Source organism: Hemitrygon akajei, chromosome 2, assembly GCF_048418815.1.
Source record: "Hemitrygon akajei chromosome 2, sHemAka1.3, whole genome shotgun sequence".
Lineage (NCBI taxonomy): Eukaryota > Metazoa > Chordata > Chondrichthyes > Myliobatiformes > Dasyatidae > Hemitrygon > Hemitrygon akajei.
Window position 1 is genome coordinate 73,650,157 of NC_133125.1, and position 121,257 is coordinate 73,771,413.

Here is a 121,257-nt window from a genome sequence, read left to right on the forward strand (position 1 = left end):
ATCCATGCCTTTTGTGAAGTGTTTGATTTGATAACGCAGGTGCAAAAACATTGGAAGATACAAAGGCTGCGGCATTTCCCCGAAACGTGTTCTGCTGAAATGTTATGGATTTTATGGAACCCAGTTCCATTTTGCATGCAGCCACGGTATTCGATCAACAAGGACGACCTCTGCTTTACTGACTTTGACCGTGTTTTACCGTGATGTACGGAGATCGATGACACTGCACTGAACCGGGGCGAATATCAACTGGATTCGTTCGACTGCAATTTGGCTCAAGTTGAACACAGTATTTGCTGCTTCCCTCAGATTGTATATTTATGTGTGGAGAAAAGTGTTACAAACACTATCTGCTCACTTTTGTCCTCACTATGATAGCTAATGCAAAGGCTCTTCTGTCCAGTGGATGACGTCATTTCCAGTAATTAGCGTACTCATTGAATATTAAACCCTGACTGGCCCAAGAATTGCTGCCAATCACCGATAAATTCTTCCACTTCTGAATCGTGCAAGTATTTGATTTTGTTCTTAGTAAATTTTACAACGATGCTCTCAATTTAATGGATAATTTCTGTACTTCTGCTTTTCACAGTGAACGTGCTGACGATTGTCATACTATCACGGGGAAAGTGCGGACTCTCTATAACAGTCACCCGCTATCTGTTGGCCATGTCAGCGGCAGACCTAGCGGTCGTTTCCCTGGACGTTATATTAATGAAAATTCCGAAGGCTTTTCCGGGTGTCTTTTCCTTCCTGTTTTACGTCCGCGTGTGTAGAACCCACGTCTTCTTATTGCAGGCCGCCACAGATTGCTCTGTTTGGTTCACGGTCGCCTTCACCTTTGATCGATTTGTGGCCATTTGCTCCCAGGATCTAAACGCTAAGTATTGGACTGGGAGAACGGCGGCTGTGGTTCTGAGCACAGTGACTGCACTGAGTTGTTTAAATAACGTTTTCTGGTTCTTCATGGTCCAAGATATATATACTTCCTCTAACGTAGCGTGGCCTTGCATGCGGAAATGGGAATTACTGGGGTCTCTCTACTGGACGGTAATCGATGTCGCTCGTTCTGTCTTTTCGACAGTGATCCCATTCCTCCTTGTTATCCTGCTCAATTCTTTCACCATCACAAACGTTTTACTGGCTAGCAGAGCACGCGGCAGGCTGCGGGCTTCCAGTAATGGTAAGAGTTCCAGAGAACCGGAGATGCAGAGCCGCAAAAAATCCCTCGTTTTATTACTGGTCGTATCGGGAAATGTCATCCTGTTATGGGCCTTGTATGTGGTAACAGCTATCTGGAACAGAATGGTTTATGTAGTGGGCCTCCGATATTGGTTGATGATGCCTTCATTTTTCAATGAACTGTGCTACATGCTGCAACTTCTGAGCTGCTGCACGAACACCGCTCTTTACGCCGTCAGCCAGACTAAGTTCAGGCAGCAGCTAAAGCAGGTGCTGAATTCTCCTCTCACTCTCATATGGAAACTGATTCGACACTGAGGGTCCACGTGATCAGCGTCCTGCTCTTCTACTTTCAAGAAGGAGGTCAGAATGTTGTCCATTGCTGATCCGTGTCGCTCCAGATTCTTCCTGGATGGACGGACACAACTCTCTGGTTTCAACACTTCCTGACACTCACGCTGCCCTGATACAGTCTGATCCGTTGTCATCTGCAACTTTGTTCATTTGATTTCAATACCTTCAGCAGTCTAGTTGGTTCAAGCAAGTGTAGCCTTTCCTTTCTGAGTCACAACTCGGAGCAGTAAAACTGATAAATAAATTCAACACTGTCTTCCTGCAAAGTAATATTAGACAAATGACTATCTCAAAATCACATAGTGAGAATAACGACAACAATGACAACTCATGAGAGTAACTAATTCCAGAATATTTTAGCTGTAAGGATGGAAAGTTCCTGGTCTCTGAAACACCTTATATGAGTGTAAGTTTCCATAGTCATTAACAACCTGAACATTATAGGGAATCTATTTTTAAAATAAGTTCAACATTGAAATACAGAGAGGCATCACTGACTCAAAGAGAACATTGCAATAACACATTTGAATCGGACGTTCCGGCACGATATCTCACCACCAAATATTAAAAGCAGCACCCGCAAGATGTTGGAGGAACTCAGCAGGTCAGATAGCATCCACGGAAGTGAAGAAATAACAGTTGGCGTTTCTGTCCAAGGTCCTTCTTAAGAATTGGAAAGGAAGGGTGAAGACGGCAGAATAGAAAAGCTGGTGGAGGGGAAGGAGAATAGCAAGAAGGTGATAGGTGAAGGCAACAGGACAGGGAAGGTCTGGAGAGGAAGGAATCGGATGGGACAGGAGAATGCACCATAGGAGAAAGGCAAGGAGGAGGGGACCACGAGGAGCTGATAGGCAAGTGAGAAGAGGCCAGTGTGGAGAATAGAACAAGAACAGCGAGGGAGCATTGTTACCGGGAGGAGACTCGATATTCACGCCATTAGGTTGGCGGCTTCCCAGACAGAATTAAGAAGTGTTGCACCTGAACCGTGCAGAAAGCGGAGAGTTGGTGGGTGGAGGAGAGGTAAACATAAGATTCTTGGTAGAATGGTGGAAATTGCAGTGTAGAATATGTTGCATGCGGGATGACATTGTGTAGTAGGTAAAGACAAGAGGAACTCTGGCGCTGTTAAGACAGCGGGAAGATTAGGTGAGTGTGGATAGGCCGACAATATTTTTAAAGTGATGCTACAAACAAACATATCACTCCCTCCCATCCCCGTCATTCCGCTTTCGGCAGCGATCTCTCCCTCCGTGATTCCCTTTGTCATTCCTCGCTCACGACTGATCTCCCTCATGGTCTTTTTCCCTGACAGTGGCCAGCCTACTACACCTGCCACTCACCTCCTCCTTCAGCAATATTCAGGTCCACCGACAATTCTTCAAGGTGAGGTAACACTTCACCAGATCTGTTGCAGAATACTCCAGATTGGCGAGGCCCGTGATAAACTGGGCTTCATTTTGTCGAGCACCTCCAACCTTGAAAAGCGGAGCTTTCTGGTGTCCAAACATTTGGATTCTGATTCCCAATCCCGACACGATATTTTCGGTCAATGGGTTATTCTTGTGCCACGGTGACGATAAACTCATGACGTAGGAGCAACAACTTGATCTCATGAATGTCGATTAGAAAAATCCCACCTCATTCCCTCTACTTCTATTCACCGTTCTGTACTCATGTTTATTCTCACCCTCCTATCACCTCACACGTCGTCCCCGTCCTGCTTCCGTTTTCCCTGTGTTCCTCTGTCTTCACGTATCAGATTCCTACCGCTCCAGCCCTTTATCTTTTATACCCACTTCGCTTCATCTGTCCGCTTTCCCCTGCCCACGTCATTTATTCTGGCGTCTCCCCTCTTACTTGCCAGACGTGAAGAAAGGTCTTGGGTAGAAGATGGAATAAATGTCAAATGTTTGTTCATGTCCATAGATGCTGACTGACCTGCTGAGTTCTTCCAGCTGTTTGTGTGTTGCTTTGGATTCCATCATGTCGCATTCCCGTGTCATTGGCCGCAGGTCATGTGTCTGGTCTTTAACACCTGGTCATTGGCTCTGGTCCAAGCAGCCTCCGTCTATTGTCCTCTTCCCATCAAGGGACAGTTGCTGACTCATGGCGCTTTGTTCTCAATCAGCAATGAGCTTGAATCACCTCAGGCATTCACAAGTCTGCATGTTATAGCCAACCAAAGAACACCTCACAAACAACTCCTTATTTGGAAATGACCTCCAGTCCAGCAAATTACCTGAAGTCTTTGTATCTTCTTTAAAACACTAATCAAGTCCAGCATGTCAAGCTCACAAAATGGAGAATCGAGTGTCTTCACAAAATGGCAGCCTCCATCCCCCAAGCACATGGCAAGAACAAAGACTGCTTCCACTGTCCTTGATTCATTTGAATTCACTGATTTGAAGATTGTCATTCTTTCTGGCCAACACTACCATTTACCATGTATGTCCTATTTGGATTATTCCTACCAAAAATGTAGCACTTCACACATCAGCATTAAACTCCATCTGCCATCGCTCAGCCCACTCTTCAAACTGGCCAAAATATCTCTGCAAACTTTGAAAACCTACTTCATTATCCACAACACCACCTACCTTAGTATCATCTACATACTTACTAATCTAATTTACTGCCCCATAATCCAGATCATTAATGTATATGCCAAACAACATTGGACCCAGTACAGATCCCTGAGGCACACCACTAGTCACTGGCCTCCAACCTGACAAACTGTTATCCACCACTACTCTCTGTCATCTCCCATCCAGCCAGTGTTGAATCCATTTTACTACTTCAATATTAATACCTAACGATTGAACTGTCCTAACTAACCTTCCGTGCACAACCTTGTCAAAGGCCTTACTGAAGTCCGTATAGACAACATCCACTGCTTTACCCTCGTCAACTTTCCTCGTAACCTCTTCAAAAAAATTCAATAAGATTTGTCAAACATGACCTCCCACGCACAAATCCATGTTGACTGTTCCTATTCAGACCCTGTCTATCCAGATGAATATATATACCATCTCTAAGAATGCTTTCCATTAATTTTGCCACCACTGACAGGCCTATAATTGCTAGGTTTACTCTTAGAACCCTTTTTAAACAATGGAACCACTTGATCAATATGCCAGTCCTCCGGCATCATACCCTTTTCTAATGACATTTGAAATATTTCTGTCAGAGCCCCTGCTATTTCCACATCAACCTCTCTCAAGGTCCTAGGGAATATCCTGTCAGAATCTGAAGATTTATCCACGTAAGTATTCCTTAAAAGCGCCAGTAGTTCCTTCTCTTTAATCGTCATAGTTTCCATAACTTCCCTACTTGTTTCCCTTACCTTACACAATTCAATATCCTTCTCCTTAGTGAATACCGAAGAAAAGAAATTGCTCAAAATCTCCCCCATCTCTTTCTGTTCCACACACAGCTGTCCACTCTGATTCTCTAAGAGATCAATTTTATCCCTCACCATCCTTTTGCTATTAATATAACCGCAGAAATCCTTCGGGTTTATTTTCATCTTACTTTCCAATGCAACCTCGTATCTTCTTTTAGCTTTTCTAATTTCTTTCTTAAGAGTCTTCTTATATTCTTTATATTCCTCGAGCACCTCATTTACTCTATGCTGCCTATATTTATTGTAGATATCTCTCTTTTTCTTGACCAAATTTCCAATATCCCTTGATGGCTCTCTCAAACTTTTAACCTTTCCTTTCAACCTAACAGGAACATAAAGTTTCTGTCCCCTCAAAGTTTCACCTTTAAATGACCGCCATGTCTCTATTACATCTTTCCCATAAAACAAATTGTTCCAATCCACTCTTTCCAAATCCTTTCGGATCTAATCAAAGTTAGCCTTTCTCCAATCAAAAATCTCAACCCTGGGTCCGGTCCTATCCTTCTCCATAATTATATTGAAACTAATGGCCCGAAGAGGCCATTGGACCCGAAGAGCTCCCCAACACATACCTCCATCATCTGACCTATTTATTTCCCTAACAGAAGATCCAACACTGCCCCTTCTCTAGTTAGTACCTCTATGCATTGCTGCAAAAAACTTTCCTGCACACATTTCACATACTCCAAACCATCCATCCCTTTTACAGTATGGGCTTCCCAGTCAATGGGTGGAAAATTAAAATCTCCCACAAGCACAACCCTGTGCTTACTACAAATATCTGCTATCTCAATGCAAATTAGCTCCTCCAATTCTCGCTCCCCGTTAGGTGGTCTAGAATACACCTCTATAAGTGTTACTACACCTTTCCCATTTCTGGATTCCACCCAAATAGTCTCCCTAGCCGAGCCCTCTAATCTATCCTGCCAGAGCACCGCTGTAATATTTTCTCTGACAAGCAACGCAACACCTCCACCTCTTGTCCCTCCGATTCCATCACACCTGAAGCAACGAAATCCAGGAATATTTAGTTGCCAATCACACCCCTCCTGCAACCATGTGTCACTAATAGCTACAACATCATATTTCCAGGTATCAATTCATGCTCTAAGCTTTTCCACCTTTCTTACAATGCTCCTAGCATTAAAATAAATGAACTGCTCTAAGCAAGCGTCATCATTCATCAGTCCACTGTCCATCTCACATTTTTAACATGAACCAACTGCAGAAGACTCTTGTTATATTAAAAAAAAACAAAGCTCAGGGAACACAGAATCTATTTTAAGATTTTTACCAGTTTTACTATTTTTACTTGATTTGAGGAACAGCGGGAAAGATGAAGAAAAAAAAACGTTCACTCATAGTGAATCAGAAATCCACAGTTACAGGACAGAGACGGCACACTTTCCCCTCGAGCAGAGGCTGACAAACACAAAATGAAACCCACACTCTCACACTGTAACAGAGACTGACAGACACAGAATAAAACCCACACCCTTGCACTGTAGCAGAGACTGGTATTTACGGAATGAATTCACTGAACCAGAGACTGACAACTACAGAATCTCACACTCTCAGTTTACACCAGGGGCTGATATAAACAAAACGAACCTCACACTCTCACGTTGCACCAGACCGCTGGGTATAGAATGAGCAAACCCTCTTCACACGGTACCCGTGACAAGCAGGTAGAGAATGAAACACACACTTTCATATTATCTCACTGAATGTCTGCCGTTTGTTGATTGTCTCTCCACTGCTGTCGTTCTCCACCACTAATCTGCATTTTATGTGAATTGCAGATCAACTCTCTCTTCATTTTCAGATTGAAACTTACTCTCTGTTCCCCGAACTCACTGTTTGTTTTCATTCATGCTGCTACCGTTGCATTCTTTTTGCAACATGGCCGTGCGACCACTTCAATGTCGTTTCTGTTTTTTTTTTCTCTCTCTCTTCTGTCCCTTCATCTATTTGCATAGTCTATCATAAAATATCTTGTTTAATGCCTTCGGTTTCGGGAGAGAAAGGTATGGTCAGGGACATCGGCAAAAAGCAAATAGTTTAATACCCGACCTGGGGAGAGATCGAGCGCGTGAGGGAGAGAAAGATAGAGGGAGAAAGAGAGAGAGAGAGATGCAGTAAGTGAGTGCGAGAGAGAGTGAGAGAGAAAGAGGGAGAGGAAGTGTGTGTGTGTTTGGCTGCCCTGCGTCTATTTCCACCAGGACACGGCGGTGATAGCCCCAAGTACACCGGATTTTATGATAAAGCCGGAGCTGAAGATATCTGTTCACAGAAATAATTCTATAAATTACAGTAAATATCATGACAGTATTTACATCAGAAACAAACGTGTTGATGGTTATGCTCGTAACCCACAGGGCAGTGAATGTCAGCTTTATCACCCATTATTTTCCTACAGCTAAACTCTATACTTGACAACACACGCCGAAATCTGCGCACATCACCAAATCGGAGTGCACACCAAAATCCATGTGCGCCCCAAACCCGCTGACAACTCCACATGCACACAAGATTATCACAAGACCAGTGTCATGTGAAACACTTCACAAAATAGCTGCTTCCACCTTCAAAAATTAGGAACAATGTTCAAAATCCTATGTAAATTTATTATTAAAATATCCTAAATCTATTCAACACCATCTAATACAACCCAACCAATTTCCATCTGATGCAACCCAATTCAGTCACAGATAATGTTCTGGGGGAACTGAGCAGCTCAGCCAGCATTTATAGATCAGTATAACGAGTCCAGTCTTCGACTTTTTAGGCCTTTTCCTCGATATCCGGCCCATATCCTTTCAGCCCGTCTTTATCTGTGTAAATTTCGAAGTGTATTTTAAATTTTGATATGTTACCTGCTTCCGCACCTCTTCAGTAAGATTGTTTCACATCTCCACCTGTTTCTGCCTGACCTGAGTAAGACGATACTTAGAATATTGTGTTCAGTTCCATATTAACATATTAACCAGGGCGTTATATTTATATTACGTTTAATGTCAAAACATGATTTTAACGAATGATGATTGCTTCTTAATTGTGTTGTATAAGTTATCAGATGGAGTTAAATTGCAGCCGGATCCCATGATGTGTTGAATTTCTGGATTTTGTTGGCAATTTCTTGTCATGTACCCCGTGACCGGGTTATAGAAACAGCAGCAGAAATGGAAAACACTTTGGAGTCTAGTATTGCTATAAACTAATAGTGTTCGTTAGTAAACTACACAATGCAGTAAAATAAATGCAAATATATTGAACAGGACAGCAATGGTGTGTGTGTGTGTGTGTGTGTGTGTGTGTGTGTGTGTGTGTGTGTGTGTGTGTGTGTGTGTGTGTGTGTGTGTGTGTGTGTGTGTGTGTGTGTGTGTGTGTGTGTGTGTGTGTGTGTGTGTAAGTAGGATCAAAACTAGGTTCTTTCAAACCTAGGGGTAACTGGGTACAGTCCTACGATAATGAAGAGAGTTCAGTTCAGTTCATGGCATTTAGTTCACTAACGTTGGAGAGAGAGAGAGAGAGAGAGAGAGAGAGAGAGAGAGAGAGAGAGAGAGAGAGAGAGAGAGAGAGAGAGGTGAGAGGTGAGCTGTTGCCGTCGCTCTTCCGGTTGTCTTCAGAAATCCTGTTGTGGTCACCGACTATGACCATAATGCGTACAACTGTATTTCAGTGGTACAATTATCACCCAGGCAAGGATAGGCACACAAATAATTCCCTACTGGTCGCACCTTTTCACACTGTGAGCCACTGATCGATTTCCCCGAATCGATCCTCCAAAACCCCAGCTTCCTGTTGGTGAAACAAAGCTCGTTCAGTGTCCGAAACTGCGTGTGTCTCCTGGTGTGTCTGTCTGTGTAACAGTTGATCTGCTTTTTATCTCCACATATAGGACACCAGCTGTCCATCAAACTGCTCCACCCACCGCTTTCTGCAGAAACTGTACAAGCAGGCAAGTGAACTTGTGAAAAGTAAACAATAAGCAGAGGAACCATAACATCAACCTTTCGAGCAGTTTCTCTCTCTCTCTCTCTCTCTCTCTCTCTCTCTCTCTCTCTCTCTCTCTCTCTCTCTCTCTCTCTCTCTCTCTCTCTCTCTCTCTCTCTCTCTGTCATTGCTCTAGACGCCTCCCCCCTCTCTCTTAATAGCAGCACAGTTCATATTTCTCTTCTGGACCCCTTTCCAAACTATGGTGACCCCTAACATTCTGCATTTATGATCTTTTACTTGTCTTTTTATTATATTGTTTGTGTTAACCACCTGGTACTCTGTTGCCACTAGGTTTCTGGGAAGAGTGCTCCCACTCTCAGCCAAGCGTTCCCCGATTCCATGTCGACAGCTAATCTGCACAGATCACGGTGATGTCTTTCCTGTCTTTCCCTTATTCTTCCATTGCTAAACATTTTCTTCTACAGTGGCGATTGTTGCACATTTCTGGGTTGTTCTTTTAGGTTTAGTGGTGCTTATCAAGCTTGCATATCCTCGCATGGATTGCGGCATCAAGCTTTCCTTGATGAAAATACATTCTCCGAAGTTTTATATGACTGTTTTTTATGTATCTGTTTTTCCTCTTCCTCCTTCCGTCCGAGGTAAAGTTAATCGAACTGCACTTGCGGGCACACAGTGTTGTCTAAAATTCATTTCCTACATTCTTCACATTTTCCAATTCGGTTTTGGACCTATATACCATGACAAATTAATAAATTAATATGGGATAGTGTTACGGACTCAGCAACAATAAAGATATGAGTGAGGCAGGGTTTTGATAACAAACAAAACGTTTATTAAACACTGAGAAACAAACCCCCCAAAAGTAAACAAATCACTCACGTAACTGGAAATCAGCTGCTGTGTGGAAGCTTAAACAGTTCTTAAAGCGATGTTGCAAAAACAGTTCTTCAAAGTAGTATTGCAAAAGTTCAAAATGCTTACAGTCTATTTAAGGGAGAGACATTTTAAGACGACTTAAATTCTCTTTCACGTCGTGTTGTTGCAGTTCCCAGTCGAACTACTTTTCCCACGAAGACTTTTACGAAGATGGACAAATGAAACGGCTTAAAGGCACTGACCTTTCCTTTACGAAACTGTTCCCAATCCTTTCTGCTATTCACAGGGACTAACACGGGCACAGTCAACGAATTCCTTCCGAATGAGGATCAAACAAGGTCGAACCTGTTTCACCGTCGAAATCGACTTTCCTCGATCTTTTAACTCCCGAACTCCAATCTTCACTCTCCACTGAATCTCAACTAGCAGTATTATAAAGAAACTGCTGGCAATGACCTTTTAAACTTTAGGCATTAAATAAAACTTCATTTTTCAACTAAACTGCGTCATAACATTAAATCACGCAGTGGAATGAAGGCGACATGGCAAATCCAGCCACGAACTGCCCCTCCTCACAGGGAGGGGTCCTCCTTTTATACCCTGTAAAAAAAAACCTGTCAGATGACCTCTACTGGTGGGGAAAATGACGTCACTCCACCATCACAAGACCATTACCTCAAGTCCAGTATAGCTTCAACACCTGTCACGTGGCAAGTACGTAACAATAGCGAAATTGCCTTTGGTATATTTTGTAATATTGAGCTTTGATTGGATCATTTTCCTCGCCATTTAAATTCTTTTGTAAGATTTCCCTTTTTCGCAGCAAAATCGATTTTTTTTATTTGCTTGTTGATATCCCAAATGTTAATATGTTTCATATTTATCCAAGGGTTGTATTGTAGCCTGATGCTCTACTTTGAATTCTATTAGATCTATTGCAATTTTCTTGATGTTTAATGTTCTGCGCCTAAGTAGTCGAAATGTCATGTCTTTTACTTTTTGAAAATAGTTCTGCAATTTGAATTAAATTATTTACATTGGCTGATGAAGTAACGTATAATTTCAAATCGTCCGTGTATAGCTGATGTATCACGATGTACTTTGTTGGTTTGTTTCTCCTTTGACAGTCTATAACTTGCAAAAACAACAATTCCACTGCATCCATAATCTGAAAGCAGCCGGCATATTGGAAGGAGCCAACGGTACCTTGATAAAAGCGCTAAACTGACAAATCACACAATTAAGTAAGACGGGGCTATTGCCTGCAGAAATTATCTACGGGAGCCCTATGAAGACCCCATGGGGACCCGCCCTTGTGCGCCGCTCCTCCCTGAAACCTTACCTGCTAACCTAGATATGTATACCTCCGGGGAGGAAATGGGAAAGTTCTTATGTAAGCTAACCAAAACTCTCCAAGCCTTGCATTCACAGGTACGACAGGCCTACCGAGAGGACGAAACTCAGTCTGGAGGTGACCACCCCATGATTGAGCTTGGAGATCTTTTCCTGATTAAATACTGGGATCGCAAGAAGTTGGAACCGAGGTAGAAAGGATCATACCAAGTGCTACTGACAACACACACGGCGGTGAAATTAGACGGGCAGCTCCGCTGGATACATCGCATGGACTGTAAACTTGCGGAGAAAGAAACCGATAAGGACTAAGCAGAGGAAGATGTATCGGTTTATATTGATTGTTGTTACGCTGAGGGCGGGGAGCTATTGCGGTATCAGGAGGCCCCCAAGTAAATACCTTTTTATCCCTGTGCCATTGCTATGGTAAGCAGGTCGTACGAGGGGCGTGTTGGGCATGTGCTGAAATCCCACCGCACGGTAAAACCATGATCCCTGTGTCAGTGGTCCTCCTCTCCTCGGATGAACAAACAACCCTTACCCGTTTCTCCGAAAATAGGAATGGGAATGCTGTGAATTGTACGGAAACCCATCAACGGAAAAACTGTTCTCCCTGTTGCTTTCATGGGTGTACCCTGATCCCCTCTCCAAGATCCATCCAAATTGTGGCCCGGGATTAGTATAGTTCCTCCTCCAAGACCGATCAATACCCGATGTTATTGTAATGCAAATTCCAGTGCCCCATACCGGTTAGGAAACAGCATTTGTACCCAGTACACAGATACCTACAATCCCCCGCGACCTGTCAATGGAACCCATTGGGTATGTGGAATTCGAACCTACCCATGGTTACCCCGGAGGAGCTGGATCCTAGAGGGATAGGAAGGATAGGAAATCGGAAGGAGAACAAAGGGTGGAGTGGGTGTTGTTATTTAGCATATCTGGTGCCCCATTTGGGAGTTATGGATCATCCCAAGCAACACCCACATTGGAATAGGCATCGAAGGGGTATAACGGAATCTGGGAGATTTTGGATGATCACCTTCCCCTCTTATGGGACAGCTAGACCTTCCAGGGAGGTAATTATCTTATCAGCAGCCCTAGAGGCGTTAGCCAATTATACGGCCGGGGCACTAACTGATACTCAAGCGCAGGTGATTGAAATATCCACCGAAATGATTGCAATCCGTACAAGAGTCCTACAGAACCGGATGATCCTGCCACTTTAATATATTTGGGGACTTCTGGGGGGTGGGGGTGGTTTTGCATTTCGGAAGTCTGATTGTAATAATTTTCTTTATTATCTGTAGTCTACGGTGCCTTTGGCCATATTTTGTATCATGTTGTAGAAGCGACAATCTGTTGTGAAAGGTTATCATGTAATGATAAAAAAAGAGGGAATAATGAGGTTTAAGTGTGTTGTGGAGGTAGGGAATGCTTCTTAGAAATTTGCACTTTGTCTGCATGAATTGTGTAATAACAGTCCCGCGTGACTGCCTGATTGATTTATACCCGCCCCGCGTGTCTACCGAATTGACAAAGATAGCTGACTCCTGCAAAACTCTCAAACCACAGAGAAGACCCTTCTGCTTGCACAGGTTCTGCAATGATTAACAATTCACTGTATGGTATAAAAGCCAATACTGTACTAACTAAGTTAGAAGTTCGGCACGAGCCAACAGTAGGGAGAGGAAATCTGTCCCGCTGGTATTTGGCTCTGACCTTCTCGCCGGCTGAGTTCGAAAAAATAAACTGGTGAAAAAGATAAAGTAAAGAACTGTTGTGGTGTGGTTGTTGGTCCAGCGAATTAGAGTTTACACTTACAGCTTCCCAAGCACTGCTCGGCACTCACAGCTACACTGTGGTGAGGATGGTCAGAAGCCTCGCGGTTTAGAAATGTGCCACCATCAGTTAAAGAGCTGTCGTCGCTGGAACCAGAGCATCACAGCTCGTCATTTCCCCAAAGTCACAGACTGCCAACCTGCCAGAAATTAATTAATCCCACTGCCTTTTCTGTGCTCATTCACCATGTCTCAGCTTTTACCTCACCAAAATCTCCAGCTCGGTGTATTGTCTGATACGGACCTTTGAGTAGGATGAAGACTGTTTCGGAGAGCTCTGACAGCGACGTGTATACCTATATTCAAGACAGATACGGGAGGATGTGTGTGAGAGATAGACAGAGAGAGAGGGAGGGAGAGAGAGAGAGAGAGAGAGAGAGAGAGAGAGAGAGAGAGAGAGAGAGAGAGAGAGAGAGCAAATATGATATAGTAAGAGGCTGGAGGGAGAGTGGCAGAGAGAAGAGAGGTAATATTAAGTGCGGAAGTGTGTGCATTAGACAGATAAAACAAAGCGTGAAACGGAGAGAGAGAAAGGGAAATATCAATAACTGTAGTGGAATAACTTGACTCTGTTATCTTGAGAGTAATGTCTTACTGCAGAGACGATGAGTGATCCGCGTTGCTTCTGTGTTGTCTGGCTGTACTAAGTGTGTGCTTGTCCAGAGCCTGTACATACCGAAGGATGACACGGGATATCGACATCCACAACAGCCAATGCTTGAGAAGAAAAGTATCTCATAATTTTAATGACTCCAACCGCAAGTGTTGCATCATCTAATGTATCATCTTGTGCATAGAGATGTTCATTATTTCAGCAGAAAACACGGGTTCAGCAACATCAACACGAGTGGATCCAGAATGTAGCTGAAGCCACCACCTACTTTGCCTACTGGGAGAACAGTTTCAGAAGCAGCTCGACATTCTGCAAAAAGCTTCCAAGTCAACATGAATCACATATGGAAATGTGAGAAGACATCTGCTAGATCGGTGGTTTGGTCACCATCGTACTTATGAGGTTACTCAGAGTTGCACCTAGATTGCTCATAAAGAAATGGCCCTCAGTGTGTGTTTCCATGAGACCATAAGACCACAAGGCAGAGAAGCAGAAATAGTCCATTTAGCCCATCTAATCTACTCCAACAATCCATCACATCTGATCCCGGATCCTACCGAACCCTATGCAACTATCTTCTCTCCATTACCTTTGATGACCTGTCGAATCAGAAAATTATCATTTCCTTCTTTAAATATTTTCACGTTCACGTTCTGTATTTGGCAGAGCATTCCACGGGTTCTCCACTCTATGGCGTAACAAAACCATCCTTACCTTTGTTTTAAAATGTTGCTTATCAAATTTGTGTCATGGTCCGGTCCGTGAAGTCCGCGTTCCATTCTTGGTCCGGTCAGTGGTCTCTGGACTCCTTGTCTTCCGGCTTTCCCTTGTTTCAGCTGGACTTAATCTTAGGCACCTGATGCTCGTCTTGCGGTTGGGAATAGAAGTGGCCCTGGGTTCGAGTGTGGGTGCTGGTTCGTCTCGTCAGTATCCTGTCCTTGCCTCCAAGGGGTAAGTCAGGCCGTCTTTGCCCTTACCCTGAGGCTGTACTGATCCCTTCCCTTCCCTACCCCTTCCTTCGGAATCCTTTGCCTGAAGCCTTGCCTGTTTCGCCGTCACGTTCTACCGCTGGAGCGAGACCAGAGCCTTGCTGTGTCAAGATACGAAACCGTCTATCATTGTTTGGAACTGTTTGCTTGTGTCCACGCCTTCGCTAGGTTGATCCGGCCGTTTGACGCTACCTGTGTTAGCAACCGTTTCGTCGTGTTCAGCATTCTCTGTATGAGTCCCAGCCCTACGTCCTGTTCCCTAGGAGAATTCCCAGCTCTGTGTTCTGTGTATGAGTCCCGGTCCTACGTCCTGTTCCCTAGGAGGGGTCCCGGCTCTGTGTTCCATGTTCCTGTCTCTCAAGTCCAAGGTTCCGTGTTTCCATGCTCTACACCGAGGCTACGAGCGTCCAGTTCTCGTCCAAGGTTCCGAGCGTCATGTCCTCGTCCAAGGCTCCGAGTTTCCTGTCTCCCAAGACCATGTCATGTCTTCGCCTAGTTCGGGAGTCCGAGTCCGAGTCAAGATTCAGGTTCTGGGTCCTTGCCCAGTGTCTGGCTTGGAGTCCAAGCCCAGTCTCCTAGCTCCCAGTTCCTTGTCCTGGTCCCGCTTTCCTAGCCAACGTCCAAGCCCTAGTCTGTGTCCTGTCCCGTCCCTAAACCCAGTCCAGTCCAGTTCCTAGTACTTCAGTGCCTGTGTCTTGCATTTGAGTCTGCTCCCAGCACTCCCTTTATGACAAATTGATGTTGGGCCCTGTCGTTCTGGAGACTCCTATCATATGAAACATCGTCTGCACATCCTCCTAAGCTCGTCCTTTCAACGTTCGGCAAACTCCAATTTGATCTACCCGCAATCTTTTAAATTACAGTGAGTGTAGGGACAGAGCTGCCGAACGCTCTCACATGTTAACCATCCGACCCGGAATCATTCTCGTGATCCTCCTCTGGACTCTCCCGAATGCAAACATATCATTTCTGAGACATGGGGCCTAAAACTGTTGACAATACCCCGTGCAGACTGACCAGTGTCCTATAAATCCTTAGCAATATCTCCTGTTTTGATGCTCTGTTCCCCTCAAAATGAATACCAACATTGCATTTGCCTTCTTTACCACAAACTCAAACTGTAACTTAACTTTACAGTATTTTTACGAGAGGATTCTTAAGACTCTTTGCACCACTAATGTTTGAATTTTCATCCCACTTTGATAACAGCCTGTACTTTTGTTCCTTTTACCAAAATGCATTTTCACACATTTCCCAACACTGTATTCCACCTGTCACTTTTGTTGCCCATTCTTCCATTCTGTAGAAGTCATTGGAACATAAAACCATAAGGCACAGGGATGGAAATCCTCCATTCAACACATTGGGCCCGCCTGCCTTTTTATCCTGGATGATCCCGGATCCGATTCAAACCCATCCACATGCCCTTACGTATTCCTTGATACCCCAATTTCCTTCTGCAATCTCATTGCTTCCTCAGCGCTTCCTACCTCTCCACGTATCTTCATACCATCTGTAAACGTTACAAAATTGGCATCAATTCCATTATCCAAAAAATTAACAAAAATATGAGAAGTAGTATCCTAATAATGACCCCATACATATTGGCAGCCAGTATTTTTTCCTGTAATGGCATGTGATTTTATCTTGTTAAACAGCTTCATGTATGGCACTATATCAAAACCCTTCTGAAAATCCATGTGAAGGACACCCACTGCCTCGCCTATGTCCATCCTGCTTTTTACGTCCTTGAACAACCAAAATAGATTTGACAGACAATATTTCTATTGACCGAAATCATACTGACTTTGACATATTTTATCATACTTCTCCAAACACCAAAAGCACCATCATTTATATTGGACAACAACATTTTCCCAACTACTGAGGTTACGCTAACTGTCCTATAATTTCCTTCTACTTTTGCCTTCCTCCCTTCTTAAAGAGTGCAGTGCTGTCTGTAATTTTTCACTCCTTCTGACATTCCAGGATCAAGTGAATCTTGAAAGACCTTAGTCAATGCCTCTACTTTCTCTTCGCCAACCTCTTTCAGAACTCTGGGTTGTAATCCATATAGTCCAAGTGACTTAACCATCTTAAGACCTTTCAGTTTGCCTGGGACCTTTTCCCTTCTCATAGCAAAGCAACTCGCTCAAGCTCCCTGAAACTCACGGAGCTCAGGCACACTGCGTGTGTTTTCCCAAACGAAATCTAATGGAAAGTGCTCTTTCGGTACTTCTACCATTTCTTTGTCCCTCATTACTATTTCACCAGCATCATTTTCCAGTGGTCCAACACCAACTCTCATCTCAGTTATACACTGGCCAGCTGGTGGTGCAACGGCATCAGCGCCGGACTCCGTAGCTAAGGTTCCCGATTTCAAATCCAAGTCGGGCCAACCCCCGAGCACGCTTTCCATCCGTGCCGGGTTGAGCGTTGAGCTACCCACTTGGCCTCATAAAAAAGATCTACGCGCCAGACAACAATGGCTGACTGTCTCGTGCGACACGATAAAAAATAAAGTTATACACATAAAAGACTTTCAATTCACCACTTTATTTTATTAGCCACTTATTTATTCTTATTTAATCTTTTAGCTTCATTTGTTTTTTTTTCGTTGCCTTATGTTGGATTTTAAAAACATCCCAATCAACCAATTCCCATCCAGAACACCTAACTTCCCTCTATATAAGTTATCCGTGCGGGATTTGTCTGGGATGGAACTCATATCCAGCGGCAGCAGTTCCTGGTAGTGACCACAGGTAAAATCCTCCCGTACATCAGCCCTTACTGCGGAACTGTGCGCTCGTTCAGAGTCACTGCGACAAAAGCTCCGGCGTCTATCTCACGCGAGATGGCGTCTTACGCTCAATATCCATTTCAAAAATTTTCAGGGCGACTCTCTAAGCAGAGTATGGTTTTGCCGAATTTTAAACCAGCCCCCTAAATTAATGAATCGGAAGTATACAGAGTGTCAAAGGAGAAACAACCCAACAACGTATATCGTGACACATCAGCTGTACACGGACGACTTGAAATTATGCATCAGCCAATGTAAATAAGTTAATTCAAATTGTAGAACTATTTTTGAAAGATAAAAGACATGACATTTCGACTACTTAGGCGCAGAACATTAAAATCAAGAAAGTTGCAATAGAGGTAATAAAATTCAGAGTAAAGCATGAGGGTACAATGCAACACTTGGATAAATATGAAACATATTAGCATTTGGGAAATCAACAAGCAAATAAGAAGAAAATATATCTACCGTGCTGCGAGAAAGGGAAATCTTACGACAGAATTTACATGAAGGCGAGGAAAATAATCCATCAAAGCTCAAAATTACAAAATATACCAAAGGCAATATTAACGTATTGCATTGGCATGGCATATAGGTCCAAAACTGAACTGGACAATGTGAAGAAAATAAGAACTGAAATGATAAATTTTAGACAACACTGTGTGCCTGCAAACGCAGTTCGATTAACTTTACCTCAGACGGAAGGAGGAAGAGTTATAACCGATATATTAAAAAAAAACTCAACGGTAATATAAAACTTCGGAGGAGATATTTTCATCAGGGAAAGCTGGATGCCGCAATCCATGCGAGGATATACAAGCTTGATAAGCGCCACTAAACCTAAAAGAACAACCCAGAAATGTGCAGCAATCGCCACTGTAGAAGAAAATTCTTAGCAGAGGAAAAATAAGGGAAAGACAGGAAAGACATCACCGTGATCTGTGCGGATTAGCTGTCGACACGGAATCGAAGAACGCTTGGCTGAGAATGGGAGCACTCTTCCCAGAAACCTTGTGGCAACAGAGTACCAGGTGGTTAACACAAACAATATAATAAAAAGACAAGTTGAAGATCATAAATGCAGAAATTGCCAAGAGAATCCAGAAATTCAACGCATCACATGATCCGGCTGCAATTTAACTTAATCTGATAACATATAGCACAATTAAGTGGCAATCATCAATCGTTAAAATCATGTTTTAACATTCAAAGTCATAGCAATAAAACACCCCGGTTAATATGTTAATATGGAACTTAACACAATATTCCAAGTATCGTCTCACTCGGGTCAGGCAGAAACTAGTGGAAGTGTGAAACAATCTTGTTGAAGAGGTGCAGAAGCAGGTAAAATACCAAACTTTAAAACGCACTTCAAAATTTACATAGATAAGGACGGGCTGAAAGGCGACGGGCCGAATATGGAGGAATAGGCCTAATGAGCCAAAGGGTGGACTCGTTATTCTGATCTATAAATGCTCCCTGAGCTGTTCAGTTCCCCCAGCACATTATCTGACAGTGAAATGGGTTGCATCAGATAGAACGGTTGGGTTGCATGAGATCCGAGTCCAGGTTCCGACTCCGAGCCCAGGAAGTCCAAGAAGTCCAGTATCCGTGACCGAGTCCAGGAGTTCCAAGAAGTCCAGACTCCGTGTCCGAGTCCAGGAGTTCCAAGAAGTCCAGACTCCGTGTCCAAGTCTATGTCGAAGTGCAGGCTCCATGACGAAGCTCCGTGTCCAAGCCCCTCCTGTTTGTTGTCCTATGTTCACGTCCACTTAAGCATCCAACCCGGGCTCCATGTCGGTGTCTTGCACTTGGGTCCGTTTCCAGTCGTCGATTGCAACAGAAAGGTCCAGTCAAACAGGGACCCAGCGAACACAAACACTGTCTTACAAACTTTCGGTAACCAGAGTCCTCTACTGGAATCCCGCTAAGAGATCAACTTGTAGGTTTGAAGAGCTTCCAGGTATCGAATGAGAAAATTGTGCAATTACAACGACAATTAAAAATGTCAATATGTCGTTACGAGCTGCATTATAATTCTGAGCTAGGATTAAAGGACTGTCACCATTGACAAGAAAATTCTACAAATGGTCCGAAATAGTCTTGACGAAGAAAATTGTGTCTGTGTTGCCGAACATGAAGTCACCGCACTGGTTGGAATCAAATCAAAGTCAGGGTCTGGACTTCATACACATATTCCTTGTTGTTCCCTCCTGCCAAACCCCCTCCACCTGCCCATGTCGTTGACAATCCGGGCAGGAGTCGCCTGGAGGCTCCCACTGAGGTCGGGGAAGGGTGGTACTATCACGGGTCAGTCCGTTGTCTCCTCATTTCCCTTTTCCCCGCGTTCTACCTGGCTCCTTGATTAAGGCACCCGATTTTCATCCAAACAGGCAGCATAAAAGCTGGGCTTACATCTACTTGGGGCTGGACCGTCGCCTTAGCCAGTGCGGTAATGCACGTTCCGGGCTGCCGAGAACAGTCGACTCTAAGTTGCCTTGGAGCCTAGGGTTGCATTGGGAATTCTGTCGTTTTCTTGTCAGCTGAGTTTTGCCGGACGTTTGCCACTACTCCGAAGCAAGATACGAATTCTATTCCAAGTCTGAGCCCTGGCTCCGTGTCCGTGTCCAAGTCCTAGCCCGGGCTCCGTGTCCAAGTCCTAGCCCGGGCTCCGTGTCCGTATCCAAGTCAAGTCCCGGCTCCGTGTCCAAGTCCAAATCACGGGTCCAGGCTTCGTGTCAAGGTTTCTCCTGTTTGTGTTCAACGTTCACGTCCGTGAAAGCACCTAATCCAATCTCCGTGTCAGTGTCCTGCACGTTGGACCGTTTCCAGTCGTCCATTGCAACGGTCCTGGATCTCCTTCCCAGTAAACACCCGGAGATGCCGCTCTGTTATTAGACTGAATGACTCATACCTGTCATATCGTGAAATCTACCAGTCCTGCATCTCAGTTCCAGCTAGAAGTGCGTCTTCATGGACCTGTCATTCCGTTCTTAAGTCAATTATTTTACCAAACTTACAAATTGACTGACTCCACGTTTCCAGTGATAACAGTACATGGTTGCTACTTTGTAAACTATAACTATCGAGTAACACGTTGCAAACAACTTTGCATTATGTATTTAGTTGATTGTATAATTTGCGCCGGAGGAGGCAGAGTCATTTTTATACAACATATAAATTGTCTAATAAGGTGTTAACAACGTGTTGCCCTTCCCAACCGAGGCACGGATGTGGCCTTCCTCCGAGTACAACCCTCATCTATCGACACGTCGCTTTGGTTCTCTCCCGGCTCTGGATGTTTTAATATCGAATTCCCAAAGAGACATCAAGCAGCATGCCTCAAATCTTACCTACTCTGAACTCTGTTCCCTCTCCGCCAATCCAAGGTTTATCATCAAACTAGCAGACAAAAGATGTGCTGTTGTCAAGTTTTGGACTGAACTTCTGGAGTCCAACACCGCCTTATCCCTAACCTCGGAAAATTATCTCCGACACCATCAACTGCTTCAGCTTTAATGATGAATGGCGTTTCATTTCAAAACGTCCAGAAAGATGTGTTAAGTTATATACCGTTTGATGGTTCCTGATCTGAAACCCTAGTTTCGTCGGATTCAGTAGATTACAGAGCGTGTTTGAAAACAGTCAAAGCCCTAGTAGTTTAAAGGGCCACCCTGCAAAATGCTTTGGTTTAATTTGAAATGCATGGGGAACCTGCTTCACCGTCTCTGGTGTGGACGAACTTGTTGTGGTCATTCCTTATCGTGACCCTACATGAGAGCACAGTTCTGCTGTACGGATTGCTGTACGGAGGGAGTTTACCTGAGGTCAGTCTCAGGATCTGATGCCACTGGCTTTGACCTGTGGGTTGACAGTTGTATCCCAGACTCACCCTACCCCGGTAACACATAATGAGTTGGATAACGTGGACAACAGAAGAGATGCAGTTCCGGGTAACCGCAGGAATGCGATACGATACGATACAGATGTCTTCACTCGTTTGCATAACTGTTTCAGGTTGATTTGGAGAACGGTGAGTTGTCTCAGATACTGTAGTCCCTGTAGGCAAAGTATGTGGCAGTAAAGCGCGGAAGAGTTAAAAGGTCAGAAATCCTGATTCGGGTTTAATTTGGAGAAGGAAGTCTGAGAATCAGAATGGGAGTGCTGCGGGAACCATTTTGATTTTTTCTTCTCAGCAGGGTTCAGAGAAGCGGGACTGCGCAGGCGTGTGACGTCGGGCAGTGAAGAGCGGAAGATACTTTTACTTTACTTTATTGTCACCAAACAATTGATACTACAGCGTACAATCATCACAGTGATATTTGTTTCTGCGCTTCGCGCTCCCTGAAGTACGAATCGAAGTAAATATGATAGAAATTTAAATTATATATCTTTATTAGAAAATAGTAAAGGGTATGTAAGGTAGTACAAGTCAGGCCCAGATATTTGGAAGGTACGGCCCAGATCCGGGTCAGGATCTGTTCAGCAGTCTTATCACAGTTGGAAAGAAGCTGTTCCCAAATCTGGCCGTACGAGCCTTCATGCTCCTGTACCTTCTCCCAGAGGGAAGTGGGACAGAAAGTCTGTTGGCTGGGTGAGACTTGTCCTTGATTACCCTGGCAGCACTGCTCCGACAGCGTGTGGTGAAAAGTGAGTCCAAGGATGGAAGATTGGTTTGTGTGATGTGCTGGGCTCTGTTCACTATCTTCTTCAACTTCTTCCTGTCTTGGACAGGAGAACTTCCATACCAAGTTGTGATGCAGCCCAGAAGAATGCTTTAAACGGAACACAGCCTTGGAGAGCGGGCAGCATCGTTTGCGAGCAGAAGAGTGAGCAGGGAGCAGAGTGAAGGCTTAAGAGCTTTGGCTCAACGGGCTTAGGCGGAAACGGGCGAGGCAAGGTAGGTTTCGTTTTCAATTTTTCCTGTTATTTGAGGAAAGGGGGAATTTTGAGTGTGAGGGCAGATTGTTGTTCTTAGTGTCGGATGTGGGAGGTCCTAGAGTCTCCTGGCCTCCCGGACGTCCATAACTGCGCCAGGTGCGCCGAGCTGCAGCTCTTAAGCGATCGTGTTATTGAACTGGAGCTGCAGCTCGATGACCTTCGTCTGGTCAGGGAGAGTGAGGAGTTGATAGAGAGGAGACACAGACAGGTGGTCATGCCGGGGCCACGGAAGGCAGACGTGGTTCACGGTTAGTAGTGGGAAAGGGAAAAGTCGGGTACTAGAGAGTACCGCAGTGGCTGTACCACTTGAAAATAAATACTCTTGTTTGAGTATTGTTGGGGGGCAGCCTGCCTAGGGGAAGCAACAGTGGCTGTGCTTCCGGCACAGCTTCCGGCCCTATAGCTCAGAAGGGTAGGGAAAGGAAGACGAAGGCAGTAATACTAGGGGACTCGACAGTTAGGGGGTCAGACAGAGGATTCTGTGGACGCAGTCAGGAGACCCGGATGACAGTTTGCTTCCCTGGTGCCAGGGTCCGGGATGTTTCTGATCGCGTGCAAGATACCCTGAAGTGAGAGGGTGAGAAGCCAGAGGTCGTGGTACATATCGGTACCAATGACATAGGTAGAAAAAGGGACGAGATCCTGAAAGGAGAATATAGGGAGTTAAGAAGGGAGTTGAGAAGAAGGACTGCAATGGTAGTAATCTCGGGATTACTCCCGGTGCCACGCGACAGTGAGAGTAGGAATGGAATGAGGTGGAGGATAAATGCATGACTGAGAGTTTGGAGCAGGGGGCATGGATTCAAGATTCTGGATCACTGGGACCACTTTTGGGGCAGGTGTGACCTGTACACAAAGGACGTGTTGCACTTGAATCCTAGGGGGACCAATATCCTGACGGGGAGATTTTCCAAGGCTACTGGGGAGACTTTAAACTAGAATGCTTGGGGGGTGGCAATCAAATTGAAGAGACTAGGAGGGAGGAGGTTAGTTCACATATAGAGATAGCTTGTAGGCAGTTTCTGAGGAAGGATCGGCAGGTGATAGAGAAGGTGATAAAGAAGCTCACACCGAAGATGTAAGGGAGAAGGAAGAAAAAGAAGAAAGTAAAGTTGTTTGCACCATTAGGGATAAAGGAGAGTAAGAGTTGGAGAATTTCTTAAATGCATTTGTTTTGGTGCTGGGAACATTGTAAGAAAGCTTAGATCATGGATTGATACTTGGAAATATGATGTTGTAGCTATTAGTGAAACATAGTTGCAGGAGGGGTGTTATTGGCAACTAATTGTTCCTGGATTTCATTGTTTCAGGTGTGACAGAATCGAAGGGGTAAGAGGGGGGAGGTGTTGCATTGCTTGTCAAAGACAATATTACCGCGGTGCTTTGGACGGATAGATTAGAGGGCTCGTCTAGGGAGGCTATTTGGATGGAATTGAGGAATGGGAAAGGTATAGCAACACTTATAGGGGTGTATTATAGACCACCTAATGGGGAGCAAGAATTGGAGGAGCAAGATTGTAAGGAGATAACAGATATTTGTAGTAAGCACAGGTTGTGATTGTGGGAGATTTTAATTTTAATTTTAATTTTCCACACATAGACTGGGAAGCCCATTCTATAAAAGAGCAGGATGGTTTGGAGTTTGTGAAATGTGTGCAGGATAGTTTTTGCAGCAATACATAGAGGTACCAACGAGAGAAGGGACAGTGTTGGATCTTCTGTTGGGGAATGAAATAGGTCAGGTGACTGAGGTATGTGTTGGGGAGCACTTTTGGTCCAGTGATCACAATGCCATTAGTTTCAATATAATTATGTGGAAGGATAAGTCTGTAACCAGGGTTCAGATCTTTGATTGGAGAAAGGCTAACTTTGAGAAGATATGAAAGGATTTAGAAAGAGTGGATCAGGACAATTTGTTTTATGAGAAGGATGTAAAAGAGAAATAGAGGTCATTTAAAGGTGAAATTTTGAGGGTACAGAATCTTTATGTTCCTGTTAGTTTGAAAAGGAGGGTTAGCAGTTTGAGAAAGCCATTGTTTTAAGGATATTGGAAACTTAGTTTGAAAAAAGAGAGATATCTACAATAAATATAGGCAGCATGGAGTAAATGAGGTGCTTGAGGAATATAAAGAATTTAAGAAAAATCTTAAGAAAGAAATTAGAAAAAGCTAAAAGAAGATATGAGATTGCTTTGGCAAGTAAGGTGAAAATAAATCCAAAGGGTTTCAAGAGTTATATTAATAGCAAAATGATAGTGAGGGATAAAATTGGTTCCTTAGAGAATCAGAGTGGACAGCTATGTGTGGAGCCAAAAGAGATGGGGGAGATTTTGAACAATTTCTTTTCTTCGGTATTCACTATGGAGAAGGATATTGAATTGTGTAAGGTAAAGAAAAAAGGTAGGGTAGTTATGGAAACTATAATAATTAAAGAAGAGAAAGTACTGGCGCTTTTAAAGAATATAAAAGTGCATAAGTCTCCGGATCCTGAGGATATTCCCTAGGACTTTGAGGGAAGTTAGTGCAGAAATAGCAGGGGCTCTGACAGAAATAATTTGAACAAGTTAGGTCTTTATTCTTTAGAGTGTAGGAGGTTGAGGGGGGACTTTATAGAGGTATTTAAAATTGTGATGGGGATAGTTAGAGTTGACGTGATAGGCTTTTTCCATTGAGAGTAGGGGAGATTCAAACAACAGGACTTGAGTTGAGAGTTAGGGGGCTAAAGTTTAGGGGTAACACGAGGGGGAACTTCTTTACTCAGAGAGTGGTAGCTGTGTGGAACAAGTTTCCAGTAGCATTGGTAGAGGCAGGTTTGATTTTGTCATTTAAAAAGGAAAGGATAGGTATATGGACAGGAAAGGAATGGAGGGTATGGGCTGAGTTCAGGTCAGTGGGACGAGGTGAGAGTACGGATTCGGCAGCGACTAGAAGGGCTGAGATGACCTGTTTCCGTGCTGCAATTGTTATATGGTTAATTGGGTTCAGATGCTGTCTGGATCCACTCATGCCTGTGATATTGTATTGGTGTCCTAGTTAATTAATGAACTTTGGTTTGCACAAGATGATGCAACCCTTGCGGTTGGTGAACTTAAAAAAATGGGTTGTTTTTCTTCTCCTACATTGGCTGTTTTGCATAGCAACAGCCTGTGTCATCTCTCCGTATATAGAGGTTGTGGACAAGCGCAGACCCAGGCCAGCAATTCCGCACACAGAGGAAAGCCTTAGCACTTAGCGTCTCAGCAGTGGACCTATAGTCACTGGATGATAGAGACAAGGAATTATGCTGTACCCCTCTCTCTCTCTCTCTCTCTCTCTCTCTCTCTCTCTCTCTCTCTCTCTCTCTCTCTCTCTCTCTCCCCCCCCCCCCGCCCCGACTCACGCCGTCTCCTACCTCTCTAACTCTGTTACAGCTCCTTTCTCTCCCACTTCCTCCCAGTATCCATCTTACAATTTCATCTCTCTTTCTCTCTGTCAGTCTCTCTCGGCCATTCTTTCCTCCGTCTCTGTCCGCAATATGCAATATCCCGCCCAGTCCTCCGTTTCTACTTGAATATATGTATCCACCTCGATCTGTACCCTCCCATATCCTCTTCATCCCATCCAAAGAAACATAGAAACATAGAAAACCAATAATACAATATAGGTCCTTCGGCTAACAAAGCTGTGCCAAACACGTCCCTACCTTACAAATTACTAGGCTTACCTATAGCCCTCTGTTTTTCTCCATGTACCTATCCAAAAGTCTCTTAAAAGACCCTATCGTATCCACGTCCACCGCCGTTTCTGGAAGCCCATTCCACGCACTCACCACTCTGTGAGTAAAAAACTTACCCCTGACATCTCCTCTGTACCTACTCCACAGCACTTTAAATCTGTGTCCTCTTGTGGCAACCATTTCAGCCCTGGGAAAAAAACCTCTGACTATCCACATGATCAAAGCCTTTCATCTTACACAACTCAATCAGGTCACCTCTCATCCTCCATCATTCCAGGGGGAAAAGGCCGAGTTCGCTCAACCTATTCTCGTAAGGCATGCTCCCCAATCCAGGCAACATCCTTGTAAATCTCCTCTGCATCCTTTTTATTGCTCCACATTCTTCCTGTAGCGAGGTGACCAGAACTGAGCACAGTACTCCAAATGGAGTCTGACCAGGGTCCTATATAGCTGCAACATTAGCTCTTGGCTACTAAATTCAATTCCACGATTGATGAAGGCCAATACACCGTATACAGCCTGTTTAGATGAAAATCGGGTGCCTTAATCAAGGAGCCAGGTAGAATGCGGAGAAAAGGGAAATGAGGAGACAACGGACTGGACCGTGATAGTACCACCCTTCCCCAACCTCAGTGGGAGCCTCCAGGTGACTCTTGCCCAGATTGTCAATGACACGGGCGGGTGGAGGGGGTTTGGCAGGAGGGAACAACAAGAAATATCTGTATGAAGTCCAGACCCTGAACTTGATTTGGTTCCAACCAGTGCGGTGACTTCATGTTCGGCAACACAGACACAATTTTCTTCGTCAAGACTATTTTTGGACCATTTGTAGAATTTTCTTATCAATGGTGACGGTCCTTTAATCCTAGCTCAGAATTATAATGCAGTTTGTAATGACATATTGACATTTTTAATTGTTGTTATAATTGCACAATTTTCTCATTTGATACCTGGAAGCTCTGAGTCACACTCTTCAAACCTACAAGTTGATCTCTTAGCGGGATTCCAGTAGAGGACTCTGGTTACCAAAAGTTTGTAAGACAGTGTTTGTGTTCGCTGGGTCCCTGTTTGACTGGACCTTTCTGTTGCAATCAATGACTGGAAGTGGACCCAAGTGCAAGACACTGACATGGAGCCCAAGGTTGGATGCTTAAGTGGACGTGAACGTTGGACAACAAACAGGAGGTGCCTGGACACGGAGCTTGGTCATGGAGCCTGCACTTCGACACGGAGTCTGGACTTCTTGGAACTCCTGGACTCGAACATGGAGTCTGGACTTCTTGGAACTCCTGGACTCGGACCCGGAGTCTCAACTTCTTGGACTTCGTGGGCTCGGAGTCGGATCCTGGACTCGGATCTCATGCAACCCAACCAAGTTCTATCTGATGCAACCCATTTCACTGTCAGATAATGTGCTGGGGGAACTGAGCAGCTCAGGGAGCATTTATAGATCAGAATAATGAGTCCACCCTTTGGCTCGTTAGGCCTATTCCTCCATATTCGGCCCATCGCTTTTCAGCCCGTCGTTATCTATGTAAACATCGAAGTGTATTTTAAAGTTAGGTGTTTTACCTGCTTCTGCACATCTTCAACTAGATTGTTTCACACTTCCATCAGTTTCTGCCTGACCCGAGTGATACGATACTTGGAATAATGTGTTAAGTTCCATATTAACATATTAACCAGGGTGTTTTATTTCTATGACTTTGAATGCTAAAATATGATATTAATGATTGATGCTTGCCACTTAATTGTGCTGTATGTTATCAGATTAAGTTAAATTGCAGCTGGATCATGTGATGTGTTGAATTTTTGGATTCTCTTGGCAATTTCTGCATTTATGATTTTCAACTTGTCTTTTTATTATATTGTTTGTGTTAACCACCTGGTAGAAGGGAGAGCCAGTGGATGTAGTGTACCTGGACTTCCAGAAAGCTTCTGATAAAGTCCCACATAGGAGATTAGTGGGAAAAATTAGGGCACATGTTATTGGGGGCAGAGTACTGACATGGATTGAAAATTGTCTGGCTGACAGGAAACAAAGAGTAGCGATTAATGGGTCCCTTTCGGAATGGCAGGCTGTGACCAGTGGGGTACCTCAAGGTTCGATGCTGGGACCGCAGCTGTTTACAATATACATTAATGATTTAGATGAAGGGATTAAAAGTAACATTAGCAAATTTGCAGATGACACAAAGCTGAGTGGCAGTGTGAAATGTCAGGAGGATGTTATGAGAATGCAGGGTGACTTGGACAGGTTGGATGCATGGACAAATGTATGGCAGATGCAGTTTAATGTGGATAAATGTGAGGTTATCCACTTTGATGGCAAGAACAGGAAGGCAGATTACTATCTAAATGGAGTCAAGTTAGGAAAAGGGGAAGTACAACGAGATCTAGGTGTTCTTGTACATCAGTCAATGAAAACAAGCATGCAGGTACAGCAGGCAGTGAAGAAAGCTAATGGCATGCTGGCCTTTATAACAAGAGGAATTGAGTATAGGAGTAAAGAGGTCCTTCTGCAGCTGTAAAGGGCCCTGGTGAGACCCCACCTGGAGTATTGTGTGCAGTTTTGGTCTTCAAATTTGAGGAAGGACATTCTTGCTATTGAGGGAGTGCAGCGTAGGTTCACAAGGTTAATTCCCGGAATGGTGGGACTGTCATATCTTGAAAGATTGGAGTGACTGGGCTTGTATACACTGGAATTTAGAAGGATGAGAGGTGATCTGATTGAAACATATAAGATTATTAAGGGATTGGCGATGCTGGAGGCAGGAAGCATGTTCCTGCTGATGGGTGAGTCCAGAACTAGATGCCACAGTTTAAGAATAAGGGGTAGACCATTTAGAACAGAGATGCGGAAAAACTTTTTCACCCAGAGAGTGGTGGATATGTGGAATGCTCTGCCCCAGAAGACAGTGGAGGCCAAGTCTCTGGATTCATTCAAGACAGAGTTAGATAGAGCTCTTATAGGTAGAGGGGTCAAGGGATATAGGGAGAGGGCAGGGATGGGGTACTGATTGTGTATGATCAGCCATGATCACAGTGAATGGCGGTACTAAATAGAAGGGCCGAATGGCCTACTCCTGCACCTACTGTCTATTGTCTATTGTCTATTACTCTGTTGCCACAAGGTTTCTGGGAAGAGCGCTCCCATTCTCAGCCAAGCGTTCCTCGATTCCATGTCAACAGCTAATCTTCCCAGATCAAGGTGATGCCTTCCTTGTCTTTCCCTTATTTTTCCACTGCTAAGCATTTTCTTCTACAGTGGCGATTACTGCACATTTCTGGGTTGTTCTTTTAGGTTTAGTGGCGCTTATCAAGCTTGCTTATCCTCACATGGATTGCGGCATCCAGCTTTCCCTGATGAAAATATCTCCTCCGAATTTTTATGTCACTGTTGAGTTTTTTAAAATATATCGGTTATTCCTCTTCCTCCTTCCGTCTGAGGTAAAGTTAAACAAACTGTGTTTGTGGGCACACAGTGTTGTCTAAAATTTATCATTTTAGTTCTTATTTTCTTCACATTGTCCAGTTCGGTTTTGGACCTATATACCATGCCAATGTAATACATTAATATGGGATAGCGAAATTGCCTTTGGTATATTTTGTAATTTTGAGCTTTGATGGATTATTTTCCTCACCTTCATGTAAATTCTGTTGTAAGATTTCCCTTTCTCGCAGCACGGTAGATATATTTTCTTCTTATTTGCTTGTTGATTTCCCAAATGCTAATATGTTTCATATTTATCCAAGGGTTGTATTGTACCCTCATGTTCTACTCTGAATTCTATTACCTCTATTGCAACTTTCTTGATTTTAATGTTCTGCGCCTAAGTAGTCAAAATGTCATGTCTTTTATCTTTCGAAAATAGTTCTACAATTTGAATTAACTTATTTACATTGGCTGATGTATAATTTCAAATCGTCCGTGTACAGCTGATGTGTCACGATATACTTTGTTGGGTTGTTTCTCCTTTGACACTCTGTATACTTCCGATTCATTAATTTAGGGAGATTCATTATTAATTAATTCATTAATTAATCCTGCTCGGATAACTTATATAGAGGGAAGTTAGGTGTTCTGGATGGGAATTGGTTGATTGGGATGTTTTTTTAAATCCAACATAAGGCAAAGACAAAAAAAAACCAAAAGAAGCTAAAAGATTAAATAAGAATAAATAAGTAGCTAATAAAATAAAGTGGTGCATTGAAAGACTTTTATGTGTATAACTTTATTTTTATCGTGTCACATGAGAAGTCAGCCATTCTTGTCTGGCGCGTAGATTTTTTTTTTATCAGGCCAAGTGGCTAGCTCGACGCTCAATCCGGCATAGATGGAAAGCATGCTCGGGGGTTGGCCCGACTTGGATTTGAACTCAGGAACCTTAGCTACGGAGGCCGTTGCTGATCCCTTTGCACTACCAGCCGGCCAGTGTATAACTGAGATGAGAGTTGGTGTTGGATCACTGGAAAATGATGCTGGTGAAATAGTAATGAGGGACAAAGAAATGGTAGAAGTACCAAAAGAGCACTTTCCATTAGATTTTGTTTGGGAAAACACACGCATTGTGCCTGAGCTCCGTGGGTTTCAGGGAGCTTGAGCAAGTTGCTATGCTATGAGAAGGGAAAAGGTCGCAGGCAAACTGGAAGGTCTTAACATGGATAAGTCACTTAGACTGTATGGATTACAACCCAGAGTTCTGAAAGAGGTTGGCGAAGAGAAAGTAGATGCATTGACTAAGGTCATTTTGGTAAAAGGCACAAAAGTACAGGCTGTTATCAAAATGGGATGAAAATTCAAACATTAGTGGTGCAAAGAGTCTTAAGAATCCTCTTGCAAAAATACTGTAAAGTTAAGTTACAGTTTGAGTTTGTGGTAAAGAAGGCAAATGCAATGTTGGTATTCATTTTGAGGGGAACAGAGCATCAAAACAGGAGATATTGCTAAGGATTTATAGGACACTGGTCAGTCTGCACTTGGGGTATTGTCAACAGTTTTAGGCCCCATGTCTCAGAAATGATGTGTTTGCATTTGGGAGAGTCCAGAGGAGGATCACGAGAATGATTCCGGGTCAGATGGTTAACATGTGAGAGCGTTCACCAGCTCTGTGCCTACGCTCACTGTAATTTAAAAGATTGCGGGTAGAACAAATTGGAGTTTGCCGAACATTGAAAGGACGAGCTTAGGAGGATGTGCAGATGATGTTTCATATGATAGGAGTCTCCAGAACGACAGGGCACAACATCAATTTGTCATAAAGGGAGTGCTGGGAGCAAACTCAAATGCAAGACACAGGCACTGAAGTAGTAGGAACAGGACTGGACTGGGTTTAGGGACAGGACAGGACACAGACTAGGAGCTGGGACAGGAACACAGTCTAGGGCTTGGACATTGGCTAGGAAAACGGGACCAGGACAAGGAACTGGGAGCTAGGAACCTGGGCTTGGACTCCGAGCCAGACACTGGGCAAGGACCCAGAACCTGAATCTTGACTCGGGCTTGGACTCCCGAACTAGGCAAAGACATGACATGGTCTTGGGAGACAGGAACCTCGGAGCCTTGGACGAGGATTATACGCTCGGAACCTTGGACGAGAACTGGACACTCATAGCCTTGGTGTAGAGCATGGGAAAACGGAACCTTGGACTTGAGAGACAGGAACATGGAACACAGAGCCAGGACCCCTCCTAGGGAACAGGATGTAGGGCTGGGACTCATACACAGAACACAGAGCCAGGAATTCTCCTAGGGAACAGGACGTAGGGTCGGGTCTCAAACACAGAACACAGAGCCGGGAACCGTCCTTGGGAACAGGAAGTAGGGCCGGGACTCATATAGAGAATGCTGAACACGACAAAACGGTTGCTAACACAGATAGCGTCAAACGGCTGGATCAACCTAGCGAAGGCGTGGACACAAGCAAACAGTTCCAAACAACGATAGATGGTTTCTTATCTTGACACAGCAAGGCTCTGGTCTCGCTCCAGCAGTAGAACTTGACGGCAAAACAGGCAAGGCTTCTGGCAAAGGCTTCTGAAGGAAGGGGTAGGGAAGGGAAGGGATCAGTCCAGCCTCAGGGTAATGGCAAAGACTTACCCCTTGGAGGCGAGGACAGGATACTGATGAGACGAACCAGCACCCACACTCGAACCCAGGGCCACTTCTATTCCCAACCGCAAGACGAGCATCAGGTGCCAAAGATTAAGTCCGCTGAAACAAGGGAAAGCTGGAAGACAAGAACTCCGGAGACCACTGACCGGACCAAGAATAAAACGCGGACTTCACGGACCGGACCGTGACACAAGTTTGATAAGCAACACTCTAAAACAAAGGTAAGGATGGTTTTGTTTCGCCATAGAGTGGAGAACCCGTGGAATGCTCTGCCACATACAGAAGTGCAAGCCGACCATGAATATAATTAAAGAAAGAAATGATAATTCTCTGATTCGACAGGTCATCAAAGGTAATGGAGAGAAGATAGTTGCATAGGTTTGGGTAGGATCTGGGATCAGATGTGATGGATTGGTGGAGTAGATTAGATGGGCTGAATGGACAAATTCTACTTCTCTGCCTTGTGGTCTTATGGTCTCATGGCAACACACACTGAGGGCCATTTCGTTATGAGCAATCTAGGTGCAACTCTGAGTAACCTCATAAGTACGATGGTGACCAAACCACCGATCTAGCAGATGTCTTCTCACATTTCCATATGTGATTCATGTTGACTTGGAAGCTTTTTGCAGAATGTCGAGCTGCTTCTGAAACTGTTCTCCCAGTAGGCAAAGTAGGTGGTGGCTTCAGCTACTTTCTGGATCCACTCGTGTTGATGTTGCTGAACCCGTGTTTTCTGCTGAAATAATGAACATCTCTATGCACAAGATGATACATTAGATGATGCAACACTTGCGGTTGGAGTCATTAAAATTATGAGATACTTTTCTTCTCAAGCATTGGCTGTTGTGGATGTCGATATCCCGTGTCATCCTTCGGTATGTACAGGCTCTGGACAAGCACACACTTAGTACAGCCAGTCAACACAGAGGCAACGCGGATCACTCATCGTCTCTGCAGTAAGACATTACTCTCAAGATAACAGAGTCAAATTATTCCACTACATTTATTGTTATTTCCCCTTCTCTCTCTCTCGGTTTCACGCTTTGTTTTATTTGTCTAATGCACACACTTCCGCTCTTAATATTACCTCTCTTCTCTCTGCCACTCTTCCTCCAGCCTCTTACTATAATCTCTCTCTCTCTTTCTCTCTCTCTCTCTCTCTCCCTCCCCCCCCTCTCTCTCTCTCTCTCTCTCTCTCTCTCTCTCTCTCTCTCTCTCTCTCTCTCTCTCTCTGTCTCTCTCTTTCTGTCTATCTCTCACACACATCCGCCCATCTCTGTCTTGAATGTAGGGATACACGTCGCTGTCAGAGCTCTCCAAAATAGTCTTCATCCCATTCAAAGGTCCGTATCAGACAATACACCGAGCTGGAGATTTTGGTGAGGTAAAAGCTGAGACATGGTGAATGAGCACAGAAAAGGCAGTGGGATTAATTAATTTCTGGCAGGTTGGCAGTCTGTGACTTCGGTGAAATGACGAGCTGTGATGCTCTGGTTCCAGTGACAACAGCTCTTTAACTGATGGTGGCACAGTTATAAACAGCGAGGCATCTGACCATCCTCACCACAGTGTAGCTGTGAGTGCCGAGCAGTGCTTGGGAAGCTGTAAGTGTAAACTCTAATTCGCTGGACCAACAACCACACCACAACAGTTCTTTACTTTATCTTTTTCACTAGTTTTATTTTTTCGAATTCAGCCGGCGAGAAGGTCGGAGCCAAATACCAGTGGGACAGATATCTAATCTGTTCAGGCATTTTAAATTTTGGAATGTTTCTATGAGATCTCCCCTTATTCTCCTGAACTCCAGGGAATACAGCTCAAGAGCTGCCAGATGTTCCTCATATGGTAAACACTTTATTCCTGGAATCATTCTCGTGAATCTTTTTTGAACCTTCTCCAGTTAGATATGGCAAAGTTATTTCCCATGGTAGGGGATCCTAGGACAAGAGGGCACTTCAGAATTGAAGGACGTTCATTTAGAACTGAGATGTGGAGAAATTACTTTCATTAGTGGGTGGTAAATCTGTGGAATTTGTTGCCAGAAGCGGCTGTGGAGGCCAAGTCATTGGGTGTACTTGAGGCAGAGATAGATAGGTTCTTAATTAGCCAGCGCTTCAAAGTGTATGGGGTGAAGGCAGGGCAGTGGGGCTGACTGGAAAAATTGGATCAGCCCATGATTGAATGGCAGAGCAACTCGATGGGCCGAATGGCCTACTTCTGCTTCAATATTTTATGATCTTATGGTCTAATCCACTGTTTCCACTTGCCAAAGTGCAGCTAATATTTCTGGGTATATGACCCATTCATATGAGAATTTAGCATTATTTTATTTTTCTGAGCTTCTCATAAATGTGTACAGTTTAGTTAAGCTTTACACCAGAATTTCCACACAATTAAAAGAGTTTATATATTTTTAATTTTTTAAATTTTTGCACTACTTAAATAATGTAACTATTTAATATGTATATTATTATAATTCATAGTTGTTAAACTCTATTGTTCTGAATTAGGTTCTACTGCTGCCGCAGAGACAACGAATTTCATGAAATAAGCCGGAGCTATTAAACCTGATTCTGATATTGATATGGGAGACCCACCCCCGGTCCCCTGATCCCAGTACCCGCAGATCGTAATTTGAGATGGAAGCCTTTTCCATTTATTTGCATTCCTCAGAAATGACAACAGTTGAGTTTCCTTCTGTGCTTCCAAAGCAGCTCAGTCTGTCTAATATTGCCACACAATTAAAAGGGGGAATTTGTTTATTCTTATCACGTACTGAGCTACAGTGAATATCTTGCCTGACGTAATATCCACACAGATCACTACATTACAACAGTACTTTGAGCTGATATACGACAAAACAATAACTATGACAAAGAATTATGGCTGCAGAGAAAGTGCAGTGCAGATGGACATATGGCGCAGGGTCACGTCGAGTTACATTATGTGGTCAAGTCCATTTTATTGGACTGGAGACCACCCATTTGGCTTATAACCGCAGACAGGAAGCTGTCCTTAAGCCTGGTGGTATGCGCTTTAAGCCTTTTTTATCTCTTCCCCGATGGGGGCTGGGTTTGCAGCAAGAATGTCCCAGGTTGTGAGGATCTTTGAGTACATGCCCTGCTTTTCCAAGGCAGGGGAAGTGTAGGAAGATTCCATGGAGGGGAGGCTTGTTTCTCTGATGTTCTCTGCTCTCCAAAGTTCTCTACAGTTCCCTGCAGTCATGGGCAGAACAGTAGGCATACGAAGGCATAAGTATCAACAAGAAGCTCAGAGACCTCGGCCTTTACCCTGCCTTGTGTAGCTGGATCCTAGACTTCCTGTCAGATTGCTGGCAGGTGGTAAGAGTGGGCTTGCTCACCTCTGTCTCTCTGACCCTCAGCACACATACCCCTCAGGGTTGTCTCCTTGGCCCCGCCTTTACTCTCTGTGCACCCATGACTTGTGTTGCCACCCACAGCTCCAATCTGCTAATTAAATTTGCCGACGACACTGCATTGATCGGCCTAATCTCAAATAATAACGAGGCAGCCTACAGAGAAGTCATCACCCCGACACAGTGGTGTCAAGAAAACAACCTCTATCCTTATTGTGACAAAAACAAAGGAGCTGGTTGTGCATTACAGGAGGAATGGAGACAGAGACAAAATTCAACACTTCTAAGTCTGTTATTGCACATTTTAATATTGATCATGACACAATGTATTTTATATATTGTTAACGACTGAAAACATATTTATAGATTGTTACTGACAGAGAATCGTATAATTTGTCTAAAGTCTGACAGCAGACTAGCGAGTGAATCTTGGTTGGAGCAAAGTCAGAAAACAAAGAGTTGCCAGCATGAGTCAGGGCTTTGGGGCTTCAGAAAGAGATGGGGCCGAGTTTATAAGGAGGAGAAAGAAGAGGAATCAGCCTAGCAGGATGTGGCTACAAATGAAAGATCAGAAACATTTTGAAACTGGTTGATCGAAAAAGAAGTGGTTAATTTCTGCAAAATACTGGAGGAAATCAACAGATCAGGAAGCAAATGTGGAAAGGAATAAATAGGCCAAGCCCCTTCAGCACGCCGAGACTGTGTACTCCTATGCTTAGCTGCTGCCTGAACTGCAGAGTTCCTCCAGCATTTTGTGCGTATGTATCTACATTTCCAGCAATAGCAGAATCTCTTGTGTTTTATATCTGCATTTTTAAGAAGGTTCCACTTTGACACTAAACACGCGGAAAGTTTGCTGATATTAATTGTATTGTTTATGAGAGCTGCTGAGTTTTCTACATAAAAAAACTTGAGGTGTGTACGTGGAACTGGTGCTTGCAGAAACTTTTAATGGCATGGTGATACCACAAAGCACTGCGTTGAAAAAAAACCGCCGTCGCTGAAGCACTGATTGAATGCGCAGGCGTCAGGGATGCGGATGTTCCCGAATATTGCGCATGCGCATTTCACAATGTGCATCGGAAACCCGGCTGCAGGTAAGAGTGATTCTTTGGGCAAGGGTTATAACACCGACTGCGGGACAGTTGCTGTGAGTTCGGTTACCATGGCCCTCAATCCCGGCATAGTCCTGCTCTCGACCCCCTCTCTCAGCCCCACGATCCGTACACGGGTTCCGGCGAGCTTCCGGCTGATGAGGGAATGGGAACCGATGTATCTCTCAGACGCAGCTGAACTCCAGCTATCTAAGTGCAAGGATCGGGAACTCGGAGAAAGGGCACAGAATCTTTTACATCAGCTGTTAAGAAAATCAACTTTGTTCTACCTCCCATCACAAACAAAAGAAAACCTGCAGATGTTGAAAATCCAAGCAACAAACACAAATTGCTGGAGGAACTCAGCATTAGTACTCTTTTCCATAGATGCTGCCTGGCCTGCTGAGAGTTCCTCCAGCATTTTGAGTGTGTTGCTTGTTCCACCTCCTCTTGTTCTGGACTTTTCTGTCTGTGAGGGCATGTTTTGACCCATTCTGTCTGGGTACATGATGATAATAAACACCTTTGCTCTGGGCAACAAGTAGCTTTCACATCACAAATGTGCCAGTCTCCAATGAGACAGACTTCCCTTCATTTTCATTGGCGTTACCATCAATGAGTTTACCACTATCAGTCACCTGGGGGAGAGTTCAGGGGAAATATTTATGTACAATACAGAAACTGGGGTCACCTGTATCTATTGTGGTGATGCAAAAGTTGCTGGAGAATTTACAAGTGTGAAGAAGTGGAGTGATATTTGGAAATCTGACTTTTTAAAGCATAATTTAGCAAGCAAACCACATATGAACAAAGTGCAAATGCTCTGGTTAGAAAATCCTTCATTACCTGCTACAGGCCTGCTACAGAGGTTGTGTGAGAGTGCAGATGAACTCGATCGAACCCAGAGGAGATCAAAGTTCTTATCAAAACTGATTTCCTAGCTGTTAAAATGAATACGTCTCTATATAAAATACACTGCGCAGATGTTGTCACTGGGTAAAAGAAATGCACAGTACAAGATCTATGTGCACACTAGTCATTACAAATCAGAGGGGATATTGGTGGGGAGACCTCCAGTGTCCCTGATTCCCTCACCTACAAGATGTGCATCCAGCTGCAGCTTGTAACCCTGCACTTTAAGGAGCTGAAGCTGGAAATGAATGAATTCAGGATCATCCAGGAGTTGGAGCGGGTGATAGATATGACATGAAGACAGGTGGGTTACACCCAAGGTGCAGGACATAGGAAATTGGATGATGAGAGTCAGAAAGGGGAATGAGGTTACTGTTGTGGGGGATTACCTGGCAGAGGTAATTCAAAGGGTTGACAGAGGATTCATTAGTTAGGGGAACAAAACAAGAGGGGACTAATATCCTGGTGGTAAGGCTTGCTAGTGCTAGTGTGGAGGGGCGATGATGTGTTTAAAATAGGTTGCAGGGGGAATGGGAGCCAGAATAACAGAACAGATAGTGGAGAGGGTGAATTGAATTGATTTTATTACATACATCCTTCATATACATGAGGAGTAGAAATCTTTATGTTACATCTCCATCTATACTTTATAATTTATTGTCACCAAACAATTGATACTAGAGCATACAATCATATAACCATATAATAATTACAGCACGGAAACAGGCCATCTTGGCCCTTCTAGTCCGTGCCGAATGCTTACTCTCACCTTGTCCCACTGACCTGCACTCAGCCCATAACTCTCCATTCCTTTCCTGTCCATTTACCTATCATCACAGCAATATTTAATTCTGTGCTTTGTGCTTCCTGGAGTACAAATTGAAGTAAATATAATAAAAAAATAAATTATAAATCATGATTAGAAAATAGAAAATGGAAAGTAAGGTAGTGCAAAAAAACCCGAGAGACAGGTCTGTATATTTGGAAGGTACAACCCAGATTTCGGTCAGGATCCATTCAGCAGTCTTATCACAGTTGGAAAGAAGCTGTTCCCAAATCTGGCCGTACGAGTCTTCATGCTCCTGAACCTTCTCCCGGAGGGAAGTGGGACAAAAAGTGTGTTGGCTGGGTGGGTCGTGTCCTTGATTATCCTGGCAGCACTGCTCCAACAGTGTGCGGTGTAAAGTGAGTCCAAGGGTGGAGGATTGGTTTGTGTGATGTGCTGAGCTGTGTTCACGATCTTCTGCAGCTTCTTCCAGTCTTGGACAGGACAACTTCTAAATATGTAATGTGTAATTTATAATAAAGAGTTTGTACTTAGGACAGTCAATGTAACATAGAAATCAATTAATCAGTCTGATGGCCTGGTGGAAGGTGATGTCCCAGAGCCTGCTGGTCCTTTTGCTGTGGTACAGTTTCCTGGTTGGTAACAGCAGGAACAGTTTGTGGTTGTGGTGAATTGGGTCCCAATATCCATTGGGCCCTTTTTCCTCGGTACAGCTGTTCATCCTCTCAACAGCAGATCAAGTGATTTCAAAGGTGTTTACCCTATCTCCATTCCTTCTGTAGTCCACAACCAGCTCCTTTGTTTTTGCGACATTGAGGGAGAGTTTGTTTTCTTGACACCAGACAGATGTTGTTCAGAACTCAGACAAAGTCAACATTCAAAAAGTTGAACATGTTGCGCTCACTGACCTAAGCTGTGTATATCACAATGCAAGAATCATCGTAGGAAAGCCAGATGAGCCCAGGACATGGAATTATGATATTGTAGCCATTACTAGGAGTTGGTTGCACCCAACACTCTGCGCGATTTAGAGGAAGAATTTTGTAGAAAGATCGCAGACTATGCCAAGAAACAAAGGTTGAGATTGTAAGCAATTTTAAATTTCAATATATTGACTAGGACTCCCATACTGTATAAGGACTAGATGGGGTAGAGTTTGTCAAATGTGCCCTGAATCAGTATATAGAATTTCCAACGTAGAAGTGTGCAATAAGCTATTAGGAAATGATCCAAGGCTAGTGAGAAATTCGTGTATGGGGACACTTTGTATCTAGTGATGATAATGCCATGAGATAACAAGTAAATATAGAATAAGAGAGGCCTGGATGACTGTTTGAGATTCTAAATTAAAGAAAGGTCAATTTTGATGTTATCAGAAAGGATAGACAATAGACAGTGGGTGCAGGAGTAGGCAATTCAGCCCTTTGAGCCAGCACCGCCATTCAATGTGATCATGGCTGATCATCCACAATCAGTACCCCGTTCCTGCCTTCTCCCCATATCCCTTGACTCCTCTATCTTTAAGAGCTCTATCTAATTCTTTCTTGAAAGTATCCAGAGAATTGACCTCCACTGCTTTCTGAGGCAGAGCATTCCATACATCCACAACTCTCTGGGTGAAAAAGTTTTCCTGAACTCTGTTCTGAATGGCCTACCCCTTATTCTTAAACTGTGGCCTCTGGTTCTGGACTCCCCCATCATCGAGAACATATTTCCTGCCTCTAGCGTGTCCAATCCCTTAATAATCTTATATGTTTCAATTAGATCCCCTCTCATCCTTCTAAATTCCTGTATATACAAGCCCAGTTGCTCCAATCTTTCAACACATGACAGTCCCGCCATCCCGGGAATTAACGTCGTGAACCTATGCTGAACTCCCTCAATAGCAAGAATGTCCTTCCTCAAATTTGGAGACCAAAACTGAACACAATACTCCAGATGTGGTCTCACCGGGGCCCTGTACAACTGCAGAAGGACCTCTTTGCTCCTATACTCAACTCCCCTTGTTATGAAGGCCAACATGCCATTAGGTTTCTTCACTGCCTGCTGTACCTGCATGCTTACTTTCAGTGACTGATGTACAAGAACACCTAGATCTCGTTGTACTTCCCCTTTTCCTAACTTGACACCATTCAGATAGTAATCTACCTTCCTGTTCTTGCCACCAAAGTGGATAACCTCATATTTATCCACATTAAACTGCATCTGCCATGCATCTGTCCACTCACCCAACCTGTCCAAGTCACCCTGCATTCTCCTAACATCCTCCTCATATTTCACATTGCCACCCAACTTTGTGTCATCTGCAAATTTGCTAATGTTACTTTTAATCTCTTCATCTAAATCATTAATGTATATTGTAAACAGCTGCGGTCCAGGCACCGAGCCTTGCGGTACCACACTAGTCACTGCCTGCCATTCTGAAAAGGACTCGTTAATCCCTACTCTTTGTTTCCTGTTTGCCAACCAATTTTCTATCCATGTTAGTACTCTTGTACCCATGTGCTCTAATTTTGCCCACTAATCTCCTATGTGGGACCTTATCAAAGGCTTTCTGAAAGTCCAGCTACACTACATCCACCGGCTCTCCCTTGTCCATTTTCATAGTTACATCCTCAAAAAATTCCAGAAGATTAGTCAAGCATGATTTCCCCTTCTTAAATACATGCTGACTCGGACCGATCCTGTTACTGCTATCCAAATGTGCCGCTATTTCCTCTTTTATAATTGACTCCAGCATCTTCCCCACCACTGATGTCAGGCTAACTAGTCTATAATTCCCTGTTTTCTCTCTCCCTCCTTTCTTAAAAAGTGGGATAACATTAGCTACCTTCCAATCATCAGGAACTGATCCTGTATCTATAGAACATTGGAAAATGATTACCAATGCGTCCATGATTTCTAGAGCCACCTCCTGCATCCTGGGATGCAGACCATCCGGCCCTGGGGATTTATCAGCCTTCAGTCCCATCAGTCTACCCAACAACATTTTCTGCCTGATGTGAATTTCCTTCAGTTCCTCTGTTACCCTAGGTCCTCTGGCCACTATTACATCTGGGAGATTGTCTGTGTCTTCCCTAGTGAAGACAGATCCAAAGTACCTGTTCAACTCATCTGCCATTTCCTTGTTCCCCACGATGAATTCACCCGTTTCTGCCTTCAAGGGCCCAACTAATTTTTTAACTAATTTTTTCCTCTTCATATACCTAAAGAAGCTTTTACTATCCTCCTTTATATTCTTGGCTAGCTTACCTTCATACCTCGTCTTTTCTCCCCGTATTGCCTTTTTAGTTATTTTCTGTTGCTCTTTAAAAGTTTCCCAATCCTCAGGCTTCCTGCTCATCTTTGCTATGTTATAGAGCAAACACAAGGAAATCTGCAGATGCTGGAAATTCAAACAAAAACACACACAAAATGCTGGTGGAACACAGCAGGCCAGGCAGCATCTATAGGGAGTAGCACTGTCGACGTTTTGGGCCGAGACCCTTGGTCAGGACTAACTGAAAGGAAAGATACTAAGAGATTTGAAAGTAGGAGCCAGTTATACAGAGCTGGAGAAGGGAAAGGATCATGGGATGGGAGGCCTAGGGAGAAAGAAAGGGGGAGGGGAGCACCAGAGGGAGATGGAGAACAGGCAGAGTGATGGGCAGAGAGAGAGAATAAAAACAAACAACTAAATATGTCAGGGATGGGGTAAGAAGGGGAGGAGGGGCATTAACGGAAGTTAGAGAAGTCAATGTTCATGCCATCAGGTTGGAGGCTACCCAGCCAGTATATAAGGTGTTGTTCCTCCAACCTGAGAGTGGCTTCATCTTGACAATAGAGGAGGCCATGGATAGACATATCAGAATGGGAATGGGATGTGGAATTAAAATGTGTGGCCACTGGGAGATCCTGCTTTCTCTGGCGGACCGAGTCTCCCAGTCTGCGTCGGGTCTCACCAATATATAAAAGGCCACACCGGGAGCACCGGACGTAGTATACCACACCAGATGACTCACAGGTGAAGTGTCGCCTCACCTGGAAGGACTATCTGGGGCCCTGAATGGTGGTGAGGGAGAAAGTGTAAGGGCAGGTGTAGCACTTGTTCCACTTACAAGGATAAGTGCCAGGAGGGAGATCGGTGGGAAGGGATGGGGGGGGAATGAGTGGACAAGGGAGTCGCATAGGGAGCGATCCCTGCGGAAAGCAAAAAGAGTGGGGGAGGGAAAGATGTGCTTGGTAGTGTGATCCCGTTGAATGTGGCGGAATTTATGGAGAATTATATGGACCTGGAGGCTGGTGGGGTGGTAGGTGAGGACCAGGGGAACCCTATCCCGAGTGGGATAGCGGGTGGATGGGGTGAGGGCAGATGTGCGGGAAATGGGAGAGATGCGTTTGAGAGCAGAGTTGATGGTGGAAGAAGAGAAGCCCTTTTGTTTAAAAAAGGAAGTTATCTCCTTCGTCCTGGAATGAAAAGCCTCATCCTGAGAGCAGATGCGGCGGAGACAGAGGAATTGTGAGAAGGGGATAGCATTTTTGCAAGAGACAGGGTGGGAAGAGTGGCCACACATTTTAATTCCACGTCCCATTCCCATTCTGATATGTCTATCCATGGCCTCCTCTACTGTCAAGAAGAAGCCACACTCAGGTTAGAGGAACAACGCCTTATATACCAGCTGTGTTCATGTACCTGACGGCATGAACATTGACTTCTCTAACTTCTGTTAATGCCCCTGCTCCCCTTCTTACCCCCATCCCTGACATATTTAGTTGTTTGTTTTTTTCTCTTTCTCTCTGCCCATCATTCTGCCTGTTCTCCATCTCCCTCTAGTGCTCCCCTCCCCCTTTCTTTCTCCCTAGGCCTCCCATCCCACAATCCTTTCCCTTCTCCAGCTCTGTATAATTTTTGCCAATCACCTATCCAGCTCTTAGCTTCATCCCACCCGCTCCGGTCTTCTCCTATCATTTCGCATTTCCCCCTCCCCCTCCTACTTTCAAATCTCTTAGTATCTTTCCTTTCAGTTAGTCCTGACGAAGCGTCTCAGCCCGAAACGTTGACAGTGCTTCTCCCTATAGATGCTGCCTGGCCTGCTGTGTTCCACCAGCATTTTGTGTGTGTTGTTTGCTATGTTATACTGCTTTTTTATTTTTAAACTGTCCTTGACTGCCCTTGTCAGCCATGGTTGCCCCCTACTTCCCTTAGAATTTTTCTTCCTCTTTGGAATGAACTGATCCTGCACCTTCTGTATTATTCCCAGAAATACCTGTCAGTGTTGTTCCACTGTCATCCGTGCTAGGGTATCCTTTCAGTTAACTTTGGCTAGTTCCTCCCTCATGGCTCCATAGTCCCCTTTGTTCAACTATAATACTGACACTTCTGATTTTCCCTTCTCCCTCTCAAATTGTAGATTAAAACTTATCATATTATGGTCTCTACCACCTAATGTCTCCTTTACCTGGAGTTCCCTTATCAAATCTGGTTCATTACACAGCACTAGATCCAAAATTGCCTTCTCCCTGGTAGGCTCCAGTACAAGCTGCTCTAAGAATCCATTTCCGAGGCACTCCACAAATTCCCTTTCTTTGGGTCCAGTGCCAACCTGATTTTCCCAGTCTACCTGCATGTTGAAATCCCCCATTACAACTGCAGCATTATCTTTGTGACATGCTAATTTTAGCTCTTGATTCAACTTGCACCCTATATCCAGGCTACTATTTGAGGGCCTGTAGATAACTCCCATTAGGGTATTTTTGCCCTTACAATTTCTCAGTTCTATCCATACTGACTCTACATCTCCTGATTCTATGTCACCCCTCGCAAGGGACTGAATTTCATTCCTCACCAACAGAGCCACCCCACCCCCTCTGTCCACCTGTCTGTCCTTTCGATAGGATGTATACCCTTGAATATTCATTTCCCAACCCTGGTCCTCTTGCAGCCATATCTCTGTTATTCCTACAACATCATACTTGCCAATTTCCAACTGACCCTCAACCTCATCCATTTTATTTCTTAAGACTTCGTGCATTCATATATAATACTTTTAATCCATTACTCCCCGCGCTTCTCACATCGATCCCTATTGCACTTGGCCATACTCTCCGATCCTTTCCTGAGCTTTCTGCCCCTTTAATCCTGTTGTCTTTCTTAACTTTTCTTATTCTCTCTTTCCCTGTAACTCCATCCTTATATTTCCAGTTCGTCTCCTCCCCCCCACTTATTAGTTTAAACACACCTGTGTAGCAGTGGCAAACCTGCCTGCCAGAATGCTGGTCCCCCACCTGTTAAGGTGCAACCCGTCTCCTTTGTACAATTCATCCTTGCCCCAAAACAGATCCCAGTGTGATCCCAGGATCTGACAGGTGTGGTTTGGGACAGGCTGTTTTCTGGCAAAGGAGTATTTGTAAGTGTAAGTGTAAGCCTTCAGAAGTGAAATTTGAGGGTGTAGAGTTTGTATGTGCCTGCCAAAATAAAGGTGCAGGGAACCTGGGTGGGTTTTTAAGAGATATTGAGGCCCTGGAGATGTTGTTCCTCTAAATGCCTCAGGCTGTTGGGTGCAATCAAGACTCATTAATGACTACAATATCATCATTCCATGTCGTGTCCTCACCCGACTTTTTTTAGTCATCTTCTGTTAGTTTTTAAAAGCTTCCCAATATTTTTTGCTCTTTATTTTGTCCTCTCTTTAGCTTTTATGTTGGTTTTGGCTTCTCATTTCAGCCATGGTTGTGTCCTCCTGCCTTTCTAATGCTTCATTGGGATGTATCTACCATGCACCTCCCGAATTGATCCCAGAAATTCCAGCCATTGCTGCTCCGTTGTCACTCCTACCAGTTTCCCCTTCCAAGCAAGTTTGTCCAGCTTCTTTGTCATAGAAACTTGGAGAAGTTCAGTGCAGAAACAGACCATATGTCCCATCTGGACAACACTGAAAACATTTAAGCTGTCCAACGCAATGACCTGCACTGGGACCATAGCCCTCCATACCCCTACCATCCAGGTGCCTATCCAAACTTCTCTTAAATGGTGAATTCGAGCTCACGTGCACCACTATGCTGGCATCTCATTCCACACTTTCACAATCAATTCAGTGGAGGTTTCGTTAAATGGAGAAGCCACTTACCCATGACCTCTGGTTGTCATCCCACCCAATCTCAGTGGAAAAGCTGTTTGCATTTACCCTATCTGTACCCTCATAATTTTGCATACTTCCAACAAATCCTCAAAGCAATGTATAGTTTCGTTGTTTATGCTTAGAGCCCTTTTTAGGTGTATAAGATGATGAGGGGCATTGATTGTGCGGATAGCCAGAGGCTTTTCCCAGGGCTGAAATGGCTAATACGAGGAGCATAGTTTTAAGGTCCTTAGAAATAGGTATCGAGGGGATATCAGGGGTAAGTTTGTACACAGAGAGTGGTGGGTGCATGGAATGCACTGCCAGCAGCGGTGGTTGAGGCAGATACAACAGGGTCTTTTAAGAGCCTTTTAGATAGGTACATGCAGCTTAGAAAAACAGAAGGCTATGAGCTAGGGAAATTCTTGGCAGTTTCTAGAGTAAGTTGCATGGTTGGCACAACATTGTGGGCTGAATGGCCTGGGATATGCTGTAGATTTCTATGTTCTATGTTGAACAGCGAAATAACCTTGGCTATACAATCCTCTGATTAAACCCCCCCCCCCCCCCTCACTAAGGATGATTTAGTTATCTCTGCTAGGGGCCCGACAATTTCTGCACTTGCCTCCTGTTGGGTCCGAGGGAGCACCATGTCATGCCCTTTTCCACACTCCCATAGACCCTGTGTCCATCTCTTGAGTCAATAGAGATGAAAAAAATATTTCAGATCTTCCCCATCTGCTTTGTTTCCACACGTGGATTGCCATTCCGGTCTTCCAGAGGACCAACTTTGTACCTTGCAATCCTTTTGCTCTTAATCTATCTCTAGAATCCCTGAGGATTATCCTTCATCTTTTCTGCGAGGACAACCTCATGCCTTCTTTTAGCCGTCCTGATTTATTTCTTATGTGTTCTCTTGCCTTTCTTATACTCCATAAGAACCTGCCTGCCTATCCCTGTTATGCAACTCTATCTTGTGCTTTGCCAGGGTCTCAATATCTCTTGAAATCCAAGGTTCGCTACAGTTTCTATCTGTACCTTTTATTCTGAGAAGCATATACCCGCTTTGTACTTTAAAAATTTCTCTTTGAAGGCCTCCCACTTACCAAGCACACCTTTGCCATAAAGCAGCCTGTCCCAGTCCACAGCTGTCAGATCCTAGTGTCATAATTCCAGGTGTTGTTCCATGCCCTGAACACATCTGACTTTACTACAATTCTCCTTGAATTGAAATATACAGGGCTCAGCATATTCACTGCATCAACATTTTTCATTCCTGACTTTGTCTATGGTCTGAACAACATCTGTCTCCATAATCACTCCACTATCTGTTCTGTTATTCCGGCTCCCTTTCCCCCTGAAACTTTAGTTTAACCCCCCTACCCCCACCTCCCACCATGCAGCTCTATCATTCCTTTGGCTTTCATCTCCCAGGTCAATAAAAAGATGGTACATAGCAGGTACAGGCAGATAGGAACAAATGGGGTACTTATGAAGTGCAGGAAATTCAAGTGAACACTTATGAAAGAAATAAAAGAAGGCATGAGGTTGCCCCAGCAGACAAGGTGAAGGAGACTCCCTGAGGATATGTTCAGAGCAAAAAGATTGCAAGGGAAAAAATTATTTCTCTGGAAAATCAGAATGGTAATCCATATGAGGAGACAAAGTAGATGGAGGAGATTTTTTTTTGCATCCATATTTACTCAGGCGATGGACAGAGAGTCTATAGAAGTGAGGCAAAGCAACATCAACATCATGTACAGGTTACAGAGGTGGAGGTGTTTGCTGTCTTAAGGCAAATTACCATGGATAAATCCTCAGGGCATGACAAGTTGTTCCCTAGGACCCTGCGGAAGACAAGTGCAGAAATTGTCGGGGGCCAAGCACAGATATTTACATCATCCTTAGTGACAGGTGAGGTACTGGAGGATTGGAGGACAGCCAATGTTGTTCCACTGCTCAAGAAAAGCTCTAAAAATAAACTAGGAAATTGTACATTGGTGAGCTTGACATCAGTAGTGGGAAAGTTATTGGAACATGTGTGCAGGAACCAGATATATAAGTATTTGGATAGATGTGGATTGATTAAGGGTAGATAGCATGGCTTGTGTATGGTAGGTCATGCCTAACCAATCTTATAAAGTTATCAGGAAAGGTGATGAAGGCAAGACAGTGGATGTTGTCTACATGGACGTTAGCAAGGCACTTGATAAAGTCTCATATGGGAGGTTGGTCAAGAAGGTTCAGTCACTCACCATTCAGGATGAGATAGTAAATTGGATTAGACACTGGCTCTGGGAGAAGCCAGAGTGTGGTAGCAGATGGTTGCCTCTCTGACTGGAGGTCTGTGACTAGTGGTGTGCCGATGGGATCAGTGCTGGATCTGTTGTTGTTTGTTATCTATATCAGTAATCTGAATGTTAACATGGTTAGATGGATCAGCAAATTTGTGGATGACACCAAGATTGGTGGTGTAGTGGACAGCGAGGAAGACTATCATGGCTTGCCGTGCAATCTGGACCAGCTGGGAAAATGGTTTGAGAAACGGAAAATGGAATTTAATGCAGACAAGTGTGAGGTGTTGCAAGGTAGGTCTTTCACCTTGACTGGTAGGGCACTGAGGAGTGTTGTAGAAGAAAAGGATCTGCAAATGCAAGTCCTTAATTCACTGAATGTTGTGTCACAGTTAGATAGGGATGGAAAGGATGATTTTGGCCCATTGGCCTTCATGAACCAAAGACAGATGGATGTTATGGTGACTTGTGCAAGACATTGGTGAGGCCTAATTTGGAGTATTGTGTGCAGTTTTGGTCACCTACCTGCAGGAAAAATGTAAAAGAGGTTGAAAGAGTTCAGAGAAAATTCACAAAGATGTTGCCAGGTCTGGAGGACTTGGGTTATAAGGAAAGATTGAACAGGCCAGGACTTTATTCCTTGGAATGTAGGAGATTGAGGGGAGATTTGATTGTGATAGAGGGGCATAGATAGGCTAAATGCAAGCTGACTTTCTCCACTGTGATTAGGTGAGACTACAACCAGAGACCATGGGTTAAAGGTGAAAGGTGAAATGTTAAGGGGAACATGAGGGGAATCTTCTTCACACAGGTGGTCATCAGCACTAGTGGTGAATGCGAGCTCGTTTTCAACATTTAAGAGGTTTGTATAGGTACCTGGATGGTAGGGGTTGTAACCAGAGATACCGGCCATGTTATAGACGCACTGCCACCTGGCTGGTCGGAGGACACACCACATGCCAATCAACATTTGGTCCCTCCCAACTAATCAATGCACACCTAAATTATTGGTCACCTTAACTGGATTATCGCGCCCAGCCCCATGCTTTAAAAGGTGAGACTTGTGCCTGGCTCAGTCTCTCTTACAGACCACCTCATTGAAGGTAAGTGCATTGATTTATGTTTGGGAGGTCTATCGTTTGTCGTGGTAAGGGTGCCGCAGCTATCCAAGGTCAAGGGGGATAGCTGTCGTAGTGCTTTTCCCTTGTTCTTTGTTTGTGTAACCGTACCCTGTCTCCACACAGCTTCCTGTGTATTGTAGTTGCTTGTGTTGACCCGACTTCCCCTTGTAAATAAATTCCTTATTATTAAAACTGTGTGTGTCCAGGCCTCTACTGTTGAGACTCAAAGAACCAGTTATTTTCCATCACAACAGGGGTACATGAGTAGACAGTTTAAATGGTTCAACACAAACTAGATGGCCCAAAGGGTCTGTTTATGTGTTGTAATTTTCTATGACTGTGACGAGAACCTGAAATAATACAAAGATTCACTTTAAGTCCTTTTAACAGCTGTGCTGACCAACCATTCATCTCAGCAGGAATTTTCTACATGGCATTAAAACTGTGGCACTTTAAGTTAATAATGCATAAAAGAAAATCCCAGCTGCATGTCAAGAAAGACTATTTCCGTGAGACTGTTTCATTTACGGTGGGGTCAGGTACCCATGCAGCTCAGTGGGAACAGGGAATAATACCAACGCAGAGAGTCAAACTGAGCCAGGTCACAGGTTGGAGAGGGCAGAAATGCCCCATTCTTATAGAGACAGGAAGAGCATCAGAGAATTTGATGGTCATTCCAGATACAAGCACTGTGCCCAGTTAGAAGATGATTTCTCTCTCCAACTTGGGTTGAACTTCATTGCAACAGTGTGATGCCAGATCACACCTTGACAACTCAAGTGATCTCATCTGAAATGTTGTCCTTCACCCACTGATGGATTTTTAAATCTTTTTACAGGTTAAAAATGACAAAGAATTTGTCTACGTGAATTCAAACACAACACACCAGTTTTGCTGTCTCTGTCCAGATATTATAAGAAGTGGAGCAAGGGATTCACTGGATCATCCTTCCTGCTCAGACTGTGGGGAGAGATTCACTTGGTCATCTGACCGACTGGCACGCCTGTCATTTTACACAGGGAAAAGGCCGTTCACTTGCTCAGACAGTGGGAATGGATTCACTCAGTCATCTCAACTGAAGGTACATCAGCAAGTTCACACTGGGCAAGACCATTCATCTGTTCTGTGTGTGAGAAGGGATTTAGTCGGTCATCCCAGCTGTGGACACACTGTTTACACTGGACAGAGGCTGGTGATCTGCTGAATTTGTGGGGAAGGATTCACTCGGTCATCTGACCTAATGGCACATCAGCAAGTTCACACTGGGGAGCAGCCAGTCACCTGCTCAATCTGTGGAAAGAGATTCACTGAACTATCCAACCTACAGAGACACCAGCGAGTTCACACCGGGGAGCAGCCGTTCACCTGCTCAGTCTGTGGGAAGAGATTCACTGAACTATCCAACCTACAGAGACACCAGCGAGTTCACACTGGGGAGAAGCCGTTTACTTGCTCAGAATGTGGGAAGGGATTCACTGAGTCATCCAACCTACAGAGACACCAGTCAGTTCACACTGGAGAAAAGCCGTTCACCTGCTCAGTCTGTGGGAAGAGATTCACTGAGTCATCCAACCTACAGAGACACCAATCAGTTCACACTGGAGAGAAGCCGTTCACCTGCTCAGTCTGTGGGAAGAGATTCACTCAGTTATCCAACCTACAGAGACACCAGTCAGTTCACACTGGAGAGAAGCCGTTCACCTGCTCAGACTGTGGGAAGGGATTCACTCAGTCATCCAACCTCCAGAGTCATCAGCGAGTTCACACTGGGGAGAAGCCGTTTACCTGCTCAGAATGTGGGAAGGGATTCACTCAGTCATCCACCCTACAGGGTCACCAGCGAGTTCACACTGGGGAGAGGCCATTCACCTGCTCAGAATGTGGGAAGGGATTCACTCGATCATCCCAACTACTGGCACACCAGTCAGTTCACACCGGGGAGAAGCCATTCACCTGCTCAGAATGTGGGAAAGGATTCACTCGGTCATCCCATCTACTGGCACACCAGTCAGTTCACACCGGGGAGAGGCCATTCACCTGCTCATTCTGTGAGAAGCGATTCACTCATTCATCCCACCTACAGAGTCATCAGCGAGTTCACACTGGGGAGAAGCCATTCACCTGCTCAGACTGTGGAAAGGGATTCACTGAGTCATCCAACCTGCAGAGACACCAGCGAATTCACACTGGGGAGAAACCGTTCACCTGCTCAGAATGTGGGAAGGGATTCACTCAGTTATCCACCCTACAGGATCACCAGCGAGTTCACACTGGGGAGAGGCCATTCACCTGCTCAGAATGTGGGAAGGGATTCACTCGGTCATCCCACCTACGGGTACACCAGTCAGTCCACACTGGAGAGAAGCCGTTCATCTGCTCAATGTGTGGGAAAGGATTCACTCGGTCATCCCACCTACGGGTACACCAGTCAGTCCACACTGGGGAGAAACCGTTCACCTGCTCAGAATGTGATAAAGGATTCAATCAGTCATCCCACCTACTGGCACGCCAGTCAGTTCACACAGGGGAGAGGCCGTTCACCTGCTCAGTCTGTGAGAAGAGATTCATTCACTCTTTCACCCTACAGAAACACCAGCGAGTCCACACTGGGGAGAAGCTGTTCACCTGCTCAGAATGTGGGAAAGGATTCATTCAGTCATCCCAACTACTGGCACACCAGTCGGTTCACAACGGGGAGTGGCCGTTGTTATGAATCCCTAGGTTTTGTTTGCTGTGGACTGTCATTTTAAGAGAGAGAGTGTGATTAAGAAGGCGAATCAGTCTGACTTGCATCTTGTATACATCGCTCGCAGCTTGTTCAGTTTTAACTGAGGACACAGAGAGTCAGACGGAGACGAAGGAGGAAAAATGGAAGGATCAAAACCAGGGAACTTGTGGCTGAAGGTCACTGTTTAGAACTTTCCTATGCCCACAAGGGTGGGTTAATTATCGATTCAGCGTACATTGAAGGTGTGGTTGTCACCTCGTTTCATCCATAGGAGTGGATCGGATTTGGGGTATCCTGTGGAGACCACTTATGTGTTAACCCTTGCCTGCGTGTGGTATGGTAATTCACTTGAAGACGATACCCCTTATGACAAGTCACTTTCAGTGATAATTCGTATGTGGATTTGGAACGATGATGGATAAAATCTATAGCAACTGTTCTCCCGTTTTACCACTGTGGAACCTGTGGAATTCGACATAATTGCCTTCTCTCGACATGTGCCCTGGATTACAAATATCTTTCTCTCATCACCTATTCCATGGATGAACTGAATTTCATACTTACCATCTCAAGATTCTGAGCCTTGTTTCCCCCGAGCTCAATAGTTTGGGAGTTATATTTACACACATATATACACATAACACTGTTAACTTTTGTTTATCTTGCTTAAGTTACTATGTTATAAGTAGATAGTAATAAAGATAATGGTTTTGACATCAAAACCAGACTCCAGGAGTAGTCTATTGCTGCTGGTTTGTTTCTAAAGCATTACGGTTTGTAACAAAATTGAGGCCTGCATCCGGGATATAAACAAATTTGGGGGCATATTGATTGATTAATTATCGATTTCATTGGAGAAATCCCTTTTCATTTATTTGTGTGTGGAAAATCAGCAGCAATGGATGTTGATAGATTTCTGGAAGTGCCAACCTCTGAGGTATTAGAGGATGCCAGAAGGATTGAGTTGTTGTGTATTGCTAAAAGGTTACAACTTGCTAAGGTAAAATCAACAGTGAGGAGGGCACTGATGCAGAGGATAATAGCTGTGCATTATGTATCTGAGGGTGTGTTTAAAGAGGAGTTGGAGGTGTTTCTTGAAAGTAAACCTTGTGAGCTTGAGCTCCCGTACAAGTTAGAAAAATTAAAGATGGAGGCTGCGGAAGGGCAGAGGTAGTTTGAGGCTAGAGAGGCAGAAAAACAGAGAGAAGAGGCAGAAAAACAGAGGGAGGAAGCAGAAAGATGGAGGCTGTTCGAGCTGGAAAAGATAGAGAGATTGCAGCAAAGGGGTCTAGCGTTAGACTCTGGTGATAAGTTTGAGGCCAGTCGGGAAGTTAAATTGGTACTTCCATTTGACGAGGCAGAGGTTGATAAATACTTTCAGCATTTTGAGAAGATTGCTCAGAGTTTAAAGTGGCCAAAAGAGGGTTGGCCTATTCTCTTATAAAGTGTAATTAAGGGGAAGGCTCAGCAAGCCTATTCTACTTTGACAGTTGATGAAGCAGCTGATTATGACATAGTGAAGCAGGCTGTGCTCAAAACTTACGAGCTGGTCTTGTTACTATTGTAATAAAGCTGGTCATATGATGGCTAACTGTTTCGTCCTGAAGAAGAAAAAGGAAAAAGAGGCAGTCCTAAATGCCTGTGTTCAATATGTTGAAGCGTCTATAAACCCACAGTGTTCTGAACATTCTGTTGAGGCTCAGTTAAGGACTGAGAAATCTGACTGAGTTAGGAAGGGATTTGATCATTTTATGTCAGATGGGTTTGTATTAGTAAAGGAAGGGTCAACCCCAGTACCAGAGAAAATTCTTTGAGATACTGGGGCTTCTCAGTCACTTATATTAGACAGTGTTCTAAAGTTTGGTGATGAGACTAACACTGGTGAGGTAAATCTTATTAAAGGTATTGGGGGTGGCATGGTTTCTGTGCTGTTGCACAAGGTAACTTTACAGTTACGGTTGGTTTTGGGACCTGTTAAGATCAGATTATTCTCCAGTTTACCGGTGGAAGTTGCTACTTTGCTGTTAAGGAATGACGTGGCAGATGGTGAAGTTGTTCCTGCAGTGCAGTCGACAACTAAGCCAACCACTGACAATCCACAGATGGATTTTAACATTTATCGTTCCTGTGCAGTAAGTCAAAGTATGGCTAAAAAGTCTGCCAGTGCAGACGGTTCTGTGCAGCATGATTCTGATACACTTGATAGCCAAAATCAGTATTCAGGCTATAATGGCTTGACAGGGACTGTTCTGCCTTCATTGTTTCAACAGGATTCAGGTAGTAAGTCTGATGAGAAAGATTTATCCCTGTCTAGGAAGGAGATTATAGCAGAACAGAACCGAGACCCTGAGATTGAAGCTTTAGAAGAAACAGCTCTCTCTGATGATGATAGTAGGGTATTAACTCAAGGATGGAGTGTTAATGAGGAAGTGGAGACCACCTGCTATACCTATGAGTGAGGAATAGGCAATTGTTCACCAGGTTTAGGACTGAAGTTTTAACTTTGGCCCACAGTATGCCCTTAGGTGGCCATTTTGGAGTGAATAAAACTGTAAACAGGATTATGAAAGAATTTTAATGGCCTAATTTGAGGAAAGATTTTGTGATCTTTTGCAAAACCTGTCACACTTGTCAAGTTGTGGGTAAACCTAATCAGGTCACCCCAGTGGCCCCACTCTGGTCTATACCTGCATTCAGTGAACCCTTTTCCAAAGTTACAGTGGATTGTGTTGGCCCATTGCCAAAGACTAAAGCTGGCCATCAGTATCTGCTAATTATTATGTTTACCGCATCCAGATTCCCAGAGGCAATACCTCTCAGGAATATTAAAGTTAAAACTGTGGCGAAGGCTTTTACCAAGTTTTTTACTTTATTTGGTTTGCCTACAGAAATCCAGTCTGAGCAAGGAAGTAATTTTACATCTGGATTATTCCAGCAGGTAGTTTATGAACTGGAAGCTAAACAAATTACATCGTCTGCATACCATCCGGAATCACAAAGGGCTTTAGAAAGATTTCATTCTACCTTCAAAACGATGATTAAGACATACTGTGTTGAAAATGGAAAAGACTGGGATGAAGGAATATATTTGCTTTTGTTCGCGGTAAGAGAGTCAGTACAGGGATCACTGGGCTTTAGTCCATTTGAACTTGTGTTTGGTCGCTGAGTGAGGGGACCTTTGACCTTGTTAAAGGAACAGTGGATTGATGGGGATGTACAGGTTAACTTGTTAGACAATGTTTTGAAGTTCAGAAATAAACTACACCAAGCCTATAGTCTAGCGAGACAAAACTTAAAGATTTCTCAAAACGAAATGAAGTGTTGGTTTGATAAGCGGGCTTACAAAAGAAAATACCAGGTGGGTTATAAGGTGCTTGCCTTATCTCCAATGTTAATGAATCCACTTCAGGTGAAATTCAATGGAGTCTCTCAAGTTAATGATGTGAATTATGCTATTAAAACACCCGACCAACTTAAACTAACACAGGTGGTACACATCAATATGATAAAGCCTGATGTTGACAAGCAGGAACCATCTGTGAGTGTTATTGTCAAAACATATGAATCTAACAACCCTGAGAATGAATCAATTGACTCGTCTGAGACTTTTCACAAGCCAAACATGGTCCCAGCTAGGCTAATGAACTTGGTTGCTCTAGAAAACATTGATAACAAGTTGGCTCATCTGCAGCCAAAGCAACAACAATAGCTGAAGGAATTAATTCTGAAGTTTAAAGATTTATTTCCCGATGTTCCCAAGCAAACCACAGTCGCAGTACATGACGTAGATATTGGTCTAGCCAAACCGATTAAACAACACCCATATCACATGAACATAGAAAAGTGTAAATTGGCTGAGCAAGAAATTGAATATATACTGAAAATGGTATTATTAGGCTTTCAACATCAGATTGGAGTTCACCCTGCATTATTGTGCCCAAACCTGTTGGTCGTGTCGGATTTTGCACTGATTATAGGAAGGTAAATGCAGTAACAAAAACAGATGCCTATCCTATTCCTAGGGTGGATGATTGCATCAATAAGGTTGGAAAAGCTAAATTTCTTACAAAGATTGATCTGCTCAAAGGGTATTGGTGTGTTCCATTGACGGACAGTGGTAGAGAAATTTCTGCATTTGTGACACCATCTGGGTTGTATGAATAGAATGTTCTGCTGTTTGGAATGAAAAATGCTCCAGGAACGTCCCAGAGAATAATTGATTCTGTAATTCAAGGATTGGAACGCACAGATGCCTATACTGATGACTTAGTCACAGGGAGTGACACTTGGTAAGAGTGTATCTCTGCAGTGGAAAAGCTGTTTGACAGGCTTTCCCAGGCCAACCTTACAGTTAACATAGCTAAGAGTGGATTTGGCCATGCCACTGTGACCTGTGTTGGCTATGTTGTAGGTCAAGGCAAGTTGGCTCCTGTTCAGGCAAAAGTCCAGGCAATTACTGGTTCCTATTCTGGCTGGTTAAAAAGGCTGTCAGAAGGTTTCTGGAAATGGTTGGATATTATCGTAAGTTCTGTAAGAACTTTGCTGGTATTGCTCTTCCTCTGACTAATCTTCTGAAAAAGGGTGAAAAGTTTGTTTGGACCGAGCCTTGTCAGGAAGCATTTGATCAATTGAAAGTTATTATTTGAGATTAGGCCAGTCAATGTAGTGTCATCAGCAAATTTAATTAGCAGATTGGAGCTGTGGGTGGCAACACAAGTTATGGATGCACAGAGAAAAGGAGGGGCCAAGGAGACAACCCTGAGGGGTATGTGTGCTGAGGGTCAGAGCGACAGAGGTGAGGGAGCCCACTCTTACCACCTGCCGGCGATCTGACAGGAAGTCCAGGATCCAGCTACACAAGGCAGGATGAAGGCCGAGGTCTCTGAGCTTCTTGTCGATACTTCACGCCTTTGTATGGCTACTACTCTGCCCGTGACTGCAGGGAACTGTAGAGAACTTTGGAGAGCAGAGAACATCAGAGAAACAAGCCTCCCCTCCATGGACTCTTCCTACACTTCCCCTGCCTTGGAAAAGCAGGGCATGTACTCAAAGATCCTCACAACCTGGACATTCTTGCTGCAAACCTGCTTCCCCATCGGGGAAGAGATACAAAAGCCTTAACTCGTGCACCACTAGGCTCAAGGACGGCTTCCTGTCTGCGGTTATAAGCCAAATGAATGATAAAATGGACTCAACAATGTAACTCGACGTGATCCTCCACCATATGTCTATCTGCACTGCACTCTCTCTGCAGCCATAATGCTTATTTACATTAGACAGACTTGAGCTTCTGCTTTGGAAGCACAGAAGGAAACTTAACTGTTGTCATTTCTGAGGAATGCAAATAAATGGAAAAGGCTTCAGTCTCGCATTACAATCTGCGGTAACTGGGATCAGGTGACTGGTGGTGGGTCTCCCATATCTGTATCAGAATCAGGTTTAGTAGCACCTGCATATGTCATGAAATTCGTTGTCTCTGCGGCAGCAGTAGAACCTAATTCATAACAACAGATTTTAACGATTGTGATTTAAAATAAGAATATACATATTAAATAGTTAAATTATATAAGTAGTACAAAATAAAAAAAGTAATAAACTGTTAATTGTTTGGAATTATTTGGGGTGTTGCTTTGGAAATTCTGGAGTGAAGCTTAACTAAACCATACACATTTATGAGAAGCTCAGATAAATACAAAAGGCTTAAATTTTTACATAAATGGGTCATACATCCAGAAACATTGGCTGCACCAGCCAGTAAAAACAGTGGAATGAAACATGCTGAAAATATTGCAGAAAAAAGCATTGTCCATCCACAATGAGAGGATGTGACGGATCCGGATCTTACTGCCATATCTGAACGGGCGGAAGATGAGGCTACATGTACATATAGAGCAGTGACCTGCAGATCTGCAAGAAAACATGAACAGGAAACGGGATCAGGTGACGGGTGGAGGGTCTCCCACCTGAACCTGTGACTCTGCTCCTTGCCCCTCACACGCTGCCTGACCCATCTGCCGCATTTCCCCACATTATTCCATATTTACACCAACTACGTTTTTCCCTCTATATCTTCCCTGTCCCTTTCCCTCCACCCGCAGGTCAGAGAGTCATGGGCTCGATTCCCATCCTGGTCCAACACACAATTCAGACCCAAACAGGAAATGTGCAGGATTCATTATATCAGTCTATGTTTATAAACAGTAATTTTTATTCACATTCCTCCGGTCTCACTGGACAGGAGCACTGAAACAGCAGGAGGTGGTCATTCAGTCCCTCTAACCATCAACAAGATGGCGGCTGCTCTCCCATCTCAGCCACGTTTCTGCCCGCCCCTCACTTCCTCGATACCTTCCATCTCCACACATCTGCTGGCCTCTGTTTTATGTGAGGATGATCCCCGAGTATCCACTGCCCTCTGTGGTGGTGATTTACAGACATTCACCACCCTCGGAGTGGAGTTATTTCCCCTCATCTCAGTCCCGGACAGTCCACCCCCTTTTTCAGAGACTGGGATCCCTGGTTCAACCGGTAATGATGTTGTGCATTTCAATGTGTTCACCTCTCAGTCCTCGATTCTCCAAATGAAAGGGTTATCACATTTGATCTTTCTTCATATGATGACCCCACCACTCCAGGGATCAGTCTGGTGAATCTTCATTGCTCTCTCTAAAACAAATACTCTCTAACCTCTCTGTTAATCCTCTATGGAATTAATTTCCATCTTCCACAGCCCTGTGTTGCCCCAACCACTCACCTCCCACCCTGTCACTATTTCCACCTTCCCACCTCCCCTTCACCTGGATCCACCTCACATTCCCCAGCTCTTGCCCCATCGCCACCCCTCACCTCTTTTCTCTGACTATTTCCCGTCTACTCTCAGTCCGGAGGGAGGGTCTCGCCTGAAATGTTGCATTCCATTTCCCTCCACAGATGCTGCCCAACCCTCTGTGTTACTCCGGCAGTTTGTTCTTTGATCTGTATAACCTGTGTTAGTATGGGGAGCGGGATTTTACACCATATTCCAGTTACAATCTCAACAAAGCCAAATAATTGTCACTTTGCCAGGACCATTGGCCCCGCTTGCAGGTCAACAGTCGGCTGGTGTTTGCCCCCCAATGTGGTGAATCCCTCTGCTCGCCACCACAGTTGGCTCAGACATTTCCACAGATGAGCCCCTCCTGTCCCCACCTAGACAAACATCCCGTCCGCCCCCTCTCAGACCAGCTTCATCCTTTCAATAAAATACCCCCTTCCCTCCCACCCCGGGGAACCGGCATCAAACCGACGAGCCAAGCGTTCTCCTCCTACCTCAGCGATACATCAGACTCCGGCCGCAGGAGACGCTTCACAAACGCCCCAAACTTCCCTCGGAGTGAAATGGAAATAAATCAAAAAGCGGAATATTTACTCCGCTTTGACAGGGAGAGTGGGCGGCAGCGGGTGACAGATTCAGCGGGTGTAACACCCTTTCAGCTTGTTCGCTTTCGTCATTGGGTGTAACCAGTGATTGACATCGCTTTGCACCAATGGGAATAGCTCAGCTGCTGAATCCTCTGTTGTCAGTGGGGGAGGGGGTGGTCACGCGATTTGTAGCTCAGCCGTTAAACCGATAAAGCTTGAGCACAGCAGCGCATGGGTGATGTAAGACACCCCGCATGTGAGGGCAAATCCCGGTGTGGGGAGCCCATGTGTGACGTCAGGCACGTGGGGGGGGGGGGTGGCTGTGTGATGTCACATGTGGGAGAGCGCTCATATTTAAAAGAACCTTTATGAACGTTTCTGACGATTTTGGTGGGACAACAATATTAATCACGGGTTTCATCACTGAATCCAGTGTTATGTGATGTAAAGTCTCCTGTTATGTGTCCGGCTGAGCTGTAGTGGAGTGGGCAGCATGGTGTTTGTCTTGATTCGAGTCACAACACCAGAATTGCCAGCGGGGTTCACACACAGTGTATTAGTCAACAGAAAACCTCTCGTCCTTGCAGTCTTTGTCTCCTGGTAAACTCAACACCCTGACAATGTGGATTATAAACACCCCCTCAAATTCAAGGGATCATTCAGACAGCTGATCACTGAGAGGAATTATATTTATTGGTCATTAAAGTCCGGCCAGATTTGTTTGGACAAATTTGATGTGGAGTTCGGGGTGTCACAGTGAAAGGGCCAGTCGGCCGAACTCTCTCCGTTGTCCATACATCCTTCCAGGCGAGGTGACACTTCACCTGTGAATCTTCCGGGGTCGCCCGTTGTGTCCGCTGCTCCCGATGCGGCCGCCTCTACACTGGTGACACCAGCTCCTCCGCAGTTGTGTGGGATAGGGTTGGTATTTTTATCGGGGGTCGATGTCATTGTGCCCTTTTGTGCGGGAGGGGCGGGTTTTAGGGGTTAATGATCGGATGCCGATCTTTTTTATGCGGGGGATGAGATGGGAGTTTGATTTTTCTCTCTGAACGACTCTCATGCTCTTTCTTTGTTTTGTGGTTCTCTGGAGAAGAAGAAAAAAACTCGAGTTGTTTATGGATACCTGCTTTGATAATAAATTAACCTTTGAACTATCCGCTCCAAGCTTGACTTCCTAGTGTCCAAACATTTTCATTCCGATTCCCATTACCGTTCTGACGTGTCAACCCATCGCCTCCTCTTGTGCCAAGATGAGGCCACCCTCAGGTCCAGGATCAGCACCTTATATTCCGTTTTGTGTACCCCTCCCCCAACCTGATAGTATGAATATCCATTTCCCCTTCCAGTGAACAAATTTTCCCCTCAGCCCTCCCTCCCACTCCCTCCCTCTCTTGCTCTCTGAATTTTCACATCCCCCTCACCTGCTTATCACTCCTCTCTGGGTCCACTGCTCCATCCCTTTCTCCTATTCTTCACTCTGCTCTCTTATTAGATTCTATTTCCTTCTGCTCTTGAGCTTTCCCACCTACCTGGCTTCGCCTATCACCTTCCAGCTGGACTTTTATTCACCCGCCCCGATTTTATTCAGATATTTCTCCCATTCCTTCTCAGTCCTGAAGGAGGGTTCAACTGGAAACGTCGACTGTTGAATCCCTTCGATAGATGCTGCCCGGCCTGCTGAGTTCTGCCAGCATTTTGTTTGTGTTGCTCTAGAATGCCAGTATCTGCAGTCGCATTTGCGATTTACCTCTCCGTTGTCCCTCCGGCCTCCGGCTACTGGTGGCGATGTGCAGACCTCCGGCCACTTGTGTCGCTGTACGGACCTCCGGCCACTGGCAGTGATGTGCAGACCTCCGGCCACAGGTGGTGCTGCCTAAAACCTCCTGCTAAACGCATGCACGGTGCAGACCGCAGCTGTCGCCGGTGTTCGGGTGGGGGTGATTAGGGGGCTGATCCCAGGGTTTTGTAAATCTGGGCCAGTTGCATTGGGAAAGGGCCTGGTCTGAGCTCTGCCGGGGGGCTGGGGCGGGGGTGCAGCGCCAGTTTTTTAAGTGCCGGAGCTGTACGAGGGTTAATTGATAAGTTCATGGCCTAAGTTAGAAGGCGTCAAGTTATACAGCTCTCGGTACCTGCACGTGCAGTTCAACTCTTTGAGTGATTATGCAGAAAATTTTAAGTTAATAACTTTTGTGGTATTTCTGTTTCAGATAATTGAAAATTGCTAGGTTTTGTAAAATTGACTCCTTCCACCTTTGACCACAAACTTAACAATCACCCCTCGTATATGACACCCAATTTGTGTACCTGCTCATTTCATGTACTGGGCAACTTCCTTGCCCCATTCATGTAATGAACAGGTACACAAATTGGGTGTGACATATATAGGGTTTCCTATAATGTCAAACACTAAACCAAGATGAAAGAAATATATGAATTCCAGAGCGCCACAGAAATATAGTGACAGTTAAGACATTAACAAGATTATAGCCTATCACTACATTTCTGTTTATAATTGGTACAATAAAACATCTAATACTTAATAATATGACAAATTATTGCACGGTTGCACTCACTAATTATAAAATATAACTACCAAGCAAGTAAAATAACATTGTTTGCTTAGAAGCCAAAGGGTTGTTAGTGAGAAAAATTTACTTTTGTATTAGCGAGTAATGCACAGACCACCACAGATGTAGCCTTACTAATACGACTGAGTCACAGCAGACAGCAGGGCCTGCAGTGCTTAGCAGTGTTCCTAAACAGGTATAAAAATAACAGAAATAAAGCAAATAAGTTTTTTACAGTTTTAGCCACCTAAATTGAAACCAAGTATTCAAGTATGAAAAAAGAACATCTAATGAACCGTTGCTAAAGCCACAAATATTGCTGAATATTAGTCTCAAAAGCGGTAGGTTGGGAACTCTGCCTCGTACCATTTCTCTCGCAGAAATGGTTGGACAGGAAGTGTACCTGTGAGTGTCGATACTCACAATATCCTCACACGTTGGGTGTTACATGGTTAGACCTATACAGATTCTATTTAGTCTTTAAATATATAAAAAGTTAAAAAAGCTTGAATCTTTACATAAATTATTATCGCATCTATACGAATAGAAAATATCGTGGTTTGGAAGTGACAAATGTTAACAGGGGAGGAGAGCATCCATTTGGGAAGTTTGGAAATGTGTTTCATCTTGTTCATTGCCTCACTAAACTACTCTTTTTTTCTTATCAACTCAAAGAGAAAAAGAGTCTCTTTCCAATCAACTACAGTTGGTGGAGTGAGGCCAAGGGGTTGATCTGCTATTAATGATAGTTGAAGTGACGTAAAACTAGCTTAAAGCCTAGAAATATTTTTTTTCATTTGGCTTGTAAAAAAATACTAAATTTATCCAGGTGCAGAAGAGGATTTTGGATGATTACCTTGTGTATTTGATCAAAATCAGGCTGAAGATAAGCAGTGAATTTTTCCTTCATTATTTTTGACTTATAAACTTAGATTTCGATGTTCATTCCATGCTTAATATAGCTCATTGGAATCCAATGGTACCCACTGGAAAGAGCGGAAAAATGCTCTCACATGTATACAGGTATTTCCCAGCTTCCTAGGACAACGGATTGAGTGAGGAGGAATTTCACAAATACCTAAATAAAAAACAGTCACAGCTCCAGGATTTCACCAAAAACGATCAAATATCCTTTTCAAATGTTATTAGTGGTATTTTCCCCAGCAGCCAACAACCCCCTCCCCAACCCCTGCTTCCGTAAAATTCCCTCTATTTAATATGTGGCCGCTGTTAAATTCCACACTTGTTTATTTTGACATTTTTTTACAGAGGTGTCGGAGTGGCGCTCCGGTGAGCTCTGGCAGCACTGCACCCCTGAATGTATGAGACAGTACATTGTTAAATGCAAAACCCTGAACAGTGTCGATGGGCAGAGTGATCTTAGACTCCAAGTTCATCGCTCCCTGAAAGAGACTGCACAGATTGACCAGGTGGTTAATAAGGCAAATGGTGTGGTTGTCATTATTAGTTGAAGCGCTGAGTTCAAAAGTTGGGAAGTTGTGTTACAGCTTTATAAAACTAGTTAGGTCACATCTGGAGTGTTTCATACAGTTCTGGTCGCCCCATTCTCGGAAGGATGTCCGGGCTTTGGAGAGGATGCAGAAGAGGCTTACCAGGATACTGCATGGATTAGAGGGAATGAGCTATAACAACGGGTTGCACAAACTTGTGTTGTTTTCTCCAGAACGGTGAAAGCTGGGGTGAGACTGGATGGACGTTTATAAGATTATGAGAGGAATAGATAGAGTGGGCAGACGTTATGTTTTTCCTGGAGGTTGAAATGTTTAATACATTTAAGGTGAGAGGAGATGTGAGGGGCAAGTTTGTTTATTTCCACAGAGTGCTGGGAAGCTGGAGTCTCTGCCTGGGGTGTTAGACCCCCACCAGTCACGTGATCCCATTTGCCCCTCCCATTTAACCGCAGAGGTAACGATCTCTTCGCGCATGATCACAGTCCCTGGATGGGTGGTGATGCTTCCTTCATGTTGTGTTGGGAAATCTGATGTTGGCCACTGAGTCCTGTTAATTTCCACCAACTTGCCTCGCTTCCTGAGGCTCCTCGCATTTGTCCTTGAGCTTTATGGCTGGTGTGTCTTCTCCTGGAGTGGGATGGGTGACAAAGGAGAACATCCCAGGTTGTGAGGATCTTTGATTTCACTGCCTGCTTTACCGAGGGACTGGGAAGTCTAGGGGGGAGAATGGTTTCTGTGATGTGCTGATCTGTATCCAAAGGTCTCTGCAGTTCCTCACAGTCACGGGCAGAGCAGTTACCATGCAAAGTGTGAAGTGTCCGGATGGGAAACTTTCTATGGTGTGTTGATAAAAATTTGGTGAAGGTCAAAGTATATATGGCAAAGTTCTAGTTGTTTGTTCTAACTTTGTCATTTTAGAATCTTTTATACAGTAGTATGTAATGTTCATTCAGTATCTGTGTATTGCTGGAGGACCATCAGTGATTGTCCTTGATCCCTTCTCCCACCTGGTTTCATCTGCTCATTCCCTGTCCATCTTGTTCAACCTCTGTCCAGTCTCCTCACCCCACCTCCCCCCCCCCCCCCCACCACCACCTCCCTGCTTCAGTGATATACGTCAACCATCTGGGTCAACCTCGGTCCACACTGTACCCCACCACCTCAATGTTATATATCAGCAATCTTTCTTCTAAACTTTGTCTTCATTGTGAAGTGTTCTTTTGCCCCTTTGGCCTTGCTGAGTTATTTCCAGAATCGTTTATTTTTCAGCTGGAATTCCAGAGGGTCATCAGGTACCAGTTCTGTTGTGCATTGGTTTGGAGGTGCTAGTATTTGAACAGTGACTGACTGACACACTTCATTATATTACTGTCAGCAAAGAGTACAGGGAGAGTTGGTTCTTGGGCTCTAATCCTGTGATCTACATTCTAGGCAACTGTCGGTGTTTTGCCTTTGACTTTGGTTACTGCTGCTTCTACAGACGGGGCCTGATGTTCATCCTTCTGCAGTGAAGCAGACATTTCAAGCAGCTGGACATTGCTTGTGGGGAAATCCCGGATTGCACTACCCAGTGTGAGATGCAGGGACAATGTGTGAGACTCTCAGGATCGGTGAATGGCAGATTCAGCTGTGTGACTCTGTGAGGTTGGGTCCTGGGAGATCACAGTTTTTGATCCAGGTAAAATGGACCAGGGGATCGAGCTGCTTGACTTATGAGGTGTTGAGCGAGTATTTCTGGTCTGGGATCAGATATTTGTTTCTGGAGTTCCTTTGGAAGCAATGACTGCTAAACTGAGGAGAGGATGAGTTCCCATTCCATCCTCACATGGAGAGGCTATGAGTAAATGGGCTGTTCCATGTTTACAACAGTAGAAACAGACCTGTGAGTTTGGTGTTCAAACTGTGTTTGGAAATCCACCCCCCCCCCCCCCCACCACTCACTGTAACCTGTCTGTCACTCGGTGGAAATCAGGCAGAATCTCAGTTGCTGGAGATCTGCACTAAAAACTGAAAATGTTTGAAGTCATTTTGATGAAACATTATTAACCTGAAGTGTAAAGTTTCTTACTCTCCCCACAGCTGTTCCTGACCTGCTGAGTGTTTCTGGTAATTCCAGTTTCTTTTTATTACATTCACCCTGGAATTTTTTATATTTCCTGAAACTAACCTTTAACCTGGGAATGGAAATGGCTCGTTCTGTGATAGTAGAACAGTAAAGAAAGCACAACTTTTCCCTGTAAATTATCCTGGTACCAATTTGTCTGTCATTCCTGGAAATGTGTTCAGTACTGTTGTTGCTAATGAGGTTCACAAGGATAATCTCAGGAATGATCAGCTTTATGAATGAGGAGCATTTGATGGTTCCGGACCTGTGCTCAATGGAGTTCAGAGGGATGGTGGGGTGGTGGAGTGATGTTTGGTTAAGTAAGTCTACTGAATGCTGAAAAGCCTGGATGCAGTGGACATGGAGAGGATGTTTCCATTAGACAGAGAGTCTGTGATCTGACAGCACATTCTCAGAATAAAGATGCTTCCCTTTAAAACTGAGATGAGAAAAAAATTTTGGCCAAAAGATATCTGATCTGTGGAATTTGTTGCCGCAGAGGTTGGTTCAGGCTGCCATTTGGGTATATTTATGACAAAGATTAATATATTCATGATCGTTAAGTAGCTTCAGGGTTACAGGAGGAAGGCAGTAATATGGTGTTGGAATACAACTCAGCCATGATTGAGTGGTGGGGCAGACTCGATGGATCAAATCACCTAATTCTGTTCCTGTGTCTTATGTCTTACCATGACTGAATGATGGCTCCTTCTTATCCCATATCGTTCTGTGAAGTGTGAGGGACAATAAAAGTTTGTTCACTGAGATCATTATATTTGCCTTCAATGTTTAAATTTCAGTGAGTTTTGTTCTTAGTAACATTAAGCGGAAATGTTTGGTTCTCCTTTTTATTGTTACTGTGCTTCATTATCTTTCATGTTAATGTTAGACCTGAAGTCAGAGATTTATTGGAAGAAAAAACCACAACTGGAAGCAAACCACAACTGAAGACGAGGGAACAGCAACAAGTGAACCAGCCCGAGGATTGAGAGCATCAACTGGAGAGAACCCATCTGACTCGGAGAATCCAGTGATTCAGTCAGGAGAAAGTTTGGTCAGTCACATTTACTTGTAACCCCTGGGTCGCCTGAGGCATCGCTCAAACTCGTTCTAGTCTAGGGGGAGCAGCCTTCGGCCCCGCCAAACTGAGTAATCAGCTGGTGTGGATGCTGTGTGATGCCCCCGCCTCGCCCAAAAAACAGACAGTACACCATATGCGATTAAATGAGTACAATTTATAAAGATTACTATAACTAAGCGATTACTAACGATACAGTATATATGAAGAAGAAAAATAAAGAAAAGGCGCCAAACTTATCAAAGTCCAAACCACTTTGTGCACAACCGTTGGAGCTCAATTACTGAAGTCTTCTGGCATTCGATCCCCTCCGAACTCCTCGACCCGCCTCCTGGGACCACCCACGGTGGTCGACCAGACGCTCCACACTCCTCTGTCTCCGTCACCTCTCCTCACCGAAAACCTTGGGCCGGGGACCCCCGCTCGGGGTCCGTTCCGCCGCCCAGCTTCCAGCATCCCATCCTCTCTCTCTCACTCCATCGCGCCGACTCCCCAAAATCCCCGCCAACAATCAGTTTACAGTCCCAAACAAGCTTCCAGCACTTATCATAACAAAGACGCCAGCATTCCTATTTTTAACAAAACAAAGACGCCATTTTGATTACATACACAGTAACAAAGGAAAAAGAAGAAACCCCCTTTACACTCTCCCCCCACCAAATAAATGGCATGTCCTCATGACTATTAGATAACTCGTCACCTTTCCTGCCAACACACCGTAACCCAAGCACAAGCAGTGACATCTCCTCCCCACACAGTAAACCTCACTGTATAGCTCCTTTGGCGCTATATAGTCCAACTATCTGGGCATTCCCTAACCCTTCTGAGACCTCCGTACCCCCCTCACCTAAACCCTTAGGCTAGGACATAGCTGGGGATACCTTGGGTCCACTACCAACTCCTCTTTCAACCTCTCACTCATGCCCCACACTGCACACAGCTAACCCTCCCCACTACACCTGACTCAGTGGAAGAAGGGCCAAAGGTCTCTTCCTCAATCGAGGGAAAGTCAGCAAAAGGCAGCATGTACCACACATCCAGCACATCAGCCTTTGAATCCGTATTCTTCCTCATTTCTTTGATCGGTAGCTGCTGTTTGATCTTCTCCAAATGGAAACACGTGGCCTGCACTGCTCCTGCAGTCTCTTCAGCCTCCTGCAATTGAGATTATCATCTTCTCTGGCCCCTGGCTCAGCGGTTCTGACTCCCGCATCCCGGCCATCTCAATCTGGAATGCAGTTACTCAACAGCTTCTTCCACCCCGACCTGAAAAGCAGCAGTTAAAGATTGGTTACCCTCCAGTTCAGTATTCACTGCACTTCCCTCCAGCTTTTTTTTCTCCTCATGACTTCTTCCATATCAACCTTCAGGTTTTGCACTTCATTTGAACTGTCGATGGCCATCTTCAGGTTCCCTTCAAGCTACCGCTTCCCCCTTCCGAGATTTGTCCGCAATTTCTTCACCTCCGCAAACTCCCTTCTCCAGGCTCTCAGTTTGCTGTGGCCCTCAGTCAAACAACTTTCTTCGTTCTCTCCAACTTGTAAGTCTTTCAAATGGTTCCAGATCACTCTCTCCGGTCTCTCAGTCTTCATTTCAAACTTGATTCCGTAGAGACAGACACTCACGAGCTGCGACCTTCGCCAGCCCTGGCACGTGTCCAGAAAACACTTTAACTCTGTAGTTCTCAGCCGCTGCTGCAACGCCCTCACTTCATATTCTCCTGAGGCAAATCCAAATACCAAGAGATCATCCACATACGTCCAAATACCAAGAGATCATCCACATACGTCAAAATTCCAAATGCCTCCACACCCCCATGGTCTTCCACATGCCCTGCAGGAAGGTTGCACGGGCTCCGGAGATACCCTGTGGTATCTTTTTGGACCGGAAGACTCCTAGGGAACTTATAACTGCCGTCTTCTCCTTGTCGGCCTCACTCATCGGGATCTGGCAACATCTACTCCTCAGATCCAGCACCTTAAACCTCTTCGCACCACTCAGATAGGCCATCGCCTCTACGGCCCAATATAATCCACACACACGCTGCCTACATCTGCCACGGCTGTAGGGGCCAGTCGCTGCAACCTCTACCTCACCGAGGTGTCTTCAGCAGTCAACTCCCCTCCCTGGTGGTATTTCACAGCATCCACTAAGAGGGTCTCACCCTCAGATACTCCTCCAGGCCATACCACCACCGGCTCTTGTTTGAATTCGGTATCGGCCCAATGCTGCTACACACGTCCGCACAAGCAGCTCGAAACTCTGGGTGCATCGATAATGCCTCCAAACAGCGCTCACCCGCCTCCTCCGGGCAGGCCCCCAAGCGCACCAACAGGATATTGGTTCTCTCCATAACCGAAACGCTGCCCGTCTCAACAGTGTCCGGACACTTCAGCATTAACGATTCACGAACCTCAGTCACCTCCACATTTGCCTCTAAGGGCTCCATTTTCACTGACCAACAACCGTCGTCTTTATAATCACCGGCACTGGTACCCCAAATCTCCAGTGCCGTCAATGTCGTCAAGGGTAAAGGCTTCCAAAAACGGTTATAAAACAAACTGTACAGCAACTTAACCGGTGCCCCAGTGCCGAGGATGGCTTTAACTTGACTTCCATCCATCCGTAACAACACCTGAGTGCGTGGTCCCTCTAAGCCTTCAGGAATAGGGTCTGTTCCTTGCGGGAGTTCCTTGGTACATTGCTGGGAACGTGCTCCCCCAGAGACCCCAAGCCGTTCCCCCACTGGGCCTCCTCTAAGTTTCCCGACACCTCTCGGATCAACGGAACAACTGATCCCCTTGAGAGATCCCCCTGGCTCCGCAAGCAATTTATCTGCCCTTCTAACCAAAAGGGATACCCTAAAAACTTCCCACCAATCTCCTGCCACGGATATGATAAGCCCCCCCAGCTGCGGCATTTGACTTCCAGTCGAACCACACGCATTTTCCCACACTTTCCCAGAACTGGCAGCTGTCACTTCGAGGTAATTGCGCCTGACAGTTCTAACAACGCTACCAGCCCACGTACTCAAGCTTTCAACCAATCCCTGTCGCTTTCCCTCAGCCAAGCACTGCCACTCACCCAACAACTGAGAGGTCTGCTGCGCCCCTTTAGGGCTGGACATTATTCCAACAACTGGGCGGAGCCTACCACTGCTGAAACATTCCAACCAGACCTTCCTCGCTCTCTTAACAGCATGGACAGCCCATGGCCCCACCACCTTTTCGTCAGCGCTAGTTGGAACTCGAACAACGACCTCTGGGCTACCAACAGCAGCCACCCCACCCAACACACATGCAGAGATAACCGGCAATCGCACACCCACAAAGGCACACCAGCTCTTCGCCGCAGACATAATTTAAAGAGGGTGATCACACAGCTTCCACAGAAATCAATCCCGGACCAGCACCCCACAATGTAACCCCTGGGTCACCTCAGGCATCGCTCAAACTCGTTCTAGTCTAGGGGGAGCAGCCTTCGGCCCCGCCAAACTGGGTAATCAGCTGGTGTGGATGCTGTGTGATGTCCCCGCCTTGCCCAAAAAACAGACAGTACACCTTATGCGATTAAATGAGTACAATTTATAAAGATTACTATAACTAAGCGATTACTAACGATACAGTATATATGAAGAAGAAAAATAAAGAAAAGGCGCCAAACTTATCAAAGTCCAAACCACTTTGTGCACAACCGTTGGAGCTCAATTACTGAAGTCTTCTGGCATTCGATCCCCTCCGAACTCCTTGACCCGCCTCCTGGGACCACCCACGGTGGTCGACCAGACACTCCACACTCCTCTGTCTCTGTCTCCTCTCCTCACTGAAAACCTTGGGCCAGGGACCCCCGCTCGGGGTCCGTTCCGCCGCCCAGCTTCCAGCATCCCGTCCTCTCTCTCACTCCATCGCGCCGACTCCCCAAAATCCCCGCCAACAATCAGTTTACAGTCCCAAACAAGCTTCCAGCACTTATCATAACAAAGACGCCAGCATTCCTACTTTTAACAAAGGCGCCAGCATTCCTACTTTTAACAAAACAAAGACGCCATTTTGATTACATACACAGTAACAAAGGAAAAAGAAGAAACCCCCTTTACATACTCAAACACTGGTCCTTTAGATATTACATGTCTGCTCAAAGGAAGGTAGGAAATAGCTGGAGTGAGACTGAATGTGCTCAGAAGAACCAGTTATGCCTCTGTCAGACCCAGTTGCAGTCACTCCAGGTCTGGTAATATGCTTCCAGCAGCCCAGCCCTTTGAAACCACTCCCATTCTATGGAAGTCGAATCCAGATATGTACAACTATTAGGCCATAATTCAATATCATGCTCCAGATAGTATGGAACAGGTCTTGAAAAACACTATTTCGACTCTTCGGTGAACCTATGTAAATCCTGTCCTACTTTCTTGATGCTGTCAGTGTCCTTGGCGGTGTGCTCGGAGGGGGTGTAATGTCAGTCGACTCATCAGGGATATAGGTGCAGCATTCTGTGTCAATAATAGCATAGGTTCCCCTTTTCTCAGCTGAGATAAAATCTAAAGCCATAAGATTTTCTAGGACTGTTTGCCAGATTGCAATCATTTCAGTGGATATTTCTGTTACTTGGGCTTGTGTTTCTGTCAGGGCCCCTGCAGTACTGTGGCCAGCTCCTCAAGTGCTGTAGCCAAATTGATTATCTCTCGTGAATTCCTGGCTACTCTATCGGAGAGAAAAGTGATCATCCAAAATCACTCAGTCTCAGTTATTCCACTCTGCAGCTGGGCACTTGCAAGTATGGCCGGGATGCATGTTTCCCAGTAAAGGAAGTTCCGTTTGGTGGGAGCCTGAGAAACCATCCCTCAAAACACTGACAGCCACAGTCATCTCAGAGTGGATCACAGTTCCTCATCTCTCTTCCCTGGCTGTCATTTGAGAAAGCCCAGGCTGAGAGTTCCTCACTCTGGTTGAGCGGGATTACTGACTTTGGAATCATAGTTTTATCATGCTGCGGAATTTCGGCACAAAACCCAGTAGGCCCCTAGTTCTACCTGTTTGGCATAGGTGTGACAGAGAGACAGAAAGGTGTTAACGTGGGGGCCCCGGATGCTGGGGTGAGCCCGCTCAAACACATAAGCACGATCGCCACTATCAACCAATACGTTTTCCTTTAGTCCGAGGGAGTCCTTCTACTTGGTTCCTTCAGTAACATGTTTGCATTCTGTTCAATGTAACCACCGAGGTTGCCCCTTCAGTTTCACAGCAGTGAGAGTGGTCAGTGTCACGTACCCCATGACGGGTATAAACTAATAGTGTTTATTAGTAACTACGCGATACTTCTATAAATGCAAATATCTTAAACAGGTTAGCAATGATATATATGTACATAAGTGTGGCAATAGGAACAAAACTAGGCTCTTTCAAACCTCAGGGTGAATGGATATAGTCTTACGATGATGAAGAGAATTCAGTTCAGTTTGAGGTAGTTATTTGGGTAGCATTGGAGAGAGAGGGAGAGAGGTGAGCTGATGTTGTTCATCTTCCTGTTGTCTTCCGAAGTCCTGTAGAAGTCACCGTCTGTGACTATAATAACATGCAACTGTTCTTCAGTGATGGAATTATCACCCAGGCGAGGGTGGACACACAGATAATTCCCCACTGATCACAACTTTTCACACTGTGAGCCACTGATATATTTCCCCAAATCGATCCTCCAAAAACCCACCTTCATGTGGGTGCAACAAAGCTCGATCAGTGTCTGAAACTGTGTGTCTGTCTGTGTAACAGTAGACCTGGTTTTTATCTCCACATATTGGACACTAGCTGTCCATCAACCCGCTCTGCCCTCTTCTTTCTGCAGGGACTTTTACAAGTAGGCAAGTGTCCTTGTGGAAAGGTAAACAAGCTGGTAGAGAAACCATTACATCAATCTTTCGAGCAGTTTCTGGCTCTCTCTCTCAATAGCATCATAGTTCATAGGGTCAATTCTGGACCCCATTACAAACTAGGGTTACCCGTGACATCAGTAACAGCTGATATGGTCCTCTCGACCGAGGTCCGAGTTTCCCACAATCCCAGTTCTTGAACAGGACAAAATTCCCAGGTTCTATGGTGGGATAGTCACTTCTGTCTGCTGGGTAGTTCTCTTTCTTGTAAGCCCATCGTACCTGTGAATGTTATGTTTGGAAAATTTTGGTTAGTCGGCATATATATTTACCCATCTCTTCCCCTAGGGTATGCATATCCAGTTTTGATGGTAGACCTTCTGGAAGCAATGGTACACAAGGTCTTGTTCCCCAGGGTGTCCTCACGGGCTGTCCATAAATGACTTCAGCTGGTGACAACCCTGTTTTCCCCTGTGGGGTAACTGTCATGTGCAGTAGGGCTAATGGTAGGACCTTTAACCAAGTGAGTCCAGTCTCCACTGTTAGCTTGTCCAGTTTACTCTTCAGAGTGCCGTTGGCTCTTTCCACTATGCCAGCGGCCTGTGGGTGGTGTACACAGTGGAATTGTTGCTTGATAGCTAGTTCGTTACATACCCCTTTGTTTACTTTTGCCACAAAGGTTGGGCCATTGTCAGAGCTCAGTATCTCTGGCAGGTCGTACCTGGGAACTAGTTCCCGTAATAATACCTTCACAACAGTCATAGCAGTAGATAGATAGATAGATAGATAGATAGATAGATACTTTATTCATCCCCATGGGGAAATTCAACTTTTTTCCAATGTCCCATACACTTGTTGTAGCAAAACTAATTACATACAATACTTAACTCAGTAAAAAATATGATATGCATCTAAATCACTATCTCAAAAAGCATTAATAATAGCTTTTAAAAAGTTCTTAAGTCCTGGCGGTAGAATTGTAAAGCCTAATGGCATTGGGGAGTATTGACCTCTTCATCCTGTCTGAGGAGCATTGCATCGATAGTAACCTGTCGCTGAAACTGCTTCTCTGTCTCTGGATGGTGCTATGTAGAGGATGTTCAGAGTTATCCATAATTGACCGTAGCCTACTCAGCGCCCTTCGCTCAGCTACCGATGTTAAACTCTCCAGTACTTTGCCCACGGCAGAGCCCGCCTTCCTTACCAGCTTATTAAGACGTGAGGCGTCCCTCTTCTTAATGCTTCCTCCCCAACACGCCACCACAAAGAAGAGGGCGCTCTCCACAACTGACCTATAGAACATCTTCAGCATCTCACTACAGACATTGAATGACGCCAACCTTCTAAGGAAGTACAGTCGACTCTGTGCCTTTCTGCACAAGGCATCTGTGTTGGCAGTCCAGTCTAGCTTCTCGTCTAACTGTACTCCCAGATATTGGTATCTCCCAGTATTATTGGTAGCTGGAATAGCTTCAATCCATCTACTAAACACATCTATAATAACTGTTGTTGGCCTCCGTTAGACTCGATAGATCATGGATTTGTACCTTGGAAAGTTTCCAGGGCACAAGCCTGGGCAGGTTTTTTTATGGAAGACTGGCAGTTGCCCAAGCTGCAAGTCTCTCCTTTCCACGCCACTGATATTGTCCAAGGGAAGGGCATTAGAACCCATACAGCTTGGCACCGGTGTTGTCACAGAGCAATGTGTGGTTAAGTGCCTTGCTCAAGGACACACACGTAGCCTCAGTCAAGGCTCGAACTAGCGACCTTCAGATCACTAGACGAACACAACCACTTGGCCACGTGCCAACACATAATAACTAAGCAGCATCTATAACAATGTACTCTAGGCAATTCAATAAAATCAACTTGTAGACATGAGAAGGGTCCACCTGTCAAGGGAGTCGTACCCGGTGGGCAGGGTACAGATTACCAACCATTGCATCCTTTCCCAGGAGTGTATAATTATGTATATAATTGACCTATAATGGTAAAAACTGTGTAGGAACACAAACCTGTCCTACTGGGGTGATCCAAAAACCTAGCTTGGGGTCTTTCTGGCACCCCATCTGGGACCACAGTTTGCGTCCTCCTCAGTGGCGCCCCCTGAAAAGTACGTACCTCCCGCATGTCTGGCAAACTCGTTCTGTTTGAGTCATGGAGGATTGCTTGACGAGAACCCGAGGGGACTACTAGTACCGAGGATTGTGCCACACTTTTCGCTGTCTCATCTGCTAAAGCACTGCGTTTAGTGGCCCTGTCGGACATGCAAGTATGGGCCGCACATTTAATAATAGCCAAACCTCGAGGTAGCTGTAGAGCGGTGAGTAAGTTGTTTACAAAGGTGGCATTACTAATGGAGTGGCCAGAGGAAGTCAGGAATCCCCATGTTCCCAGAGAGCCCTGTAGTCATGTGTAACTCCAAATGCATAACGGGAGTCTGTGTAAAAGTCCGCACTTTAGTCTGTTGCTAGGATACAGGCATGAGTCAGAGCAAACAGCTCAGCTGTCTGGGCGGAGACAGCTGCTTCAAAAGAAGCCTGCTGAATTTCTTCACTGACCGTCACTATCGCATAGCCAGAACATCGTTTCCCTGTTAGATCCACAAAAGAGCTTCTGTCCTCATAAAACATTGCCTCGGGCTTGATGGGGTATTGCGGAATGGGTGGGAGAGTCTGTCCTTCTTTCACGGTGATCCGGACGGGGCAGTTGGTGTGGCCGACTTCATGGCCTGAAATTGCCTAGAGGTGGGGTACAATGTATTAGGTTCGGTCAATATAAAAAGAATGTCTCACCAGATGTCCAGCCTTCACCTCAGACTCCTTCCAGTATCGGAGTTCGCCCGCGGCCAAGTCTTGCCAGTCTTTGTCGGTGCTGGAGGCTTGTTTCGTCAGGGTGTAGGCAAGGAACCCTAGGCTCTTTGGCTTGAACCCAGGGCAAACCTTAACTGTGGTATGGGGAACTACCAGTCCTGTCTGTCGCCAAAGGAAATCCAGAACGTCGGCCAGAAATGCGCTGCCCACTCTTCCTTTAACTTCTCCAATCACAGTGACTGGGAACTTCTGTCCCTCGAAAGGTCAGTAATATTGGCTTTCCTCCATTGAGCACCCCATAGGGCAGGGGTGTCAAACTCATTTTAGGTCACGGGCCGGATTGAGCAAAATGCAGCTTCATGCGGGCCGGATCAGTCGGACGCGTGCGAACACAGCTTTCGTTGCCTCCGTTTTTTCAGCCTGCTCTCATGTGTCTCAGTCTCTGCTATAACTACAATGTGTTTCACTTTACAAATTCCATTTCTTATGAAGAAGACTGCCGAGCAAGACTGCCGAATAAACACTAAAAACCCTGAAAACCTGGTACCTGAATAAACTCAGCATTAGCCATATCATATGCCATAGGCGCTTCGATTACTGGGGCCAGCTTTAATAGTAATTAGATATTATCTTGCGGGCCAAAGATAATTCCACCGCGGGCCGGATTTGGCCCGCGGGCCTTGAGTTTGACATATATGCCGTAGGGTCATAGCACAGCCTCACATGAGAGTTGACCTCCAGCAGAAGGGGTTCAAACACGGTGGAGTTCAGATTAAGTGGCCACCACTGGGGGGTCGGAAACTGGGGGAGCTGTCAGTTGTTTGCTCGTTCCAGCATGATATCTTTGTCTGTGCATAGAATTTCAACTTCCAATGGACAGAGCACATCTCTCCCTGCTAGATTACACCTCTGAATGGTGGTGACTGTAAATGAAACCTCACACTTGGTCCCCCTGGAAATCCACCTGCAGTGGCTGGGTATGTGAATACATACGTTCTGTGCCTTCGAACCCAGATAGAGTGATTGTAGCATCTGATAGCTGGAATCCCTGTTCCAATTCTACTTCCTGATGGAGAGTGGTTGTGGTTGCCCCCATATCAATCATAAACTGAATTGGAGTTCCAGCAACTTTCAATATTACAGAGGGCTCTTCCTGAGGGGTGGTACTCATGGTGGGAAGCATCCTTGCTTGTCAATTTCTAACCAGGTTGTTGTCCCCACCTGTCCCTTGGTAGGATTTTGTTCCCATTTCTGATCCCCAGATATAGCCCACTCGTGTTCTTCTTCCCACTGAACATATTCACCTTTAATATTAGCTCCCTTCGGGGTTGATCAGGATTCGAAAGCTGGGTCCCAATAATATGTCAAAGCTTGTTGCATTCGATTTCGGTCAATGTCAGGCCAATCCATATTATTTGTATTAATAATGTTGGCTAACTTAGTTGGTAAGCATTGGAGCAGTAAGGCATTAAACTGGGCGGACAGATTCCCATCATTAAAGGCTTGGTCTCCTGCGAAAGTGTCATAGCAGGCCACAAATCACTCCCAATAGTAGGGTCCCGACTCTCCAGGCTCAGGCTTAGTGATGTTTACAGGTTGCTGGAGAGCCCTTTCCAAAGCTTGAATAATCTGGTCTGTCTGTTCATTCTGATTATTGTTTCCTGCCTGTAACTCCTGATAGGTTTGGTATCTCAATTCAGCCTTCCATTTCCAGCCCTCATCAGCTGAGTGAATTATGCAGCAGAGACCGAATGAATCTCGCGGGGTCACATTAAACATTTGTATAGTACTGCGGACATACTGAGCGAACTGTGCTGGTTTTTCTTTTCTATCTGGGGCCTGATTCATGATCATTATCATTTCTTGAGGCTTCCAGGGTGCATACACAGGAATCACTGAGGTATGTCACTCATCTTGCTCGTGGATTGGGCGGCATTCGGGTGGGTAATTGTCTGTGTGGAGCCGTTAACTCTGAGGTTTTATTGGATTCTTCCCTCCCTGTCTCGGAATAACCCTTTTTGGATGTCGGGGTACAGGGGCATTCCCCTCTCTGCCGCCGCTGTTTTACCCAAGTGGCGAACGTATCTGAGTACTGGGAGCACTGGGTGCAGTTGGCCCCTGGTAAGGTGGGGGGGGGGGGTACGGTGGGTGCCCACTCCTCATCATGGTCACTGTCCTCAAACACGGTCGGTATGCCAGACATGTTTTCGGGATCCCTTGTTTCCCTATCAATTCGAACTTTAGACAGATGTTCCTGCCCTTCTCTCCTATCTAGGTCAGTCTTGGTTTGCTTACATCATTTTCCTGCTCTCGTTTTCAGCGCCCATCCACCCATTCACTCTCTGTTTTTAGCGTCTTCCCAACCTTTGGCATTCCTTCTGCAGCACATACCTCTATCCCTTTGTCACATGCATTATTCCTCCAGCTTGCTAATAATATACTGTTCCACTTTACATCTGCCTTATCCTTCCATTCCCTTTTCAACAATTTCCACTTCTTTCCACAGTTCTTTTTCCATATCAAATTTACTGCTTGCTCTCATGAGGTAATATCCCAGTTTCCCCCCCTCCCCACCCCCATTGGCCACATTTTGTTCCACAATTTCTTATTCAGTGCTGCACTCAACATGTGCAAATCTTTTTCTTTGTCTGGAAAACTCTCACACAAATTGTGTAGGGCTGCTCCTGGCCCACTCGTATCAATCGACTGCAATTGACCCATGTTCTCTAAGTAATTTACCCAGCACAAAGCTCAATTACTATCAGATAAATTTACCCGGCTGGCACCTCCTGCTCAATTGAAAAATTTACTCAGCATGTCTGCCTCCTGCCCACTTAGTAAAATTTACCCAGTACCGCCTCCTGCCCACTTAGTAAAATTTTGCCTACCTTATATGAGTCTCCTGACAGATTCTTTCCCGATCCCGTCAAGGTATGTGATCAGACTTGGGCGAGAGACCGTACCTCCAAAGGAACTAATGGAGAGTAACAAAACGTAAAATACCTATTGGGCACCCGGTCAGTCTCCACAGTCCCCAGAGTGGTCCAGCCGCTTACTCAGCCCGTCTGCTTGGCACTCCCTATATTGGGATTCTGTTTGTGATGCCAGATGTTAAATTTTAGTCTGAATAAAACTGGGAGACCAGCTTCTTATCATCACCACAGTTTATTGCGCATTCTCCTGCAGGAGTTTGAGACCCAGTCGTCAAAGGGAAGGCACGTAATCACTGCCACCATCTGACATGTGGACTGACTTACTCAGGTTACAGCCATATATTTATACATAGTAAGCCCCATACATTACTACTGCAAGATGTTATTTGAACTGGTACACCCACCAAGTCTGTTGGTGCAAAACTTAATTACTTGGATAAGAAAGTTCGCTAAATCAAGGCTTTAATTACAGATGGATGTACTGTCCAGTTCTTATCAGTGATTCATTCTGCAAGGCCCTGATTTAATTACAGACATATATTCATTCCTGTCCTTATCGGCAAGTCCTCCTCCCTTTATTCAAATGAGGGTACAATGTATAATGTTATCAGCTCTCAGTGTGTCTCTGCGAGCTGCAGAGAACTGGTAATGAGCCTGTCTTAGCTAACTGTTGAAGACAGAGTTAACTTCAGTTCAAAAATTACCATTTAGTCCCAATTATTCTTTTAGCCAGAAGTTCCATAGGTTCAAAATGATTTTTTTTAATATATCTGCTCAATTTCTCAGGAGGGTTCAGGGGAAATATTTATGTTCAATATAGAAACTGGTGTTACCTGTGTGTATTGTGGCAATGCAAAAGTTGCTGGAGAATTTGCAAGTGGGAAGAAGTGGAGTGATATTTGTAATTTATTTTCATTTTAAAATCTTATTTATTAATTATTATTGAAAATCAAAAAAGATACATTAAGTCAATATGTCATTATGTACAATAAAGAATTAAGTTCACAAATAACTGATTAACAAAGCTAAGCAATATATCAATAATAAGAAGAAAAAATTAAGTGTTAAGAATATTTTTTGAAAAGAAAAAAGAATGGGGGGAAAGAACCCCTACTAACTAAAAAAAACCCTACTAACTGAAAAAAAGACAAAAAAAAAAACCCATTGGGAGCACAACCCCGGAGCTATACATCATACAAGCTTCCATTAAAAAAATTCATCAATCCGCCAACTCAAATCTATTTAAAGAAAAATCAGAAGGAAACCATATTAATTAACTCAAATCAGATGATAGGAGCGGGCAAATGAACCCTACCTTTTCTCAAAATCAAATCGAGGATCAAAAGTTCGACTTCTGATTTTCTCCAAAATAAGACATAACATCACCTGAGAAAACCATTGTGTCAAAGTACGAGCAGAAGCATCTTTCCGTTTCAACAAAATAGCCCTTCTGGCCAATAATGTAACAAATGCAATTACATGTTGGTCTGATGGAGAAATACCATGAATATATTGAGGGATTATACCAAATAAAACTGTCAGTTTATTAGGTTGTAAATTAATTTTTAAAACTTTAGAAAGTGTACAGAAAATAGATTTCCAAAATTGTTTCAATACAGAACACGACTAAAACACATGTGTCAATGTGGCTGTCTCGATTTTATATCTGTCACACTGACTCTCAACATTAGGAAACATTTTAGACAGTCTCTCCTTTGTCAAATAGTAATGATGTACAATTTTAAATTGAAATAAAGAGTGACTGGCACAAATTGAAGAAGAGTTAACCAACTTCAAAATCCACAACCAATCTTCTGTTATCAAGCTCTCTCCCAATCTTGCTTAATCTTAAGTGAAGGGCAGTTGTGCTGTTGTAACAATAAATTATAAATTTTCCCAATAAAACCCTTCACTAAAGGATTCATTTTTAAAATAATATCTAACAGGTCATAATCCTGTACATATGGAAAATTACTTAAGTATTTTTGTAAGAAGTGTCTGACCTGAAGATATTGCAGGAAATGTGAATACAAGAGAGCGTATTTAGTTACTAATTTCTCAAAAGACACCAATCGCCATCTTGGAACAGATCCGTGGAGGAATAAACTCCTCCAAACAAGAAAGGTAAGATCACTTAATGAAGGTTTAAATTAATCATTTTTATAAATTAAATTAAATGTTTACATTTTTTGAAACTGGAACCAAATTCATAATGACTGCTTAATCACAGGGTATAAATTTAAATTAGTAATCTTGGCCAGTTGTACAGGTGCAGAAGCTCCTAATAATGAGGTTAAGCGAAACTGTTTCACAGCATTGAATTCCAAATCAGCCCAAGGTGGTCATTCATTTCTATCAGCCCAATATAACCAAAAATACATATAACGTATATTAACAGCCCAATAATACATTCTTAAATGAGGCAAAGCAAGACCTCCATCTTTTTATAAATTTTTGTAAATGATATTCACCAATTCTTGGTCTTTTATTATTCCAAACAAAAGATGAAATAATAGAGTCAACCTGATCGAAAAACTTAGTTAAAAACTAGGGATATTTTGAAATACATATAAAAATTTTGGTAAAATCATCATTTTAACTGCATGAATTTGGCTGGCTAACTAAAGTGTAAGTGGATTCCATCTACAAAATAATTGCTTCGTAAAATCCACTAAAGGAACCAAATTAGCTTTATAAAGGTCTTTATGATTTTTAGTAATAATAATACCTAAATATTTAAATGAGTCTGTAACTCTAAAAGGAATGTCATCATATTTAGAAGCAGAATCATTTGCGGGAAATAATTCACTTTTATGAAGGTTTAGTTTATATCCCGAAAACTTTCCAAAATTGTTTAATAGTTTTAATAAACTAGGAATGGATTCTTTGGATTCAAAATATAAACTAAGAGATCATCAGCATAAAGGAAGATCTTATGAACAGTTCCATTTACGAGAATTCCGTGAATATCTTTAGTTTCACGAAGTGCAATAACGAAAGGTTCCAGCACCAAATTAAATAACAATGGACTTAACAGACATCCTTGTCTCGTACCCTGTGAAAGCTGAAAAAAAGATCTGCAATTATTAGTAACAACAGTAGCAATAGGGCTTTTACATATCATTCTAATCCACTTATTAAAATTAATATCACAGCCAAATTTCTCTAAAAAAGATATAAGTATTTCCATTCAACTCTGTCAAATGCCTTTTCAGCATAAAGAGAGACAACAAATTGGGTAGTCTTAGAAAGGATGAATGTGTAATGTTTAACAGTCTCCGAACATTAGAGAAGGAATAACGGCCCTTTACAAAACCTGTTTGGTCTTGAGAGATAATTTCCGCTAAAAATTCTCCAGCCAATTAGCCATTATTTTTGAAAGAATTTTAGCATCCACATTTAATAATGAAATAGGTCTGTATGAAGCACAGTCAGTAGAGTCTTTATTTTTCTTAAGAATTAAAGAAATAGGGGGACATCACATGATGACGTAGGATCGAGACGTGGAAATCCAGCTCTCCCATAAAAAAACTAATAAATTAATGTTTAAGTGAAGAGAAGTAAATAAATATTTTCTAAAAACTACTTCGAAACTACTCAGGATTTTCCTTAGATATGCCTCCTAAACAGAAAGAGAAGAAAACTTCTACTTTGAAGACAATACAAGCTGGGCCGGCCACCATGAAGAAGCCTTGGACTCAAGTGCATCTTACCTCCGGCGATACAGAACAGAAATCGGCGGCAACATTAACTGTCTCCAAGAAGGAACAATAGGAACTGCACATGCGCGCAGGAAAGGGCATGCGCAAACATGAGCAATTTGAACTACAAATCCCAGCTACGATTGGAAACGGAAGTGAAAATGAACCCGAGGAGGATTCGGATTCTCTGGAACATACAGATGAAGATGAGGAGGTAAAAGAAGAACAACAGGAAGAGGTTGGTGGTGGAAGATATTCTGGAGACATAAGAGAAGCTTTGGTGCAAATAATGCATGAATTAAAAGAATTAAAAACATTAAAAATAATAGAAGATATTAAAAATATGAAGACTATGTTTGATAAAATGGTGAAAAAACAGGAGAAAATGGACAAGAAAGTTAAAAAGCTGGAAGAAATAACGGGAGACACTATTGATAGAGTGAATAAAATGGAAGATAATATTCTTGCCTGGACATCAGAAAGAAAACGACTGTTGGAAAAAATAGACGTGCTTGAAATTTTAGTAGATGAAATAATATTAAAATTGTTGGTCTTAAGGAATAGAGGGAGAGGATGCAATAATTTTTTTTCAAAAATGGATCCCGGAAAATTTGGAAATGGAAGAGGGAACCCAGTTGATTGAAATTGAAAGGGTCCACAGAGCCTTAAGACCAAAACCTCAACCTCAACCTGATCAAAACCCACGACCAATCTTGATGAAATGCTTAAGATATCAAGATAAAGAAAAGGCGGCTGCCCAATGTACCAGAAAGAGAAATAAGCCATTGATGACAGAAGGGAAAGCAGTTTTATTCTATCCTGATATAAGTTATGACCTTTTGAAGAGAAAGAAGGAATTTAACCCAGCGAAAAAAGTTTTATGGGAAAAGGGTTATAAATTTATATCACGCCACCCAGCAACACTGATAATTTTTTTGGATGACGGAAAAATAAGATTTTTTACTGATCATCGGGATGCAGAGGAGTTAGCACAAGAACTCCCAAATATTCACTAGACACAGTAAAGATTTTAAAATGAAACAGATTAAAGATGAAAACGGGGACACTGAAGTGAGTTGATAGACATTAAGGACAGAAGAATATTTAAATATATTTTCAATTATATGATACAGGGGGAGAAAGGTAAATATTTGAGATATATTTATTGAGAGTAGTGATATTATTTTTCTTCTCTTATAAATACTTTTTTCATGTTACGGGGACCTGGGGGAACTTCGGATTGATCACTACAGGATTCACATGTGTAATCATGGCATTTGCCTTGACCCGCGCAACGGAGGGCGGTAATGTTGTGTTTTTTTTCATTCACAACATTAGCGGGGGGGGGGTTGTTTTTCTTTTCTTTATAATCTATTTTTCTTTTATCTTTCTTTCTTTGCCTGGATGATCAGAGGGGAGACAAATAGCAGCATGGAGAATTTTTAAATAATTCCCCAAGGTACTATGACAGTTGAAATATTATGTATTATTATAGACTGGAGTAACCCTGTTAAAAATAATGACTAATTTACTGAATTTTTTAAGTTTTAATGTTAATGGGCTTAATGGACCGGTGCAAAGAAAAAGAATTTTAACATACATTAAGAAAATGAAAATAGATATAACTTTTATACAAGAAACACATTTAACAGAGACAGAACATCAGAAATTAAAGAGAGATTGGGTCAGAAATGTTATAGCAGCCTCATTTAATTCAAAAGCGAGGGGAGTTGTAATTTTGGTCAATAAAACTTTACCAATTAAAATACAAAATGTATTAATTGATTCTGCGGGAAGATATGTAATTATACATTGTCAAATCTTTTCAGAACTGTGGACTCTTATGAATGTTTATGCAGCAAATGAAAACGATGTAAAATTTACACAAGAGGCTTTTTTGAATTTGGCTGACGTACATGATAAAATATTAATAGGTGGAGACTTTAACTTTTGTCTAGACCCAGTTTTAGATAGATCAACAAAGGTTGTTACAAAACCAAAAGTAGCAAAATTAACTTTATCATTGATGAAAGATTTAAATTTGATTGATATATGGAGAAGAATTAACCTAAAAGAAAGAGATTATTCATTTTATTCAAATAGACATAAAACTGATTCAAGGATAGATTTTTTTCTACTATCAGCGAATATTCAAGACAGAGTGAAAAATATGGAATATAAAGCAAGAATTTTGTCAGATCATTCCCCCCTGAGAATGACAATGATAATGATGGATAAGGAGGAATCGATTTACAAATGGATATTTAATTCAATATTATTAAAACATCAAGATTTTTGTGATTTTATGAAAAAACAGATTCAGTTTTTTTTTAGATACAAACTCACATTCAGTTGATGATAAATTTATATTATGGGAAGCGATGAAGGCGGCCAGATAATAAGTTATACTTCTAAAATTAAGAAGGAATATATGGTAGAAATAGATCCATTGGAAAAAGAGATTACAAAATTAGAAAAAGAATCTCAAAGATATATGACAGAAGAAAAACAAAGACAACTTGTTAATAAGAAGCTACAATATAACACACTTCAGACATACCGAACAGAAAATTATGAATTACCACAATTATGAGAACTAAACAGATATATTATGAACTAGGTGAAAGATCACACACGATTCTTGCTTGGCAGTTAAAAACAGACCAGGCTTCCAAAACGATAAATACAATTAGAACAAGTGTAAATAAAATTACTTATAAACCTTTAGAAATCAATGAAACTTTAAAAAAAAATTTATTCTGAACTGTATCAATCAGAATCACAAAATGATATTGTTGAGATAGAAAGGTTTTTATCACAAATAACTCTCCCAAAATTGAATTCGGAAGAACAGAAATGATTAGATGAGCCTTTTACATTAAAAGAGGTCGAAGAAGCTCTAGGATCACTTCAGAGTAATAAATCTCCAGGAGAAGATGGTTTTCCGCCTGAATTTTACAAAAAGTTTAAAGATTTATTAATTCCTCCTTTTATGGAGCTAATACACCAAGCGGAAAGAACGCATAAACTTCCAGAATCTATTTCGACAGCTATTTTAATAGTATTGCCAAAAAAAAGACAGAGATCTTTTAAAGCCAATATCATATAGACCTATTTCTTTGTTTAACATGGACTATAAAATAATAACAAAGATTTTATCTAATAGATTATCAAAATACTTACCAAAATTAATACACATGGACCAAACAGGATTTATTAAAAATAGACAATCGGCAGATAATGTAACTCGGTTACTTAGCATAATTCATTTGGCACAAAAGAGGGAAGAAATGAGTGTGGCAGTTGCTTTGGATGCAGAAAAAGCATCTGATAGATTGGAATGGGATTTTTTATTTAAGGTATTGGAAAAATATGGATTAGGAGTATCTTTTATAAAATGGATTAAAACCTTAAATACTAACCCCAAAGCTAAAGTGGTGACAAATGGCCAAATTTCAACATCATTTCAGTTAACGAGGTCAATTAGACAAGGTTGTCCATTATCACCTGCTTTATTTGTGTTGGCAATAGAACCATTAGCTGAATTAATTAGAACTGACTCAGATATTATGGGTTTCAATCAGGAGGAATATAAGATTAACTTATTTGCTGCTGATGTTCTGATTTATTAACTAACCCATTGCATTTGTTGCGTAAATTATCTTCTAGATTGGAAGAATATGGGAAAATATCAGGGTACAAAATAAATTGGGATGAAAGTGAAATTCTACCCCTTACTAAAAGAGATTATAGTCAATGTCGATAAATAACTCAATTTAGTTGGCCGATAAATGGTATAAAGTATTTAGGTATAAGAGTCGATAATGATATAAAGAATTTATATAAATTAAATTATTTGCCATTATTAAAAAAAATTCAAGAGGATCTTGATAAATGGATGATGTTACCAATAACATTAATAGGTAAAGTCAATGCTGTAAAAATGATTATATTCCCTAGATTACAATATTTATTCCAAACACTACCAATACAATTACCGCAGAAATTTTTTCAAGTGTTAAATAAATGTATGAGGAAATTCCTTTGGAAAGGTAAGATGTCAACAATATTGTTGGAAATATTGACATGGAAATTTGACCTAGGAGGGTTACAATTACCAAATTTCAAGAATTATTACAAAGCAAATCAACTTAGATTTATTGCATCTTTTTTTGATGAAGATAAACTGACATGGATTAGAATAGAATTAGACAAAATAGGAGAAAATATACCAGAAGATTTTATATATAAATGGGAATCTAAATGGATACGGGAAAAGAAAGAATCTCCTATACTAAAACATTTGATTGATTTATGGAATAAGATAAATGTTGATGATGAGATAAAGAAATCTTTATTAGCAAAGAGACCTTTAATTCAAAATAAGCTTATCCCTTTTACAATGGATAATCAACTTTTATATAACTGGTTTCACAAAGGGATTAGATATATAGGAGATTGTTTTGAAGGAGGTATATTAATGTCATTTGACCAACTAAAGAATAAATATAAAATATCAAATAACACTCTTTTTTGTTATTTCCAATTAAGGGCTTATTTAAGAGATAAACTGGTTCAAACAATGTTATTGCTGAAACCTAATGAAATAGAAACGTTAATTCATAAAGGAAAAATTAAAAAATCTATTTCTGGTATGTATAATTTGATTCAAAAACAGGCAATTAAACAAGAAATTCATAAGTCAAGATGAAAATGGGAAACTGATTTGAATATTAAAATTGCTGAAACAAGTTGGTCAAGATTATGTCTTGACAGTATGACAAATACAATAAATGTTCGACTAAGATTAGTACAATATAACTTTTTACATCAAATATATATTACACCACAAAAAATAAATAGATTAAACTCAAATTTATCTGATCAATGTTTTCGATGTAATCAAGAAAATGGTACTGTTTTACACTCTACTTGGTCTTGTTTTAAAGTTTAACCTTTTTGGACAAATTTAAGAGTTTTACTGGAACAAATTATTGGAATACAACTTCCACATAATCCAAAATTATTTTTACTGGGCGATATTGAAGGGATAAAATCGAAATCCAAATTGAATAAATATCAGAAAGAATTCATAAAAATTCCATTGGCAGTAGCCAAAAAGGCTATTGCAGTTACTTGGAATTGGATTCATACTTAAGTATAGATCGTTGGAAGAATGAAATTTTTAGCTGCATTCCACTTGAAATAAATACTTATAATTTAAGAGATAAATATGAAATATTTCTGAAAATTTGGTGCCCTTATTTACAAAAAATTGGATGAAATATATAGGTGCTCCTAAGATAAAATTATTGGTTATCTGGCGAAAGAAATAAATATACATATTAAAGCTATTATGAACTCCGTGGAGCATGTGGGGATCTTCCGATATCCAGGCATTCTTTCTTTCTTTCTTTCTTTTTTCTTCTCTTTTTTTTCTATAGGGATATGTTAGGGGGGAGGGGGGAAGGGTTGATTTTTTTTCTTCCTGTAACCTATTTGAAAATTCAATTTAAAATTTTTTTTAAAAAGTATTAAAGAAATAGAAACTTCATAAAATGCAAGAGGTAACTCTCCTATCAAAAAAGAATCTTCAAGCATTTCCAACATATATGAAGAGAACAATTTTTCAATTTTTTAATAAAATCCTACGGAATAATCATCCAGTCCAGGAACGTTACTAGATTGTATTGAAAAAATAGCTTTCTGAATTTCACTTCAGTAATAGGAGCATGCAGAGTTTGTTGATCTTCGACAGAAATTCGAGGAAAATCAATCTTTTGTAAAGAGGCATTCATTTTAGAAGAATCAACTGGAAACTGAGATTTATAAAGTTCAATATAAAAGTCTTGTAAAATTTTATTCATATCTTCATAATTACATGCTAAACTACCATCTCCCTTATGAATTTTTAAAATTTTGTCTTTTAGGTCTAGCTGCTTCTAATTGGGATGCTAATAGCTCATTATTTTTATCTGCAAAGACATAAAATTGACTTTTCAATTTAAGCAAATTTCTTTCAAAAAGATAAGTTAATAATAAATTATATTGTGATTGGAGTTCAACTCTTTGTTTGAATAAATCAATGTTAGGAGAGATTGCATAAATATTATCCAAGTCTTTAATTTGTTTGAAAATCTTATCTAACTCTGTTTTTGTCTGTTTCTTCAGCTTAGCTGAATAGGAATTTATCTGACCGTGCAAATATGCTTTAAATGTATCCCAAATAATCAATTTTGACATATCTTCCATATTATTAAAAAGAAAAACAGCTTTTATCTGAGTCTCAATAAATTTGACAAAGTCCGGACTTTGTAATAAATTTTCTGGAAAGTGCCAAGGCAAATTTGCAATAACGACATCATTCAATTCAAAATCTAAGCTTAAAGGCACATGATTTGAGAGAGCTATAGCATCATATTCACATTTCTGGACTTTGGACAAAAATCGGGAATCAGCTATAAAGTAAAAGATGCTCGAATCTTTTTTGTGAACATGTGAAAAATAAGAATAATCTCTATCATTAGGATGTAAATGTCTCCAAACTTCAACCAGGCCAAAATCAATTAAAAAAGAGTTAATAAGTGATGCAGAACAACTCAGAAGCTGCTGATTGGTTGGTTGAACTCTTGTCAATCAAAGGATTTAAACAACAGTTGAAATCACCACCTATTAACAACCTATATTCATTTAAATCCGGCAATAAAGTAAATACATTTTTTTAAAAAAAGAAGGATCATCCATATAGGTTAACCAGAACAATTTTTCTATTACAAATTGTTCCTTTAACAATTAAAAATCTACCATTAATATCTGACACAATGTCTTCTTGGATAAATAAAATATTAGATTTAATAAAAATAGATACTCCCTTTGTTTTATTTTGACAAGTAGCGTGAAATTGAAGGCCCTTCCACATTTAAAAAAATCTATTTTGATGGTCCGTTTTGATATGCGTTTCTTGAGCAAAAATTATATTGGGTTGGAATCGATTAATGATTTTAAAAGTCTATTTTTATGTAATAGGATGATTCCAACTTATAACGTTTATCTGTTTAGTTACCATTTAAAAAAAAATTATTTTATTTAACACATAAATACACGCATACCAGCGTGGGCTAATCAAAACTGGCTGTGATAAAGATAACCATATATATAACATGCAGGCTCCGAAACTTCGTATTGGGAAAAAAATATAAAAAAGAAAACTAAAATTAATCTTACAGTTAATCGTATAAATCAAAACTAACCCCAATCCTCCCACCACCCTAAAAAGCCTGAAATTCAGCAAAAAAAGCCGAAATGCATTGCCATAGAGTGAAAAAGAGAGAGACTCTGCGAGCTGCCCATTTTGTTCTAGTGGTTTTTAAAAGCTTTCCTTAATTCCTATCCCCAGTTACCAAAAAAAACATACAGCCCTAAAATAGAAAAGCCCTGCAGAGGAAAATAATATTTTGCTAAATATAAAAGGCCAAACACTACAAAGCAACATAGCACCATATCAAGTCATATTAACTGGTTCTTCTGCCCACTTACAGCCCTTGCTTCTGAGTGATATATATGCAATTTAAATATCAATTTACTTTGATGCCTTCCATTGCTTTATAGACTATTATTGTGCTGGAAAAATGGACTCTGGTGAGGCTGAGTAATCATTAAAACATGGAACAGATTCCCAGCTGAAATGGCTAATACAAGAGGGCACAATTTTACGGTGATCAGAGGAAAGTATAGGGATCTCAAAGATGTTTTTTTTTCATAGATCAGTAGGTGCTTGGAAAGATCTGCCATGGGTAGTCATAGATGCAGACACAGTAAGGACATTTAAGAGACTCCTAGATAGGCTCATAATGAAAGACGAATGGAATTCTCTACAGGACGGAAGCATTAGATTAATCATGGAGTAGATTGAAAAGTAGGCAGAACACCATGGGCCAAAGGGCCAGCACTGTTCAGTTTTTCTCTACAACATCTGGCTTCCCATATCCATCATAAAAGTTCAGAGAAAAAGAATGTTGATACTTAATCCTTAAAAACAAGCTGGGGAATGCAGAAGCAATCTGCAAAGGCGCCAAAACAATAAAATTAAACAAAGAAAAATGCCTATTCAATTTCTAGTGAAGAAAAATCAGTACCATGTTCCATTTAACTGACACGCCCAACGAAAAACTGTTTTAGAAAAAACTAATGATCTCTCTACTAACCACTCCCAACTATGTGTATATCAGAAAAAGTCCTTATGAACTATGGAAACTATCACTTAATTAATGAAAAAAGAGGATAAAAACAAATAATGAAACAGTCTTTCCATTGTGTTAATTCGCTGAGTAGACCAAACAGATTTCGGAAAAGTCATTCATCATTCACATCAAAAAGTTCACATCTTCTTTAAATGGTTGATTGATCAAAGGACATCTTAAGCAAATCAGAAATCTTCAAAGCTTATCTTCTTTCTGAAATAATAATTATTCAGCAGACCTAAAACCATTCAAACCTGGGCTACAACCAGAATAGAGTTAACATTGTCCAGTGCCTCTTTGTGGTCCAGAAAAATACATGGAGTCGAATCTTTGGGAAATACTTTTAATTGGGCTGGATATTGAAGTGATGGAAATAATCCCTTATCATCGGCGATCTTCATGGTTGGAATGAATTTAGACCACAGGTCCATAACTTCCCGTGGATAATCTTCATAAAAACAGATCTCGGAACCTTTAAATTTAAAAACCTTGTGTATTTTATGATTTGGTCTTTAGCTTTAAAACCAAGGAAGCAGACCAAAACTGACCTTGGTTTATTTGGGTCCCGAGATTTCGAAGTGAAAATTCTATGCGCTCTTTCAATGTCGGGAGGTTGGGGTAAAATATCTGGAAACAGAGATTGAAACAAGTTAGCAAAATAGTCCAATAAATCTCCGCTCTCAGAGCCTTCCTTGAATCCAACAATTTGAATATTATTCCGAGGAGATCTTGCTTCCAAATCGATAATCTTATGTTGAGACTTTTCCAAGTGAGCTGAAATATCCGCTATTTGGCACTTTGTCTCTTTAAGTTCAGAATTCAGGGAAATAATATTTTCCTGCACAAATTGAAAACTCTCATAACGACTTCATCTCAGAAGATGTAGCATCAAGTTTTACCGTGTTGTTGTCTATTTTCTTGTCGAGACCCATCAGCGAACGTTCTAGACGCTCGACCCAAGCTGGTTTTCCCTCTGGTTTTTTTCCCCCTTTCCATTGCTGGAATCAGGAATCTGCTTTCCACTTCTTAAAGATTGTGACATAGTAACAACTATTCCCCTCTAAGATCCGACAAGTAAAAGTTAAAAATTCAAAGTTTAAACTGGGGAAAAGGAAGAATTAATTGCAGCCACACAAATCTGTGTGTCACACCATGAGTGAGTCTCCCCAATTTATAGTAATTTATAATAGATAGTTTGTACATAGGATAGTGAATATAACATCGAAATGCAATTGTATCAGCATGAATTAATCAGTCTGATGGCCTAGTAGAAGATGATGTCCCCGGAGTCTGTTGGTCCTTTTGCTGTGGTACCGTTTCCTGGATGGTAGCAGCAGGAACAGTTTGTGGTTGTGGTGAATTGGGTCCGCAATATCCTTTGGGCCCTTTTTACACACCTGTCTGCGTAAATGTACTGAATAGTGGGAACTTCACTTCTACAGATGCGCTGGACTGTCCGCACCACTCTCTGCAGTTTCTTGCAATTAAGGGAAGTACAGTTCCCATACCAGGCAGTGATGCAGCCAGTCAGGATGCTCTCAATTGTGTCCCTGTAGAAAGTCTGCAGGATTTGGGGTGCCATCCCCAACTTTTTCAACCGTCTCAGGTGAAAGAGGTACTGTTGTGCTCTTTTCACAACACAGCCAGTATGTAAATACAATGTGAGATCCTTGGTGATGTTTATGCTGACGAACTTAAAGCTGTTCACCTTCTCAACTCCAGATCCATTGATGTCAATATGGATTAGCCTGTATCCATTCCTCCTGTCGTCCACAATCAGCTCCTTTGTTTTTTTTTTATAATGAGGGAGAGTTTGTTTTCTTGACAACAGGTCAGATGTTGTTCAGACCTCAGACACTGTCAGTAATCAAATGGTTGAGCATGGTATGATGAATGTGCTGAGCTGTGTATATCACAATACAAGAAGCATCGTAGGAAAGCCAGATGAGCTCAAGACAGGGAATTATGATATTGTAGCCATTACTGGGACTTGTTTAAACCCAACAGTCTGAGAGATTTAGAGGAACAAATCTGTAGAGAGATCACAGACCTTTGCAAGAAACAAAGGTTGATTCAGTAAGTGATTTTAACTTACCATATATTGACTGGGACTCCCATACTGTAAAAGGACTAGCTGGGGTAAAGTTTGTCAAATGTCCCTTAATCAGTACATAAAATTCCCGATGTAGAAATGTGCAATAAGCTGTTAGGAAATGATCCAGGGCTGGTGACAGAAATTAGTGATCATAATGCCATGAGATTCAAACTAAATATGGAAAAAGAGATGTCTGGTCCATGGGTTGAGATTCTAAATTTAAAGGTTAATTGTTCCTCTAAGTAAAGTCAAGTAACTTTATGGTACAGTACACAGTTAAAACGAGACAACGTTTTTCAGGACCATGATGTTACATGAAACAGTACAAAAAGTAGACTGAACTACGTTAAAAAAGCACAGAAAGAAAAGCTACACTAGACTACAGACCTACCCAGGACTGCATAAAGTGCACAAAACAGTGCAAGCATTACAATAAATACTAAACAAGTCAATAGGGCAAGGTGTCAGTCCAGGCTCTGGGTATTGAGAAGTCTGATAGCTTGGGGGAAGAAACGGTTACATAATCTGGTCGTGAGAGCCCGAATGCTTCAGTGCCTTTTCCCAGACGGCAGGAGGAAGAGGAGTTTGTATGAGGGGTGCATGGGGTCCTTCATAATGCTATTTGCTTTGTGGATGCAGTGTGTAGTGTAAGTGTCCGTAATGTCGGGAAGAGAGACCCCGATGATCTTCTCAGCTGACCTCACTATCCACTGCAGGGTCTTGCGATGTGAGATGGTGCAATTTCTGAACCAGGCAGTGATGCAGCTGCTCAGGATGCTCTCAATACAACCCCTGTAGAATGTGATGAGGATGGGAGGTGGGAGATGGACTTTCCTCAGCCTTCGCAGAAAGTAGAGACGCTGCTGAGCTTTCTTTGCTATGGAGCTGGTGTTGAGGGACCAGGTGAGATTCTCCGCCAGGTGAACACCAAGAAATTTGGTGCTCTTACAATCTCTACTGAGGAGCCATCAATGTTCAGTGGGGAGTGGTCGCTCTGTGCCCTGCTGAAGTCAGAAACCATCTCTTTTGTTCGCATTCAGAGACAGTTGTTGGCTCTGCACCAGTCCGTTAGCCACTGCACTTCCTCTCTGTAAGCTGACTCATCGTTCTTGCTGATGAGACCCACCACAGTCATGTCATCGGCGAACTTGATGATGTGGTTCGAGCTGTGTGTTGCAGCAGAGTGAACAGCAGTGGACCGAGTACACAGCCCTGGGGGGCCCCGTGCTCAATGTGATGGTGTTGGAGATACTGCCTCCGATCCGGACTGATGATCTGTGTTATTTGGCCTACCTAGTCAATGCCGAAAAAACACTTAAGCTGTCTGATACCCTCTGTACCCCTACCATCAAGGCTCCCATCCAAACTTATTTTAAATGGTGAAACTGAGCTCATATTCGCCACTTGTGCTGGTATCTCATTCCACACTCTCACATCCATTTCAGTAGAGAGCTTTTCCAAATGTTTCCATTAAATTTTCACCTTCCCCACCTACCCATAACCTCTGGTTGTCATCCCATCCAACCTCAGTGGCAAAAGCTTCTTGCATTTACCCTATCTATACCCTCATAATTTTGTATACTCCTAACAAATCCTCAAAGCAATGTATAATTCCCTTATTTATGTTTAGAGCCTTTTTTAGGTGTATAAGATGATGAGTGGCATTGATCGTGTGGATAGCCAGAAGTGTTTTCCCAGGGCTGAAATGGCTAAGATGAGGGGGCATAGATCTAAGGTGCTTGGAAATAGATACCAAGGGGATCTTGGTATACCAAGGGGATTTGTGTGAGAGTGTTTCAGTTACTGTGGGGCCAGGAACCCATGCAGCTTAGTGGGAACAGGGAAAAATACCAATGGAGAGAGACAAACTGAGCCAGGTCACAGATTGGAAATGGCAGAAATGCCCCATTATTATGGAGACAGGAAGAGCATCAAAGAATTTGATGGTCATTCCAGATACCAGTACTGTGCCCAGTTAGAAGATGATTTCTCTCTCCAACTTGGGTTGAACTTCACTGTAACAGTGTGATGCCAGATCGCACCTTGACAACTCAAGTGATCTCATCTGAAATGTTGCCCTACACCCATTGATGGATTTTTAAAATATTTTTACAGGTTAAAAATGACAAGGAATTTGTGCATGGGAATCTGGAACTCAACACGCCAGTTTTGCTGTCTCTGTCCAAATATTTAAGAAGTGGAGCAAGGGATTCATTCCACCATCCTTCCGGCTCAGACTGTGGGGAGGGATTCACTCTTACCATCTGACCGACTGGCACGCCTGTCATTTTACACAACGGAGAAGCTGTTCACCTGCTCAAACTGCAGGAAAGGGATTCACTTGGTCATCCACCCTAATGGCACACGACCGAATTCACACTGGAGAGAGACCATTCACCTGCTCAGACAGTGGGAAGGGATTCACTCGGTCATCCAACCTACTGGTACACAAGTTAGTTCACACTGGGGAGAGGCCATTCACCTGCTCAGTTTGTGGGAAGGGATTCACTTGGTCATCCAACCTACAGAGACACTAGCGAGTTCACACTGTGTAGAAGCTGATCTCCTGCTCAGAAGTTGGGAAGAGATTCTGTCAGCCAAATCAACCAAATGTGCATCATTGAGTTCACACTGGGGAGAGGCCGTTCACCTGCTGTGAATGGGGGAAGCAATTCACTCAGTCATCTAATCTCGCTTCGGCTAGCAGCTTAATACAGGCAGTCCCCGGGTTACAAACAAGATCCATTGCTAAGTCTGTCTTTAAGTCAGAATTGTGTGTAAGTTGGAACACGTTAGCCTAACCTTCGATGCCTTTTGCCCTGGTGCACTTTTCTCCTCTTTCAAAATGTCGGTCCTTTCAGGCATAAGCCAGTCTCATCTACATTAAATATTTGGTCTGGCAAATAACCTCCCTCCTCAATAAATTTTTTCAACATTTTAGGAAAATCACTCACAGCACTTACATCAGAACTTGCTGCTTCACCTTCCACTTTAATATTATGTAAATTTGCCCTCACTTTGAAAAGATTGAACCAACCCCTATTCATAACAAGTTCTTCATCAGAATCGCCTTCACTTAGTGCATGTGCAGCTTTTAAATAATTGAAAAGGCTTCCAGCCTTTTCTTGCACTAAAGTAAGGCTAATAGGCTGATTTTGATCATCTAGCCAAATCATCAATAGCATTTCCATTTCAATAATTAAGCCCCTGCATTGCTTAGTCATAATTATAACTTTCATTGGGGCAGGGCTGTAGCCTAATGCTTTTCCAAAGACAGATGGTGTTTCACCTATTTCCGATTGCTTTATTATTTCCACTTTATTTTCAATCATGATCGTTTTCCTTTTCCTTGATGCATCACTAGCACTTGCATCGGATTTATGCTTTGGAGGCATGGTTACACACATAGTAAAGTCCCTGTAAATGTAATTGTGTGGAGAGTAAAATAAACACGAGATGGGGATTACCGACTTGTTAACTTGTTTGCCGCGTCCGTCAATGAAACAAAAAGACTGCGGATTCAGAAGCAGCCGCGGGCAGCGGGCCCTGATCTCCCCTGGGTCCTAAAGTCCACCTGCACTGAGGCAGGTTAAATGGGACAAGTGGGGGCAGTCCTGACTGGAAAAGGGGGGGGGGGGGTCAAGATGAATCTTGTTAAGAACAATTTAAGCCAAATAAAAGTTACACACACAACACAGTGTTAATGGTAACGTGATCCAATTTAAAATGGCGGAAGGTGTTCTCCTTCCTCAAGCCGATGAATTTTTAACATAATAGGCTTTATGGCAGTCTGTTCATAAGTACAAGTTGTCTGTAAAGTCGGACGTTCGTAACCTCGAGACTGCCTGTACAGGGGGTGATAGTGCCCCAGCCAGGCTAAACTTAAGAAATCTCGGTTGCGTGGATGCTGCGCGATGTGTACCCTGAAATAACAGACAGTACACAATATGTATTTCTTATCACAATTGCATATACACACGGAGCATTGAATCCTGTTCATTATTGATGAAAATATATACTTAGTTTTATGTGACTGTTGTGTTATTTCTCTTCCTCCTTCTGTCCAAGGTAGTGTTAATCTAAGTGGGTCTGAATGAAAGTAGACTTTTCTAAAATTTTCTAAAGTTCTTATTTGTCTTTGCAAATTTAACTGGCTGAAATGGGGCCAAGATGTTTTTCATTTTAAAAAAGTCAATGTCGGTACTGATGAAAGTGTGTATTGCCTTTGTTGTATTCGTCAACTATTGAGCTCTGTTTGGCAGGGTTTTTTTTTTAAGCCTTAATCTAAACTTTGTCAGAGGTTTTCCTGATTTTGTACTACTTTCTATTTTCTTTGCTTGTTTGATATTCCAGATACATGGGTATCAAGAGGCCCAAAGAAGGGTCTTGGCCCGAAATGTTGATTCCCATCCATAGATGCTGCCTGGCATGTTGAGCTCCTCCAGCACTTTGTGTGTAGTTCTCTAGATTTCTAGCATCTGCAGGTCCTCTTGTTTCCCAGGTACTTATATGTTCTTGAAAGAACAAGCCAAGAACAAGTTGGTTGTGTGGTTTTGTTGGTAAAATATTAAATAACATCATTAGAAAGAGGAGGCATAGGGTTGGAAGCAGTAGAATTTGTGGCTAGGATTAAGGAACAGCAAATGTAAAAAATAAATCCCTAATAGGAATTGTATAGAGACCTCCAAACAGTAGTAAGTATGTGGTCCACAAATTGCAATGGGAGATAAAAATGCACGCCAGAAGGGCAATGTTACAATAGTCATGGGGGATTGTCATGCAGGTGATTAGGAAAATTAGGATGGTGTTGGTCTCAAGGGGAGGAATTCCTAGAATGCCAACAAGATGCTTTTTCAGAGCAGCTCGTGGTTGAGCCCACTTGTGGATCAGCTATTCTGGATTGGGTGTTGTAATGAACTGGAATTAATTAGGTCACTTAAGTTCAAAGTACACTTATGGGCAAGTGATCTTAATAGGATCACATTTACACTGACATCAGAGAAGGAGAAGCTAAAGTCAGATGTGGAATAAAGAGAATTTGAGAGGCATGACAGAAAAATTGGTTAAAAAATGATTAGAAAAGAACATGGGCAGGGATGAAAACAGAGCAGCAATGGCTGGAATTTCTGGAAGCAATTCGGAAGGCACAGGATATATACATCACAAAGAGGAAGTAGTATTCTAAAGGTAAGGTACAAACCCGTGGCTGTCAAGAGAAACCACAGACAAAATAAAAACCAAAGAGAGGGCATGGAGCAAAAATTACTTTGAAGTTAGAGGATTGGGAAGCTTTTAAAAACCAACAGAATGCAACAAAAATAATTAAGAAGGAAAAGATGGAATACTTCGGTGAGCTAGCCAGTAATATTAAAGACGATACCAATGTTTCTTCAGGTACATATAGTGTAAAAGAGAGTGGATATCAAACCACTGGAAAATGATACTGGAGAGTTAGTAATGGGGTGGGGGTGCAAGGTGATGGCAGATGAACTGAATAAGTATTGTACATCACTCTTATCTGTCAAAGACACTGGCAGGAATATGGAAGTCAGTGGTCAGAATGTGTAAATTGATGTTACTTGGGAGAAGGTACTTGGGAAACAGAGATGGTCTGAAGGTAAATAGGTCACCTGGACCAGATGGTGTACACCCCAGACATCTGAAAGAGGTGGCTGAAGGAGGCATGGAGGCAGTAGCAATGATCTTTCGAGAATAATTAAGGAAATTATATCCTATGAAGTTTTTTCCTTCACTACTCCCCCTCTCCCAGTTTCACCTATCACCTACCACTTCTTCCATCCCTTTCACCCCCACACGTCTTCCTCTGACGTCTCATCTTCTTTTCCCAGTCCTAATGAAAGGTCTCGGCCCGAAACATCAACTGTTTACTATTTCCCATATATGCTGCTTGGCCTCCTAGGTTCATCCAGTATCTTGTGTATGTGCTGCTAGGATTTACAGCATCCACAGATTTATTTTCCTGTTTTTGATAAAAGCAAAAGCAGGATCATATAATATAGCAAGAAAATAGTGGGAAGTCAGAGGATTGGAAAGCTCTTACATAACCAACAGGAGACGACTAAAAAAACACACAGGAGAGACAAGATGCAAAATTAAGGTAAGTGAGCCAATAATATCGAGTATCAAAAGTTGTTCAAATATACAAAGAGTAAAAGAGAGGCAAGAGTTGATATTGTACCACTGGAAAATGATGCTGGAGAGTTAGTAACAGAGCAAAGAAACGTAACAAGTATTTGTGTCAATCTTCACTGTGTAAGACACCAGGAGTATAAGACCATAAGACATAGGAGCAGAATTAGGCCATTTGGCCCCATCAATTCTTCTCCGCCGTTCTATCATGGCTGATCCCGGTTCTCACTCAACCCCATGCACCTGCCTCCTCGGCCTATCCTGTAATGCCTTGACTGATCAGCAAACTGTTAGCTTCTGCCTTAACTACCCACAGACTTGGCCCCCACCGCCGTCTGTGTGAAAGAATTCCACAGATTCACAGCTCTCTGACTAAATAAAATCCTCCTTAACTACTCTAAAAGGTCACTTCTCAGTTTTGAGGGTGTGCCCTCTGTTATGGCTACCCCCACCATACGAAAAGTCCTTTCCTCATCCATACTATCTAGACCTTTCCACATTCGGTGTGTTTCAGTGAGATTTAACACCCCCACCCCACCCGACCCGCATTTATTAAACATAGGTCTGTTGCACTGACGTGGCAGTGGAACGAACCCAAGTGCTGAACAATGGCGCGAAGGCCAAGTCGGGAGGCGTTGCCGTCATAGCGAGCGTGGGAAAGGTTCCAAAGGAGTCTTTGCCCGGAGTCTTGGTTCGAGTAGATAATTCAGGAATGAGGTTAGATTTAGAACTGATAGTACTAAATCCCCTGGAATGAGATTACTCATGTACTGCGTATGTTAATCAAAATGACTTGTTTGTTAAAAGTAAAACTGCTTCTTTGTTATGCTAACTGGAGAGAGAGTGTTGTCTTGCAGAGCATTCTTGAAGCTTCTCGCAGCCTGTTTAGGTTTAGAATTGCTGATAACGGGGATTGTATTCATTTGTTAACCAATGGGGTGGGATGTCATTTTTTTCCTGTGGGTCTGGGAGCTGGGATTTCGCGATCTTTTCGGGGGTCGAGGAAGAAGATGCCGAAGAAGGTGGACGTGTGCCGCACTGCTCGGTCAATCACTTCGGGTGATCCCAGGTGCGAGGTTGTGGAGGTCAGAGGAGAGCGAAGGGTGATCAAATGGTTCGATGGTTCAGCTCCAACGATGTGCACTAAATTGACTGAACTCTGATAAGTCTTGGTGCCTTTTACTTTATTTTCTTTTCCTTCATGTATACTGTACGTTAGTAATCACCTAGTTCTAGTAAAATCCTTAAAGTATATTCTATAACTGTATCTGGTGTGAGCTTGATATTGTGTATGCGACGCTGCATTAACTTATTTTCCACAGCACCTGTGTGTACGGGAGGCGGGGTTGGAGAGTGGCTGGAATTTTTCCCCTGGACATATACCAGCCTGTCGCGTAAGCATTACACTCGTACACGAGTCGACCAACGAACTGGCACCTTCTAGTTGTGGTCACAGGATTCTTATACTGCCTTGGTTGATGGAATGCAGGTGGTTGTAGTTGTTGGAACCGGAAAATGATTGGGAACTAAACGAGGTGGTTAAAGCCCAATTCCTGAGGAAGATAGCCAGGTGCCAGAAGGGTCCATGACAAGGTCAGTGCAGGAGTACGGGCCCAAGGCTGGCAGACGCTCTTCATATCTTAACTCCTTCATTCCCGGAATTATCTTCTTGAACATCCTCGGGACTCACTCCAACGACAACACACCTTTTCTGAAATATGTGTCCCAAATACTCTAAGTGCGCCTAAGTAGTGTCTTATAAAGTACCAGCATTATCTCCTTGCTTATATATTTTACTTCACTTAAAATAAATGCCGGCATTGCATTTGCCTTCTTTACAACGGACTCAACCTGTAAATTAACCTTCTGGCAGTCCTGCCTGAGGACTCATATTTCTTGCTCTACTTCTGTTGTTTGAAACTTCTCCCTAATCAGATAATAGTTCACTATTGTTCCTTTTGCCAAAACGTATTATTGTACATTCGCTAATATTGTATTCCATCTGCCACTTTTTTGCCCGTTCTTCAAATTTGTCTGTGTCCTGCTGCAATAGCATTTCTTCCTCAGCACCACCAATTCCTCCACCTATGTTTGTATCATCCGCAAACCTTGCCACAAAGTCATCATCTCCATTATCTAAATCATTGACAAATAACGTGAAAAGTAGCGGAGCGAATACTGACCCCTGAAGACCTAACTAGTCACTGTTAGCCAACCAGAAAAGGCCCCTTTTATTCCCACTCGCTGCCTGTTGGCTGTCAGATATTCGTTTATCTATGCCAGTATTCCTTCTGATTTCTATCCTGTTAAGCAGTCTCACATGTGACACCTTATCAGAAGCCTTCTGAAAATCCAAGTAAATGATATCCCCTGCCTCTCGTTTGTCCATCCTGCTTATGATTTCCTCGAAGAACTCTAACAGATTTGTCAGGCAAGACTTCCCTGCACAGAAGCTATGCTGGTTTTGACTTATTTTATCATTAGTCTCCTAGTACCCCAAAACCTCATCTGTTATAATAGACTCCAACACTTTCCCAGCCACTGTGTTTAGGCTAACTGGACTGTAATTTGCTTTCTTTTGCCTTCCTCATGTCTCAAATAGTGGATTGACACTTGCAGTCTTCCTGTCCTCTGGGACCATGTCAGAATCAAGTGATTCTTGACAGGTCATGACCAATACATCTGTTATCGCTTCAGCAACCTCTCTCAGGACTCTGGGATGCAGGCCTTCTGGTCCAGATGACTTATCCTCTTTAAGAGCCTGAGTTTGACTAACACGTTTTCCTTTGTAATAGCAATGGCACTCACTCCTGCTCCTTGACACTCATGGATCTCTGGCACACTGCTGGTGTCTTCCACAGAGAAGACGGATGCAAAATACCTATCAAGTTCATTTACCATCTCTTCCCCATTTATACCCCATGAGCATCATTTTCCAGTGGTCCAATATCAACTCTCACCTTATGTTCGCACTTTCATAATAGTTTATATTACTGTCTAGTGTGTTCTCATATTTCACCTTTCCCCTTCATATAGCTTTTTCTTTAGTTGCCTATTATTGGATTGTAAAAGCTACCCAATTATCTGACTTCCTACTCACTTTTGCTACCTTATATGCACTTACCTTAGCTTTTATACAGTCCTTAACTTACATTGTCAGCCATGGTAGCATAGCCCAGCTGTTTGAAAACTGTTTCTGCGGGACATATCTATCTTGCACATTATGAACATTTCTCAGAAACGTCAGCCGTTTCTGCTCTGGCGTCATCCCCAACAGTACCCTTCTCCAATCCACTTGGGCAAATCACCTTTCTCATGCCTCTGTAATTCCCTTTACTCCATTGTGATACTGTGCATGCAACCGATGCTTCTTTCTTACAAATTGCAGTAGGAATTCAGTTATATTATGATCACTGCCTTCTAATGGTTCCTTTACATTAACCTCCCTAATAGGATCTGGGTTATTACACAACACTCAATATAAGATAGCAGTTCCCCAGGTAGGCTCAACCATCAGCTACTCTAAAAAGCCATTTCATAAGCATTCAATAGATTTCCTCTCTTGTGATCGGGCACACATCTGACTTTCCCAATTCTCCTGCAGATTGAAGTCACCCACTACAATTGTGTCATTAAATTTATTACATAAATGCCAAACATTCAAGAGTATCTGGGGCAGAAGTGAGGATACATGCTTTTACCAAGGAGAGAAAGTATTTTGGAAGCTGAAGGTAGATAGGACTCCTGGACCAGTAGGTGAACGCCACAGGGTTCAGAAAGAGGTAGCTGAAGAGATTGTGAAGGCATTAGAGTCATAGAACACTACAACACAGGAAAATTCCATTTGGCCAATCTAGTCAATGCCAAAGCATTAATTTGCTGAGTTCCAACAACTTCCACCTGGACATAGCCCTTCATATCCTTCTCATCCGTGGACCAAAGCAAACTTCTCCTAAAGGTTGAAATCGTCCCTGCCTCTTGCTCTGGCAGCTTGTTGCACACACTCCCCGCCTCTGAATGAAGAAGTTCTCCCTTAGCTTTCTCTTAAAGTAATGAGTAATGATCTATCAGGAATCACTAGATTTTGGAACAGTTCTGGCGGACTGGAAAGTTGCAAATGTCACTCCATACTTTAAGAAGAGAGGGAGGCAGAAGAAAGGAAATTATAGGGCAGTTAGTCTGACATCAGTGATCAGGAATATGTTGGAGTGCATTAAGGGTGAGTTTTTGGGTTCTGTAATTAGGGACGGATGACGAAGTCAGCCAAAGTCAGCAGGATTCCTTTAGAGGGAATCATGTCAGACAAACCTCTTAGAATACTTTGAGGAAATAACAGGCAAGATAGATAAAGCAGACGCAGTGGATGTTGTTTGCTTGGAATTTTAGATCATCTTTAACAAGGTACCTGATTCAAGGCTTATTGAGAAAGTAAGGAGGCATGGGATCCAAGGGGACATTGCTTTGTGGATCCAAAACTGGCTTGCCCACAGAAGGGAAAGAGTGGCTGTAAATGGGTCATATTCTGCATGGAGGTCTGTGACCTGTGGTGTGCTTCGGGGATCTGTTCTGGGACCCCTACTCTTTGTGATTTTTATAAATGACCTGGATGAGGAAGTGGAGGGATGGGTTAGTAATCTTGATGATGACACAAGGTTGGGGGTGTTGTGGATAGTGTGGAGGGCTGTCAGAGGTTACAGTGGGATTTTGAGAGGATGCAAAACTGGGCTGAGAAGAGGCAAATGGAGTTCAACCCAGATAAGAGTGAGGTGGTTCATTTTGTTAGGTCAAATATGATGGCAGAATAGAGCATTAATGGTGAGACTCATGGCAGTGTGGAGGATCAGAGGGATCTTGGGGTCCGAGTCTTTAGGACACTCAAAGCTGCTACGCAGGTTGACTGTGTGGTTAAGAGGGCATACAGTGCATTGACCTTCTGTGGGATTGAGTTTAAGAGCCGAGAGGTAATGTATATATATAGGATTCTGGTCAGACCACAGTTGGAGTAATTTGCTAAATTCTGTTCACATCACTACAGGAAGGATGTGGAAACCATAGAACGGGTACAGAGGGGATCTACAAGGGTGTTGCCTGGATTGAGGAGCATGCCTTATGAGAATAGGTTGAGTGGACTCAGCCTTTTCTACTTGGAATGACGGAGGATGAAAGGTGACTAGATAGAGGTGTATAAGATGATGACAGGCATTGATCGTGTGGACAGACAGAGGGTTTGTCCCAGGGCTGAATTGGCTAACACGAGAGGGCACAGTTTTAAGGTGCTTGGAAGTAGGTACAGAGATGTCAGGGGTAAGTTTTTTATGCAGAGGTTAGTGAGTGAGTGGAATGGGCTGCCAGTGGCGATGGTCAAGGCAGAAACAATAGGTTCTTTTAAAAGTCTCCTGGATAGGTAGATGAAGCTAAGGAAAATAGAGGACTATAGGTAAGCCTAGGTAGTTCTAGGGTAAGGATATGTTCGGCACAGCTTTGTGGGCCGAAGTGCTTGTATTGTGTTGCAGATTTTCTATGTTTCTAAGGTGTTGCACGTGAGGCTGCTTAACAAGATCACAGCTCATGGAATTACAGGAAAGATATTTGTATGGATGGATGACTGGATGACTGACTGAGTGAGAGGGGAGAAAGAGTCAGAATAATGTGGAGAATTCTGTTTTGCTGCCGGTAACTAATTGTGTTCCGTAGAGGTCAGTATTGAGACAGCATATTTTCACGTTAAATCTGAATGATATGTATGATGGAAAAGATACCTTGCTGACGAACTTTGCAGTTGATACAAATATAGGTACTGGACAGGTAGTTTAGAGCAAAGCGGGAGTCTGCAGAAGGACTTGGATAGGTTTGGAGAACAGGTAACGAAGGTGCAGATGAAATACGGTGTATGCAAGTGTACGGTCATGTACATTTGGTAGAAGGAATAAGGGTGTAGAAAAAAATATAAATGGGAGAAAATTCAAATATTAGAGGTTCATAAGTACTTGGGAGTCCTTGAGCAGGAGACCCTAAAGGTTTGCTTGCAGATTGAGTTGATTAAGGATAACAACTGTAATGTTAGCATATAAGAGCAAGGATGTGATACTGTAGCTTTATAAGGCATTGGTCAGATCGCTGTTGGTGTATGGTGAGCGGATTCCATCCTCCTATCTGAGACAAAGATGTGCTCGTATTGGAGCGGGTCCGGAGAAAGTACACGAGAATTATTCCAGGAATGAAAGGGTTAATGTATGAGGAAAGTTCAGTGGCTTTGACCCTGTACTCGCTGGTCTAGAATAGAGGAGATCTCATTGAAACCTATTAAATACTGAAAGACCTTGACAAAGTGGCTATGCATACCCCACACTGTGTGAGTCTGAGACCAGAGGCCATGGTCTCAATATATAGGGCATCCGCTAAGAGCAGAGATAAGGAGTAATTTCTGTAGTCAGGGAGCGGTAAATCTTTGTAATTCATTGCCACGGACAGAGTAGAGACCAAGTCATTGAGTGTATTTTAAATGGATGTTCAAAGATTATGGGGAGAAGATGGGAGAATGGAGTTGAGAGAGATAATCAATTGGACATGAAGGAATCGTGAAGCAGACTCGATTGGCTGAGGAGCCTCTGTCTGATAACTCATGGCTCATGGTCTGAAGAAGAGGCTAGTGAGGTTGCATTAGGGTTAGGGTATTGTTAGGGTATCCGTGCCTCGATTATTGCATTTGGTTTTGATCGTTCTGCTATAGGAAAGAGGATGTCAAGCTGGAATGAGTGCAAAGGAGATTTATGAGAATGGTGCCAGTACTCGAGGGACAGGGTTCTGGAGAGAATTTGGGCAATTTGGGACTTAATTCGTTAAAGTGCAGGAGATTGAGGCTGACTTGTCAAAACTTTGAGTGTACAGAAATGGGGAATGTGTGCAGTCCTTTTCCCCACGTTTGTAGAATCAAGAGGAGAGAGGATTGATTTAATAGGGATCCCAGGGGGAAATTATTAATCCAGTGTCCCTTCCGGTTCATTGTTTAAGTAACACGATAACCATATAACCATATAACAATCACAGCACGGAAACAGGCCATTCCGGCCCTCCTAGTCCGTGCCGAACTCTTAATCTCACCTAGTCCCACCTACCCGCACTCAGCCCATAACCCTCCACTCCTTTCCTATCCATATACCTATCCAATTTTACCTTAAATGACACAACTGATCTGGCCTCTACTACTTCTACAGGAAGCTCATTCCACACAGCTATCACTCTCTGAGTAAAGAAATACCCCCTCGTGTTTCCCTTAAACTTTTGCCCCCTAACTCTCAAATCATGTCCTCTCGTTTGAATCTCCCCTACTCTCAATGGAAACAGCCTATTCACGTCAACTCTATCTATCCCTCTCAACATTTTAAATACCTCGATCAAATCCCCCCTCAACCTTCTACGCTCCAATGAATAGAGACCTAACTTGTTCAACCTTTCTCTGTAACTTAAGTGCTGAAACCCTGGTAACATCCTAGTAAATCGTCTCTGCACTCTCTCTAATTTATTGATATCTTTCCTATAATTCGGTGACCAGAACTGTACACAATATTCCAAATTTGGCCTTACCAATGCCTTGTACAATTTTAACATTACATCCCAACTTCTGTACTCAATGCTCTGATTTATAAAGGCCAGCGTTCCAAAAGCCTTCTTCACCACCCTATCTACATGAGACTCCACCTTCAGGGAACTATGCACTGTTATTCCTAGATCTCTCTGTTCCACTGCATTCCTCAATGCCCTACCATTTACCCTGTATGTTCTATTTGGATTATTCCTGCCAAAATGTAGAACCTCACACTTCTCAGCATTAAAGTTCACTTTTAGGTTGGAGGAGCAACATCTCATATTGCATCCGGGTAGTTTACAACCCGATGGCATGAACATCGATATCTTTAACTTCTACCTCTATCTTTTCTTATCATCAACCCACACACCCGTTTCCTCCATTCTGTCTCCGCACTTCTCTCTTCTCCGCTGCGGATCATCTCCCTCTGGTACCTCTTTTACTTCCTTTTTCCCCATAGTCCGCTCTCCTATCCGTTCAGATTCGTTTGCATTTTCCACCTACCACCTAACAGCGTCTCACTTCATCTCCTACCTACTCAGCTTCGGTCATATCTGGCTTCACCTATCGTTTACCAGCTTGGACTCCTTCCACTCCCTGCACCATCTTATTCCGGCTTCTCCCCAATTCCAGTCCTGATTAAGGGTCTCAGCAGGAAATCTCTATTTTTCTTTATCCCCCTCTATAGAAGCTACCTGACCACCTGACTTCCTCCAACATTTTGTGTATGTTACTCTGCATATCCAACATCTGCAGAATCTCATCGGGACAGAGTGCAGAATGCAGAGACTACATCAGCTCTCAGTAGATGACCTCAACAGGCACGATGTTGAAAAGTTGCTTCATACGGAAGGACTGTTTGCTCCCCTGACTAGTGATGAACCATCTTATTCTGGCTTCTCCCCACTTCCAGTCCCAATGCAGGATCTTGGGAGGAAATCTCTGTTTTGCTTTATCCCCCTCTATAGAAACTAACCGACCTCTTGACTTCCTCCAACATTTTGAGTATGTTACTCTGCGTCTCCAACATCTGCAGAAACTCATCGGGACAGAGTGCAGAATGCAGCGGGTCTCTAATGTAGAGGAGGCCACACCTGGAAAACTGGAAACACTAGATGACCCCAATAGGCACGATGTTGAAAAGTTGCTTCATATGGAAGGACAGTTTGGGATCCTCACTAGTGGTGAAGAGAGTGGTTTGGGGCAGATCTACCACTTCATCCACTTGCAGAGTTGGCTTCCAGTCCCCTACACCCCTCCTTATCGCTGCAAACCTCTCCCTTTTGTGGACAACACTTCTACTTGGTGGTGATTTGCCACAATAACAGGACCCCCTGATTTGTGGACTCCATTGTCACCAGGTGGCGCTCTGCCGCAATAATGCTGAGAGACAGACATGTGACACTGCAGCCTGCTGAAATGTTTATTCAAGATTTAGGTTGTTTAATTCCATTTTTAGCAGACAAGTGTAAATGAGGTCGAAATAATTATTACACAGGCTCCAATGCAACACAAAAACACAATAGTAAAAACGTATATCCACAGCTTATATACTGTGCACGGATTGATTGTATGTCCATTAAGTGACGCTCTGCATAGCATGCCTGCAAGTAAGATGACAGGCAGGAAATTATAAAATAGAGGTGTTTGGTGGTGTGGAAGGGTGGGTTAGTGGATGGAGATATTTATCAGCCTAACTGCTTTGGAAAAGTAGTTGTCCCAGAGGCAGGTAGTCCTGGTGAGGTTGCTGCATAGTCTATCCCCCGATGGGAGAGGGACAAACAGTCCATGAACGAGATGGGTGGAGGTAGATTATGAAAATCAGGTTGGTGCTTGAACTCAAGAGAGGGAATTTGGAAAATACCAATGAGATACCTTAGAACAGCTTGTAATTGTGCCCACTAGGGAAAAGTTAATTCTGGATTGGGTGATGTGTAATGAACCAAACTTGATTAGGGAGCTTATGGTAAAGGAACCATGTGGACGCAATGATCATAACATGTTATAATTCACCCTGCACTTTCAGAGGGGAAAAGTGCAACAAGATGCATCAATATTAGCAGAGTGAGGGGAACTATGGATGCATGGGAGAAGAGCTCACCAAAGTTGATTGGAAGGGGACACTAGCAGGGATGATGGCAGAATAGCAAAGGCTGGAGTTGCTCAACTCGACAGCCTCAGCGTTGAAGAGAAACATGTCGTATTCCACCTGCATAGCTCCAACTTGAAGGCATGAATATCAATTTCTCCTTCCAGTAGAATTAATCACTTCCCATCACCTCTCTTTCTACTATCCACTCTGGCCATGCACCTTTAAAGGTATGTAAATATGACGTTACCATTCTTTACGAGGACTAATTGACATTCTATGTCATTGGGTAAAACACGGGGACTATTTTGAGCAGTATTGGGACTCATCTCAGGAAAAATGTGCTGTAATTGGACAGAGTCCAGAGGAGGTTAATAACATAACTCCAAGGCTGAGAGGTTAATGCATGAGGAGCATTTGATGTCTCTGGGCCTGTATCCGATAGCGTTTAGGAAAAAAAGATGAGAGAGACTCTCGAATACTGAAAAGCTGAGAAAGAGTGCATGTGGAGAGGATTTTTCCTGCAGTCGGGTACGAGGGGAACACGCCCTCAGAATAGAGGGACCTCCATTTAGAGCAGAGATGAGGAGAAATTCTCCTGCTGTGTCTTATGATCTTATGATTATTCAACACGACTGTGTATGACCTAAGCTCTTGTGTCCATTCCCCTCACTCCCCTTAATTATTATCTATCTCCACCTCAAAAATACACAGCCAGCTGGCCTTCACACCTTCAGGGCAGTGAATCCCAAAGACTGTACTCTCAGATAGATGATACCTCATTGATCACAAAGGAAATTATATAGAAGATTTTCACACCTCCATTTGAAATGAGCATTACTCATTGACCCTCTCTGTCACTCTCTGACTGATGAAAAGAGATACTCTATCAAGATGCTCCACAAATTCCCTATCGTTTGTGAATATGTTCTAAATTTAGGGCCAAATCATCTCACCTCTCCTGGTCAATCATCCCATGTATTACACCGGTAAAACTGCTCTGGCTGGCTCCATAGCTACTCTAGGTTTCTTTCTGCTTCGGGATTAAAACCGTGCATAGAATTCCAGTTGTGGCCACACTAACACCCTGTACAATGGTAGCTACACCGGCCCATTACATAATCTCTACTCCCTGTGCTGTGAGTACAGGGAGGTGAGTAAATGGCAGGATACTTGGTAGTGTGGAGGAGCAGAGAGATCTGGGGGTACATGTCCACAGATCCCTGAAAGTTGCCTCACAGGTAGATAGGGTAATTAAGAAAGCTTTAAGTTAGCTTTCATAAGTTGAGGGATAGAGTTTAAGAGACGTAATGTAATGATGCAGCTCTACAAAACTCTAGTTAGGCCACACTTGGAGTACTGTGTCCAGTTCTGGTCGCCTCACTATAGGAAGGATGTGGAAGCATTGGAAAGGATACAGAGGGGATGTACCAGAATGCTGCCTGGTTTAGAGAGTATGGATTATGATCAGAGATTTAAGGAGCTAGGGCTTTACTCTTTGGAGAGAAGGAGGATGAGAGGAGACATGATAGAAGTGTACAATATATTAAGAGGAATAGACAGAGTGGACAGCCAGCGCCTCTTCCCCAGGGCACCACTGCTCAGTACAAGAGGACATGGCTTTAAGTTACGGGGAGGGAAGTTCAAGGGGGATATTAGAGGAAGGTTCTTTACTCAGAGAGTGGTTGGTGCGTGGAATGCACTACCTGAGTCAGTGGTGGAGGCAGATACACTAGTGAAATTTAAGAGACTACTAGACAGGTATATGGAGGAATTTAAGGTGGTGCGTTATACGGGAGACAGTGTTTGATGGTCGGCACAACATTGTGGGCCGAAGGGCCTGTAATGTGCTGTACTATTCTATGTTCTATGTGACGGCCAAAATACAATCTGCCTTTTGAACTACTTGATGCAGAATCACAACGTCGTCATTAGATTTCTTTCCTCTGTTTCTGTGTTATCAGCAGACTTGGACATCTCACATTTCATTCCCTCCTCCAGGCGATTAAGCAGTGAACACGTTTACTGAGAATATGAACATGTACCATAGCACATCTGCAGGGTTAGTACTTTGCTCTGGGTGTAAGATGTGGGAATCTGGGGAATCTTCCAGTCTCCCAGATGTCCACATCTGCGCCAGGTGCACCGAGATGCATCTTCTGAGAGAACGTGTTAGGGATCTGGAGCTGTGGCTTGATGACCTATAGCTTATAATGGAACATGAGCAGGAGATAGATAGGAGCTACAATGAGTTAGTCACCCCGAGGCTACCGGAGTTAGATAAGTGAGTGACTGTCAGGGAAGGGATGGGAAGAGCTCAGATAGTAGAGAACACCCCTGTGGCCACCCCCCTCAGTAATCATTATCTCATTTTGGATGCTGTTGAGGAGGATGACCTGACAGAGGATGACAACGGCGACTGGACTCGGGCACTGAATCTACTTCCGTGGAGCTGAAGGGAAAGAGGAAGATGAGGAATGTGGTAGTCATAGGAGATCCCATAGTGAGGGAAACAAACAGGACATTCTGTCAGCCTGATAGAGATACGCACATAGTGTGTTGCCTCCCAGGTGCCAGGGTACGGGATGTCTCGGATCGGTTGCAGAGTATTTTGAAAGGAGAGGGTGAACAACCAGAAGTCTTTGTACACATCGGTACTAATGACATAGGTAGAAAAAGGGAGGAAGTCCTGAAGAGAGAACTCGGGAGTTAAGTAAGAAGCTGAAAAGCAGGAACTCCAGGGTAGTAATCTCAGGATTGCTGCCTGTGCCACATGCTAACAAGCCCAAGTATAGCATGATCAGGGGTATTATTATGTGCCTGAGAGACTGGTGTAGGAGGCAGGGTTTCGCGTTCCTGGATCCTTGCGGCATCTTCAGGGGAGATATGGCCTGTACAAAAAGAATGGATTACAGATGACCCCAAAGTGGACCAAAATCCTAGCAGGGAGCTTTAATAGAGCTGTTAGGGAGGGTTTAAACTAATTTGATGGGGGGATGGGATCCGGAGTGATAGGACTGAGGAAGGGGAAAGCAGAAATACATCAGAGATAGCGTGCAACAGAGATGATAGAAAGGAAAGGCAGGAGATGAGGCATAATCACAGCCAGTGGGATGAGTTGCAGGGTAATAGAGGCATGGTGCAGTTAAAATGGTAAATACTGGACTGACTGTTGCACTTGAATGCACGCAGCATAAGAAATAAAATGGACAATCTTAAAATTCAGCTACAGATTGGCAAGTATGACGTTGTGGTCATCTTTGAAACTTGGCTAAAGGATGGCTGCTGTTGGGAGCTAAACGCCCAAGGATATATGGTGTATCAGAAAGATAGGTTAGTAGGGAGGGTGGTGGTGTAGCCCTGTTTAAAAGAAATGATATTAAATCATTAAAGAGAGATGACATAGGATCAGAAGGTGTAGAGTTTCTGTGGCTTGATTTAAGAAATGGCAAGGGTAAAAGTACCTAATGGCAGTTGTATACAGGCCTCCAAACAGCAGCCGAGATGTGGATTACAAATTACAGCAGGAGATAGAAAAGGCGTATCAGAAGGGCAATGTCATGATAATCGTTGCAGATTTTAACATGATAGTGGATTTGGGAAAACAAGCCACCGCTGGACCTCAAAAGAGAGAAATTGTAGAATGTGTAAGGGATGGCTTTTTAGAACTGCTTGTTGTTGAGCCCACTAGGGTATTAGGTCTGCTGGATTGGGTGTTGTGCAATGATCTGGTGGTGATAGAAGAGTTTCAGGTTAAGGAACCCTTAGGGAACAGTGAACACAATATGATCGAGTTTACTTTGGAATTGTAGAAGGAGAAACTAAATTCCAATGTGTTGTTATTTCAGTGGAATAGAGGAAATTACAATGACATGAGAGGGGAACTGGCTGAAGTTGACTGGAAAGGGACATTTGCAGATAGGTCAGCAGAGCAGAAATGGCTGGAGTTTCTGCAAAAAATGAGGGAAGTGCAAGACAGATATATTCCAAATAAGAATAAATTTTCAAAGGGAAGAAGGACACTACCGTGGCTGACAAGTGAAGTCAGAGCCAGATTAAAAGCAAAAGAGAGGACATACAAGGAAGCCAGAGCTAGTGGGAAGATAGAGGATTGGGGAGCTTTTAGAAACTTGCAGAAGAAAACTAAGAAGGTCATTTGGAAGGAAAAGATGAATTATAAGATGAAGCTGGCGACTAATATCAAAGAAGATACTAGAAGTTTTTTAAAGTGCATAAAGCGTAAAAGAGGGTTGTGGGTAAATATTGGACGATACGAAATGACGCTGGAGATATTATAATGAGAGATGCAGAGATGGCAGAGGAACTGAATACGTATTTTGCATCAGTCTTCACAGTGGAAGACATCTGCAATATATCGGACATTCAAGAGTGTCAAGGAAGTGAAGTTTGTGCAGTGAAAATTATGACTGAGAAGGTGCTCAGGAAGCTTAATGGTCTCCTGGACCTGATAGACTGCACCCTGGGGTTCTGAAGGATGTAGCTGGAGAGACTGCGGAGGCATTAACGATGATCTTTCAAGAATTCGTAGATTCAGGGATTGTACCGGATGACTGACAAATTGGAAATGTTACCCCGCTATTTCAGAAGGGTGGACAGCAGCAAACAGGAAACTATAGACCTGTTAGCCTGACATCAGTGGTTGGGAAGTTGTTGGAATCGATTGTTAAGGATTAGATTATGTATTACCTGGAGGCACATGACAAGATAGGCCAAAGCCAGCATGGTTTCCTGAAAGGAAAATTCTGCCTGACAAACCATCTGCAATTATTTGAGGAAATTACAAGTAGGGTAGACAAAGGAGATGCAATAAACATGGTGCACTTGGATTTTCAGAAGGCCTTTGTGAAAGTGCCGTACATGAGGCTGCTTAGCAAGATAAGAGCCCATGGAATTACAGGGAAGTTGCTAGTGTGGGTGGAGCATTGGCTAGTTGGCAGAAAACAGACAGTGGAAATTAGGGGATCCTATTCTGGCTGGCTGCCGGTTACCAGTGGAGTTCCACAAGAGTCGATGTTGGGAAGATGCTGGAGTCAATTATAAAAGATGAAACAGTGGCACATTTGGATAGCAGTAACAGGATCGGTCCAAGTCAGTATTGATTTACGAAGGGAAAATCATACTTGATTAATCTTCTGGAATTTTTTGAGGATGTAACTATGAAAATGGACAAGGGAGAGCCAGTGGATGTAGTGTACCTGGACTTTCAGAAAGCCTTTGATAAGGTCCCACATAGGAGACTGGCGGGCAAAATTAGAGCACATAGTAGTGGGGGTAGGGTACTGACATGGATAGAAAATTGGTTGGCAGACAGGAAACAAAGAACAGTGATTAACGGGTCCTTTTCAGAATGGCAGGCAGTGACTAGTGGGGTACCGGATGTCTCGGTGCTGGGACCGCAGCTATTTACAATATACATTAATGATTTAGATGAAGGGATTAAAAGTAGCATTAGCACATTTGCAGATGACACAAAGCTGGGTGGCAGTGTGAAATGTGAGGAGGATGTTATGGGAATGCAGGGCGACTTGGACAGGTTGGGTGAGTGGGCAGATGCAGTTTAATGTGAATAAATGTGAGGTTGCCCACTTTGGTGGCAAGAACAGGAAGGCAGATTACTATCTGAATGGTGTCAAGTTAGGAAAAGGGGAAGTACAACGAGATCTAGGTGTCCTTGTACATCAGTCACTGAAAGTAAGCATGCAGGTACGGCAGGCAGTGAAGAAAGCTAATGGCATGTTGGCCTTCACAGCAAGGGGAGTTGAGTATAGGAGCAAAGAGGTCCTTCTGCAGTTGTACAGGGCCCTGGTGAGACTACACCTGGTGTATTGTGTTCAGTTTTGGTCTCCAAATTAGAGGAAGGTCATTCTTGCTACTGAGGGAATGCAGCATAGGTTCACGAGGTTAATTCCCAGGATGGCGGGACTGTCATATGTTGAAAGATTGGAGCGACTGGGCTTGCATAGCCTGGAATTTAGAAGGATGTGAGGGGATCTGATTGAAACATATAAGATTATTAAGGGATTGGACATGCTAGAGGCAGGAAACATGTTCCTGATGTTGGGGGAGTCCAGACCAGAGGCCACAGTTTAAGAATAAGGCGTAAGCCATTTAGAACGGAGTTGAGGAAAAACTTCTTCACCCAGAGTGTTGTGGATCTGTGGAATGTTCTGCTTCAGAAGGCAGTGGAGGCCAATTCTCTGGATGCTTTCAAGAATGAGTTAGATAGAGCTCTTAAAGATAGCGGAGTCAAGGGACATGGGGAGAAGGCAGGAACGGGGTACTGATTGTGGATGATCAGCCATGATCACATTGAATGGCGATGCTGGCTCAAAGGGCCGAATGGCCTACTCCTGCACTTATTGTCTATTGTCTATTACTTTTTACGATGTATGTCTGTGATTTGGACTATGGTATTACTGGATTTATGGCTAAATTTGCCGATGATACAAAGATAGGTGGAGGTGTGTGTAGTGTTGAGGACACAGAGAACCTCCAGAGAGACTTGCATAGTTCAGGGTAATGGGCAAAGAAGTGGCAAGTGAAATATAATGTTGGAAAGTGTATGGTCATGCATTTTGGTGGAAGAAATAAATGGGCAGACTATTATTTAGATGGGGAGAAAATTCAGAATGCAGAGATACAAAGAGACTTGGGAGTCTTTGTGCAAGATACCCCGAAAGGTTAACCTCCAGGTTGATCCAATTGTGAAGAAGGTGAATGCAATTTTGGCATTCATTTCTAGAGGTATAGAATATAAGAGCAGGGATGTGATGTTGAGGCTCTATAAGGCACTCGTGAGACCACACTTGGAATATTTGTGCAGTTTTGGACTTATTTTAGAAAGGATATACTGACATGGGAGAGGGTTCAGAGAAGATTCACAAGAATGATTCCAAGAATTAGAGGGTTACCGCATGAGGATGTCTGGCAGCTCTTGGGCTGTATTCCCTGTTCAGTAGAATAAGGGGGGATCTCATACAAACATTCCAAATTTTAAAAGGCCTGAACAGATTAGATATGGCAAAGTTATTTCCCATGGTCAGGGATTGTTGGACAAGAGGGTGTGACTTCAGGATTGAAGGACATCCTTTTGGGATTGAGATGCTCAGAAATTACTTTAGTTAGAGAGTGGAAAATGTGTGGAATTTGTTGCCATGAGCAGCTGTGGAGGCCAAGTCACTGGGTGTATTTAAGGCAGAGATTGATAGGTTCTTGATTAGCCAGCACATCAAAGGGTACGGGGTGAAAGCAGTGGAGTGGGGATGACCAGATGAATTGTATCAGCCCATGATTGAATGGTGGAGCAGACTCGATGGGCCGAATGGCCCACTTTTGCTCCTGTATCTTATGGTCTTATGGTGTAACAGCCCGTGTCATCCCCAAAAGAATCTCACTGTCCCTGTTTCTCCCCGTAGCTCTCTGTCAGACCCAAAGCAATTAAGTGTGGGAAGTGAAATTAAAATGTTCCCAGGCTGGAACCTCGGAGCATAAATCGGGAATGGATGCGCTCTGGGAAATGCACAACAGAAATATGGAAGCATTGTAGGCAGCACTTGCATAGGGTCCTGGATAGATTTGTCCCATTGAGGCAGGGAAAGGATGGTAGGGTGAAGGATCCATGGTTGCCAAGAGATGTGGAACATCTGGTCAAGAGGTTGATTTAAGGTTTCGGAAGCAAGGCTCAGACAGGGCTGTAGAGAGTTACATGGTATTCAAGGACGAACAGAAGAATCGAATTAGGAGAGCTAGAAAGGATTTAGCAACTAAGATTAAGGAAATGCCCAAGACGTTGTTAATTTATGTGAAGATAGGAACAGGTCTGGGATAGAAAATGAAACGTGCTGGGGTTAGGGAAGGTAAGGCAGGTCCTGAATGAAGACTTTACTTCAGTATTTACCAGTGAGTGGGATCGTGGCATTTGTGAGGGCAGCGTTAAACAGGCTGATGAGAGAAAACGTGTGAAGGTTAAGTCTGAGGATGTGCTGGAACTTTTGAAAATCATCAGGATAGATAAGTGCTCTGGTGTAGTCACAATATCCCCATGTCACTGCGAGAAGCATGGCTTAGAGATTGCTGCACCCTTGGCTTTATTATTGGCCAGGGAGGTAGTGTCAAAGCTTTGGAATGTAATATTATTCTTTTGTTTCAAATAAGATGTGGAGATAACTCTGAAAATTATAGTCTAGTGAGTTTTACCTCTGTGTGCAAACTATTGAAAAGATTTTTAGAGACATTATGTATGAGAATTTGGAGACCTGATCTGAAATAGTCATTATGGCTTTCAAAGGGGCAGGTCATGTCTCAGAAGCCGTGTTGTATTTTGTGAGGATACAACAAAGCACATTGAGAAAGGTAGAGACGTTGATCTGGTAAAAATTAATTTTAATGAAGCATTTAATAGGTTTCACCATGATAGGCTATTTTAGTATCGAGTGAAAGTTGTCCGATGTATTCAAAATAGTTATTCTATCCAGAGAAGGCAGAAGATAATTATGCAGAGAGTGTTTTCTCCCTGGAGTTTGGTATCCAGTGGTGATGTGCAGGGATCTGTTCTGTGATCCCCTGTTTTTAGAAGTTTTTTTTAATATAAATGATTTGTTTGAGGAAGTGGAAGGACAGAACTCGTAAGTTCACAGATGATATGGAGATTGCTAGAGTTGTGGGTAGTGTAGAAGATTGTCAGAGGTTACGACAGGACATTGACAGGATGCAGAACAGGGATGTGAAGTGCAAGAAGTAGTTCAACACAGCAAAGTGCGAAGTGATTCAATTTGGAAGGTTGAATTTGAAGGCAGAGTACATGGTTAACAGCAGGATTGTTAGCAGTGTGGTGGGAAAAAGGGATGTTAGGGTCCACATCCACAGGTACCGCAATGTTTCTTCACTTGTTGATAGGAAAAGGGCAAATTACGAGAGATTAGGCAGGAAGGACGGAGAGTTAACAGGGAACAGCTGTTTTGGGGCAAGTCCACATCCTGCATGTGGAGGGTGTTTGATATCTAACTGCACACATTACAGGACAGGTATGTTCCAGTCAGAAGGAAGGACAAGGATGGCCAGGGATGTTGAGGGATTTCATGAATGTAGTCCAGAATAAAACGGAAAGTTGGCAAAGCTTAGGAAGCTAGAATCAAACAGAGACTCAGGATTAATATGAAGCCAGAAAAGAACTCCAAGAAATAAAAAAAAAACTCCAGGAGAATTAGGAAAGCCATGACAGCCCATAAAATCTCATTGGCAAGTATGATTAAAGAGAATCTCAGAGCATTCTATACACACATCAGGAGCAAGATGATAACATAGGAGAGGATGGGACCACTCAAGGACAAAGGGGGAGGGGAACATTTGGTTGGATACAACGGATGTGGCTGAGGTTTATGAGGAGTACTTTACATCAATATTTACCAAAGACAAGGACGTGGAGCATGTGGAGATCAAGGCAAAGAGTATTAATGTTGTCCAGTATTTTGAAGTAATTGAGGAAGTAGCTTTTGACTTTTAAATAGTAGTAAGGTGGATAAACCCCAGGGCCTGATGGGATACGCCACGGATTATTAACAGATACACGTGAAGAGATTGCTGGGGCCTTGGCCAATATCTTAGTGCCTTCCCTAGCCAACTGGTGAGGTCCTGGAGGACTGGTGAGCAGCCAATGTTGATCCGTTATTCAGGAAGGGAAGCAGGGATAATCCAGGAAGTTATAGACCGTCAGTGGTAGGGACAAGATTTATGAGTATTTGTAAAACCATAGCTTTATTAGGGGGTGCCAACATGGCTTTGTTTGGAGCAAATTGTGTCTTACTAACTTGATTGATTTTATTCATGTAGTGATGAGGATGATTGATGAAGGTCGAGCTCAGGAAGTTGTTTTCACACATTTTTGTGAGGCCTTTGACAATTTCCCACATGGCAAGCTCATCCAAGAGATTAAGATGTACGGGATCCATGGTGAATTAAATTCAGAACAGGGTCACCCATTGAAGATAAAGGCTGGTGGTTGAAGGGAGCTATTCTAACTGGAGTTCTGGGTTAGTGGTGCTCCACAGGGATCTGTACAGTGAACTCTGCCATCTGTGGTGTATGTAAACAACATGAATGAAAATGTCCATGGGTGTGGATAGAATAGATGACCGTCAAAGAACACAGTGGGATATCCTGTAAATTAGCTGCAGATATGGGCAGAGAAATGGCAGATGAAGCTTAACCTGGCCAAATGTGAAGTGTTGCACCTCGGCAGGTCAAATGTAAACAGACGGTACACTGTTAAATGCAACAGTGTCGATCAGCAGGGGAACCTTGGAATCCAAGGTCATCACTCCCTGAAAGTGACTACACAGAACATAGAACAATACAGCACAGTACAGGCCCTTCGGCCCACAATGCTGTGCCGACCCTTAAACCCTGCCTGCATATAACCCTCCACCTTAAAATCCTCATATACCTGTCTAGTAGACTCTTAAATTTAACTAGTGTATCTGGCTCTACCACTGACTCAGGCAGTGCATTCCACGCACCAACCGCTCTCTGAGTAAAAAACCTTCCTCTAATATCCCCCTTGAACTTTCCACCCCTTACGTTAAAGCCATGTCCTTTTGTATTAAGCAGTGGTGCCCTGGGGAAGAGGCACTGGCTGTCCACTTTATATATTCCACTTAATATCTTGTATACCTCTATCATGTCTCCTCTCATCCTCCTTCTCTCCAGAGAGTAAAGTCCTAGCTCCCTTGATCTCTGATCATAATGCACACTTCTAAACCAGGCAATATCCTGGTAAATCTCCTCTGTACCCTTTCCAATGCTTCCACATCCTTCCTATAGTGAGGCGACCAGAACTGGACACAGTACTCCAAGTGTGGCCTAACCAGAGATTTATAGAGCTACATCATTACCCCACAGCTCTTAAACTCTATCCCTCGACTTATGAAAGCTAACACTCCATAAGCTTTCTTAACTACCCTGTCTACTTGTGAGGCAACTTTCAGGGATCTGTGGACATGTACCCCCAGATCCCTCTGCTCCTCCATACTTCCAAGAATCCTGCCATTTACTTTGTACTCTGCCTTGCAGTTTGTCCTTGCAAAGTGTACCACCTCACACTTCTCTGGGTTGAACTCCATCTGCCACTTCTCAGCCCACTTCTGCATCCTACCAATGTCTCTCTGCAATCTTCGACAATCCTCTACACTACCCACACCACCACCAACCTTTGTGTCATCTGCAAACTTGCTAACCCACCCTTCTACCCCCACATCCAGGTCATTAATAAAAATCACAAAAAGTAGAGGTCCCAGAACCGATCCTTGTGGGACACCACTAGTCACATCCCTCCAATCCGAAATGATAGGGAGGTTAAGAAGGCAAATGGCTTGCTTGCCTTTATTAGTCGAGGCATTATGTTCAAAAGTCAGGAAGTGATGTTGCAACTTATAAAACTCTAGTAAGACGACATCTGGAGAATTTCATACAGTTCCAGTCACCCAGTTCTAGGAAGAATGTCAAGGAGTTGGAGAGTGCAAAAGGGTTTACGCGGATGCTGCCTGGATTAGAGGGCTTGTGTTTGGACAAATGGGTTGTTTTCTCTGGAGCGGTGTAGACTGAGAGGAAATCTGATGGAGGTTTATAAGATTATGAGGGGTATAGATAGAGTAGGCAGACAGTATCTCTTTTGAGGGGTTGAAATATCTAATACTAGAGGGCATGCATTCACTGTTAGAGGGGGAAGTTCAAAATGAGAAAGGCAGCCTCTGTTTGAAAAGCAAGTTGGTGCCTGGAATGAGCACCTGGAGTTTGGTACAGGCAGATATGAACCCTGGACATTCTCAACCAGACTACTGATATAGATGAGAAGCAGCAACATGCCTACATAGGCCATGATCCTGGGTCAGAGGCGTCAAACGTCAGAGAGCAGAGTTTTAAGCAGAAGACGAAGAGGTTTAGAGGGATCTGAGGAAGAGATTTGTCACTCAGAGTGTAGCTGAAATTTGTAACACACTGCCCGAGGTGGTGGTGGAAGCAGGTCCCTTCACAACATTTACGAAGAGGATGAGCATTGAAATTGCCGAGATACAGTCGGCTATGAACCGAGTGCTGATAAATGGTGCCAGTGTACACACTGAGTGGATGGTCAGAACAGGTATGGCTGGCCAAAGGCCTGTTTCCGTGCTGTGTGATCCACCACTCCGGACATGCTAAATTAACAATTGTGGCACTGCAAGGCATTGATTTCAAAACTCCACACCCTTCTCCAACCTGACATATACCAGACTGCACCCCTTTGACACTGCTGCAAATATCTATTTCTGTCAAGGTAACATACAGATAGGCCACTTCTGCTAAACAACTGGCAATTGATGAAGTCCCTGTGTCTTTTTCCATTAATGTTGCTTCCTTACAGCAAAACTAACCCTCTCGCTGTGTCAGAATCAGAGATTAAATCCGACCCCAAACACTGTGCTTTCATCCCTGCACATTGTAACTTGAACAACCTCACTGAGGGTCTGATGGGGGCACAACCCCTGTCCTCTGCACATGCGATCACAGCTCCACTGCTTCTGACATTTCAAATACACTCAGAATGTTTTTCTGATTTAGTCTGAAGGTTATAGTACATTCAAAAGGTTATAGTCGTCAGCCCTGACAAACCATGTCTTCCTACACTGGTTCCAACTGTTGGTGTGTCCTCTTTCCTCCACCTCCAGGGAAGCTGCAACTCCACACAGAACTCCTCACTTGAGTCTGTACCCGTTACACAGGAAATTACATCACTGTCACTTTCCTGTTTTTGGTGAAGTAAGAAGAAATAGATAACTGAAGATATAATACAATTGTTGCAACAAAAACAGACCATCAAACCAAGTGACAGCAAAGAATACAAACAACTTGATAAGACAATAAAAAGAAAATGCAGAGAAGCTGAAGACAGATGGCTAAATGAGAAAGACTCTGGGATAGAAATGCTACAAACCCATAACTCTGGAACAAAGATGATGCACAGTAAGATTAAAGAACTATTGGTAAAATTACCTTGCTCTGCAAGTGGATGCATCAAGGCAAAAGGCAGCAACTTAATTATGAACAAAGAGGAAATCCTAAACAGATGGGCAGAATATATCAAAGAACTTTTTGAAGACCAAAGAGGAGAAAAACCAAACATGAAAAATCTTGAAAAACCTAACATTCTAAAATCAGAGATTCGAGCAGCCATAAATAAAACAAAACATGACAGAGAAGCTGGTCCAGACAACAATGCTGTTGAAATGACACTGGCCTTAGAAGATTTTGGAATAGAGAAAATAACAGAAATAGCCAACTAAATCTATGATCATGGGGAGATGCCTGATGATTTAAGTAAATCAGTATTCCTCACACATCCTAAGAGACAGGAAGCAACAGAATGCGAGTTATATTGTACAATAAACCTGATCAGCCACGTGGCAAAAATTATTCTCAAAGTAATCATGATGAGAGCAAGACACTGTATAAAACCAGAAATCGGTAAAGAACAATGCGGCTTTGTGGAAGACACTAGAACCAGAAATGCAATTTTCATTCTATGGATAATCTGTGAACAAGCAATCCAGGTACAAAAA

The 121,257-nt window shown here is 43.1% G+C and overlaps 1 protein-coding gene across 4 annotated transcripts; it reads left to right on the forward strand.

Annotated features, from left to right (window-relative positions):
• The first annotated feature begins 36,567 nt into the window (after positions 1–36,567).
• On the forward strand, positions 36,568–95,983 carry LOC140714117 (uncharacterized). 4 transcript variants are annotated; one of them, XR_012095832.1, is made up of 4 exons: positions 36,568–36,617; positions 49,664–54,656; positions 65,990–66,154; positions 93,939–95,983. XR_012095832.1 is itself a non-coding variant. In XM_073024908.1 (2 exons), exon 2 carries the CDS (start codon positions 50,066–50,068, stop codon positions 51,536–51,538), a length of 1,473 nt encoding a protein of 490 aa, XP_072881009.1. In that variant the 5' UTR covers positions 36,568–36,617; positions 49,664–50,065; the 3' UTR covers positions 51,539–57,144. The 4 variants fall into 4 exon arrangements, 1 of the variants encoding a protein (XP_072881009.1); XR_012095835.1 differs by lacking the exon at positions 49,664–54,656 and having other exon boundaries at positions 36,574–36,617; XR_012095836.1 differs by lacking the exons at positions 36,568–36,617; positions 49,664–54,656 and adding an exon at positions 62,804–62,954.
• The last annotated feature ends 25,274 nt before the right edge of the window (positions 95,984–121,257 follow it).

What these genes read in the sequence shown, in the direction of transcription:
- LOC140714117 (XM_073024908.1), top strand. Translation starts at nt 50,066, where the DNA reads ATGGCACATCAGCAAGTTCACACTGGGGAGCAGCCAGTCACCTGCTCA.